Source organism: Passer domesticus, chromosome 7 (assembly GCF_036417665.1).
Source record: "Passer domesticus isolate bPasDom1 chromosome 7, bPasDom1.hap1, whole genome shotgun sequence".
Taxonomy (NCBI): domain Eukaryota; kingdom Metazoa; phylum Chordata; class Aves; order Passeriformes; family Passeridae; genus Passer; species Passer domesticus.
This window is the reverse complement of record NC_087480.1, coordinates 25375971-25520149: the sequence shown is the minus strand read 5'-3', so window position 1 is coordinate 25520149 and position 144179 is coordinate 25375971.

Genomic DNA, 144179 nt, shown 5'->3' with positions numbered 1-144179 from the left:
AGTTTGCAGGAGGCACTTGGCACTGTCAAACCAGCCACAGTTGCCTGTGCTGGTACCTGTGGTCTGGCAGGCATCCTGATCCGTGCGGAATTTCAGCAGGCAGCCGGCCACTCCGGGACACCCGGCCCTGTACATTAACCATGCCCTTTCCCCAGAGAAACAAAAGTCACCAGGCCAGGTTCCTGATGTCAGTTTGCAAAAGGCACTTGGCACTGTCAAACCAACCACAGTTGTCTGCGGGGGCACCTTGCGTTTGGGAGGTATCCTCAACTGTGCGGAATTTCAGCAGGCAGCGGTCCACTCCGGGCCGCAAGGCCCTGGACATGAATCGTGGCCTTTCCCCAGAGAAACCAAAGTGACCAGCCCAGCTTTCCGATGTCAGTTTGCAGGAGGCACTTGGCACTCTCAAACCAGACACAATTACCTGTGGGGACACCTTGCATCTGGGAGGCATCCTGGTGCTTTCGGAATTTCAGCAAGCAGCCAGTCAACGCGGTCCAACTGGTCCAGGATATAAACCATGGACTTTCCCCTGAGAAACAAAAGTCACCCGGCCAGGTTCCTGATGTCAGTTTGCAGGATTCACTTGGCACTGTCAAACCAGCCACAGGTGCCTGTGGGGGCACATTGCATCTGGGCGGTATCCAGATCCGTTCGGAATTTCAGCAGGCAGCCGGACACCCAGGGACACCCGGCCCTGGACACGAACGATGGCCTTTCCCCAGAGAAACAAAAGTCACCAGGCTAGGTTCCTGATGTCAGTTTGCAGGAGGCACTTGGCACTGTCAAACCAGCCACAGGTGCCTGTGGTGGTACTTTCGTTCTGGGAGGAATCCTGATCCGTTCGGAATTTCAGCAGGGGGCCGGCCACTACGGGCCACAGGCCCTGGACACGTACAATGGCTTTTCCAAAGAGAAACAAAAGTCACCAGGCCAGGTTCCTGATGTCAGTTTGCAGGAGGCACTTGGCACTGTCAAACCAGCCACAGTTGCATGTGCGGGCACCTTCCATCTGGGAGGTATCCTGATCTTTGCGGAATTTCAGCAGGTATCCGCCCACTCGAGCCACCGGGCCCTGGAGAGGAACGATGGCCTTTCCCCAGAGAAACAAAAGTCACCAGGCCAGGTTCCTTATGTCAGTTTGCAGGAGGCACTTGGCACTGTCAAACCAGCCACAGGTGCCTGTGGGGGCACCTTGCATCTGGGAGCTATCCTGATCTGTGCGGTATTTCAGCAGGCAGCCGGCCACTCCTGGCTTCCGAGTACGGGACACGAACGATGGCCTTTCCCATGAGAAAGAAAAGTCACCAGGCCAGGTTCCTGATGTCAGTTTGCAGGAGGCGCTTGGCACTGTCAAACCAGCCACAGTTGCCTGTGGCGGCACCTTGAACCTGGGAGGCATCCTGATCCATGCGGAATTTCAGCAGGCAGCCGGCCACTCCGATCCGCCAGGCTCTGAACAAGAATAATAGCCTTTCCCCAGAGAAACAAAAGTCACCAGGCCAGGTTCCTGATGTCAATTTGCAGGACGCACTTGGCACTGTAAAACCAGCCAATGTTGCCTGTGGGGGCACCTTGCATCTGGGAGCTATCCGGATCTGTGTGGAATTTCAGCAGGCAGCAGGCAACTGCGAGCCACCGGGCCCTGGACATGAACCATGGCCTTTCCCCTGAGAAAGAAAATCACCAGGCCAGGTTTCTGATGTCAGTTTGCAGGAAGCACTTGGCACTGTCAAACCAGCCACAGTTGCCTCTGGGGGCACCTTGCATCTTGGCGGCATCCTGGTCTGTCCAGAATTTTAGCAGGCAGACGGCCACTCCAGGACACCAGGCTCAGGATACCAACCATGGCCTTTCCCCAGACAAACAAAAGTCACCAGGCCAGGTTCTTGATGTCAGTTTGCAGGTGGCACTTGGCACTGTCAAACCAGCCACAGTTGCCTCTGGGGCCACTTTCCATCTGGCAGGTATCCTGACCCGTGCGGAATTTCAGCAGGCAGCCGGCCACTCCGGGCCACCAGGCCCTGGACATGAATGATGGCCTTTCCCCAGAGAAACAAAAGTCACCAGGCCAGGTTGCTGATGTCAGTTTGCAGGAGGCACTTGGCACTATCTAACCAGCCGCAGTTGCCTGTGGTGGCACCTTCCATCTCGGCGGCATCCTGATCCATGTGGAATTTCAGCAGGCAGCCGGCCACTCCTGGCCACCAGGCCCTGGACATGAACCATGGCTTTTCCCCAGAGAAACAAAAGTCACCAGGCCAGGTTCCTGATGTCAGTTTGCAGGAGGCACTTGGCACTGTCAAACCAGACGCAGTTTCCTCTGGGGGTATTTTTCATGTGGGAGGCATCCTGATCCATGCGGAATTTCAGCAGGCAGCCGGCCACTCCGGGCCACCCATCCCTGGACAAGAATGATGGCCTTTCCCCAGAGAAACAAAAGTCACCAGGCCAGGTTCCAAATGTCAGTTTGCAGGAGGCACTTGGCACTGTCAAACCAGCCACTGTTGCCTCTTGGGGCACCTTGCATCTGGGAGGTATCCTCAACAGTGTGGCATTTCAGCAGGCAGCGGGCCAATCCAGCCACTATGGGCCCCCGGACAAGAATGATGGCCTTTCCCCGGAGAAACAAAAGTCACCAGGCCAGGTTCCTGATGTCAGTTTGCAGGAGGCACTTGGCACTGTCAAACCAGCCACAGTTTCCTGTGGTGGTACTTTCGGTCTGGGAGGTATCCTGATCCGTTTGGAATTTCAGCAGGCAGCCGGCCACTTCGGGCCACCGTGCCCCAAACAAGAATGATGGCCATTCCCCAGAGAAAAAAAGTCACCAGGCCAGGTTCCTGATGTCAGTTTGCAGGAGGCACTTTGCACTGTCAAACCAGCCACAGTTGCCTGTGGGGGCACTTTCATGTGGGAGGCATCCTGATCCATGCGGAATTTCAGCAGGCGGCCGGCCACTCCGGGCCACCAGGCCCTGGACATGAACCATGGCTTTTCCCCAGAGAAACAAAAGTCACCAGGCCAGGTTCCTGATGTCAGTTTGCAGGAGGCGCTTGGCACTGTCAAACCAGACGCAGTTTCCTCTGGGGGTATTTTTCATGTGGGAGGCATCCTGATCCATGCGGAATTTCAGCAGGCAGCCGGCCACTCCGGGCCACCCGTCCCTGGACAAGAATGATGGCCTTTCCCCAGAGAAACAAAAGTCACCAGGCCAGGTTCCAAATGTCAGTTTGCAGGAGGCACTTGGCACTGTCAAACCAGCCACTGTTGCCTCTTGGGGCACCTTGCATCTGTGAGGTATCCTCAACAGTGTGGCATTTCAGCAGGCAGCGGGCCACTCCGGCCACTATGGGCCCCCGGACAAGAATGATGGCCTTTCCCCGGAGAAACAAAAGTCACCAGGCCAGGTTCCTGATGTCAGTTTGCAGGAGGCACTTGGCACTGTCAAACCAGCCACACGCACCTGTATGGGCACCTTGCATCTGGGAGGTATCCTCATCTGTGCGGAAGTTCAGCAGGCTGCCGGCCACACCAGGCCACCGGGCACTGGACACGAACGATGCCCTTTCCCGTGAGAAACAAAAGTCACCAGGCCAGGTTCCTGATGTCAGTTTGCAGGAGGCACTTGGCACTGTCAAACCAGCCACAGTTGCCTGCGGGGGCACTTTCATGTGGGAGGCATCCTGATCCATGCGGAATTTCAGCAGGCGGCCGGCCACTCCGGGCCACCAGGCCCTGGACATGAACCATGGCCTTTCCCCACAGAAACAAAAGTCTCCAGGCCAGGTTCCTGATGTCAGTTTGCAGGAGGCACTTGGCACTCTCAAACCAGCCACAGTTTCCTCTGGGGGCATTTTTCATCTGGGAGGTATCCTCAACCGTGTGGAATTTCAGCAGGCAGCTGGCCACTCCAGGCCACGGGGCACTGGACATGAACCATGGCCTTTCCCCAGAGAAAAAAAAGTCACCAGGCCAGGTTCCTGATGTCAGTTTGCAGGAGGCACTTGGCACTGTCAAACCAGACGCAGTTTCCTCTGGGGGCATTTTTCATGTGGGAGGCATCCTGATCCATGCGGAATTTCAGCAGGCAGCCGGCCACTCCGGGCCCCCAGGCCCTGGACATGAATGATGGCCTTTCCCCAGAGAAACAAAAGTCACCAGGCCAGGTTCCTGATGTCAGTTTGCAGGAGGCACTTGGCACTGTCTAACCAGCCGCAGTTGCCTCTGGGGTACCTTGCATCTGGGAGGTATCCTCAACCGTGAGGAATTTCAGCAGGCAGCCGGCCACTCCGGGCCACCAGGGCCTGGACATGAACCATGGCCTTTCCCCAGAGAAACAAAAGTCACCAGGCCAGGTTCCTGATGTCAGTTTGCAGGAGGCACTTGGCACTGTCAAACCAGCCACAGCTGCCTGTGGGGGCACCTTGCATCTGGGAGGTGTCCTCAACCGTGCGGAATTTCAGCAGGCAGCCGGCCAGCCCAGTCCACTCTGGGCCCCAGACAAGAATGATGGCCTTTCCCCAGAGAAACAAGAGTCACCAGGCCAGGTTCCTGATGTCAGTTTGCAGGAGGCACTTGGCACTGTCAAACCAGACGCAGTTGCCTGTGCTGGCACCTTCCATCTCGGCGGCATCCTGATCCATGCAGAATTTCAGCAGGCAGCTGGCCACTCCAGGCCACAAGACCATGGACATGAATGATGGCCTTTCCCCAGAGAAACAAAAGTCACCAGGCCAGGTTGCTGATGTCAGTTTGCAGGAGGCACTTGGCACTATCTAACCAGCCGCAGTTGCCTGTGGTGGCACCTTCCATCTCGGCGGCATCCTGATCCATGTGGAATTTCAGCAGGCAGCCGGCCACTCCGGGCCACCAGGCCCTGGACATGAACCATGGCTTTTCCCCAGAGAAACAAAAGTCACCAGGCCAGGTTCCTGATGTCAGTTTGCAGGAGGCACTTGGCACTGTCAAACCAGACGCAGTTTCCTCTGGGGGTATTTTTCATGTGGGAGGCATCCTGATCCATGCGGAATTTCAGCAGGCAGCCGGCCACTCCGGGCCACCCGTCCCTGGACAAGAATGATGGCCTTTCCCCAGAGAAACAAAAGTCACCAGGCCAGGTTCCAAATGTCAGTTTGCAGGAGGCACTTGGCACTGTCAAACCAGCCACTGTTGCCTCTTGGGGCACCTTGCATCTGTGAGGTATCCTCAAGAGTGGGGCATTTCAGCAGGCAGCGGGCCACTCCGGCCACTATGGGCCCCCGGACAAGAATGATGGCCTTTCCCCAGAGAAACAAAAGTCACCAGGCCAGGTTCCTGATGTCAGTTTGCAGGAGGCACTTGGCACTGTCAAACCAGCCACAGTTGCCTGTGGTGGTACTTTCGGTCTGGGAGGTATCCTGATCCGTTTGGAATTTCAGCAGGCAGCCGGCCACTTCGGGCCACCGTGCCCCAAACAAGAATGATGGCCATTCCCCAGAGAAAAAAAGTCACCAGGCCAGGTTCCTGATGTCAGTTTGCAGGAGGCACTTTGCACTGTCAAACCAGCCACAGTTGCCTGTGGGGGCACTTTCATGTGGGAGGCATCCTGATCCATGCGGAATTTCAGCAGGCGGCCGGCCACTCCGGGCCACCAGGCCCTGGACATGAACCATGGCCTTTCCCCACAGAAACAAAAGTCATCAGGCCAGGTTCCTGATGTCAGTTTGCAGGAGGCACTTGGCACTGTCAAACCAGCCACAGTTTCCTCTGGGGGCATTTTTCATCTGGGAGGTATCCTCAACCGTGAGGAATTTCAGCAGGCAGCTGGCCACTCCAGGCCACGGGGCACTGGACATGAACCATGGCCTTTCCCCAGAGAAACAAAAGTCACCAGGCCAGGTTCCTGATGTCAGTTTGCAGGAGGCACTTGGCACTGTCAAACCAGACGCAGTTTCCTCTGGGGGCATTTTTCATGTGGGAGGCATCCTGATCCATGCGGAATTTCAGCAGGCAGCCGGCCACTCCGAGCCCCCAGGCCCTGGACATGAATGATGGCCTTTCCCCAGAGAAACAAAAGTCACCAGGCCAGGTTCCTGATGTCAGTTTGCAGGAGGCACTTGGCACTGTCAAACCAGCCGCAGTTGGCTCTGGGGTACCTTGCATCTGGGAGGTATCCTCAACCGTGAGGAATTTCAGCAGGCAGCCGGCCACTCCGGGCCACCAGGGCCTGGACATGAACCATGGCCTTTCCCCAGAGAAACAAAAGTCTCCAGGCCAGGTTCCTGATGTCAGTTTGCAGGAGGCACTTGGCACTGTCAAACCAGCCACAGCTGCCTGTGGGGGCACCTTGCATCTGGGAGGTGTCCTCAACCGTGCGGAATTTCAGCAGGCAGCCGGCCAGCCCAGTCCACTCTGGGCCTCAGACAAGAATGATGGCCTTTCCCCAGAGAAACAAGAGTCACCAGGCCAGGTTCCTGATGTCAGTTTGCAGGAGGCACTTGGCACTGTCAAACCAGACGCAGTTGCCTGTGGTGGCACCTTCCATCTCGGCGGCATCCTGATCCATGCAGAATTTCAGCAGGCAGCCGGCCACTCCAGGCCACAAGACCATGGACATGAATGATGGCCTTTCCCGAGAGAAACAAAAGTCACCAGGCCAGGTTCCTGATGTCACTTTGCAGGAGGCACTTGGCACTGTCAAACCAGCCACAGGTGCCTGTGGGGCACCTTGCATCTGGGAGGTATCCTGATCCGTGCGGAATTTCAGCAGTCAGCCGGCCACTTTGGGCCACAGTTTGTAGGATATGAACCATGGCCTTTCCCCAGAGAAACAAAAGTCACCTGTCAAGGTTCCTGATGTCAGTGTGCAGGAGGCACTTGACACTGTCAAACCAGCCACAGGTGCCTGTGGGGGCACCTTGCATCTCGGCGGCATCCTGATCCATGCCGAATTTCAGCAGGCAGCCGGCCACTCCGGGCCATTAGACCTTGGACACGTACAATGGCCTTTCCCCAGAGAAATAAAAGTCACCAGGCCAGGTTCCTGATGTCAGTTTGCAGGAGGCACTTGGCACTGTCAAACCAGCCACAGTTGCCTGTTGTGGCTCCTTTCATCTGGGAGTTATCCTCATCCGTGCGGAATTTCAACAGGTAGCCGGCCACTCCAGGCCACCTGGCCCTGGAGTGGAGCGATGGCTTTTCCCCAGAGAAACAAAAGTCACCCGGCCAGGTTCCTGATGTCAGTTTGCAGGAGGCACTTGGCACTGTCAAACCAGCCACATGTACCTGTATGGGCACCTTGCATCTGGGAGGTATCCTCATCTGTGCGGAAGTTCAGCAGGCTGCCGGCCACACCAGGCCACCGGGCACTGGACACGAACGATGCCCTTTCCCGTGAGAAACAAAAGTCACCAGGCCAGGTTCCGGATGTCAGTTTGCAGGAGGCGCTTGGCACTGTCAAACCAGCCACAGTTGCCTGTGGTGGTACTTTCCATCTGGGAGGTATCTTCTACAGTGAGATAAAAACCTGACAAAACATGATAAAGCCCACCAAAGCTAATCCAAACACACCAAAAACTGGGCTAAACAGAATCAAAACCTTCTAAAAACCGGCCAAAATATTTCAAAACCCGTCAAAACTAATCAAAACATTCCGAATACCCGCCAAAACATTCCAAATACCCGCCAAAATATTTTAAACCCCGCCAAAAGGAATCCAAACATTCCAAAACCTGCCAACACAATAAAAACAACTCAAGAGAATACAAAACATTCTAAAACCCAACCAAAACATTCCCGAAAACCCGACAAAACATCATAAAAACAAATCAAAACCAACCAAAATATTCCGAAAACCCGCCAAAATAATTTAGACCCACAAAACTCATCAAAACATTCTGAAAAAATGCCAAAACATTAGAAAACCAGCCAGAACTGATCAAAACATTCAAAAAACTTGGCAAAACATCACAAAAACAAATCAAAACCAACCAAAACATTCCTAAAACCCGACAAAATAGTTTACAACCTGCCAAAACTGATCAAAACATTCTGAAAAGATGCCAAAATACTAGAAAACCAGTCAGAAGTGATCAAAACTTTCAATAACTTGCCAAAACATAATCAAAACAAATGAAAGCAAACCAAAACATTCCAAATACCCGCCAAAATATTTTAAAACCCGCCAAAACGAATCCAAACGTTCCACAACCTGCCAAGACAATAAAAACAACACAAGAGAAAACAAAACATTCTAAAACACCACCAAAACATTCCGAAAACCCGCCAAAACATCATCAAAACAAATCAAAACAAACCAAACAATAGGAGGAACACGGCAACATATTGGCAAGCAAGAGACGGAGAGCGCGGCACCTTCTAGGAGGCCAAGAAAGAAGCCGCACAACACCTGCACTGTGTCTGCAACTTTCAAACTGCTAGAAGCTAGTGGCTTGCCACTGGCCTGCCTCTTCAATTGCCATTAGCATTCCAATGGAAGCTATTCTTGGACAATTTTGCTCTGCTTGCTGCTAGTTCTGCCCCAGCCTACCATAGATAACCTTGCTCTTCCCTTGAGGCTCTGAGATGCCAAGAACTTGTCAACTTCAAAGGGCGGGCCGGGCTACATCTACTCAGCTGCCACAGTTTCTCCTTGCTAGACCTAGTGGGAAAGCATTTTGCTGAGATGCAGAAGGCAAGAAACGCAGAATACGGAGACGCGGAGCTGTCCCAAGTGCCGCTGCCAGGCGTCTTGCCGCAGAAGGAGCGCCCCGGAGCGCACCGCAACCGGCACCGTCATCTCTGCGCAAAGAGCCAAAATATTTGAAAACCCGCCAAAACTAATCCAAAAATATTTTCAAACCCGCCAAAATAGAAAACCAGACAGAAGTGATCAATACATTCGAAAAAACCTGACAAAACATGATAAAGCCCACCAAAGCTAATCCAAACACACCAAAAACTGGGCTAAACAGAATCAAAACCTTCTAAAAACCGGCCAAAATATTTCAAAACCCGTCAAAACTAATCAAAACATTCCGAATACCCGCCAAAACATTCCAAATACCCGCCAAAATATTTTAAACCCCGCCAAAAGGAATCCAAACATTCCAAAACCTGCCAACACAATAAAAACAACTCAAGAGAATACAAAACATTCTAAAACCCAACCAAAACATTCCCAAAAACCCGACAAAACATCATAAAAACAAATCAAAACCAACCAAAATATTCCGAAAACCCGCCAAAATAATTTAGACCCACAAAACTCATCAAAACATTCTGAAAAAATGCCAAAACATTAGAAAACCAGCCAGAACTGATCAAAACATTCAAAAAACTTGGCAAAACATCACAAAAACAAATCAAAACCAACCAAAACATTCCAAAAACCCGACAAAATAGTTTACAACCTGCCAAAACTGATCAAAACATTCTGAAAAGATGCCAAAATACTAGAAAACCAGTCAGAAGTGATCAAAACTTTCAATAACTTGCCAAAACATAATCAAAACAAATGAAAGCAAACCAAAACATTCCAAATACCCGCCAAAATATTTTCAAACCCGCCAAAACTCATCCAAAAATATTTTCAAACCCGCCAAAATAGAAAACCAGACAGAAGTGATCAATACATTCGAAAAAACCTGACAAAACATGATAAAGCCCACCAAAGCTAATCCAAACACACCAAAAACTGGGCTAAACAGAATCAAAACCTTCTAAAAACCGGCCAAAATATTTCAAAACCCGTCAAAACTAATCAAAACATTCCGAATACCCGCCAAAACATTCCAAATACCCGCCAAAATATTTTAAACCCCGCCAAAAGGAATCCAAACATTCCAAAACCTGCCAACACAATAAAAACAACTCAAGAGAATACAAAACATTCTAAAACCCAACCAAAACATTCCCGAAAACCCGACAAAACATCATAAAAACAAATCAAAACCAACCAAAATATTCCGAAAACCCGCCAAAATAATTTAGACCCACAAAACTCATCAAAACATTCTGAAAAAATGCCAAAACATTAGAAAACCAGCCAGAACTGATCAAAACATTCAAAAAGCTTGGCAAAACATCATAAAAACAAATCAAAACCAACCAAAACATTCCAAAAACCCGACAAAATAGTTTACAACCTGCCAAAACTGATCAAAACATTCTGAAAAGATGCCAAAATACTAGAAAACCAGTCAGAAGTGATCAAAACTTTCAATAACTTGCCAAAACATAATCAAAACAAATGAAAGCAAACCAAAACATTCCAAATACCCGCCAAAATATTTTAAAACCCGCCAAAACGAATCCAAACGTTCCACAACCTGCCAAGACAATAAAAACAACACAAGAGAAAACAAAACATTCTAAAACACCACCAAAACATTCCGAAAACCCGCCAAAAGATCATCAAAACAAATCAAAACAAACCAAACAATAGGAGGAACATGGCAACATATTGGCAAGCAAGAGACGGAGAGCGCGGCACCACGGCACCTTCTAGGAGGCCAAGAAAGAAGCCGCACAACACCTGCACTGTGTCTGCAACTTTCAAACTGCTAGAAGCTAGTGGCTTGCCACTGGCCTGCCTCTTCAATTGCCATTAGCATTCCAATGGAAGCTATTCTTGGACAACTTTGCTCTGCTTGCTGCTAGTTCTGCCCCAGCCTACCATAGATAACCTTGCTCTTCCCTTGAGGCTCTGAGATGCCAAGAACTTGTCAACTTCAAAGGGCGGGCCGGGCTACATCTACTCAGCTGCCACAGTTTCTCCTTGCTAGACCTAGTGGGAAAGCATTTTGCTGAGATGCAGAAGGCAAGAAACGCACAATACGGAGACGCGGAGCTGTCCCAAGTGCCGCTGCCAGGCGTCTTGCCGCAGAAGGAGCGCCCCGGAGCGCACCGCAACCGGCACCGTCATCTCTGCGCAAAGAGCCAAAATATTTGAAAACCCGCCAAAACTAATCCAAAAATATTTTCAAACCCGCCAAAATAGAAAACCAGACAGAAGTGATCAATACATTCGAAAAAACCTGACAAAACATGATAAAGCCCACCAAAGCTAATCCAAACACACCAAAAACTGGGCTAAACAGAATCAAAACCTTCTAAAAACCGGCCAAAATATTTCAAAACCCGTCAAAACTAATCAAAACATTCCGAATACCCGCCAAAACATTCCAAATACCCGCCAAAATATTTTAAACCCCGCCAAAAGGAATCCAAACATTCCAAAACCTGCCAACACAATAAAAACAACTCAAGAGAATACAAAACATTCTAAAACCCAACCAAAACATTCCCGAAAACCCGACAAAACATCATAAAAACAAATCAAAACCAACCAAAATATTCCGAAAACCCGCCAAAATAATTTAGACCCACAAAACTCATCAAAACATTCTGAAAAAATGCCAAAACATTAGAAAACCAGCCAGAACTGATCAAAACATTCAAAAAACTTGGCAAAACATCACAAAAACAAATCAAAACCAACCAAAACATTCCAAAAACCCGACAAAATAGTTTACAACCTGCCAAAACTGATCAAAACATTCTGAAAAGATGCCAAAATACTAGAAAACCAGTCAGAAGTGATCAAAACTTTCAATAACTTGCCAAAACATAATCAAAACAAATGAAAGCAAACCAAAACATTCCAAATACCCGCCAAAATATTTTAAAACCCGCCAAAACGAATCCAAACGTTCCACAACCTGCCAACACAATAAAAACAACACAAGAGAAAACAAAACATTCTAAAACACCACCAAAACATTCCAAAAACCCGCCAAAAGATCATCAAAACAAATCAAAACAAACCAAACAATAGGAGGAACACGGCAACATATTGGCAAGCAAGAGACGGAGAGCGCGGCACCTTCTAGGAGGCCAAGAAAGAAGCCGCACAACACCTGCACTGTGTCTGCAACTTTCAAACTGCTAGAAGCTAGTGGCTTGCCACTGGCCTGCCTCTTCAATTGCCATTAGCATTCCAATGGAAGCTATTCTTGGACAATTTTGCTCTGCTTGCTGCTAGTTCTGCCCCAGCCTACCATAGATAACCTTGCTCTTCCCTTGAGGCTCTGAGATGCCAAGAACTTGTCAACTTCAAAGGGCGGGCCGGGCTACATCTACTCAGCTGCCACAGTTTCTCCTTGCTAGACCTAGTGGGAAAGCATTTTGCTGAGATGCAGAAGGCAAGAAACGCAGAATACGGAGACGCGGAGCTGTCCCAAGTGCCGCTGCCAGGCGTCTTGCCGCAGAAGGAGCGCCCCGGAGCGCACCGCAACCGGCACCGTCATCTCTGCGCAAAGAGCCAAAATATTTGAAAACCCGCCAAAACTAATCCAAAAATATTTTCAAACCCGCCAAAATAGAAAACCAGACAGAAGTGATCAATACATTCGAAAAAACCTGACAAAACATGATAAAGCCCACCAAAGCTAATCCAAACACACCAAAAACTGGGCTAAACAGAATCAAAACCTTCTAAAAACCGGCCAAAATATTTCAAAACCCGTCAAAACTAATCAAAACCTTCCGAATACCCGCCAAAACATTCCAAATACCCGCCAAAATATTTTAAACCCCGCCAAAAGGAATCCAAACATTCCAAAACCTGCCAACACAATAAAAACAACTCAAGAGAATACAAAACATTCTAAAACCCAACCAAAACATTCCCGAAAACCCGACAAAACATCATAAAAACAAATCAAAACCAACCAAAATATTCCGAAAACCCGCCAAAATAATTTAGACCCACAAAACTCATCAAAACATTCTGAAAAAATGCCAAAACATTAGAAAACCAGCCAGAACTGATCAAAACATTCAAAAAACTTGGCAAAACATCATAAAAACAAATCAAAACCAACCAAAACATTCCAAAAACCCGACAAAATAGTTTACAACCTGCCAAAACTGATCAAAACATTCTGAAAAGATGCCAAAATACTTGAAAACCAGTCAGAAGTGATCAAAACTTTCAATAACTTGCCAAAACATAATCAAAACAAATGAAAGCAAACCAAAACATTCCAAATACCCGCCAAAATATTTTAAAACCCGCCAAAATGAATCCAAACGTTCCACAACCTGCCAAGACAATAAAAACAACACAAGAGAAAACAAAACATTCTAAAACACCACCAAAACATTCCGAAAACCCGCCAAAAGATCATCAAAACAAATCAAAACAAACCAAACAATAGGAGGAACACGGCAACATATTGGCAAGCAAGAGACGGAGAGCGCGGCACCTTCTAGGAGGCCAAGAAAGAAGCCGCACAACACCTGCACTGTGTCTGCAACTTTCAAACTGCTAGAAGCTAGTGGCTTGCCACTGGCCTGCCTCTTCAATTGCCATTAGCATTCCAATGGAAGCTATTCTTGGACAATTTTGCTCTGCTTGCTGCTAGTTCTGCCCCAGCCTACCATAGATAACCTTGCTCTTCCCTTGAGGCTCTGAGATGCCAAGAACTTGTCAACTTCAAAGGGCGGGCCGGGCTACATCTACTCAGCTGCCACAGTTTCTCCTTGCTAGACCTAGTGGGAAAGCATTTTGCTGAGATGCAGAAGGCAAGAAATGCAGAATACGGAGACGCGGAGCTGTCCCAAGTGCCGCTGCCAGGCGTCTTGCCGCAGAAGGAGCGCCCCGGAGCGCACCGCAACCGGCACCGTTGTCTCTGCGCAAAGAGCCAAAATATTTGAAAACCCGCCAAAACTAATCCAAAAATATTTTCAAACCCGCCAAAATAGAAAACCAGACAGAAGTGATCAATACATTCGAAAAAACCTGACAAAACATGATAAAGCCCACCAAAGCTAATCCAAACACACCAAAAACTGGGCTAAACAGAATCAAAACCTTCTAAAAACCGGCCAAAATATTTCAAAACCCGTCAAAACTAATCAAAACATTCCGAATACCCGCCAAAACATTCCAAATACCCGCCAAAATATTTTAAACCCCGCCAAAAGGAATCCAAACATTCCAAAACCTGCCAACACAATAAAAACAACTCAAGAGAATACAAAACATTCTAAAACCCAACCAAAACATTCCCGAAAACCCGACAAAACATCATAAAAACAAATCAAAACCAACCAAAATATTCCAAAAACCCGCCAAAATAATTTAGACCCACAAAACTCATCAAAACATTCTGAAAAAATGCCAAAACATTAGAAAACCAGCCAGAACTGATCAAAACATTCAAAAAACTTGGCAAAACATCATAAAAACAAATCAAAACCAACCAAAACATTCCAAAAACCCGACAAAATAGTTTACAACCTGCCAAAACTGATCAAAACATTCTGAAAAGATGCCAAAATACTTGAAAACCAGTAAGAAGTGATCGAAACTTTCAATAACTTGCCAAAACATAATCAAAACAAATGAAAGCAAACCAAAACATTCCAAATACCCGCCAAAATATTTTAAAACCCGCCAAAACGAATCCAAACGTTCCACAACCTGCCAACACAATAAAAACAACACAAGAGAAAACAAAACATTCTAAAACACCACCAAAACATTCCGAAAACCCGCCAAAAGATCATCAAAACAAATCAAAACAAACCAAACAATAGGAGGAACACGGCAACATATTGGCAAGCAAGAGATGGAGAGCGCGGCACCTTCTAGGAGGCCAAGAAAGAAGCCGCACAACACCTGCACTGTGTCTGCAACTTTCAAACTGCTAGAAGCTAGTGGCTTGCCACTGGCCTGCCTCTTCAATTGCCATTAGCATTCCAATGGAAGCTATTCTTGGACAACTTTGCTCTGCTTGCTGCTAGTTCTGCCCCAGCCTACCATAGATAACCTTGCTCTTCCCTTGAGGCTCTGAGATGCCAAGAACTTGTCAACTTCAAAGGGCGGGCCGGGCTACATCTACTCAGCTGCCACAGTTTCTCCTTGCTAGACCTAGTGGGAAAGCATTTTGCTGAGATGCAGAAGGCAAGAAACGCACAATACGGAGACGCGGAGCTGTCCCAAGTGCCGCTGCCAGGCGTCTTGCCGCAGAAGGAGCGCCCCGGAGCGCACCGCAACCGGCACCGTCATCTCTGCGCAAAGAGCCAAAATATTTGAAAACCCGCCAAAACTAATCCAAAAATATTTTCAAACCCGCCAAAATAGAAAACCAGACAGAAGTGATCAATACATTCGAAAAAACCTGACAAAACATGATAAAGCCCACCAAAGCTAATCCAAACACACCAAAAACTGGGCTAAACAGAATCAAAACCTTCTAAAAACCGGCCAAAATATTTCAAAACCCGTCAAAACTAATCAAAACATTCCGAATACCCGCCAAAACATTCCAAATACCCGCCAAAATATTTTAAACCCCGCCAAAAGGAATCCAAACATTCCAAAACCTGCCAACACAATAAAAACAACTCAAGAGAATACAAAACATTCTAAAACCCAACCAAAACATTCCCGAAAACCCGACAAAACATCATAAAAACAAATCAAAACCAACCAAAATATTCCGAAAACCCGCCCAAATAATTTAGACCCACAAAACTCATCAAAACATTCTGAAAAAATGCCAAAACATTAGAAAACCAGCCAGAACTGATCAAAACATTCAAAAAACTTGGCAAAACATCACAAAAACAAATCAAAACCAACCAAAACATTCCTAAAACCCGACAAAATAGTTTACAACCTGCCAAAACTGATCAAAACATTCTGAAAAGATGCCAAAATACTAGAAAACCAGTCAGAAGTGATCAAAACTTTCAATAACTTGCCAAAACATAATCAAAACAAATGAAAGCAAACCAAAACATTCCAAATACCCGCCAAAATATTTGAAAACCCGCCAAAACGAATCCAAACGTTCCACAACCTGCCAAGACAATAAAAACAACACAAGAGAAAACAAAACATTCTAAAACACCACCAAAACATTCCGAAAACCCGCCAAAACATCATCAAAACAAATCAAAACAAACCAAACAATAGGAGGAACACGGCAACATATTGGCAAGCAAGAGACGGAGAGCGCGGCACCTTCTAGGAGGCCAAGAAAGAAGCCGCACAACACCTGCACTGTGTCTGCAACTTTCAAACTGCTAGAAGCTAGTGGCTTGCCACTGGCCTGCCTCTTCAATTGCCATTAGCATTCCAATGGAAGCTATTCTTGGACAATTTTGCTCTGCTTGCTGCTAGTTCTGCCCCAGCCTACCATAGATAACCTTGCTCTTCCCTTGAGGCTCTGAGATGCCAAGAACTTGTCAACTTCAAAGGGCGGGCCGGGCTACATCTACTCAGCTGCCACAGTTTCTCCTTGCTAGACCTAGTGGGAAAGCATTTTGCTGAGATGCAGAAGGCAAGAAACGCACAATACGGAGACGCGGAGCTGTCCCAAGTGCCGCTGCCAGGCGTCTTGCCGCAGAAGGAGCGCCCCGGAGCGCACCGCAACCGGCACCGTTGTCTCTGCGCAAAGAGCCAAAATATTTGAAAACCCGCCAAAACTAATCCAAAAATATTTTCAAACCCGCCAAAATAGAAAACCAGACAGAAGTGATCAATACATTCGAAAAAACCTGACAAAACATGATAAAGCCCACCAAAGCTAATCCAAACACACCAAAAACTGGGCTAAACAGAATCAAAACCTTCTAAAAACCGGCCAAAATATTTCAAAACCCGTCAAAACTAATCAAAACATTCCGAATACCCGCCAAAACATTCCAAATACCCGCCAAAATATTTTAAACCCCGCCAAAAGGAATCCAAACATTCCAAAACCTGCCAACACAATAAAAACAACTCAAGAGAATACAAAACATTCTAAAACCCAACCAAAACATTCCCGAAAACCCGACAAAACATCATAAAAACAAATCAAAACCAACCAAAATATTCCGAAAACCCGCCAAAATAATTTAGACCCACAAAACTCATCAAAACATTCTGAAAAAATGCCAAAACATTAGAAAACCAGCCAGAACTGATCAAAACATTCAAAAAACTTGGCAAAACATCATAAAAACAAATCAAAACCAACCAAAACATTCCAAAAACCCGACAAAATAGTTTACAACCTGCCAAAACTGATCAAAACATTCTGAAAAGATGCCAAAATACTTGAAAACCAGTAAGAAGTGATCGAAACTTTCAATAACTTGCCAAAACATAATCAAAACAAATGAAAGCAAACCAAAACATTCCAAATACCCGCCAAAATATTTGAAAACCCGCCAAAACGAATCCAAACGTTCCACAACCTGCCAAGACAATAAAAACAACACAAGAGAAAACAAAACATTCTAAAACACCACCAAAACATTCCGAAAACCCGCCAAAACATCATCAAAACAAATCAAAACAAACCAAACAATAGGAGGAACACGGCAACATATTGGCAAGCAAGAGACGGAGAGCGCGGCACCTTCTAGGAGGCCAAGAAAGAAGCCGCACAACACCTGCACTGTGTCTGCAACTTTCAAACTGCTAGAAGCTAGTGGCTTGCCACTGGCCTGCCTCTTCAATTGCCATTAGCATTCCAATGGAAGCTATTCTTGGACAATTTTGCTCTGCTTGCTGCTAGTTCTGCCCCAGCCTACCATAGATAACCTTGCTCTTCCCTTGAGGCTCTGAGATGCCAAGAACTTGTCAACTTCAAAGGGCGGGCCGGGCTACATCTACTCAGCTGCCACAGTTTCTCCTTGCTAGACCTAGTGGGAAAGCATTTTGCTGAGATGCAGAAGGCAAGAAACGCACAATACGGAGACGCGGAGCTGTCCCAAGTGCCGCTGCCAGGCGTCTTGCCGCAGAAGGAGCGCCCCGGAGCGCACCGCAACCGGCACCGTTGTCTCTGCGCAAAGAGCCAAAATATTTGAAAACCCGCCAAAACTAATCCAAAAATATTTTCAAACCCGCCAAAATAGAAAACCAGACAGAAGTGATCAATACATTCGAAAAAACCTGACAAAACATGATAAAGCCCACCAAAGCTAATCCAAACACACCAAAAACTGGGCTAAACAGAATCAAAACCTTCTAAAAACCGGCCAAAATATTTCAAAACCCGTCAAAACTAATCAAAACATTCCGAATACCCGCCAAAACATTCCAAATACCCGCCAAAATATTTTAAACCCCGCCAAAAGGAATCCAAACATTCCAAAACCTGCCAACACAATAAAAACAACTCAAGAGAATACAAAACATTCTAAAACCCAACCAAAACATTCCCGAAAACCCGACAAAACATCATAAAAACAAATCAAAACCAACCAAAATATTCCAAAAACCCGCCAAAATAATTTAGACCCACAAAACTCATCAAAACATTCTGAAAAAATGCCAAAACATTAGAAAACCAGCCAGAACTGATCAAAACATTCAAAAAACTTGGCAAAACATCATAAAAACAAATCAAAACCAACCAAAACATTCCAAAAACCCGACAAAATAGTTTACAACCTGCCAAAACTGATCAAAACATTCTGAAAAGATGCCAAAATACTTGAAAACCAGTAAGAAGTGATCGAAACTTTCAATAACTTGCCAAAACATAATCAAAACAAATGAAAGCAAACCAAAACATTCCAAATACCCGCCAAAATATTTGAAAACCCGCCAAAACGAATCCAAACGTTCCACAACCTGCCAAGACAATAAAAACAACACAAGAGAAAACAAAACATTCTAAAACACCACCAAAACATTCCGAAAACCCGCCAAAAGATCATCAAAACAAATCAAAACAAACCAAACAATAGGAGGAACACGGCAACATATTGGCAAGCAAGAGATGGAGAGCGCGGCACCTTCTAGGAGGCCAAGAAAGAAGCCGCACAACACCTGCACTGTGTCTGCAACTTTCAAACTGCTAGAAGCTAGTGGCTTGCCACTGGCCTGCCTCTTCAATTGCCATTAGCATTCCAATGGAAGCTATTCTTGGACAACTTTGCTCTGCTTGCTGCTAGTTCTGCCCCAGCCTACCATAGATAACCTTGCTCTTCCCTTGAGGCTCTGAGATGCCAAGAACTTGTCAACTTCAAAGGGCGGGCCGGGCTACATCTACTCAGCTGCCACAGTTTCTCCTTGCTAGACCTAGTGGGAAAGCATTTTGCTGAGATGCAGAAGGCAAGAAACGCACAATACGGAGACGCGGAGCTGTCCCAAGTGCCGCTGCCAGGCGTCTTGCCGCAGAAGGAGCGCCCCGGAGCGCACCGCAACCGGCACCGTCATCTCTGCGCAAAGAGCCAAAATATTTGAAAACCCGCCAAAACTAATCCAAAAATATTTTCAAACCCGCCAAAATAGAAAACCAGACAGAAGTGATCAATACATTCGAAAAAACCTGACAAAACATGATAAAGCCCACCAAAGCTAATCCAAACACACCAAAAACTGGGCTAAACAGAATCAAAACCTTCTAAAAACCGGCCAAAATATTTCAAAACCCGTCAAAACTAATCAAAACATTCCGAATACCCGCCAAAACATTCCAAATACCCGCCAAAATATTTTAAACCCCGCCAAAAGGAATCCAAACATTCCAAAACCTGCCAACACAATAAAAACAACTCAAGAGAATACAAAACATTCTAAAACCCAACCAAAACATTCCCGAAAACCCGACAAAACATCATAAAAACAAATCAAAACCAACCAAAATATTCCAAAAACCCGCCAAAATAATTTAGACCCACAAAACTCATCAAAACATTCTGAAAAAATGCCAAAACATTAGAAAACCAGCCAGAACTGATCAAAACATTCAAAAAACTTGGCAAAACATCATAAAAACAAATCAAAACCAACCAAAACATTCCAAAAACCCGACAAAATAGTTTACAACCTGCCAAAACTGATCAAAACATTCTGAAAAGATGCCAAAATACTTGAAAACCAGTAAGAAGTGATCGAAACTTTCAATAACTTGCCAAAACATAATCAAAACAAATGAAAGCAAACCAAAACATTCCAAATACCCGCCAAAATATTTTAAAACCCGCCAAAACGAATCCAAACGTTCCACAACCTGCCAAGACAATAAAAACAACACAAGAGAAAACAAAACATTCTAAAACACCACCAAAACATTCCGAAAACCCGCCAAAAGATCATCAAAACAAATCAAAACAAACCAAACAATAGGAGGAACACGGCAACATATTGGCAAGCAAGAGATGGAGAGCGCGGCACCTTCTAGGAGGCCAAGAAAGAAGCCGCACAACACCTGCACTGTGTCTGCAACTTTCAAACTGCTAGAAGCTAGTGGCTTGCCACTGGCCTGCCTCTTCAATTGCCATTAGCATTCCAATGGAAGCTATTCTTGGACAACTTTGCTCTGCTTGCTGCTAGTTCTGCCCCAGCCTACCATAGATAACCTTGCTCTTCCCTTGAGGCTCTGAGATGCCAAGAACTTGTCAACTTCAAAGGGCGGGCCGGGCTACATCTACTCAGCTGCCACAGTTTCTCCTTGCTAGACCTAGTGGGAAAGCATTTTGCTGAGATGCAGAAGGCAAGAAACGCACAATACGGAGACGCGGAGCTGTCCCAAGTGCCGCTGCCAGGCGTCTTGCCGCAGAAGGAGCGCCCCGGAGCGCACCGCAACCGGCACCGTCATCTCTGCGCAAAGAGCCAAAATATTTGAAAACCCGCCAAAACTAATCCAAAAATATTTTCAAACCCGCCAAAATAGAAAACCAGACAGAAGTGATCAATACATTCGAAAAAACCTGACAAAACATGATAAAGCCCACCAAAGCTAATCCAAACACACCAAAAACTGGGCTAAACAGAATCAAAACCTTCTAAAAACCGGCCAAAATATTTCAAAACCCGTCAAAACTAATCAAAACATTCCGAATACCCGCCAAAACATTCCAAATACCCGCCAAAATATTTTAAACCCCGCCAAAAGGAATCCAAACATTCCAAAACCTGCCAACACAATAAAAACAACTCAAGAGAATACAAAACATTCTAAAACCCAACCAAAACATTCCCGAAAACCCGACAAAACATCATAAAAACAAATCAAAACCAACCAAAATATTCCGAAAACCCGCCAAAATAATTTAGACCCACAAAACTCATCAAAACATTCTGAAAAAATGCCAAAACATTAGAAAACCAGCCAGAACTGATCAAAACATTCAAAAAACTTGGCAAAACATCACAAAAACAAATCAAAACCAACCAAAACATTCCTAAAACCCGACAAAATAGTTTACAACCTGCCAAAACTGATCAAAACATTCTGAAAAGATGCCAAAATACTAGAAAACCAGTCAGAAGTGATCAAAACTTTCAATAACTTGCCAAAACATAATCAAAACAAATGAAAGCAAACCAAAACATTCCAAATACCCGCCAAAATATTTGAAAACCCGCCAAAACGAATCCAAACGTTCCACAACCTGCCAAGACAATAAAAACAACACAAGAGAAAACAAAACATTCTAAAACACCACCAAAACATTCCGAAAACCCGCCAAAACATCATCAAAACAAATCAAAACAAACCAAACAATAGGAGGAACACGGCAACATATTGGCAAGCAAGAGACGGAGAGCGCGGCACCTTCTAGGAGGCCAAGAAAGAAGCCGCACAACACCTGCACTGTGTCTGCAACTTTCAAACTGCTAGAAGCTAGTGGCTTGCCACTGGCCTGCCTCTTCAATTGCCATTAGCATTCCAATGGAAGCTATTCTTGGACAATTTTGCTCTGCTTGCTGCTAGTTCTGCCCCAGCCTACCATAGATAACCTTGCTCTTCCCTTGAGGCTCTGAGATGCCAAGAACTTGTCAACTTCAAAGGGCGGGCCGGGCTACATCTACTCAGCTGCCACAGTTTCTCCTTGCTAGACCTAGTGGGAAAGCATTTTGCTGAGATGCAGAAGGCAAGAAACGCACAATACGGAGACGCGGAGCTGTCCCAAGTGCCGCTGCCAGGCGTCTTGCCGCAGAAGGAGCGCCCCGGAGCGCACCGCAACCGGCACCGTTGTCTCTGCGCAAAGAGCCAAAATATTTGAAAACCCGCCAAAACTAATCCAAAAATATTTTCAAACCCGCCAAAATAGAAAACCAGACAGAAGTGATCAATACATTCGAAAAAACCTGACAAAACATGATAAAGCCCACCAAAGCTAATCCAAACACACCAAAAACTGGGCTAAACAGAATCAAAACCTTCTAAAAACCGGCCAAAATATTTCAAAACCCGTCAAAACTAATCAAAACATTCCGAATACCCGCCAAAACATTCCAAATACCCGCCAAAATATTTTAAACCCCGCCAAAAGGAATCCAAACATTCCAAAACCTGCCAACACAATAAAAACAACTCAAGAGAATACAAAACATTCTAAAACCCAACCAAAACATTCCCGAAAACCCGACAAAACATCATAAAAACAAATCAAAACCAACCAAAATATTCCGAAAACCCGCCAAAATAATTTAGACCCACAAAACTCATCAAAACATTCTGAAAAAATGCCAAAACATTAGAAAACCAGCCAGAACTGATCAAAACATTCAAAAAACTTGGCAAAACATCATAAAAACAAATCAAAACCAACCAAAACATTCCAAAAACCCGACAAAATAGTTTACAACCTGCCAAAACTGATCAAAACATTCTGAAAAGATGCCAAAATACTTGAAAACCAGTAAGAAGTGATCGAAACTTTCAATAACTTGCCAAAACATAATCAAAACAAATGAAAGCAAACCAAAACATTCCAAATACCCGCCAAAATATTTTAAAACCCGCCAAAACGAATCCAAACGTTCCACAACCTGCCAAGACAATAAAAACAACACAAGAGAAAACAAAACATTCTAAAACACCACCAAAACATTCCGAAAACCCGCCAAAAGATCATCAAAACAAATCAAAACAAACCAAACAATAGGAGGAACACGGCAACATATTGGCAAGCAAGAGATGGAGAGCGCGGCACCTTCTAGGAGGCCAAGAAAGAAGCCGCACAACACCTGCACTGTGTCTGCAACTTTCAAACTGCTAGAAGCTAGTGGCTTGCCACTGGCCTGCCTCTTCAATTGCCATTAGCATTCCAATGGAAGCTATTCTTGGACAACTTTGCTCTGCTTGCTGCTAGTTCTGCCCCAGCCTACCATAGATAACCTTGCTCTTCCCTTGAGGCTCTGAGATGCCAAGAACTTGTCAACTTCAAAGGGCGGGCCGGGCTACATCTACTCAGCTGCCACAGTTTCTCCTTGCTAGACCTAGTGGGAAAGCATTTTGCTGAGATGCAGAAGGCAAGAAACGCACAATACGGAGACGCGGAGCTGTCCCAAGTGCCGCTGCCAGGCGTCTTGCCGCAGAAGGAGCGCCCCGGAGCGCACCGCAACCGGCACCGTCATCTCTGCGCAAAGAGCCAAAATATTTGAAAACCCGCCAAAACTAATCCAAAAATATTTTCAAACCCGCCAAAATAGAAAACCAGACAGAAGTGATCAATACATTCGAAAAAACCTGACAAAACATGATAAAGCCCACCAAAGCTAATCCAAACACACCAAAAACTGGGCTAAACAGAATCAAAACCTTCTAAAAACCGGCCAAAATATTTCAAAACCCGTCAAAACTAATCAAAACATTCCGAATACCCGCCAAAACATTCCAAATACCCGCCAAAATATTTTAAACCCCGCCAAAAGGAATCCAAACATTCCAAAACCTGCCAACACAATAAAAACAACTCAAGAGAATACAAAACATTCTAAAACCCAACCAAAACATTCCCGAAAACCCGACAAAACATCATAAAAACAAATCAAAACCAACCAAAATATTCCGAAAACCCGCCCAAATAATTTAGACCCACAAAACTCATCAAAACATTCTGAAAAAATGCCAAAACATTAGAAAACCAGCCAGAACTGATCAAAACATTCAAAAAACTTGGCAAAACATCACAAAAACAAATCAAAACCAACCAAAACATTCCTAAAACCCGACAAAATAGTTTACAACCTGCCAAAACTGATCAAAACATTCTGAAAAGATGCCAAAATACTAGAAAACCAGTCAGAAGTGATCAAAACTTTCAATAACTTGCCAAAACATAATCAAAACAAATGAAAGCAAACCAAAACATTCCAAATACCCGCCAAAATATTTGAAAACCCGCCAAAACGAATCCAAACGTTCCACAACCTGCCAAGACAATAAAAACAACACAAGAGAAAACAAAACATTCTAAAACACCACCAAAACATTCCGAAAACCCGCCAAAACATCATCAAAACAAATCAAAACAAACCAAACAATAGGAGGAACACGGCAACATATTGGCAAGCAAGAGACGGAGAGCGCGGCACCTTCTAGGAGGCCAAGAAAGAAGCCGCACAACACCTGCACTGTGTCTGCAACTTTCAAACTGCTAGAAGCTAGTGGCTTGCCACTGGCCTGCCTCTTCAATTGCCATTAGCATTCCAATGGAAGCTATTCTTGGACAATTTTGCTCTGCTTGCTGCTAGTTCTGCCCCAGCCTACCATAGATAACCTTGCTCTTCCCTTGAGGCTCTGAGATGCCAAGAACTTGTCAACTTCAAAGGGCGGGCCGGGCTACATCTACTCAGCTGCCACAGTTTCTCCTTGCTAGACCTAGTGGGAAAGCATTTTGCTGAGATGCAGAAGGCAAGAAACGCACAATACGGAGACGCGGAGCTGTCCCAAGTGCCGCTGCCAGGCGTCTTGCCGCAGAAGGAGCGCCCCGGAGCGCACCGCAACCGGCACCGTCATCTCTGCGCAAAGAGCCAAAATATTTGAAAACCCGCCAAAACTCATCCAAAAATATTTTCAAACCCGCCAAAATAGAAAACCAGACAGAAGTGATCAATACATTCGAAAAAACCTGACAAAACATGATAAAGCCCACCAAAGCTAATCCAAACACACCAAAAACTGGGCTAAACAGAATCAAAACCTTCTAAAAACCGGCCAAAATATTTCAAAACCCGTCAAAACTAATCAAAACATTCCGAATACCCGCCAAAACATTCCAAATACCCGCCAAAATATTTTAAACCCCGCCAAAAGGAATCCAAACATTCCAAAACCTGCCAACACAATAAAAACAACTCAAGAGAATACAAAACATTCTAAAACCCAACCAAAACATTCCCAAAAACCCGACAAAACATCATAAAAACAAATCAAAACCAACCAAAATATTCCGAAAACCCGCCAAAATAATTTAGACCCACAAAACTCATCAAAACATTCTGAAAAAATGCCAAAACATTAGAAAACCAGCCAGAACTGATCAAAACATTCAAAAAACTTGGCAAAACATCACAAAAACAAATCAAAACCAACCAAAACATTCCAAAAACCCGACAAAATAGTTTACAACCTGCCAAAACTGATCAAAACATTCTGAAAAGATGCCAAAATACTAGAAAACCAGTCAGAAGTGATCAAAACTTTCAATAACTTGCCAAAACATAATCAAAACAAATGAAAGCAAACCAAAACATTCCAAATACCCGCCAAAATATTTGAAAACCCGCCAAAACTCATCCAAAAATATTTTCAAACCCGCCAAAATAGAAAACCAGACAGAAGTGATCAATACATTCGAAAAAACCTGACAAAACATGATAAAGCCCACCAAAGCTAATCCAAACACACCAAAAACTGGGCTAAACAGAATCAAAACCTTCTAAAAACCGGCCAAAATATTTCAAAACCCGTCAAAACTAATCAAAACATTCCGAATACCCGCCAAAACATTCCAAATACCCGCCAAAATATTTTAAACCCCGCCAAAAGGAATCCAAACATTCCAAAACCTGCCAACACAATAAAAACAACTCAAGAGAATACAAAACATTCTAAAACCCAACCAAAACATTCCCAAAAACCCGACAAAACATCATAAAAACAAATCAAAACCAACCAAAATATTCCGAAAACCCGCCAAAATAATTTAGACCCACAAAACTCATCAAAACATTCTGAAAAAATGCCAAAACATTAGAAAACCAGCCAGAACTGATCAAAACATTCAAAAAACTTGGCAAAACATCACAAAAACAAATCAAAACCAACCAAAACATTCCAAAAACCCGACAAAATAGTTTACAACCTGCCAAAACTGATCAAAACATTCTGAAAAGATGCCAAAATACTAGAAAACCAGTCAGAAGTGATCAAAACTTTCAATAACTTGCCAAAACATAATCAAAACAAATGAAAGCAAACCAAAACATTCCAAATACCCGCCAAAATATTTTAAAACCCGCCAAAATGAATCCAAACGTTCCACAACCTGCCAACACAATAAAAACAACACAAGAGAAAACAAAACATTCTAAAACACCACCAAAACATTCCAAAAACCCGCCAAAAGATCATCAAAACAAATCAAAACAAACCAAACAATAGGAGGAACACGGCAACATATTGGCAAGCAAGAGACGGAGAGCGCGGCACCTTCTAGGAGGCCAAGAAAGAAGCCGCACAACACCTGCACTGTGTCTGCAACTTTCAAACTGCTAGAAGCTAGTGGCTTGCCACTGGCCTGCCTCTTCAATTGCCATTAGCATTCCAATGGAAGCTATTCTTGGACAATTTTGCTCTGCTTGCTGCTAGTTCTGCCCCAGCCTACCATAGATAACCTTGCTCTTCCCTTGAGGCTCTGAGATGCCAAGAACTTGTCAACTTCAAAGGGCGGGCCGGGCTACATCTACTCAGCTGCCACAGTTTCTCCTTGCTAGACCTAGTGGGAAAGCATTTTGCTGAGATGCAGAAGGCAAGAAACGCAGAATACGGAGACGCGGAGCTGTCCCAAGTGCCGCTGCCAGGCGTCTTGCCGCAGAAGGAGCGCCCCGGAGCGCACCGCAACCGGCACCGTCATCTCTGCGCAAAGAGCCAAAATATTTGAAAACCCGCCAAAACTAATCCAAAAATATTTTCAAACCCGCCAAAATAGAAAACCAGACAGAAGTGATCAATACATTCGAAAAAACCTGACAAAACATGATAAAGCCCACCAAAGCTAATCCAAACACACCAAAAACTGGGCTAAACAGAATCAAAACCTTCTAAAAACCGGCCAAAATATTTCAAAACCCGTCAAAACTAATCAAAACATTCCGAATACCCGCCAAAACATTCCAAATACCCGCCAAAATATTTTAAACCCCGCCAAAAGGAATCCAAACATTCCAAAACCTGCCAACACAATAAAAACAACTCAAGAGAATACAAAACATTCTAAAACCCAACCAAAACATTCCCAAAAACCCGACAAAACATCATAAAAACAAATCAAAACCAACCAAAATATTCCGAAAACCCGCCAAAATAATTTAGACCCACAAAACTCATCAAAACATTCTGAAAAAATGCCAAAACATTAGAAAACCAGCCAGAACTGATCAAAACATTCAAAAAACTTGGCAAAACATCATAAAAACAAATCAAAACCAACCAAAACATTCCAAAAACCTGACAAAATAGTTTACAACCTGCCAAAACTGATCAAAACATTCTGAAAAGATGCCAAAATACTAGAAAACCAGTAAGAAGTGATCGAAACTTTCAATAACTTGCCAAAACATAATCAAAACAAATGAAAGCAAACCAAAACATTCCAAATACCCGCCAAAATATTTTAAAACCCGCCAAAACGAATCCAAACGTTCCACAACCTGCCAAGACAATAAAAACAACACAAGAGAAAACAAAACATTCTAAAACACCACCAAAACATTCCGAAAACCCGCCAAAAGATCATCAAAACAAATCAAAACAAACCAAACAATAGGAGGAACACGGCAACATATTGGCAAGCAAGAGATGGAGAGCGCGGCACCTTCTAGGAGGCCAAGAAAGAAGCCGCACAACACCTGCACTGTGTCTGCAACTTTCAAACTGCTAGAAGCTAGTGGCTTGCCACTGGCCTGCCTCTTCAATTGCCATTAGCATTCCAATGGAAGCTATTCTTGGACAACTTTGCTCTGCTTGCTGCTAGTTCTGCCCCAGCCTACCATAGATAACCTTGCTCTTCCCTTGAGGCTCTGAGATGCCAAGAACTTGTCAACTTCAAAGGGCGGGCCGGGCTACATCTACTCAGCTGCCACAGTTTCTCCTTGCTAGACCTAGTGGGAAAGCATTTTGCTGAGGTGCAGAAGGCAAGAAACGCACAATACGGAGACGCGGAGCTGTCCCAAGTGCCGCTGCCAGGCGTCTTGCCGCAGAAGGAGCGCCCCGGAGCGCACCGCAACCGGCACCGTCGTCTCTGCGCAAAGAGCCAAAATATTTGAAAACCCGCCAAAACTAATCCAAAAATATTTTCAAACCCGCCAAAATAGAAAACCAGACAGAAGTGATCAATACATTCGAAAAAACCTGACAAAACATGATAAAGCCCACCAAAGCTAATCCAAACACACCAAAAACTGGGCTAAACAGAATCAAAACCTTCTAAAAACCGGCCAAAATATTTCAAAACCCGTCAAAACTAATCAAAACATTCCGAATACCCGCCAAAACATTCCAAATACCCGCCAAAATATTTTAAACCCCGCCAAAAGGAATCCAAACATTCCAAAACCTGCCAACACAATAAAAACAACTCAAGAGAATACAAAACATTCTAAAACCCAACCAAAACATTCCCGAAAACCCGACAAAACATCATAAAAACAAATCAAAACCAACCAAAATATTCCGAAAACCCGCCAAAATAATTTAGACCCACAAAACTCATCAAAACATTCTGAAAAAATGCCAAAACATTAGAAAACCAGCCAGAACTGATCAAAACATTCAAAAAACTTGGCAAAACATCACAAAAACAAATCAAAACCAACCAAAACATTCCAAAAACCCGACAAAATAGTTTACAACCTGCCAAAACTGATCAAAACATTCTGAAAAGATGCCAAAATACTAGAAAACCAGTCAGAAGTGATCAAAACTTTCAATAACTTGCCAAAACATAATCAAAACAAATGAAAGCAAACCAAAACATTCCAAATACCCGCCAAAATATTTTAAAACCCGCCAAAACGAATCCAAACGTTCCACAACCTGCCAAGACAATAAAAACAACACAAGAGAAAACAAAACATTCTAAAACACCACCAAAACATTCCGAAAACCCGCCAAAAGATCATCAAAACAAATCAAAACAAACCAAACAATAGGAGGAACATGGCAACATATTGGCAAGCAAGAGACGGAGAGCGCGGCACCACGGCACCTTCTAGGAGGCCAAGAAAGAAGCCGCACAACACCTGCACTGTGTCTGCAACTTTCAAACTGCTAGAAGCTAGTGGCTTGCCACTGGCCTGCCTCTTCAATTGCCATTAGCATTCCAATGGAAGCTATTCTTGGACAACTTTGCTCTGCTTGCTGCTAGTTCTGCCCCAGCCTACCATAGATAACCTTGCTCTTCCCTTGAGGCTCTGAGATGCCAAGAACTTGTCAACTTCAAAGGGCGGGCCGGGCTACATCTACTCAGCTGCCACAGTTTCTCCTTGCTAGACCTAGTGGGAAAGCATTTTGCTGAGATGCAGAAGGCAAGAAACGCAGAATACGGAGACGCGGAGCTGTCCCAAGTGCCGCTGCCAGGCGTCTTGCCGCAGAAGGAGCGCCCCGGAGCGCACCGCAACCGGCACCGTCATCTCTGCGCAAAGAGCCAAAATATTTGAAAACCCGCCAAAACTAATCCAAAAATATTTTCAAACCCGCCAAAATAGAAAACCAGACAGAAGTGATCAATACATTCGAAAAAACCTGACAAAACATGATAAAGCCCACCAAAGCTAATCCAAACACACCAAAAACTGGGCTAAACAGAATCAAAACCTTCTAAAAACCGGCCAAAATATTTCAAAACCCGTCAAAACTAATCAAAACATTCCGAATACCCGCCAAAACATTCCAAATACCCGCCAAAATATTTTAAACCCCGCCAAAAGGAATCCAAACATTCCAAAACCTGCCAACACAATAAAAACAACTCAAGAGAATACAAAACATTCTAAAACCCAACCAAAACATTCCCGAAAACCCGACAAAACATCATAAAAACAAATCAAAACCAACCAAAATATTCCGAAAACCCGCCAAAATAATTTAGACCCACAAAACTCATCAAAACATTCTGAAAAAATGCCAAAACATTAGAAAACCAGCCAGAACTGATCAAAACATTCAAAAAACTTGGCAAAACATCATAAAAACAAATCAAAACCAACCAAAACATTCCTAAAACCCGACAAAATAGTTTACAACCTGCCAAAACTGATCAAAACATTCTGAAAAGATGCCAAAATACTAGAAAACCAGTCAGAAGTGATCAAAACTTTCAATAACTTGCCAAAACATAATCAAAACAAATGAAAGCAAACCAAAACATTCCAAATACCCGCCAAAATATTTGAAAACCCGCCAAAACGAATCCAAACGTTCCACAACCTGCCAAGACAATAAAAACAACACAAGAGAAAACAAAACATTCTAAAACACCACCAAAACATTCCGAAAACCTGCCAAAAGATCATCAAAACAAATCAAAACAAACCAAACAATAGGAGGAACATGGCAACATATTGGCAAGCAAGAGACGGAGAGCGCGGCACCACGGCACCTTCTAGGAGGCCAAGAAAGAAGCCGCACAACACCTGCACTGTGTCTGCAACTTTCAAACTGCTAGAAGCTAGTGGCTTGCCACTGGCCTGCCTCTTCAATTGCCATTAGCATTCCAATGGAAGCTATTCTTGGACAACTTTGCTCTGCTTGCTGCTAGTTCTGCCCCAGCCTACCATAGATAACCTTGCTCTTCCCTTGAGGCTCTGAGATGCCAAGAACTTGTCAACTTCAAAGGGCGGGCCGGGCTACATCTACTCAGCTGCCACAGTTTCTCCTTGCTAGACCTAGTGGGAAAGCATTTTGCTGAGATGCAGAAGGCAAGAAACGCAGAATACGGAGACGCGGAGCTGTCCCAAGTGCCGCTGCCAGGCGTCTTGCCGCAGAAGGAGCGCCCCGGAGCGCACCGCAACCGGCACCGTCATCTCTGCGCAAAGAGCCAAAATATTTGAAAACCCGCCAAAACTCATCCAAAAATATTTTCAAACCCGCCAAAATAGAAAACCAGACAGAAGTGATCAATACATTCGAAAAAACCTGACAAAACATGATAAAGCCCACCAAAGCTAATCCAAACACACCAAAAACTGGGCTAAACAGAATCAAAACCTTCTAAAAACCGGCCAAAATATTTCAAAACCCGTCAAAACTAATCAAAACATTCCGAATACCCGCCAAAACATTCCAAATACCCGCCAAAATATTTTAAACCCCGCCAAAAGGAATCCAAACATTCCAAAACCTGCCAACACAATAAAAACAACTCAAGAGAATACAAAACATTCTAAAACCCAACCAAAACATTCCCGAAAACCCGACAAAACATCATAAAAACAAATCAAAACCAACCAAAATATTCCGAAAACCCGCCAAAATAATTTAGACCCACAAAACTCATCAAAACATTCTGAAAAAATGCCAAAACATTAGAAAACCAGCCAGAACTGATCAAAACATTCAAAAAACTTGGCAAAACATCACAAAAACAAATCAAAACCAACCAAAACATTCCTAAAACCCGACAAAATAGTTTACAACCTGCCAAAACTGATCAAAACATTCTGAAAAGATGCCAAAATACTAGAAAACCAGTCAGAAGTGATCAAAACTTTCAATAACTTGCCAAAACATAATCAAAACAAATGAAAGCAAACCAAAACATTCCAAATACCCGCCAAAATATTTTAAAACCCGCCAAAACGAATCCAAACGTTCCACAACCTGCCAAGACAATAAAAACAACACAAGAGAAAACAAAACATTCTAAAACACCACCAAAACATTCCAAAAACCCGCCAAAACATCATCAAAACAAATCAAAACAAACCAAACAATAGGAGGAACACGGCAACATATTGGCAAGCAAGAGACGGAGAGCGCGGCACCTTCTAGGAGGCCAAGAAAGAAGCCGCACAACACCTGCACTGTGTCTGCAACTTTCAAACTGCTAGAAGCTAGTGGCTTGCCACTGGCCTGCCTCTTCAATTGCCATTAGCATTCCAATGGAAGCTATTCTTGGACAATTTTGCTCTGCTTGCTGCTAGTTCTGCCCCAGCCTACCATAGATAACCTTGCTCTTCCCTTGAGGCTCTGAGATGCCAAGAACTTGTCAACTTCAAAGGGCGGGCCGGGCTACATCTACTCAGCTGCCACAGTTTCTCCTTGCTAGACCTAGTGGGAAAGCATTTTGCTGAGATGCAGAAGGCAAGAAACGCAGAATACGGAGACGCGGAGCTGTCCCAAGTGCCGCTGCCAGGCGTCTTGCCGCAGAAGGAGCGCCCCGGAGCGCACCGCAACCGGCACCGTTGTCTCTGCGCAAAGAGCCAAAATATTTGAAAACCCGCCAAAACTAATCCAAAAATATTTTCAAACCCGCCAAAATAGAAAACCAGACAGAAGTGATCAATACATTCGAAAAAACCTGACAAAACATGATAAAGCCCACCAAAGCTAATCCAAACACACCAAAAACTGGGCTAAACAGAATCAAAACCTTCTAAAAACCGGCCAAAATATTTCAAAACCCGTCAAAACTAATCAAAACATTCCGAATACCCGCCAAAACATTCCAAATACCCGCCAAAATATTTTAAACCCCGCCAAAAGGAATCCAAACATTCCAAAACCTGCCAACACAATAAAAACAACTCAAGAGAATACAAAACATTCTAAAACCCAACCAAAACATTCCCGAAAACCCGACAAAACATCATAAAAACAAATCAAAACCAACCAAAATATTCCGAAAACCCGCCAAAATAATTTAGACCCACAAAACTCATCAAAACATTCTGAAAAAATGCCAAAACATTAGAAAACCAGCCAGAACTGATCAAAACATTCAAAAAACTTGGCAAAACATCACAAAAACAAATCAAAACCAACCAAAACATTCCTAAAACCCGACAAAATAGTTTACAACCTGCCAAAACTGATCAAAACATTCTGAAAAGATGCCAAAATACTAGAAAACCAGTAAGAAGTGATCAAAACTTTCAATAACTTGCCAAAACATAATCAAAACAAATGAAAGCAAACCAAAACATTCCAAATACCCGCCAAAATATTTGAAAACCCGCCAAAACTCATCCAAAAATATTTTCAAACCCGCCAAAATAGAAAACCAGACAGAAGTGATCAATACATTCGAAAAAACCTGACAAAACATGATAAAGCCCACCAAAGCTAATCCAAACACACCAAAAACTGGGCTAAACAGAATCAAAACCTTCTAAAAACCGGCCAAAATATTTCAAAACCCGTCAAAACTAATCAAAACATTCCGAATACCCGCCAAAACATTCCAAATACCCGCCAAAATATTTTAAACCCCGCCAAAAGGAATCCAAACATTCCAAAACCTGCCAACACAATAAAAACAACTCAAGAGAATACAAAACATTCTAAAACCCAACCAAAACATTCCCGAAAACCCGACAAAACATCATAAAAACAAATCAAAACCAACCAAAATATTCCGAAAACCCGCCAAAATAATTTAGACCCACAAAACTCATCAAAACATTCTGAAAAAATGCCAAAACATTAGAAAACCAGCCAGAACTGATCAAAACATTCAAAAAACTTGGCAAAACATCACAAAAACAAATCAAAACCAACCAAAACATTCCTAAAACCCGACAAAATAGTTTACAACCTGCCAAAACTGATCAAAACATTCTGAAAAGATGCCAAAATACTAGAAAACCAGTCAGAAGTGATCAAAACTTTCAATAACTTGCCAAAACATAATCAAAACAAATGAAAGCAAACCAAAACATTCCAAATACCCGCCAAAATATTTGAAAACCCGCCAAAACTCATCCAAAAATATTTTCAAACCCGCCAAAATAGAAAACCAGACAGAAGTGATCAATACATTCGAAAAAACCTGACAAAACATGATAAAGCCCACCAAAGCTAATCCAAACACACCAAAAACTGGGCTAAACAGAATCAAAACCTTCTAAAAACCGGCCAAAATATTTCAAAACCCGTCAAAACTAATCAAAACATTCCGAATACCCGCCAAAACATTCCAAATACCCGCCAAAATATTTTAAACCCCGCCAAAAGGAATCCAAACATTCCAAAACCTGCCAACACAATAAAAACAACTCAAGAGAATACAAAACATTCTAAAACCCAACCAAAACATTCCCGAAAACCCGACAAAACATCATAAAAACAAATCAAAACCAACCAAAATATTCCGAAAACCCGCCAAAATAATTTAGACCCACAAAACTCATCAAAACATTCTGAAAAAATGCCAAAACATTAGAAAACCAGCCAGAACTGATCAAAACATTCAAAAAACTTGGCAAAACATCACAAAAACAAATCAAAACCAACCAAAACATTCCAAAAACCCGACAAAATAGTTTACAACCTGCCAAAACTGATCAAAACATTCTGAAAAGATGCCAAAATACTAGAAAACCAGTCAGAAGTGATCAAAACTTTCAATAACTTGCCAAAACATAATCAAAACAAATGAAAGCAAACCAAAACATTCCAAATACCCGCCAAAATATTTTAAAACCCGCCAAAATGAATCCAAACGTTCCACAACCTGCCAACACAATAAAAACAACACAAGAGAAAACAAAACATTCTAAAACACCACCAAAACATTCCGAAAACCCGCCAAAAGATCATCAAAACAAATCAAAACAAACCAAACAATAGGAGGAACACGGCAACATATTGGCAAGCAAGAGACGGAGAGCGCGGCACCTTCTAGGAGGCCAAGAAAGAAGCCGCACAACACCTGCACTGTGTCTGCAACTTTCAAACTGCTAGAAGCTAGTGGCTTGCCACTGGCCTGCCTCTTCAATTGCCATTAGCATTCCAATGGAAGCTATTCTTGGACAATTTTGCTCTGCTTGCTGCTAGTTCTGCCCCAGCCTACCATAGATAACCTTGCTCTTCCCTTGAGGCTCTGAGATGCCAAGAACTTGTCAACTTCAAAGGGCGGGCCGGGCTACATCTACTCAGCTGCCACAGTTTCTCCTTGCTAGACCTAGTGGGAAAGCATTTTGCTGAGATGCAGAAGGCAAGAAACGCAGAATACGGAGACGCGGAGCTGTCCCAAGTGCCGCTGCCAGGCGTCTTGCCGCAGAAGGAGCGCCCCGGAGCGCACCGCAACCGGCACCGTTGTCTCTGCGCAAAGAGCCAAAATATTTGAAAACCCGCCAAAACTAATCCAAAAATATTTTCAAACCCGCCAAAATAGAAAACCAGACAGAAGTGATCAATACATTCGAAAAAACCTGACAAAACATGATAAAGCCCACCAAAGCTAATCCAAACACACCAAAAACTGGGCTAAACAGAATCAAAACCTTCTAAAAACCGGCCAAAATATTTCAAAACCCGTCAAAACTAATCAAAACATTCCGAATACCCGCCAAAACATTCCAAATACCCGCCAAAATATTTTAAACCCCGCCAAAAGGAATCCAAACATTCCAAAACCTGCCAACACAATAAAAACAACTCAAGAGAATACAAAACATTCTAAAACCCAACCAAAACATTCCCGAAAACCCGACAAAACATCATAAAAACAAATCAAAACCAACCAAAATATTCCGAAAACCCGCCAAAATAATTTAGACCCACAAAACTCAGCAAAACATTCTGAAAAAATGCCAAAACATTAGAAAACCAGCCAGAACTGATCAAAACATTCAAAAAACTTGGCAAAACATCATAAAAACAAATCAAAACCAACCAAAACATTCCAAAAACCCGACAAAATAGTTTACAACCTGCCAAAACTGATCAAAACATTCTGAAAAGATGCCAAAATACTAGAAAACCAGTCAGAAGTGATCAAAACTTTCAATAACTTGCCAAAACATAATCAAAACAAATGAAAGCAAACCAAAACATTCCAAATACCCGCCAAAATATTTTAAAACCCGCCAAAACGAATCCAAACGTTCCACAACCTGCCAAGACAATAAAAACAACACAAGAGAAAACAAAACATTCTAAAACACCACCAAAACATTCCGAAAACCCGCCAAAAGATCATCAAAACAAATCAAAACAAACCAAACAATAGGAGGAACATGGCAACATATTGGCAAGCAAGAGACGGAGAGCGCGGCACCACGGCACCTTCTAGGAGGCCAAGAAAGAAGCCGCACAACACCTGCACTGTGTCTGCAACTTTCAAACTGCTAGAAGCTAGTGGCTTGCCACTGGCCTGCCTCTTCAATTGCCATTAGCATTCCAATGGAAGCTATTCTTGGACAACTTTGCTCTGCTTGCTGCTAGTTCTGCCCCAGCCTACCATAGATAACCTTGCTCTTCCCTTGAGGCTCTGAGATGCCAAGAACTTGTCAACTTCAAAGGGCGGGCCGGGCTACATCTACTCAGCTGCCACAGTTTCTCCTTGCTAGACCTAGTGGGAAAGCATTTTGCTGAGATGCAGAAGGCAAGAAACGCACAATACGGAGACGCGGAGCTGTCCCAAGTGCCGCTGCCAGGCGTCTTGCCGCAGAAGGAGCGCCCCGGAGCGCACCGCAACCGGCACCGTCATCTCTGCGCAAAGAGCCAAAATATTTGAAAACCCGCCAAAACTAATCCAAAAATATTTTCAAACCCGCCAAAATAGAAAACCAGACAGAAGTGATCAATACATTCGAAAAAACCTGACAAAACATGATAAAGCCCACCAAAGCTAATCCAAACACACCAAAAACTGGGCTAAACAGAATCAAAACCTTCTAAAAACCGGCCAAAATATTTCAAAACCCGTCAAAACTAATCAAAACATTCCGAATACCCGCCAAAACATTCCAAATACCCGCCAAAATATTTTAAACCCCGCCAAAAGGAATCCAAACATTCCAAAACCTGCCAACACAATAAAAACAACTCAAGAGAATACAAAACATTCTAAAACCCAACCAAAACATTCCCGAAAACCCGACAAAACATCATAAAAACAAATCAAAACCAACCAAAATATTCCGAAAACCCGCCAAAATAATTTAGACCCACAAAACTCATCAAAACATTCTGAAAAAATGCCAAAACATTAGAAAACCAGCCAGAACTGATCAAAACATTCAAAAAACTTGGCAAAACATCACAAAAACAAATCAAAACCAACCAAAACATTCCAAAAACCCGACAAAATAGTTTACAACCTGCCAAAACTGATCAAAACATTCTGAAAAGATGCCAAAATACTAGAAAACCAGTCAGAAGTGATCAAAACTTTCAATAACTTGCCAAAACATAATCAAAACAAATGAAAGCAAACCAAAACATTCCAAATACCCGCCAAAATATTTGAAAACCCGCCAAAACGAATCCAAACGTTCCACAACCTGCCAAGACAATAAAAACAACACAAGAGAAAACAAAACATTCTAAAACACCACCAAAACATTCCGAAAACCCGCCAAAACATCATCAAAACAAATCAAAACAAACCAAACAATAGGAGGAACACGGCAACATATTGGCAAGCAAGAGACGGAGAGCGCGGCACCTTCTAGGAGGCCAAGAAAGAAGCCGCACAACACCTGCACTGTGTCTGCAACTTTCAAACTGCTAGAAGCTAGTGGCTTGCCACTGGCCTGCCTCTTCAATTGCCATTAGCATTCCAATGGAAGCTATTCTTGGACAATTTTGCTCTGCTTGCTGCTAGTTCTGCCCCAGCCTACCATAGATAACCTTGCTCTTCCCTTGAGGCTCTGAGATGCCAAGAACTTGTCAACTTCAAAGGGCGGGCCGGGCTACATCTACTCAGCTGCCACAGTTTCTCCTTGCTAGACCTAGTGGGAAAGCATTTTGCTGAGATGCAGAAGGCAAGAAACGCACAATACGGAGACGCGGAGCTGTCCCAAGTGCCGCTGCCAGGCGTCTTGCCGCAGAAGGAGCGCCCCGGAGCGCACCGCAACCGGCACCGTCATCTCTGCGCAAAGAGCCAAAATATTTGAAAACCCGCCAAAACTAATCCAAAAATATTTTCAAACCCGCCAAAATAGAAAACCAGACAGAAGTGATCAATACATTCGAAAAAACCTGACAAAACATGATAAAGCCCACCAAAGCTAATCCAAACACACCAAAAACTGGGCTAAACAGAATCAAAACCTTCTAAAAACCGGCCAAAATATTTCAAAACCCGTCAAAACTAATCAAAACATTCCGAATACCCGCCAAAACATTCCAAATACCCGCCAAAATATTTTAAACCCCGCCAAAAGGAATCCAAACATTCCAAAACCTGCCAACACAATAAAAACAACTCAAGAGAATACAAAACATTCTAAAACCCAACCAAAACATTCCCGAAAACCCGACAAAACATCATAAAAACAAATCAAAACCAACCAAAATATTCCGAAAACCCGCCAAAATAATTTAGACCCACAAAACTCATCAAAACATTCTGAAAAAATGCCAAAACATTAGAAAACCAGCCAGAACTGATCAAAACATTCAAAAAACTTGGCAAAACATCACAAAAACAAATCAAAACCAACCAAAACATTCCTAAAACCCGACAAAATAGTTTACAACCTGCCAAAACTGATCAAAACATTCTGAAAAGATGCCAAAATACTAGAAAACCAGTCAGAAGTGATCAAAACTTTCAATAACTTGCCAAAACATAATCAAAACAAATGAAAGCAAACCAAAACATTCCAAATACCCGCCAAAATATTTTAAAACCCGCCAAAATGAATCCAAACGTTCCACAACCTGCCAACACAATAAAAACAACACAAGAGAAAACAAAACATTCTAAAACACCACCAAAACATTCCGAAAACCCGCCAAAACATCATCAAAACAAATCAAAACAAACCAAACAATAGGAGGAACACGGCAACATATTGGCAAGCAAGAGACGGAGAGCGCGGCACCTTCTAGGAGGCCAAGAAAGAAGCCGCACAACACCTGCACTGTGTCTGCAACTTTCAAACTGCTAGAAGCTAGTGGCTTGCCACTGGCCTGCCTCTTCATTTGCCATTAGCATTCCAATGGAAGCTATTCTTGGACAATTTTGCTCTGCTTGCTGCTAGTTCTGCCCCAGCCTACCATAGATAACCTTGCTCTTCCCTTGAGGCTCTGAGATGCCAAGAACTTGTCAACTTCAAAGGGCGGGCCGGGCTACATCTACTCAGCTGCCACAGTTTCTCCTTGCTAGACCTAGTGGGAAAGCATTTTGCTGAGATGCAGAAGGCAAGAAACGCAGAATACGGAGACGCGGAGCTGTCCCAAGTGCCGCTGCCAGGCGTCTTGCCGCAGAAGGAGCGCCCCGGAGCGCACCGCAACCGGCACCGTCATCTCTGCGCAAAGAGCCAAAATATTTGAAAACCCGCCAAAACTAATCCAAAAATATTTTCAAACCCGCCAAAATAGAAAACCAGACAGAAGTGATCAATACATTCGAAAAAACCTGACAAAACATGATAAAGCCCACCAAAGCTAATCCAAACACACCAAAAACTGGGCTAAACAGAATCAAAACCTTCTAAAAACCGGCCAAAATATTTCAAAACCCGTCAAAACTAATCAAAACCTTCCGAATACCCGCCAAAACATTCCAAATACCCGCCAAAATATTTTAAACCCCGCCAAAAGGAATCCAAACATTCCAAAACCTGCCAACACAATAAAAACAACTCAAGAGAATACAAAACATTCTAAAACCCAACCAAAACATTCCCGAAAACCCGACAAAACATCATAAAAACAAATCAAAACCAACCAAAATATTCCAAAAACCCGCCAAAATAATTTAGACCCACAAAACTCATCAAAACATTCTGAAAAAATGCCAAAACATTAGAAAACCAGCCAGAACTGATCAAAACATTCAAAAAACTTGGCAAAACATCATAAAAACAAATCAAAACCAACCAAAACATTCCAAAAACCCGACAAAATAGTTTACAACCTGCCAAAACTGATCAAAACATTCTGAAAAGATGCCAAAATACTAGAAAACCAGTCAGAAGTGATCAAAACTTTCAATAACTTGCCAAAACATAATCAAAACAAATGAAAGCAAACCAAAACATTCCAAATACCCGCCAAAATATTTTAAAACCCGCCAAAATGAATCCAAACGTTCCACAACCTGCCAAGACAATAAAAACAACACAAGAGAAAACAAAACATTCTAAAACACCACCAAAACATTCCGAAAACCCGCCAAAAGATCATCAAAACAAATCAAAACAAACCAAACAATAGGAGGAACACGGCAACATATTGGCAAGCAAGAGACGGAGAGCGCGGCACCTTCTAGGAGGCCAAGAAAGAAGCCGCACAACACCTGCACTGTGTCTGCAACTTTCAAACTGCTAGAAGCTAGTGGCTTGCCACTGGCCTGCCTCTTCAATTGCCATTAGCATTCCAATGGAAGCTATTCTTGGACAATTTTGCTCTGCTTGCTGCTAGTTCTGCCCCAGCCTACCATAGATAACCTTGCTCTTCCCTTGAGGCTCTGAGATGCCAAGAACTTGTCAACTTCAAAGGGCGGGCCGGGCTACATCTACTCAGCTGCCACAGTTTCTCCTTGCTAGACCTAGTGGGAAAGCATTTTGCTGAGATGCAGAAGGCAAGAAACGCAGAATACGGAGACGCGGAGCTGTCCCAAGTGCCGCTGCCAGGCGTCTTGCCGCAGAAGGAGCGCCCCGGAGCGCACCGCAACCGGCACCGTTGTCTCTGTGCAAAGAGCCAAAATATTTGAAAACCCGCCAAAACTAATCCAAAAATATTTTCAAACCCGCCAAAATAGAAAACCAGACAGAAGTGATCAATACATTCGAAAAAACCTGACAAAACATGATAAAGCCCACCAAAGCTAATCCAAACACACCAAAAACTGGGCTAAACAGAATCAAAACCTTCTAAAAACCGGCCAAAATATTTCAAAACCCGTCAAAACTAATCAAAACATTCCGAATACCCGCCAAAACATTCCAAATACCCGCCAAAATATTTTAAACCCCGCCAAAAGGAATCCAAACATTCCAAAACCTGCCAACACAATAAAAACAACTCAAGAGAATACAAAACATTCTAAAACCCAACCAAAACATTCCCGAAAACCCGACAAAACATCATAAAAACAAATCAAAACCAACCAAAATATTCCAAAAACCCGCCAAAATAATTTAGACCCACAAAACTCATCAAAACATTCTGAAAAAATGCCAAAACATTAGAAAACCAGCCAGAACTGATCAAAACATTCAAAAAACTTGGCAAAACATCATAAAAACAAATCAAAACCAACCAAAACATTCCAAAAACCCGACAAAATAGTTTACAACCTGCCAAAACTGATCAAAACATTCTGAAAAGATGCCAAAATACTTGAAAACCAGTAAGAAGTGATCGAAACTTTCAATAACTTGCCAAAACATAATCAAAACAAATGAAAGCAAACCAAAACATTCCAAATACCCGCCAAAATATTTTAAAACCCGCCAAAACGAATCCAAACGTTCCACAACCTGCCAAGACAATATAAACAACACAAGAGAAAACAAAACATTCTAAAACACCACCAAAACATTCCGAAAACCCGCCAAAAGATCATCAAAACAAATCAAAACAAACCAAACAATAGGAGGAACACGGCAACATATTGGCAAGCAAGAGATGGAGAGCGCGGCACCTTCTAGGAGGCCAAGAAAGAAGCCGCACAACACCTGCACTGTGTCTGCAACTTTCAAACTGCTAGAAGCTAGTGGCTTGCCACTGGCCTGCCTCTTCAATTGCCATTAGCATTCCAATGGAAGCTATTCTTGGACAACTTTGCTCTGCTTGCTGCTAGTTCTGCCCCAGCCTACCATAGATAACCTTGCTCTTCCCTTGAGGCTCTGAGATGCCAAGAACTTGTCAACTTCAAAGGGCGGGCCGGGCTACATCTACTCAGCTGCCACAGTTTCTCCTTGCTAGACCTAGTGGGAAAGCATTTTGCTGAGATGCAGAAGGCAAGAAACGCAGAATACGGAGACGCGGAGCTGTCCCAAGTGCCGCTGCCAGGCGTCTTGCCGCAGAAGGAGCGCCCCGGAGCGCACCGCAACCGGCACCGTTGTCTCTGCGCAAAGAGCCAAAATATTTGAAAACCCGCCAAAACTAATCCAAAAATATTTTCAAACCCGCCAAAATAGAAAACCAGACAGAAGTGATCAATACATTCGAAAAAACCTGACAAAACATGATAAAGCCCACCAAAGCTAATCCAAACACACCAAAAACTGGGCTAAACAGAATCAAAACCTTCTAAAAACCGGCCAAAATATTTCAAAACCCGTCAAAACTAATCAAAACATTCCGAATACCCGCCAAAACATTCCAAATACCCGCCAAAATATTTTAAACCCCGCCAAAAGGAATCCAAACATTCCAAAACCTGCCAACACAATAAAAACAACTCAAGAGAATACAAAACATTCTAAAACCCAACCAAAACATTCCCGAAAACCCGACAAAACATCATAAAAACAAATCAAAACCAACCAAAATATTCCGAAAACCCGCCAAAATAATTTAGACCCACAAAACTCATCAAAACATTCTGAAAAAATGCCAAAACATTAGAAAACCAGCCAGAACTGATCAAAACATTCAAAAAACTTGGCAAAACATCATAAAAACAAATCAAAACCAACCAAAACATTCCAAAAACCCGACAAAATAGTTTACAACCTGCCAAAACTGATCAAAACATTCTGAAAAGATGCCAAAATACTTGAAAACCAGTAAGAAGTGATCGAAACTTTCAATAACTTGCCAAAACATAATCAAAACAAATGAAAGCAAACCAAAACATTCCAAATACCCGCCAAAATATTTTAAAACCCGCCAAAACGAATCCAAACGTTCCACAACCTGCCAAGACAATAAAAACAACACAAGAGAAAACAAAACATTCTAAAACACCACCAAAACATTCCGAAAACCCGCCAAAAGATCATCAAAACAAATCAAAACAAACCAAACAATAGGAGGAACACGGCAACATATTGGCAAGCAAGAGACGGAGAGCGCGGCACCTTCTAGGAGGCCAAGAAAGAAGCCGCACAACACCTGCACTGTGTCTGCAACTTTCAAACTGCTAGAAGCTAGTGGCTTGCCACTGGCCTGCCTCTTCAATTGCCATTAGCATTCCAATGGAAGCTATTCTTGGACAACTTTGCTCTGCTTGCTGCTAGTTCTGCCCCAGCCTACCATAGATAACCTTGCTCTTCCCTTGAGGCTCTGAGATGCCAAGAACTTGTCAACTTCAAAGGGCGGGCCGGGCTACATCTACTCAGCTGCCACAGTTTCTCCTTGCTAGACCTAGTGGGAAAGCATTTTGCTGAGATGCAGAAGGCAAGAAACGCAGAATACGGAGACGCGGAGCTGTCCCAAGTGCCGCTGCCAGGCGTCTTGCCGCAGAAGGAGCGCCCCGGAGCGCACCGCAACCGGCACCGTTGTCTCTGCGCAAAGAGCCAAAATATTTGAAAACCCGCCAAAACTAATCCAAAAATATTTTCAAACCCGCCAAAATAGAAAACCAGACAGAAGTGATCAATACATTCGAAAAAACCTGACAAAACATGATAAAGCCCACCAAAGCTAATCCAAACACACCAAAAACTGGGCTAAACAGAATCAAAACCTTCTAAAAACCGGCCAAAATATTTCAAAACCCGTCAAAACTAATCAAAACATTCCGAATACCCGCCAAAACATTCCAAATACCCGCCAAAATATTTTAAACCCCGCCAAAAGGAATCCAAACATTCCAAAACCTGCCAACACAATAAAAACAACTCAAGAGAATACAAAACATTCTAAAACCCAACCAAAACATTCCCGAAAACCCGACAAAACATCATAAAAACAAATCAAAACCAACCAAAATATTCCGAAAACCCGCCAAAATAATTTAGACCCACAAAACTCATCAAAACATTCTGAAAAAATGCCAAAACATTAGAAAACCAGCCAGAACTGATCAAAACATTCAAAAAACTTGGCAAAACATCACAAAAACAAATCAAAACCAACCAAAACATTCCAAAAACCCGACAAAATAGTTTACAACCTGCCAAAACTGATCAAAACATTCTGAAAAGATGCCAAAATACTTGAAAACCAGTAAGAAGTGATCGAAACTTTCAATAACTTGCCAAAACATAATCAAAACAAATGAAAGCAAACCAAAACATTCCAAATACCCGCCAAAATATTTTAAAACCCGCCAAAACGAATCCAAACGTTCCACAACCTGCCAAGACAATAAAAACAACACAAGAGAAAACAAAACATTCTAAAACACCACCAAAACATTCCGAAAACCCGCCAAAAGATCATCAAAACAAATCAAAACAAACCAAACAATAGGAGGAACACGGCAACATATTGGCAAGCAAGAGATGGAGAGCGCGGCACCTTCTAGGAGGCCAAGAAAGAAGCCGCACAACACCTGCACTGTGTCTGCAACTTTCAAACTGCTAGAAGCTAGTGGCTTGCCACTGGCCTGCCTCTTCAATTGCCATTAGCATTCCAATGGAAGCTATTCTTGGACAACTTTGCTCTGCTTGCTGCTAGTTCTGCCCCAGCCTACCATAGATAACCTTGCTCTTCCCTTGAGGCTCTGAGATGCCAAGAACTTGTCAACTTCAAAGGGCGGGCCGGGCTACATCTACTCAGCTGCCACAGTTTCTCCTTGCTAGACCTAGTGGGAAAGCATTTTGCTGAGATGCAGAAGGCAAGAAACGCACAATACGGAGACGCGGAGCTGTCCCAAGTGCCGCTGCCAGGCGTCTTGCCGCAGAAGGAGCGCCCCGGAGCGCACCGCAACCGGCACCGTCATCTCTGCGCAAAGAGCCAAAATATTTGAAAACCCGCCAAAACTAATCCAAAAATATTTTCAAACCCGCCAAAATAGAAAACCAGACAGAAGTGATCAATACATTCGAAAAAACCTGACAAAACATGATAAAGCCCACCAAAGCTAATCCAAACACACCAAAAACTGGGCTAAACAGAATCAAAACCTTCTAAAAACCGGCCAAAATATTTCAAAACCCGTCAAAACTAATCAAAACATTCCGAATACCCGCCAAAACATTCCAAATACCCGCCAAAATATTTTAAACCCCGCCAAAAGGAATCCAAACATTCCAAAACCTGCCAACACAATAAAAACAACTCAAGAGAATACAAAACATTCTAAAACCCAACCAAAACATTCCCGAAAACCCGACAAAACATCATAAAAACAAATCAAAACCAACCAAAATATTCCGAAAACCCGCCAAAATAATTTAGACCCACAAAACTCATCAAAACATTCTGAAAAAATGCCAAAACATTAGAAAACCAGCCAGAACTGATCAAAACATTCAAAAAACTTGGCAAAACATCACAAAAACAAATCAAAACCAACCAAAACATTCCTAAAACCCGACAAAATAGTTTACAACCTGCCAAAACTGATCAAAACATTCTGAAAAGATGCCAAAATACTAGAAAACCAGTCAGAAGTGATCAAAACTTTCAATAACTTGCCAAAACATAATCAAAACAAATGAAAGCAAACCAAAACATTCCAAATACCCGCCAAAATATTTTAAAACCCGCCAAAACGAATCCAAACGTTCCACAACCTGCCAAGACAATAAAAACAACACAAGAGAAAACAAAACATTCTAAAACACCACCAAAACATTCCGAAAACCCGCCAAAACATCATCAAAACAAATCAAAACAAACCAAACAATAGGAGGAACACGGCAACATATTGGCAAGCAAGAGACGGAGAGCGCGGCACCTTCTAGGAGGCCAAGAAAGAAGCCGCACAACACCTGCACTGTGTCTGCAACTTTCAAACTGCTAGAAGCTAGTGGCTTGCCACTGGCCTGCCTCTTCAATTGCCATTAGCATTCCAATGGAAGCTATTCTTGGACAATTTTGCTCTGCTTGCTGCTAGTTCTGCCCCAGCCTACCATAGATAACCTTGCTCTTCCCTTGAGGCTCTGAGATGCCAAGAACTTGTCAACTTCAAAGGGCGGGCCGGGCTACATCTACTCAGCTGCCACAGTTTCTCCTTGCTAGACCTAGTGGGAAAGCATTTTGCTGAGATGCAGAAGGCAAGAAACGCAGAATACGGAGACGCGGAGCTGTCCCAAGTGCCGCTGCCAGGCGTCTTGCCGCAGAAGGAGCGCCCCGGAGCGCACCGCAACCGGCACCGTTGTCTCTGCGCAAAGAGCCAAAATATTTGAAAACCCGCCAAAACTAATCCAAAAATATTTTCAAACCCGCCAAAATAGAAAACCAGACAGAAGTGATCAATACATTCGAAAAAACCTGACAAAACATGATAAAGCCCACCAAAGCTAATCCAAACACACCAAAAACTGGGCTAAACAGAATCAAAACCTTCTAAAAACCGGCCAAAATATTTCAAAACCCGTCAAAACTAATCAAAACATTCCGAATACCCGCCAAAACATTCCAAATACCCGCCAAAATATTTTAAACCCCGCCAAAAGGAATCCAAACATTCCAAAACCTGCCAACACAATAAAAACAACTCAAGAGAATACAAAACATTCTAAAACCCAACCAAAACATTCCCGAAAACCCGACAAAACATCATAAAAACAAATCAAAACCAACCAAAATATTCCGAAAACCCGCCAAAATAATTTAGACCCACAAAACTCATCAAAACATTCTGAAAAAATGCCAAAACATTAGAAAACCAGCCAGAACTGATCAAAACATTCAAAAAACTTGGCAAAACATCATAAAAACAAATCAAAACCAACCAAAACATTCCAAAAACCCGACAAAATAGTTTACAACCTGCCAAAACTGATCAAAACATTCTGAAAAGATGCCAAAATACTTGAAAACCAGTAAGAAGTGATCAAAACTTTCAATAACTTGCCAAAACATAATCAAAACAAATGAAAGCAAACCAAAACATTCCAAATACCCGCCAAAATATTTGAAAACCCGCCAAAACGAATCCAAACGTTCCACAACCTGCCAAGACAATAAAAACAACACAAGAGAAAACAAAACATTCTAAAACACCACCAAAACATTCCGAAAACCCGCCAAAAGATCATCAAAACAAATCAAAACAAACCAAACAATAGGAGGAACACGGCAACATATTGGCAAGCAAGAGATGGAGAGCGCGGCACCTTCTAGGAGGCCAAGAAAGAAGCCGCACAACACCTGCACTGTGTCTGCAACTTTCAAACTGCTAGAAGCTAGTGGCTTGCCACTGGCCTGCCTCTTCAATTGCCATTAGCATTCCAATGGAAGCTATTCTTGGACAACTTTGCTCTGCTTGCTGCTAGTTCTGCCCCAGCCTACCATAGATAACCTTGCTCTTCCCTTGAGGCTCTGAGATGCCAAGAACTTGTCAACTTCAAAGGGCGGGCCGGGCTACATCTACTCAGCTGCCACAGTTTCTCCTTGCTAGACCTAGTGGGAAAGCATTTTGCTGAGATGCAGAAGGCAAGAAACGCACAATACGGAGACGCGGAGCTGTCCCAAGTGCCGCTGCCAGGCGTCTTGCCGCAGAAGGAGCGCCCCGGAGCGCACCGCAACCGGCACCGTCATCTCTGCGCAAAGAGCCAAAATATTTGAAAACCCGCCAAAACTAATCCAAAAATATTTTCAAACCCGCCAAAATAGAAAACCAGACAGAAGTGATCAATACATTCGAAAAAACCTGACAAAACATGATAAAGCCCACCAAAGCTAATCCAAACACACCAAAAACTGGGCTAAACAGAATCAAAACCTTCTAAAAACCGGCCAAAATATTTCAAAACCCGTCAAAACTAATCAAAACATTCCGAATACCCGCCAAAACATTCCAAATACCCGCCAAAATATTTTAAACCCCGCCAAAAGGAATCCAAACATTCCAAAACCTGCCAACACAATAAAAACAACTCAAGAGAATACAAAACATTCTAAAACCCAACCAAAACATTCCCGAAAACCCGACAAAACATCATAAAAACAAATCAAAACCAACCAAAATATTCCGAAAACCCGCCAAAATAATTTAGACCCACAAAACTCATCAAAACATTCTGAAAAAATGCCAAAACATTAGAAAACCAGCCAGAACTGATCAAAACATTCAAAAAACTTGGCAAAACATCACAAAAACAAATCAAAACCAACCAAAACATTCCTAAAACCCGACAAAATAGTTTACAACCTGCCAAAACTGATCAAAACATTCTGAAAAGATGCCAAAATACTAGAAAACCAGTCAGAAGTGATCAAAACTTTCAATAACTTGCCAAAACATAATCAAAACAAATGAAAGCAAACCAAAACATTCCAAATACCCGCCAAAATATTTTAAAACCCGCCAAAACGAATCCAAACGTTCCACAACCTGCCAAGACAATAAAAACAACACAAGAGAAAACAAAACATTCTAAAACACCACCAAAACATTCCGAAAACCCGCCAAAACATCATCAAAACAAATCAAAACAAACCAAACAATAGGAGGAACACGGCAACATATTGGCAAGCAAGAGACGGAGAGCGCGGCACCTTCTAGGAGGCCAAGAAAGAAGCCGCACAACACCTGCACTGTGTCTGCAACTTTCAAACTGCTAGAAGCTAGTGGCTTGCCACTGGCCTGCCTCTTCAATTGCCATTAGCATTCCAATGGAAGCTATTCTTGGACAATTTTGCTCTGCTTGCTGCTAGTTCTGCCCCAGCCTACCATAGATAACCTTGCTCTTCCCTTGAGGCTCTGAGATGCCAAGAACTTGTCAACTTCAAAGGGCGGGCCGGGCTACATCTACTCAGCTGCCACAGTTTCTCCTTGCTAGACCTAGTGGGAAAGCATTTTGCTGAGATGCAGAAGGCAAGAAACGCAGAATACGGAGACGCGGAGCTGTCCCAAGTGCCGCTGCCAGGCGTCTTGCCGCAGAAGGAGCGCCCCGGAGCGCACCGCAACCGGCACCGTTGTCTCTGCGCAAAGAGCCAAAATATTTGAAAACCCGCCAAAACTAATCCAAAAATATTTTCAAACCCGCCAAAATAGAAAACCAGACAGAAGTGATCAATACATTCGAAAAAACCTGACAAAACATGATAAAGCCCACCAAAGCTAATCCAAACACACCAAAAACTGGGCTAAACAGAATCAAAACCTTCTAAAAACCGGCCAAAATATTTCAAAACCCGTCAAAACTAATCAAAACATTCCGAATACCCGCCAAAACATTCCAAATACCCGCCAAAATATTTTAAACCCCGCCAAAAGGAATCCAAACATTCCAAAACCTGCCAACACAATAAAAACAACTCAAGAGAATACAAAACATTCTAAAACCCAACCAAAACATTCCCGAAAACCCGACAAAACATCATAAAAACAAATCAAAACCAACCAAAATATTCCGAAAACCCGCCAAAATAATTTAGACCCACAAAACTCATCAAAACATTCTGAAAAAATGCCAAAACATTAGAAAACCAGCCAGAACTGATCAAAACATTCAAAAAACTTGGCAAAACATCATAAAAACAAATCAAAACCAACCAAAACATTCCAAAAACCCGACAAAATAGTTTACAACCTGCCAAAACTGATCAAAACATTCTGAAAAGATGCCAAAATACTTGAAAACCAGTAAGAAGTGATCAAAACTTTCAATAACTTGCCAAAACATAATCAAAACAAATGAAAGCAAACCAAAACATTCCAAATACCCGCCAAAATATTTGAAAACCCGCCAAAACGAATCCAAACGTTCCACAACCTGCCAAGACAATAAAAACAACACAAGAGAAAACAAAACATTCTAAAACACCACCAAAACATTCCGAAAACCCGCCAAAAGATCATCAAAACAAATCAAAACAAACCAAACAATAGGAGGAACACGGCAACATATTGGCAAGCAAGAGATGGAGAGCGCGGCACCTTCTAGGAGGCCAAGAAAGAAGCCGCACAACACCTGCACTGTGTCTGCAACTTTCAAACTGCTAGAAGCTAGTGGCTTGCCACTGGCCTGCCTCTTCAATTGCCATTAGCATTCCAATGGAAGCTATTCTTGGACAACTTTGCTCTGCTTGCTGCTAGTTCTGCCCCAGCCTACCATAGATAACCTTGCTCTTCCCTTGAGGCTCTGAGATGCCAAGAACTTGTCAACTTCAAAGGGCGGGCCGGGCTACATCTACTCAGCTGCCACAGTTTCTCCTTGCTAGACCTAGTGGGAAAGCATTTTGCTGAGATGCAGAAGGCAAGAAACGCACAATACGGAGACGCGGAGCTGTCCCAAGTGCCGCTGCCAGGCGTCTTGCCGCAGAAGGAGCGCCCCGGAGCGCACCGCAACCGGCACCGTCATCTCTGCGCAAAGAGCCAAAATATTTGAAAACCCGCCAAAACTAATCCAAAAATATTTTCAAACCCGCCAAAATAGAAAACCAGACAGAAGTGATCAATACATTCGAAAAAACCTGACAAAACATGATAAAGCCCACCAAAGCTAATCCAAACACACCAAAAACTGGGCTAAACAGAATCAAAACCTTCTAAAAACCGGCCAAAATATTTCAAAACCCGTCAAAACTAATCAAAACATTCCGAATACCCGCCAAAACATTCCAAATACCCGCCAAAATATTTTAAACCCCGCCAAAAGGAATCCAAACATTCCAAAACCTGCCAACACAATAAAAACAACTCAAGAGAATACAAAACATTCTAAAACCCAACCAAAACATTCCCGAAAACCCGACAAAACATCATAAAAACAAATCAAAACCAACCAAAATATTCCGAAAACCCGCCAAAATAATTTAGACCCACAAAACTCATCAAAACATTCTGAAAAAATGCCAAAACATTAGAAAACCAGCCAGAACTGATCAAAACATTCAAAAAACTTGGCAAAACATCACAAAAACAAATCAAAACCAACCAAAACATTCCTAAAACCCGACAAAATAGTTTACAACCTGCCAAAACTGATCAAAACATTCTGAAAAGATGCCAAAATACTAGAAAACCAGTCAGAAGTGATCAAAACTTTCAATAACTTGCCAAAACATAATCAAAACAAATGAAAGCAAACCAAAACATTCCAAATACCCGCCAAAATATTTGAAAACCCGCCAAAACTCATCCAAAAATATTTTCAAACCCGCCAAAATAGAAAACCAGACAGAAGTGATCAATACATTCGAAAAAACCTGACAAAACATGATAAAGCCCACCAAAGCTAATCCAAACACACCAAAAACTGGGCTAAACAGAATCAAAACCTTCTAAAAACCGGCCAAAATATTTCAAAACCCGTCAAAACTAATCAAAACATTCCGAATACCCGCCAAAACATTCCAAATACCCGCCAAAATATTTTAAACCCCGCCAAAAGGAATCCAAACATTCCAAAACCTGCCAACACAATAAAAACAACTCAAGAGAATACAAAACATTCTAAAACCCAACCAAAACATTCCCGAAAACCCGACAAAACATCATAAAAACAAATCAAAACCAACCAAAATATTCCGAAAACCCGCCAAAATAATTTAGACCCACAAAACTCATCAAAACATTCTGAAAAAATGCCAAAACATTAGAAAACCAGCCAGAACTGATCAAAACATTCAAAAAACTTGGCAAAACATCATAAAAACAAATCAAAACCAACCAAAACATTCCAAAAACCCGACAAAATAGTTTACAACCTGCCAAAACTGATCAAAACATTCTGAAAAGATGCCAAAATACTTGAAAACCAGTAAGAAGTGATCGAAACTTTCAATAACTTGCCAAAACATAATCAAAACAAATGAAAGCAAACCAAAACATTCCAAATACCCGCCAAAATATTTTAAAACCCGCCAAAACGAATCCAAACGTTCCACAACCTGCCAAGACAATAAAAACAACACAAGAGAAAACAAAACATTCTAAAACACCACCAAAACATTCCGAAAACCCGCCAAAAGATCATCAAAACAAATCAAAACAAACCAAACAATAGGAGGAACACGGCAACATATTGGCAAGCAAGAGATGGAGAGCGCGGCACCTTCTAGGAGGCCAAGAAAGAAGCCGCACAACACCTGCACTGTGTCTGCAACTTTCAAACTGCTAGAAGCTAGTGGCTTGCCACTGGCCTGCCTCTTCAATTGCCATTAGCATTCCAATGGAAGCTATTCTTGGACAACTTTGCTCTGCTTGCTGCTAGTTCTGCCCCAGCCTACCATAGATAACCTTGCTCTTCCCTTGAGGCTCTGAGATGCCAAGAACTTGTCAACTTCAAAGGGCGGGCCGGGCTACATCTACTCAGCTGCCACAGTTTCTCCTTGCTAGACCTAGTGGGAAAGCATTTTGCTGAGATGCAGAAGGCAAGAAACGCACAATACGGAGACGCGGAGCTGTCCCAAGTGCCGCTGCCAGGCGTCTTGCCGCAGAAGGAGCGCCCCGGAGCGCACCGCAACCGGCACCGTCATCTCTGCGCAAAGAGCCAAAATATTTGAAAACCCGCCAAAACTAATCCAAAAATATTTTCAAACCCGCCAAAATAGAAAACCAGACAGAAGTGATCAATACATTCGAAAAAACCTGACAAAACATGATAAAGCCCACCAAAGCTAATCCAAACACACCAAAAACTGGGCTAAACAGAATCAAAACCTTCTAAAAACCGGCCAAAATATTTCAAAACCCGTCAAAACTAATCAAAACATTCCGAATACCCGCCAAAACATTCCAAATACCCGCCAAAATATTTTAAACCCCGCCAAAAGGAATCCAAACATTCCAAAACCTGCCAACACAATAAAAACAACTCAAGAGAATACAAAACATTCTAAAACCCAACCAAAACATTCCCGAAAACCCGACAAAACATCATAAAAACAAATCAAAACCAACCAAAATATTCCGAAAACCCGCCAAAATAATTTAGACCCACAAAACTCATCAAAACATTCTGAAAAAATGCCAAAACATTAGAAAACCAGCCAGAACTGATCAAAACATTCAAAAAACTTGGCAAAACATCACAAAAACAAATCAAAACCAACCAAAACATTCCTAAAACCCGACAAAATAGTTTACAACCTGCCAAAACTGATCAAAACATTCTGAAAAGATGCCAAAATACTAGAAAACCAGTCAGAAGTGATCAAAACTTTCAATAACTTGCCAAAACATAATCAAAACAAATGAAAGCAAACCAAAACATTCCAAATACCCGCCAAAATATTTTAAAACCCGCCAAAACGAATCCAAACGTTCCACAACCTGCCAAGACAATAAAAACAACACAAGAGAAAACAAAACATTCTAAAACACCACCAAAACATTCCGAAAACCCGCCAAAACATCATCAAAACAAATCAAAACAAACCAAACAATAGGAGGAACACGGCAACATATTGGCAAGCAAGAGACGGAGAGCGCGGCACCTTCTAGGAGGCCAAGAAAGAAGCCGCACAACACCTGCACTGTGTCTGCAACTTTCAAACTGCTAGAAGCTAGTGGCTTGCCACTGGCCTGCCTCTTCAATTGCCATTAGCATTCCAATGGAAGCTATTCTTGGACAATTTTGCTCTGCTTGCTGCTAGTTCTGCCCCAGCCTACCATAGATAACCTTGCTCTTCCCTTGAGGCTCTGAGATGCCAAGAACTTGTCAACTTCAAAGGGCGGGCCGGGCTACATCTACTCAGCTGCCACAGTTTCTCCTTGCTAGACCTAGTGGGAAAGCATTTTGCTGAGATGCAGAAGGCAAGAAACGCAGAATACGGAGACGCGGAGCTGTCCCAAGTGCCGCTGCCAGGCGTCTTGCCGCAGAAGGAGCGCCCCGGAGCGCACCGCAACCGGCACCGTTGTCTCTGCGCAAAGAGCCAAAATATTTGAAAACCCGCCAAAACTAATCCAAAAATATTTTCAAACCCGCCAAAATAGAAAACCAGACAGAAGTGATCAATACATTCGAAAAAACCTGACAAAACATGATAAAGCCCACCAAAGCTAATCCAAACACACCAAAAACTGGGCTAAACAGAATCAAAACCTTCTAAAAACCGGCCAAAATATTTCAAAACCCGTCAAAACTAATCAAAACATTCCGAATACCCGCCAAAACATTCCAAATACCCGCCAAAATATTTTAAACCCCGCCAAAAGGAATCCAAACATTCCAAAACCTGCCAACACAATAAAAACAACTCAAGAGAATACAAAACATTCTAAAACCCAACCAAAACATTCCCGAAAACCCGACAAAACATCATAAAAACAAATCAAAACCAACCAAAATATTCCGAAAACCCGCCAAAATAATTTAGACCCACAAAACTCATCAAAACATTCTGAAAAAATGCCAAAACATTAGAAAACCAGCCAGAACTGATCAAAACATTCAAAAAACTTGGCAAAACATCATAAAAACAAATCAAAACCAACCAAAACATTCCAAAAACCCGACAAAATAGTTTACAACCTGCCAAAACTGATCAAAACATTCTGAAAAGATGCCAAAATACTTGAAAACCAGTAAGAAGTGATCGAAACTTTCAATAACTTGCCAAAACATAATCAAAACAAATGAAAGCAAACCAAAACATTCCAAATACCCGCCAAAATATTTTAAAACCCGCCAAAACGAATCCAAACGTTCCACAACCTGCCAAGACAATAAAAACAACACAAGAGAAAACAAAACATTCTAAAACACCACCAAAACATTCCGAAAACCCGCCAAAAGATCATCAAAACAAATCAAAACAAACCAAACAATAGGAGGAACACGGCAACATATTGGCAAGCAAGAGATGGAGAGCGCGGCACCTTCTAGGAGGCCAAGAAAGAAGCCGCACAACACCTGCACTGTGTCTGCAACTTTCAAACTGCTAGAAGCTAGTGGCTTGCCACTGGCCTGCCTCTTCAATTGCCATTAGCATTCCAATGGAAGCTATTCTTGGACAACTTTGCTCTGCTTGCTGCTAGTTCTGCCCCAGCCTACCATAGATAACCTTGCTCTTCCCTTGAGGCTCTGAGATGCCAAGAACTTGTCAACTTCAAAGGGCGGGCCGGGCTACATCTACTCAGCTGCCACAGTTTCTCCTTGCTAGACCTAGTGGGAAAGCATTTTGCTGAGATGCAGAAGGCAAGAAACGCAGAATACGGAGACGCGGAGCTGTCCCAAGTGCCGCTGCCAGGCGTCTTGCCGCAGAAGGAGCGCCCCGGAGCGCACCGCAACCGGCACCGTCATCTCTGCGCAAAGAGCCAAAATATTTGAAAACCCGCCAAAACTAATCCAAAAATATTTTCAAACCCGCCAAAATAGAAAACCAGACAGAAGTGATCAATACATTCGAAAAAACCTGACAAAACATGATAAAGCCCACCAAAGCTAATCCAAACACACCAAAAACTGGGCTAAACAGAATCAAAACCTTCTAAAAACCGGCCAAAATATTTCAAAACCCGTCAAAACTAATCAAAACATTCCGAATACCCGCCAAAACATTCCAAATACCCGCCAAAATATTTTAAACCCCGCCAAAAGGAATCCAAACATTCCAAAACCTGCCAACACAATAAAAACAACTCAAGAGAATACAAAACATTCTAAAACCCAACCAAAACATTCCCGAAAACCCGACAAAACATCATAAAAACAAATCAAAACCAACCAAAATATTCCGAAAACCCGCCAAAATAATTTAGACCCACAAAACTCATCAAAACATTCTGAAAAAATGCCAAAACATTAGAAAACCAGCCAGAACTGATCAAAACATTCAAAAAACTTGGCAAAACATCACAAAAACAAATCAAAACCAACCAAAACATTCCTAAAACCCGACAAAATAGTTTACAACCTGCCAAAACTGATCAAAACATTCTGAAAAGATGCCAAAATACTAGAAAACCAGTCAGAAGTGATCAAAACTTTCAATAACTTGCCAAAACATAATCAAAACAAATGAAAGCAAACCAAAACATTCCAAATACCCGCCAAAATATTTGAAAACCCGCCAAAACGAATCCAAACGTTCCACAACCTGCCAAGACAATAAAAACAACACAAGAGAAAACAAAACATTCTAAAACACCACCAAAACATTCCGAAAACCCGCCAAAACATCATCAAAACAAATCAAAACAAACCAAACAATAGGAGGAACACGGCAACATATTGGCAAGCAAGAGACGGAGAGCGCGGCACCTTCTAGGAGGCCAAGAAAGAAGCCGCACAACACCTGCACTGTGTCTGCAACTTTCAAACTGCTAGAAGCTAGTGGCTTGCCACTGGCCTGCCTCTTCAATTGCCATTAGCATTCCAATGGAAGCTATTCTTGGACAATTTTGCTCTGCTTGCTGCTAGTTCTGCCCCAGCCTACCATAGATAACCTTGCTCTTCCCTTGAGGCTCTGAGATGCCAAGAACTTGTCAACTTCAAAGGGCGGGCCGGGCTACATCTACTCAGCTGCCACAGTTTCTCCTTGCTAGACCTAGTGGGAAAGCATTTTGCTGAGATGCAGAAGGCAAGAAACGCAGAATACGGAGACGCGGAGCTGTCCCAAGTGCCGCTGCCAGGCGTCTTGCCGCAGAAGGAGCGCCCCGGAGCGCACCGCAACCGGCACCGTTGTCTCTGCGCAAAGAGCCAAAATATTTGAAAACCCGCCAAAACTAATCCAAAAATATTTTCAAACCCGCCAAAATAGAAAACCAGACAGAAGTGATCAATACATTCGAAAAAACCTGACAAAACATGATAAAGCCCACCAAAGCTAATCCAAACACACCAAAAACTGGTCTAAACAGAATCAAAACCTTCTAAAAACCGGCCAAAATATTTCAAAACCCGTCAAAACTAATCAAAACATTCCGAATACCCGCCAAAACATTCCAAATACCCGCCAAAATATTTTAAACCCCGCCAAAAGGAATCCAAACATTCCAAAACCTGCCAACACAATAAAAACAACTCAAGAGAATACAAAACATTCTAAAACCCAACCAAAACATTCCCGAAAACCCGACAAAACATCATAAAAACAAATCAAAACCAACCAAAATATTCCGAAAACCCGCCAAAATAATTTAGACCCACAAAACTCATCAAAACATTCTGAAAAAATGCCAAAACATTAGAAAACCAGCCAGAACTGATCAAAACATTCAAAAAACTTGGCAAAACATCACAAAAACAAATCAAAACCAACCAAAACATTCCTAAAACCCGACAAAATAGTTTACAACCTGCCAAAACTGATCAAAACATTCTGAAAAGATGCCAAAATACTAGAAAACCAGTCAGAAGTGATCAAAACTTTCAATAACTTGCCAAAACATAATCAAAACAAATGAAAGCAAACCAAAACATTCCAAATACCCGCCAAAATATTTTAAAACCCGCCAAAACGAATCCAAACGTTCCACAACCTGCCAAGACAATAAAAACAACACAAGAGAAAACAAAACATTCTAAAACACCACCAAAACATTCCGAAAACCCGCCAAAAGATCATCAAAACAAATCAAAACAAACCAAACAATAGGAGGAACATGGCAACATATTGGCAAGCAAGAGACGGAGAGCGCGGCACCACGGCACCTTCTAGGAGGCCAAGAAAGAAGCCGCACAACACCTGCACTGTGTCTGCAACTTTCAAACTGCTAGAAGCTAGTGGCTTGCCACTGGCCTGCCTCTTCAATTGCCATTAGCATTCCAATGGAAGCTATTCTTGGACAACTTTGCTCTGCTTGCTGCTAGTTCTGCCCCAGCCTACCATAGATAACCTTGCTCTTCCCTTGAGGCTCTGAGATGCCAAGAACTTGTCAACTTCAAAGGGCGGGCCGGGCTACATCTACTCAGCTGCCACAGTTTCTCCTTGCTAGACCTAGTGGGAAAGCATTTTGCTGAGATGCAGAAGGCAAGAAACGCAGAATACGGAGACGCGGAGCTGTCCCAAGTGCCGCTGCCAGGCGTCTTGCCGCAGAAGGAGCGCCCCGGAGCGCACCGCAACCGGCACCGTCATCTCTGCGCAAAGAGCCAAAATATTTGAAAACCCGCCAAAACTAATCCAAAAATATTTTCAAACCCGCCAAAATAGAAAACCAGACAGAAGTGATCAATACATTCGAAAAAACCTGACAAAACATGATAAAGCCCACCAAAGCTAATCCAAACACACCAAAAACTGGGCTAAACAGAATCAAAACCTTCTAAAAACCGGCCAAAATATTTCAAAACCCGTCAAAACTAATCAAAACATTCCGAATACCCGCCAAAACATTCCAAATACCCGCCAAAATATTTTAAACCCCGCCAAAAGGAATCCAAACATTCCAAAACCTGCCAACACAATAAAAACAACTCAAGAGAATACAAAACATTCTAAAACCCAACCAAAACATTCCCCAAAACCCGACAAAACATCATAAAAACAAATCAAAACCAACCAAAATATTCCGAAAACCCGCCAAAATAATTTAGACCCACAAAACTCATCAAAACATTCTGAAAAAATGCCAAAACATTAGAAAACCAGCCAGAACTGATCAAAACATTCAAAAAACTTGGCAAAACATCACAAAAACAAATCAAAACCAACCAAAACATTCCTAAAACCCGACAAAATAGTTTACAACCTGCCAAAACTGATCAAAACATTCTGAAAAGATGCCAAAATACTAGAAAACCAGTCAGAAGTGATCAAAACTTTCAATAACTTGCCAAAACATAATCAAAACAAATGAAAGCAAACCAAAACATTCCAAATACCCGCCAAAATATTTGAAAACCCGCCAAAACGAATCCAAACGTTCCACAACCTGCCAAGACAATAAAAACAACACAAGAGAAAACAAAACATTCTAAAACACCACCAAAACATTCCGAAAACCCGCCAAAACATCATCAAAACAAATCAAAACAAACCAAACAATAGGAGGAACACGGCAACATATTGGCAAGCAAGAGACGGAGAGCGCGGCACCTTCTAGGAGGCCAAGAAAGAAGCCGCACAACACCTGCACTGTGTCTGCAACTTTCAAACTGCTAGAAGCTAGTGGCTTGCCACTGGCCTGCCTCTTCAATTGCCATTAGCATTCCAATGGAAGCTATTCTTGGACAATTTTGCTCTGCTTGCTGCTAGTTCTGCCCCAGCCTACCATAGATAACCTTGCTCTTCCCTTGAGGCTCTGAGATGCCAAGAACTTGTCAACTTCAAAGGGCGGGCCGGGCTACATCTACTCAGCTGCCACAGTTTCTCCTTGCTAGACCTAGTGGGAAAGCATTTTGCTGAGATGCAGAAGGCAAGAAACGCAGAATACGGAGACGCGGAGCTGTCCCAAGTGCCGCTGCCAGGCGTCTTGCCGCAGAAGGAGCGCCCCGGAGCGCACCGCAACCGGCACCGTTGTCTCTGCGCAAAGAGCCAAAATATTTGAAAACCCGCCAAAACTAATCCAAAAATATTTTCAAACCCGCCAAAATAGAAAACCAGACAGAAGTGATCAATACATTCGAAAAAACCTGACAAAACATGATAAAGCCCACCAAAGCTAATCCAAACACACCAAAAACTGGTCTAAACAGAATCAAAACCTTCTAAAAACCGGCCAAAATATTTCAAAACCCGTCAAAACTAATCAAAACATTCCGAATACCCGCCAAAACATTCCAAATACCCGCCAAAATATTTTAAACCCCGCCAAAAGGAATCCAAACATTCCAAAACCTGCCAACACAATAAAAACAACTCAAGAGAATACAAAACATTCTAAAACCCAACCAAAACATTCCCGAAAACCCGACAAAACATCATAAAAACAAATCAAAACCAACCAAAATATTCCGAAAACCCGCCAAAATAATTTAGACCCACAAAACTCATCAAAACATTCTGAAAAAATGCCAAAACATTAGAAAACCAGCCAGAACTGATCAAAACATTCAAAAAACTTGGCAAAACATCACAAAAACAAATCAAAACCAACCAAAACATTCCTAAAACCCGACAAAATAGTTTACAACCTGCCAAAACTGATCAAAACATTCTGAAAAGATGCCAAAATACTAGAAAACCAGTCAGAAGTGATCAAAACTTTCAATAACTTGCCAAAACATAATCAAAACAAATGAAAGCAAACCAAAACATTCCAAATACCCGCCAAAATATTTTAAAACCCGCCAAAACGAATCCAAACGTTCCACAACCTGCCAAGACAATAAAAACAACACAAGAGAAAACAAAACATTCTAAAACACCACCAAAACATTCCGAAAACCCGCCAAAAGATCATCAAAACAAATCAAAACAAACCAAACAATAGGAGGAACACGGCAACATATTGGCAAGCAAGAGATGGAGAGCGCGGCACCTTCTAGGAGGCCAAGAAAGAAGCCGCACAACACCTGCACTGTGTCTGCAACTTTCAAACTGCTAGAAGCTAGTGGCTTGCCACTGGCCTGCCTCTTCAATTGCCATTAGCATTCCAATGGAAGCTATTCTTGGACAACTTTGCTCTGCTTGCTGCTAGTTCTGCCCCAGCCTACCATAGATAACCTTGCTCTTCCCTTGAGGCTCTGAGATGCCAAGAACTTGTCAACTTCAAAGGGCGGGCCGGGCTACATCTACTCAGCTGCCACAGTTTCTCCTTGCTAGACCTAGTGGGAAAGCATTTTGCTGAGATGCAGAAGGCAAGAAACGCACAATACGGAGACGCGGAGCTGTCCCAAGTGCCGCTGCCAGGCGTCTTGCCGCAGAAGGAGCGCCCCGGAGCGCACCGCAACCGGCACCGTCATCTCTGCGCAAAGAGCCAAAATATTTGAAAACCCGCCAAAACTAATCCAAAAATATTTTCAAACCCGCCAAAATAGAAAACCAGACAGAAGTGATCAATACATTCGAAAAAACCTGACAAAACATGATAAAGCCCACCAAAGCTAATCCAAACACACCAAAAACTGGGCTAAACAGAATCAAAACCTTCTAAAAACCGGCCAAAATATTTCAAAACCCGTCAAAACTAATCAAAACATTCCGAATACCCGCCAAAACATTCCAAATACCCGCCAAAATATTTTAAACCCCGCCAAAAGGAATCCAAACATTCCAAAACCTGCCAACACAATAAAAACAACTCAAGAGAATACAAAACATTCTAAAACCCAACCAAAACATTCCCGAAAACCCGACAAAACATCATAAAAACAAATCAAAACCAACCAAAATATTCCGAAAACCCGCCAAAATAATTTAGACCCACAAAACTCATCAAAACATTCTGAAAAAATGCCAAAACATTAGAAAACCAGCCAGAACTGATCAAAACATTCAAAAAACTTGGCAAAACATCACAAAAACAAATCAAAACCAACCAAAACATTCCTAAAACCCGACAAAATAGTTTACAACCTGCCAAAACTGATCAAAACATTCTGAAAAGATGCCAAAATACTAGAAAACCAGTCAGAAGTGATCAAAACTTTCAATAACTTGCCAAAACATAATCAAAACAAATGAAAGCAAACCAAAACATTCCAAATACCCGCCAAAATATTTTAAAACCCGCCAAAACGAATCCAAACGTTCCACAACCTGCCAAGACAATAAAAACAACACAAGAGAAAACAAAACATTCTAAAACACCACCAAAACATTCCGAAAACCCGCCAAAACATCATCAAAACAAATCAAAACAAACCAAACAATAGGAGGAACACGGCAACATATTGGCAAGCAAGAGACGGAGAGCGCGGCACCTTCTAGGAGGCCAAGAAAGAAGCCGCACAACACCTGCACTGTGTCTGCAACTTTCAAACTGCTAGAAGCTAGTGGCTTGCCACTGGCCTGCCTCTTCAATTGCCATTAGCATTCCAATGGAAGCTATTCTTGGACAATTTTGCTCTGCTTGCTGCTAGTTCTGCCCCAGCCTACCATAGATAACCTTGCTCTTCCCTTGAGGCTCTGAGATGCCAAGAACTTGTCAACTTCAAAGGGCGGGCCGGGCTACATCTACTCAGCTGCCACAGTTTCTCCTTGCTAGACCTAGTGGGAAAGCATTTTGCTGAGATGCAGAAGGCAAGAAACGCAGAATACGGAGACGCGGAGCTGTCCCAAGTGCCGCTGCCAGGCGTCTTGCCGCAGAAGGAGCGCCCCGGAGCGCACCGCAACCGGCACCGTTGTCTCTGCGCAAAGAGCCAAAATATTTGAAAACCCGCCAAAACTAATCCAAAAATATTTTCAAACCCGCCAAAATAGAAAACCAGACAGAAGTGATCAATACATTCGAAAAAACCTGACAAAACATGATAAAGCCCACCAAAGCTAATCCAAACACACCAAAAACTGGGCTAAACAGAATCAAAACCTTCTAAAAACCGGCCAAAATATTTCAAAACCCGTCAAAACTAATCAAAACATTCCGAATACCCGCCAAAACATTCCAAATACCCGCCAAAATATTTTAAACCCCGCCAAAAGGAATCCAAACATTCCAAAACCTGCCAACACAATAAAAACAACTCAAGAGAATACAAAACATTCTAAAACCCAACCAAAACATTCCCGAAAACCCGACAAAACATCATAAAAACAAATCAAAACCAACCAAAATATTCCGAAAACCCGCCAAAATAATTTAGACCCACAAAACTCATCAAAACATTCTGAAAAAATGCCAAAACATTAGAAAACCAGCCAGAACTGATCAAAACATTCAAAAAACTTGGCAAAACATCATAAAAACAAATCAAAACCAACCAAAACATTCCAAAAACCCGACAAAATAGTTTACAACCTGCCAAAACTGATCAAAACATTCTGAAAAGATGCCAAAATACTTGAAAACCAGTAAGAAGTGATCAAAACTTTCAATAACTTGCCAAAACATAATCAAAACAAATGAAAGCAAACCAAAACATTCCAAATACCCGCCAAAATATTTGAAAACCCGCCAAAACGAATCCAAACGTTCCACAACCTGCCAAGACAATAAAAACAACACAAGAGAAAACAAAACATTCTAAAACACCACCAAAACATTCCGAAAACCCGCCAAAAGATCATCAAAACAAATCAAAACAAACCAAACAATAGGAGGAACACGGCAACATATTGGCAAGCAAGAGATGGAGAGCGCGGCACCTTCTAGGAGGCCAAGAAAGAAGCCGCACAACACCTGCACTGTGTCTGCAACTTTCAAACTGCTAGAAGCTAGTGGCTTGCCACTGGCCTGCCTCTTCAATTGCCATTAGCATTCCAATGGAAGCTATTCTTGGACAACTTTGCTCTGCTTGCTGCTAGTTCTGCCCCAGCCTACCATAGATAACCTTGCTCTTCCCTTGAGGCTCTGAGATGCCAAGAACTTGTCAACTTCAAAGGGCGGGCCGGGCTACATCTACTCAGCTGCCACAGTTTCTCCTTGCTAGACCTAGTGGGAAAGCATTTTGCTGAGATGCAGAAGGCAAGAAACGCACAATACGGAGACGCGGAGCTGTCCCAAGTGCCGCTGCCAGGCGTCTTGCCGCAGAAGGAGCGCCCCGGAGCGCACCGCAACCGGCACCGTCATCTCTGCGCAAAGAGCCAAAATATTTGAAAACCCGCCAAAACTAATCCAAAAATATTTTCAAACCCGCCAAAATAGAAAACCAGACAGAAGTGATCAATACATTCGAAAAAACCTGACAAAACATGATAAAGCCCACCAAAGCTAATCCAAACACACCAAAAACTGGGCTAAACAGAATCAAAACCTTCTAAAAACCGGCCAAAATATTTCAAAACCCGTCAAAACTAATCAAAACATTCCGAATACCCGCCAAAACATTCCAAATACCCGCCAAAATATTTTAAACCCCGCCAAAAGGAATCCAAACATTCCAAAACCTGCCAACACAATAAAAACAACTCAAGAGAATACAAAACATTCTAAAACCCAACCAAAACATTCCCGAAAACCCGACAAAACATCATAAAAACAAATCAAAACCAACCAAAATATTCCGAAAACCCGCCAAAATAATTTAGACCCACAAAACTCATCAAAACATTCTGAAAAAATGCCAAAACATTAGAAAACCAGCCAGAACTGATCAAAACATTCAAAAAACTTGGCAAAACATCACAAAAACAAATCAAAACCAACCAAAACATTCCTAAAACCCGACAAAATAGTTTACAACCTGCCAAAACTGATCAAAACATTCTGAAAAGATGCCAAAATACTAGAAAACCAGTCAGAAGTGATCAAAACTTTCAATAATTTGCCAAAACATAATCAAAACAAATGAAAGCAAACCAAAACATTCCAAATACCCGCCAAAATATTTGAAAACCCGCCAAAACTCATCCAAAAATATTTTCAAACCCGCCAAAATAGAAAACCAGACAGAAGTGATCAATACATTCGAAAAAACCTGACAAAACATGATAAAGCCCACCAAAGCTAATCCAAACACACCAAAAACTGGGCTAAACAGAATCAAAACCTTCTAAAAACCGGCCAAAATATTTCAAAACCCGTCAAAACTAATCAAAACATTCCGAATACCCGCCAAAACATTCCAAATACCCGCCAAAATATTTTAAACCCCGCCAAAAGGAATCCAAACATTCCAAAACCTGCCAACACAATAAAAACAACTCAAGAGAATACAAAACATTCTAAAACCCAACCAAAACATTCCCGAAAACCCGACAAAACATCATAAAAACAAATCAAAACCAACCAAAATATTCCGAAAACCCGCCAAAATAATTTAGACCCACAAAACTCATCAAAACATTCTGAAAAAATGCCAAAACATTAGAAAACCAGCCAGAACTGATCAAAACATTCAAAAAACTTGGCAAAACATCATAAAAACAAATCAAAACCAACCAAAACATTCCAAAAACCCGACAAAATAGTTTACAACCTGCCAAAACTGATCAAAACATTCTGAAAAGATGCCAAAATACTTGAAAACCAGTAAGAAGTGATCGAAACTTTCAATAACTTGCCAAAACATAATCAAAACAAATGAAAGCAAACCAAAACATTCCAAATACCCGCCAAAATATTTTAAAACCCGCCAAAACGAATCCAAACGTTCCACAACCTGCCAAGACAATAAAAACAACACAAGAGAAAACAAAACATTCTAAAACACCACCAAAACATTCCGAAAACCCGCCAAAAGATCATCAAAACAAATCAAAACAAACCAAACAATAGGAGGAACACGGCAACATATTGGCAAGCAAGAGATGGAGAGCGCGGCACCTTCTAGGAGGCCAAGAAAGAAGCCGCACAACACCTGCACTGTGTCTGCAACTTTCAAACTGCTAGAAGCTAGTGGCTTGCCACTGGCCTGCCTCTTCAATTGCCATTAGCATTCCAATGGAAGCTATTCTTGGACAACTTTGCTCTGCTTGCTGCTAGTTCTGCCCCAGCCTACCATAGATAACCTTGCTCTTCCCTTGAGGCTCTGAGATGCCAAGAACTTGTCAACTTCAAAGGGCGGGCCGGGCTACATCTACTCAGCTGCCACAGTTTCTCCTTGCTAGACCTAGTGGGAAAGCATTTTGCTGAGATGCAGAAGGCAAGAAACGCACAATACGGAGACGCGGAGCTGTCCCAAGTGCCGCTGCCAGGCGTCTTGCCGCAGAAGGAGCGCCCCGGAGCGCACCGCAACCGGCACCGTCATCTCTGCGCAAAGAGCCAAAATATTTGAAAACCCGCCAAAACTAATCCAAAAATATTTTCAAACCCGCCAAAATAGAAAACCAGACAGAAGTGATCAATACATTCGAAAAAACCTGACAAAACATGATAAAGCCCACCAAAGCTAATCCAAACACACCAAAAACTGGGCTAAACAGAATCAAAACCTTCTAAAAACCGGCCAAAATATTTCAAAACCCGTCAAAACTAATCAAAACATTCCGAATACCCGCCAAAACATTCCAAATACCCGCCAAAATATTTTAAACCCCGCCAAAAGGAATCCAAACATTCCAAAACCTGCCAACACAATAAAAACAACTCAAGAGAATACAAAACATTCTAAAACCCAACCAAAACATTCCCGAAAACCCGACAAAACATCATAAAAACAAATCAAAACCAACCAAAATATTCCGAAAACCCGCCAAAATAATTTAGACCCACAAAACTCATCAAAACATTCTGAAAAAATGCCAAAACATTAGAAAACCAGCCAGAACTGATCAAAACATTCAAAAAACTTGGCAAAACATCACAAAAACAAATCAAAACCAACCAAAACATTCCTAAAACCCGACAAAATAGTTTACAACCTGCCAAAACTGATCAAAACATTCTGAAAAGATGCCAAAATACTAGAAAACCAGTCAGAAGTGATCAAAACTTTCAATAACTTGCCAAAACATAATCAAAACAAATGAAAGCAAACCAAAACATTCCAAATACCCGCCAAAATATTTTAAAACCCGCCAAAACGAATCCAAACGTTCCACAACCTGCCAAGACAATAAAAACAACACAAGAGAAAACAAAACATTCTAAAACACCACCAAAACATTCCGAAAACCCGCCAAAACATCATCAAAACAAATCAAAACAAACCAAACAATAGGAGGAACACGGCAACATATTGGCAAGCAAGAGACGGAGAGCGCGGCACCTTCTAGGAGGCCAAGAAAGAAGCCGCACAACACCTGCACTGTGTCTGCAACTTTCAAACTGCTAGAAGCTAGTGGCTTGCCACTGGCCTGCCTCTTCAATTGCCATTAGCATTCCAATGGAAGCTATTCTTGGACAATTTTGCTCTGCTTGCTGCTAGTTCTGCCCCAGCCTACCATAGATAACCTTGCTCTTCCCTTGAGGCTCTGAGATGCCAAGAACTTGTCAACTTCAAAGGGCGGGCCGGGCTACATCTACTCAGCTGCCACAGTTTCTCCTTGCTAGACCTAGTGGGAAAGCATTTTGCTGAGATGCAGAAGGCAAGAAACGCAGAATACGGAGACGCGGAGCTGTCCCAAGTGCCGCTGCCAGGCGTCTTGCCGCAGAAGGAGCGCCCCGGAGCGCACCGCAACCGGCACCGTTGTCTCTGCGCAAAGAGCCAAAATATTTGAAAACCCGCCAAAACTAATCCAAAAATATTTTCAAACCCGCCAAAATAGAAAACCAGACAGAAGTGATCAATACATTCGAAAAAACCTGACAAAACATGATAAAGCCCACCAAAGCTAATCCAAACACACCAAAAACTGGGCTAAACAGAATCAAAACCTTCTAAAAACCGGCCAAAATATTTCAAAACCCGTCAAAACTAATCAAAACATTCCGAATACCCGCCAAAACATTCCAAATACCCGCCAAAATATTTTAAACCCCGCCAAAAGGAATCCAAACATTCCAAAACCTGCCAACACAATAAAAACAACTCAAGAGAATACAAAACATTCTAAAACCCAACCAAAACATTCCCGAAAACCCGACAAAACATCATAAAAACAAATCAAAACCAACCAAAATATTCCGAAAACCCGCCAAAATAATTTAGACCCACAAAACTCAGCAAAACATTCTGAAAAAATGCCAAAACATTAGAAAACCAGCCAGAACTGATCAAAACATTCAAAAAACTTGGCAAAACATCATAAAAACAAATCAAAACCAACCAAAACATTCCAAAAACCCGACAAAATAGTTTACAACCTGCCAAAACTGATCAAAACATTCTGAAAAGATGCCAAAATACTTGAAAACCAGTAAGAAGTGATCGAAACTTTCAATAACTTGCCAAAACATAATCAAAACAAATGAAAGCAAACCAAAACATTCCAAATACCCGCCAAAATATTTTAAAACCCGCCAAAACGAATCCAAACGTTCCACAACCTGCCAAGACAATAAAAACAACACAAGAGAAAACAAAACATTCTAAAACACCACCAAAACATTCCGAAAACCCGCCAAAAGATCATCAAAACAAATCAAAACAAACCAAACAATAGGAGGAACACGGCAACATATTGGCAAGCAAGAGATGGAGAGCGCGGCACCTTCTAGGAGGCCAAGAAAGAAGCCGCACAACACCTGCACTGTGTCTGCAACTTTCAAACTGCTAGAAGCTAGTGGCTTGCCACTGGCCTGCCTCTTCAATTGCCATTAGCATTCCAATGGAAGCTATTCTTGGACAACTTTGCTCTGCTTGCTGCTAGTTCTGCCCCAGCCTACCATAGATAACCTTGCTCTTCCCTTGAGGCTCTGAGATGCCAAGAACTTGTCAACTTCAAAGGGCGGGCCGGGCTACATCTACTCAGCTGCCACAGTTTCTCCTTGCTAGACCTAGTGGGAAAGCATTTTGCTGAGATGCAGAAGGCAAGAAACGCAGAATACGGAGACGCGGAGCTGTCCCAAGTGCCGCTGCCAGGCGTCTTGCCGCAGAAGGAGCGCCCCGGAGCGCACCGCAACCGGCACCGTCATCTCTGCGCAAAGAGCCAAAATATTTGAAAACCCGCCAAAACTAATCCAAAAATATTTTCAAACCCGCCAAAATAGAAAACCAGACAGAAGTGATCAATACATTCGAAAAAACCTGACAAAACATGATAAAGCCCACCAAAGCTAATCCAAACACACCAAAAACTGGGCTAAACAGAATCAAAACCTTCTAAAAACCGGCCAAAATATTTCAAAACCCGTCAAAACTAATCAAAACATTCCGAATACCCGCCAAAACATTCCAAATACCCGCCAAAATATTTTAAACCCCGCCAAAAGGAATCCAAACATTCCAAAACCTGCCAACACAATAAAAACAACTCAAGAGAATACAAAACATTCTAAAACCCAACCAAAACATTCCCGAAAACCCGACAAAACATCATAAAAACAAATCAAAACCAACCAAAATATTCCGAAAACCCGCCAAAATAATTTAGACCCACAAAACTCATCAAAACATTCTGAAAAAATGCCAAAACATTAGAAAACCAGCCAGAACTGATCAAAACATTCAAAAAACTTGGCAAAACATCACAAAAACAAATCAAAACCAACCAAAACATTCCTAAAACCCGACAAAATAGTTTACAACCTGCCAAAACTGATCAAAACATTCTGAAAAGATGCCAAAATACTAGAAAACCAGTCAGAAGTGATCAAAACTTTCAATAACTTGCCAAAACATAATCAAAACAAATGAAAGCAAACCAAAACATTCCAAATACCCGCCAAAATATTTGAAAACCCGCCAAAACGAATCCAAACGTTCCACAACCTGCCAAGACAATAAAAACAACACAAGAGAAAACAAAACATTCTAAAACACCACCAAAACATTCCGAAAACCCGCCAAAACATCATCAAAACAAATCAAAACAAACCAAACAATAGGAGGAACACGGCAACATATTGGCAAGCAAGAGACGGAGAGCGCGGCACCTTCTAGGAGGCCAAGAAAGAAGCCGCACAACACCTGCACTGTGTCTGCAACTTTCAAACTGCTAGAAGCTAGTGGCTTGCCACTGGCCTGCCTCTTCAATTGCCATTAGCATTCCAATGGAAGCTATTCTTGGACAATTTTGCTCTGCTTGCTGCTAGTTCTGCCCCAGCCTACCATAGATAACCTTGCTCTTCCCTTGAGGCTCTGAGATGCCAAGAACTTGTCAACTTCAAAGGGCGGGCCGGGCTACATCTACTCAGCTGCCACAGTTTCTCCTTGCTAGACCTAGTGGGAAAGCATTTTGCTGAGATGCAGAAGGCAAGAAACGCAGAATACGGAGACGCGGAGCTGTCCCAAGTGCCGCTGCCAGGCGTCTTGCCGCAGAAGGAGCGCCCCGGAGCGCACCGCAACCGGCACCGTTGTCTCTGCGCAAAGAGCCAAAATATTTGAAAACCCGCCAAAACTAATCCAAAAATATTTTCAAACCCGCCAAAATAGAAAACCAGACAGAAGTGATCAATACATTCGAAAAAACCTGACAAAACATGATAAAGCCCACCAAAGCTAATCCAAACACACCAAAAACTGGTCTAAACAGAATCAAAACCTTCTAAAAACCGGCCAAAATATTTCAAAACCCGTCAAAACTAATCAAAACATTCCGAATACCCGCCAAAACATTCCAAATACCCGCCAAAATATTTTAAACCCCGCCAAAAGGAATCCAAACATTCCAAAACCTGCCAACACAATAAAAACAACTCAAGAGAATACAAAACATTCTAAAACCCAACCAAAACATTCCCGAAAACCCGACAAAACATCATAAAAACAAATCAAAACCAACCAAAATATTCCGAAAACCCGCCAAAATAATTTAGACCCACAAAACTCATCAAAACATTCTGAAAAAATGCCAAAACATTAGAAAACCAGCCAGAACTGATCAAAACATTCAAAAAACTTGGCAAAACATCACAAAAACAAATCAAAACCAACCAAAACATTCCTAAAACCCGACAAAATAGTTTACAACCTGCCAAAACTGATCAAAACATTCTGAAAAGATGCCAAAATACTAGAAAACCAGTCAGAAGTGATCAAAACTTTCAATAACTTGCCAAAACATAATCAAAACAAATGAAAGCAAACCAAAACATTCCAAATACCCGCCAAAATATTTTAAAACCCGCCAAAACGAATCCAAACGTTCCACAACCTGCCAAGACAATAAAAACAACACAAGAGAAAACAAAACATTCTAAAACACCACCAAAACATTCCGAAAACCCGCCAAAACATCATCAAAACAAATCAAAACAAACCAAACAATAGGAGGAACATGGCAACATATTGGCAAGCAAGAGACGGAGAGCGCGGCACCACGGCACCTTCTAGGAGGCCAAGAAAGAAGCCGCACAACACCTGCACTGTGTCTGCAACTTTCAAACTGCTAGAAGCTAGTGGCTTGCCACTGGCCTGCCTCTTCAATTGCCATTAGCATTCCAATGGAAGCTATTCTTGGACAACTTTGCTCTGCTTGCTGCTAGTTCTGCCCCAGCCTACCATAGATAACCTTGCTCTTCCCTTGAGGCTCTGAGATGCCAAGAACTTGTCAACTTCAAAGGGCGGGCCGGGCTACATCTACTCAGCTGCCACAGTTTCTCCTTGCTAGACCTAGTGGGAAAGCATTTTGCTGAGATGCAGAAGGCAAGAAACGCAGAATACGGAGACGCGGAGCTGTCCCAAGTGCCGCTGCCAGGCGTCTTGCCGCAGAAGGAGCGCCCCGGAGCGCACCGCAACCGGCACCGTCATCTCTGCGCAAAGAGCCAAAATATTTGAAAACCCGCCAAAACTAATCCAAAAATATTTTCAAACCCGCCAAAATAGAAAACCAGACAGAAGTGATCAATACATTCGAAAAAACCTGACAAAACATGATAAAGCCCACCAAAGCTAATCCAAACACACCAAAAACTGGGCTAAACAGAATCAAAACCTTCTAAAAACCGGCCAAAATATTTCAAAACCCGTCAAAACTAATCAAAACATTCCGAATACCCGCCAAAACATTCCAAATACCCGCCAAAATATTTTAAACCCCGCCAAAAGGAATCCAAACATTCCAAAACCTGCCAACACAATAAAAACAACTCAAGAGAATACAAAACATTCTAAAACCCAACCAAAACATTCCCCAAAACCCGACAAAACATCATAAAAACAAATCAAAACCAACCAAAATATTCCGAAAACCCGCCAAAATAATTTAGACCCACAAAACTCATCAAAACATTCTGAAAAAATGCCAAAACATTAGAAAACCAGCCAGAACTGATCAAAACATTCAAAAAACTTGGCAAAACATCACAAAAACAAATCAAAACCAACCAAAACATTCCTAAAACCCGACAAAATAGTTTACAACCTGCCAAAACTGATCAAAACATTCTGAAAAGATGCCAAAATACTAGAAAACCAGTCAGAAGTGATCAAAACTTTCAATAACTTGCCAAAACATAATCAAAACAAATGAAAGCAAACCAAAACATTCCAAATACCCGCCAAAATATTTGAAAACCCGCCAAAACGAATCCAAACGTTCCACAACCTGCCAAGACAATAAAAACAACACAAGAGAAAACAAAACATTCTAAAACACCACCAAAACATTCCGAAAACCCGCCAAAACATCATCAAAACAAATCAAAACAAACCAAACAATAGGAGGAACACGGCAACATATTGGCAAGCAAGAGACGGAGAGCGCGGCACCTTCTAGGAGGCCAAGAAAGAAGCCGCACAACACCTGCACTGTGTCTGCAACTTTCAAACTGCTAGAAGCTAGTGGCTTGCCACTGGCCTGCCTCTTCAATTGCCATTAGCATTCCAATGGAAGCTATTCTTGGACAATTTTGCTCTGCTTGCTGCTAGTTCTGCCCCAGCCTACCATAGATAACCTTGCTCTTCCCTTGAGGCTCTGAGATGCCAAGAACTTGTCAACTTCAAAGGGCGGGCCGGGCTACATCTACTCAGCTGCCACAGTTTCTCCTTGCTAGACCTAGTGGGAAAGCATTTTGCTGAGATGCAGAAGGCAAGAAACGCAGAATACGGAGACGCGGAGCTGTCCCAAGTGCCGCTGCCAGGCGTCTTGCCGCAGAAGGAGCGCCCCGGAGCGCACCGCAACCGGCACCGTTGTCTCTGCGCAAAGAGCCAAAATATTTGAAAACCCGCCAAAACTAATCCAAAAATATTTTCAAACCCGCCAAAATAGAAAACCAGACAGAAGTGATCAATACATTCGAAAAAACCTGACAAAACATGATAAAGCCCACCAAAGCTAATCCAAACACACCAAAAACTGGGCTAAACAGAATCAAAACCTTCTAAAAACCGGCCAAAATATTTCAAAACCCGTCAAAACTAATCAAAACATTCCGAATACCCGCCAAAACATTCCAAATACCCGCCAAAATATTTTAAACCCCGCCAAAAGGAATCCAAACATTCCAAAACCTGCCAACACAATAAAAACAACTCAAGAGAATACAAAACATTCTAAAACCCAACCAAAACATTCCCGAAAACCCGACAAAACATCATAAAAACAAATCAAAACCAACCAAAATATTCCGAAAACCCGCCAAAATAATTTAGACCCACAAAACTCATCAAAACATTCTGAAAAAATGCCAAAACATTAGAAAACCAGCCAGAACTGATCAAAACATTCAAAAAACTTGGCAAAACATCACAAAAACAAATCAAAACCAACCAAAACATTCCTAAAACCCGACAAAATAGTTTACAACCTGCCAAAACTGATCAAAACATTCTGAAAAGATGCCAAAATACTAGAAAACCAGTCAGAAGTGATCAAAACTTTCAATAACTTGCCAAAACATAATCAAAACAAATGAAAGCAAACCAAAACATTCCAAATACCCGCCAAAAGATTTTAAAACCCGCCAAAATGAATCCAAACGTTCCACAACCTGCCAAGACAATAAAAACAACACAAGAGAAAACAAAACATTCTAAAACACCACCAAAACATTCCGAAAACCCGCCAAAACATCATCAAAACAAATCAAAACAAACCAAACAATAGGAGGAACACGGCAACATATTGGCAAGCAAGAGACGGAGAGCGCGGCACCTTCTAGGAGGCCAAGAAAGAAGCCGCACAACATCTGCACTGTGTCTGCAACTTTCAAACTGCTAGAAGCTAGTGGCTTGCCACTGGCCTGCCTCTTCAATTGCCATTAGCATTCCAATGGAAGCTATTCTTGGACAATTTTGCTCTGCTTGCTGCTAGTTCTGCCCCAGCCTACCATAGATAACCTTGCTCTTCCCTTGAGGCTCTGAGATGCCAAGAACTTGTCAACTTCAAAGGGCGGGCCGGGCTACATCTACTCAGCTGCCACAGTTTCTCCTTGCTAGACCTAGTGGGAAAGCATTTTGCTGAGATGCAGAAGGCAAGAAACGCAGAATACGGAGACGCGGAGCTGTCCCAAGTGCCGCTGCCAGGCGTCTTGCCGCAGAAGGAGCGCCCCGGAGCGCACCGCAACCGGCACCGTTGTCTCTGCGCAAAGAGCCAAAATATTTGAAAACCCGCCAAAACTAATCCAAAAATATTTTCAAACCCGCCAAAATAGAAAACCAGACAGAAGTGATCAATACATTCGAAAAAACCTGACAAAACATGATAAAGCCCACCAAAGCTAATCCAAACACACCAAAAACTGGGCTAAACAGAATCAAAACCTTCTAAAAACCGGCCAAAATATTTCAAAACCCGTCAAAACTAATCAAAACATTCCGAATACCCGCCAAAACATTCCAAATACCCGCCAAAATATTTTAAACCCCGCCAAAAGGAATCCAAACATTCCAAAACCTGCCAACACAATAAAAACAACTCAAGAGAATACAAAACATTCTAAAACCCAACCAAAACATTCCCGAAAACCCGACAAAACATCATAAAAACAAATCAAAACCAACCAAAATATTCCGAAAACCCGCCAAAATAATTTAGACCCACAAAACTCATCAAAACATTCTGAAAAAATGCCAAAACATTAGAAAACCAGCCAGAACTGATCAAAACATTCAAAAAACTTGGCAAAACATCATAAAAACAAATCAAAACCAACCAAAACATTCCAAAAACCCGACAAAATAGTTTACAACCTGCCAAAACTGATCAAAACATTCTGAAAAGATGCCAAAATACTTGAAAACCAGTAAGAAGTGATCGAAACTTTCAATAACTTGCCAAAACATAATCAAAACAAATGAAAGCAAACCAAAACATTCCAAATACCCGCCAAAATATTTTAAAACCCGCCAAAACGAATCCAAACGTTCCACAACCTGCCAAGACAATAAAAACAACACAAGAGAAAACAAAACATTCTAAAACACCACCAAAACATTCCGAAAACCCGCCAAAAGATCATCAAAACAAATCAAAACAAACCAAACAATAGGAGGAACACGGCAACATATTGGCAAGCAAGAGATGGAGAGCGCGGCACCTTCTAGGAGGCCAAGAAAGAAGCCGCACAACACCTGCACTGTGTCTGCAACTTTCAAACTGCTAGAAGCTAGTGGCTTGCCACTGGCCTGCCTCTTCAATTGCCATTAGCATTCCAATGGAAGCTATTCTTGGACAACTTTGCTCTGCTTGCTGCTAGTTCTGCCCCAGCCTACCATAGATAACCTTGCTCTTCCCTTGAGGCTCTGAGATGCCAAGAACTTGTCAACTTCAAAGGGCGGGCCGGGCTACATCTACTCAGCTGCCACAGTTTCTCCTTGCTAGACCTAGTGGGAAAGCATTTTGCTGAGATGCAGAAGGCAAGAAACGCACAATACGGAGACGCGGAGCTGTCCCAAGTGCCGCTGCCAGGCGTCTTGCCGCAGAAGGAGCGCCCCGGAGCGCACCGCAACCGGCACCGTCATCTCTGCGCAAAGAGCCAAAATATTTGAAAACCCGCCAAAACTAATCCAAAAATATTTTCAAACCCGCCAAAATAGAAAACCAGACAGAAGTGATCAATACATTCGAAAAAACCTGACAAAACATGATAAAGCCCACCAAAGCTAATCCAAACACACCAAAAACTGGGCTAAACAGAATCAAAACCTTCTAAAAACCGGCCAAAATATTTCAAAACCCGTCAAAACTAATCAAAACATTCCGAATACCCGCCAAAACATTCCAAATACCCGCCAAAATATTTTAAACCCCGCCAAAAGGAATCCAAACATTCCAAAACCTGCCAACACAATAAAAACAACTCAAGAGAATACAAAACATTCTAAAACCCAACCAAAACATTCCCGAAAACCCGACAAAACATCATAAAAACAAATCAAAACCAACCAAAATATTCCGAAAACCCGCCAAAATAATTTAGACCCACAAAACTCATCAAAACATTCTGAAAAAATGCCAAAACATTAGAAAACCAGCCAGAACTGATCAAAACATTCAAAAAACTTGGCAAAACATCACAAAAACAAATCAAAACCAACCAAAACATTCCTAAAACCCGACAAAATAGTTTACAACCTGCCAAAACTGATCAAAACATTCTGAAAAGATGCCAAAATACTAGAAAACCAGTCAGAAGTGATCAAAACTTTCAATAACTTGCCAAAACATAATCAAAACAAATGAAAGCAAACCAAAACATTCCAAATACCCGCCAAAATATTTGAAAACCCGCCAAAACGAATCCAAACGTTCCACAACCTGCCAAGACAATAAAAACAACACAAGAGAAAACAAAACATTCTAAAACACCACCAAAACATTCCGAAAACCCGCCAAAACATCATCAAGACAAATCAAAACAAACCAAACAATAGGAGGAACACGGCAACATATTGGCAAGCAAGAGACGGAGAGCGCGGCACCTTCTAGGAGGCCAAGAAAGAAGCCGCACAACACCTGCACTGTGTCTGCAACTTTCAAACTGCTAGAAGCTAGTGGCTTGCCACTGGCCTGCCTCTTCAATTGCCATTAGCATTCCAATGGAAGCTATTCTTGGACAATTTTGCTCTGCTTGCTGCTAGTTCTGCCCCAGCCTACCATAGATAACCTTGCTCTTCCCTTGAGGCTCTGAGATGCCAAGAACTTGTCAACTTCAAAGGGCGGGCCGGGCTACATCTACTCAGCTGCCACAGTTTCTCCTTGCTAGACCTAGTGGGAAAGCATTTTGCTGAGATGCAGAAGGCAAGAAACGCAGAATACGGAGACGCGGAGCTGTCCCAAGTGCCGCTGCCAGGCGTCTTGCCGCAGAAGGAGCGCCCCGGAGCGCACCGCAACCGGCACCGTTGTCTCTGCGCAAAGAGCCAAAATATTTGAAAACCCGCCAAAACTAATCCAAAAATATTTTCAAACCCGCCAAAATAGAAAACCAGACAGAAGTGATCAATACATTCGAAAAAACCTGACAAAACATGATAAAGCCCACCAAAGCTAATCCAAACACACCAAAAACTGGGCTAAACAGAATCAAAACCTTCTAAAAACCGGCCAAAATATTTCAAAACCCGTCAAAACTAATCAAAACATTCCGAATACCCGCCAAAACATTCCAAATACCCGCCAAAATATTTTAAACCCCGCCAAAAGGAATCCAAACATTCCAAAACCTGCCAACACAATAAAAACAACTCAAGAGAATACAAAACATTCTAAAACCCAACCAAAACATTCCCGAAAACCCGACAAAACATCATAAAAACAAATCAAAACCAACCAAAATATTCCGAAAACCCGCCAAAATAATTTAGACCCACAAAACTCATCAAAACATTCTGAAAAAATGCCAAAACATTAGAAAACCAGCCAGAACTGATCAAAACATTCAAAAAACTTGGCAAAACATCATAAAAACAAATCAAAACCAACCAAAACATTCCAAAAACCCGACAAAATAGTTTACAACCTGCCAAAACTGATCAAAACATTCTGAAAAGATGCCAAAATACTTGAAAACCAGTAAGAAGTGATCGAAACTTTCAATAACTTGCCAAAACATAATCAAAACAAATGAAAGCAAACCAAAACATTCCAAATACCCGCCAAAATATTTTAAAACCCGCCAAAACGAATCCAAACGTTCCACAACCTGCCAAGACAATAAAAACAACACAAGAGAAAACAAAACATTCTAAAACACCACCAAAACATTCCGAAAACCCGCCAAAAGATCATCAAAACAAATCAAAACAAACCAAACAATAGGAGGAACACGGCAACATATTGGCAAGCAAGAGATGGAGAGCGCGGCACCTTCTAGGAGGCCAAGAAAGAAGCCGCACAACACCTGCACTGTGTCTGCAACTTTCAAACTGCTAGAAGCTAGTGGCTTGCCACTGGCCTGCCTCTTCAATTGCCATTAGCATTCCAATGGAAGCTATTCTTGGACAACTTTGCTCTGCTTGCTGCTAGTTCTGCCCCAGCCTACCATAGATAACCTTGCTCTTCCCTTGAGGCTCTGAGATGCCAAGAACTTGTCAACTTCAAAGGGCGGGCCGGGCTACATCTACTCAGCTGCCACAGTTTCTCCTTGCTAGACCTAGTGGGAAAGCATTTTGCTGAGATGCAGAAGGCAAGAAACGCACAATACGGAGACGCGGAGCTGTCCCAAGTGCCGCTGCCAGGCGTCTTGCCGCAGAAGGAGCGCCCCGGAGCGCACCGCAACCGGCACCGTCATCTCTGCGCAAAGAGCCAAAATATTTGAAAACCCACCAAAACTAATCCAAAAATATTTTCAAACCCGCCAAAATAGAAAACCAGACAGAAGTGATCAATACATTCGAAAAAACCTGACAAAACATGATAAAGCCCACCAAAGCTAATCCAAACACACCAAAAACTGGGCTAAACAGAATCAAAACCTTCTAAAAACCGGCCAAAATATTTCAAAACCCGTCAAAACTAATCAAAACATTCCGAATACCCGCCAAAACATTCCAAATACCCGCCAAAATATTTTAAACCCCGCCAAAAGGAATCCAAACATTCCAAAACCTGCCAACACAATAAAAACAACTCAAGAGAATACAAAACATTCTAAAACCCAACCAAAACATTCCCGAAAACCCGACAAAACATCATAAAAACAAATCAAAACCAACCAAAATATTCCGAAAACCCGCCAAAATAATTTAGACCCACAAAACTCATCAAAACATTCTGAAAAAATGCCAAAACATTAGAAAACCAGCCAGAACTGATCAAAACATTCAAAAAACTTGGCAAAACATCACAAAAACAAATCAAAACCAACCAAAACATTCCTAAAACCCGACAAAATAGTTTACAACCTGCCAAAACTGATCAAAACATTCTGAAAAGATGCCAAAATACTAGAAAACCAGTCAGAAGTGATCAAAACTTTCAATAACTTGCCAAAACATAATCAAAACAAATGAAAGCAAACCAAAACATTCCAAATACCCGCCAAAATATTTTAAAACCCGCCAAAACGAATCCAAACGTTCCACAACCTGCCAAGACAATAAAAACAACACAAGAGAAAACAAAACATTCTAAAACACCACCAAAACATTCCGAAAACCCGCCAAAAGATCATCAAAACAAATCAAAACAAACCAAACAATAGGAGGAACATGGCAACATATTGGCAAGCAAGAGACGGAGAGCGCGGCACCACGGCACCTTCTAGGAGGCCAAGAAAGAAGCCGCACAACACCTGCACTGTGTCTGCAACTTTCAAACTGCTAGAAGCTAGTGGCTTGCCACTGGCCTGCCTCTTCAATTGCCATTAGCATTCCAATGGAAGCTATTCTTGGACAACTTTGCTCTGCTTGCTGCTAGTTCTGCCCCAGCCTACCATAGATAACCTTGCTCTTCCCTTGAGGCTCTGAGATGCCAAGAACTTGTCAACTTCAAAGGGCGGGCCGGGCTACATCTACTCAGCTGCCACAGTTTCTCCTTGCTAGACCTAGTGGGAAAGCATTTTGCTGAGATGCAGAAGGCAAGAAACGCAGAATACGGAGACGCGGAGCTGTCCCAAGTGCCGCTGCCAGGCGTCTTGCCGCAGAAGGAGCGCCCCGGAGCGCACCGCAACCGGCACCGTCATCTCTGCGCAAAGAGCCAAAATATTTGAAAACCCGCCAAAACTAATCCAAAAATATTTTCAAACCCGCCAAAATAGAAAACCAGACAGAAGTGATCAATACATTCGAAAAAACCTGACAAAACATGATAAAGCCCACCAAAGCTAATCCAAACACACCAAAAACTGGGCTAAACAGAATCAAAACCTTCTAAAAACCGGCCAAAATATTTCAAAACCCGTCAAAACTAATCAAAACATTCCGAATACCCGCCAAAACATTCCAAATACCCGCCAAAATATTTTAAACCCCGCCAAAAGGAATCCAAACATTCCAAAACCTGCCAACACAATAAAAACAACTCAAGAGAATACAAAACATTCTAAAACCCAACCAAAACATTCCCGAAAACCCGACAAAACATCATAAAAACAAATCAAAACCAACCAAAATATTCCGAAAACCCGCCAAAATAATTTAGACCCACAAAACTCATCAAAACATTCTGAAAAAATGCCAAAACATTAGAAAACCAGCCAGAACTGATCAAAACATTCAAAAAACTTGGCAAAACATCACAAAAACAAATCAAAACCAACCAAAACATTCCTAAAACCCGACAAAATAGTTTACAACCTGCCAAAACTGATCAAAACATTCTGAAAAGATGCCAAAATACTAGAAAACCAGTCAGAAGTGATCAAAACTTTCAATAACTTGCCAAAACATAATCAAAACAAATGAAAGCAAACCAAAACATTCCAAATACCCGCCAAAATATTTGAAAACCCGCCAAAACGAATCCAAACGTTCCACAACCTGCCAAGACAATAAAAACAACACAAGAGAAAACAAAACATTCTAAAACACCACCAAAACATTCCGAAAACCCGCCAAAACATCATCAAAACAAATCAAAACAAACCAAACAATAGGAGGAACACGGCAACATATTGGCAAGCAAGAGACGGAGAGCGCGGCACCTTCTAGGAGGCCAAGAAAGAAGCCGCACAACACCTGCACTGTGTCTGCAACTTTCAAACTGCTAGAAGCTAGTGGCTTGCCACTGGCCTGCCTCTTCAATTGCCATTAGCATTCCAATGGAAGCTATTCTTGGACAATTTTGCTCTGCTTGCTGCTAGTTCTGCCCCAGCCTACCATAGATAACCTTGCTCTTCCCTTGAGGCTCTGAGATGCCAAGAACTTGTCAACTTCAAAGGGCGGGCCGGGCTACATCTACTCAGCTGCCACAGTTTCTCCTTGCTAGACCTAGTGGGAAAGCATTTTGCTGAGATGCAGAAGGCAAGAAACGCAGAATACGGAGACGCGGAGCTGTCCCAAGTGCCGCTGCCAGGCGTCTTGCCGCAGAAGGAGCGCCCCGGAGCGCACCGCAACCGGCACCGTTGTCTCTGCGCAAAGAGCCAAAATATTTGAAAACCCGCCAAAACTAATCCAAAAATATTTTCAAACCCGCCAAAATAGAAAACCAGACAGAAGTGATCAATACATTCGAAAAAACCTGACAAAACATGATAAAGCCCACCAAAGCTAATCCAAACACACCAAAAACTGGGCTAAACAGAATCAAAACCTTCTAAAAACCGGCCAAAATATTTCAAAACCCGTCAAAACTAATCAAAACATTCCGAATACCCGCCAAAACATTCCAAATACCCGCCAAAATATTTTAAACCCCGCCAAAAGGAATCCAAACATTCCAAAACCTGCCAACACAATAAAAACAACTCAAGAGAATACAAAACATTCTAAAACCCAACCAAAACATTCCCGAAAACCCGACAAAACATCATAAAAACAAATCAAAACCAACCAAAATATTCCGAAAACCCGCCAAAATAATTTAGACCCACAAAACTCATCAAAACATTCTGAAAAAATGCCAAAACATTAGAAAACCAGCCAGAACTGATCAAAACATTCAAAAAACTTGGCAAAACATCACAAAAACAAATCAAAACCAACCAAAACATTCCAAAAACCCGACAAAATAGTTTACAACCTGCCAAAACTGATCAAAACATTCTGAAAAGATGCCAAAATACTAGAAAACCAGTCAGAAGTGATCAAAACTTTCAATAACTTGCCAAAACATAATCAAAACAAATGAAAGCAAACCAAAACATTCCAAATACCCGCCAAAATATTTTAAAACCCGCCAAAATGAATCCAAACGTTCCACAACCTGCCAACACAATAAAAACAACACAAGAGAAAACAAAACATTCTAAAACACCACCAAAACATTCCAAAAACCCGCCAAAAGATCATCAAAACAAATCAAAACAAACCAAACAATAGGAGGAACACGGCAACATATTGGCAAGCAAGAGACGGAGAGCGCGGCACCTTCTAGGAGGCCAAGAAAGAAGCCGCACAACACCTGCACTGTGTCTGCAACTTTCAAACTGCTAGAAGCTAGTGGCTTGCCACTGGCCTGCCTCTTCAATTGCCATTAGCATTCCAATGGAAGCTATTCTTGGACAATTTTGCTCTGCTTGCTGCTAGTTCTGCCCCAGCCTACCATAGATAACCTTGCTCTTCCCTTGAGGCTCTGAGATGCCAAGAACTTGTCAACTTCAAAGGGCGGGCCGGGCTACATCTACTCAGCTGCCACAGTTTCTCCTTGCTAGACCTAGTGGGAAAGCATTTTGCTGAGATGCAGAAGGCAAGAAACGCAGAATACGGAGACGCGGAGCTGTCCCAAGTGCCGCTGCCAGGCGTCTTGCCGCAGAAGGAGCGCCCCGGAGCGCACCGCAACCGGCACCGTCATCTCTGCGCAAAGAGCCAAAATATTTGAAAACCCGCCAAAACTAATCCAAAAATATTTTCAAACCCGCCAAAATAGAAAACCAGACAGAAGTGATCAATACATTCGAAAAAACCTGACAAAACATGATAAAGCCCACCAAAGCTAATCCAAACACACCAAAAACTGGGCTAAACAGAATCAAAACCTTCTAAAAACCGGCCAAAATATTTCAAAACCCGTCAAAACTAATCAAAACATTCCGAATACCCGCCAAAACATTCCAAATACCCGCCAAAATATTTTAAACCCCGCCAAAAGGAATCCAAACATTCCAAAACCTGCCAACACAATAAAAACAACTCAAGAGAATACAAAACATTCTAAAACCCAACCAAAACATTCCCGAAAACCCGACAAAACATCATAAAAACAAATCAAAACCAACCAAAATATTCCGAAAACCCGCCAAAATAATTTAGACCCACAAAACTCATCAAAACATTCTGAAAAAATGCCAAAACATTAGAAAACCAGCCAGAACTGATCAAAACATTCAAAAAACTTGGCAAAACATCACAAAAACAAATCAAAACCAACCAAAACATTCCAAAAACCCGACAAAATAGTTTACAACCTGCCAAAACTGATCAAAACATTCTGAAAAGATGCCAAAATACTAGAAAACCAGTCAGAAGTGATCAAAACTTTCAATAACTTGCCAAAACATAATCAAAACAAATGAAAGCAAACCAAAACATTCCAAATACCCGCCAAAATATTTTAAAACCCGCCAAAATGAATCCAAACGTTCCACAACCTGCCAACACAATAAAAACAACACAAGAGAAAACAAAACATTCTAAAACACCACCAAAACATTCCGAAAACCCGCCAAAAGATCATCAAAACAAATCAAAACAAACCAAACAATAGGAGGAACACGGCAACATATTGGCAAGCAAGAGACGGAGAGCGCGGCACCTTCTAGGAGGCCAAGAAAGAAGCCGCACAACACCTGCACTGTGTCTGCAACTTTCAAACTGCTAGAAGCTAGTGGCTTGCCACTGGCCTGCCTCTTCAATTGCCATTAGCATTCCAATGGAAGCTATTCTTGGACAATTTTGCTCTGCTTGCTGCTAGTTCTGCCCCAGCCTACCATAGATAACCTTGCTCTTCCCTTGAGGCTCTGAGATGCCAAGAACTTGTCAACTTCAAAGGGCGGGCCGGGCTACATCTACTCAGCTGCCACAGTTTCTCCTTGCTAGACCTAGTGGGAAAGCATTTTGCTGAGATGCAGAAGGCAAGAAACGCAGAATACGGAGACGCGGAGCTGTCCCAAGTGCCGCTGCCAGGCGTCTTGCCGCAGAAGGAGCGCCCCGGAGCGCACCGCAACCGGCACCGTCATCTCTGCGCAAAGAGCCAAAATATTTGAAAACCCGCCAAAACTAATCCAAAAATATTTTCAAACCCGCCAAAATAGAAAACCAGACAGAAGTGATCAATACATTCGAAAAAACCTGACAAAACATGATAAAGCCCACCAAAGCTAATCCAAACACACCAAAAACTGGGCTAAACAGAATCAAAACCTTCTAAAAACCGGCCAAAATATTTCAAAACCCGTCAAAACTAATCAAAACATTCCGAATACCCGCCAAAACATTCCAAATACCCGCCAAAATATTTTAAACCCCGCCAAAAGGAATCCAAACATTCCAAAACCTGCCAACACAATAAAAACAACTCAAGAGAATACAAAACATTCTAAAACCCAACCAAAACATTCCCGAAAACCCGACAAAACATCATAAAAACAAATCAAAACCAACCAAAATATTCCGAAAACCCGCCAAAATAATTTAGACCCACAAAACTCATCAAAACATTCTGAAAAAATGCCAAAACATTAGAAAACCAGCCAGAACTGATCAAAACATTCAAAAAACTTGGCAAAACATCATAAAAACAAATCAAAACCAACCAAAACATTCCAAAAACCCGACAAAATAGTTTACAACCTGCCAAAACTGATCAAAACATTCTGAAAAGATGCCAAAATACTAGAAAACCAGTCAGAAGTGATCAAAACTTTCAATAACTTGCCAAAACATAATCAAAACAAATGAAAGCAAACCAAAACATTCCAAATACCCGCCAAAATATTTGAAAACCCGCCAAAACGAATCCAAACGTTCCACAACCTGCCAAGACAATAAAAACAACACAAGAGAAAACAAAACATTCTAAAACACCACCAAAACATTCCGAAAACCCGCCAAAAGATCATCAAAACAAATCAAAACAAACCAAACAATAGGAGGAACACGGCAACATATTGGCAAGCAAGAGACGGAGAGCGCGGCACCTTCTAGGAGGCCAAGAAAGAAGCCGCACAACACCTGCACTGTGTCTGCAACTTTCAAACTGCTAGAAGCTAGTGGCTTGCCACTGGCCTGCCTCTTCAATTGCCATTAGCATTCCAATGGAAGCTATTCTTGGACAATTTTGCTCTGCTTGCTGCTAGTTCTGCCCCAGCCTACCATAGATAACCTTGCTCTTCCCTTGAGGCTCTGAGATGCCAAGAACTTGTCAACTTCAAAGGGCGGGCCGGGCTACATCTACTCAGCTGCCACAGTTTCTCCTTGCTAGACCTAGTGGGAAAGCATTTTGCTGAGATGCAGAAGGCAAGAAACGCAGAATACGGAGACGCGGAGCTGTCCCAAGTGCCGCTGCCAGGCGTCTTGCCGCAGAAGGAGCGCCCCGGAGCGCACCGCAACCGGCACCGTCATCTCTGCGCAAAGAGCCAAAATATTTGAAAACCCGCCAAAACTAATCCAAAAATATTTTCAAACCCGCCAAAATAGAAAACCAGACAGAAGTGATCAATACATTCGAAAAAACCTGACAAAACATGATAAAGCCCACCAAAGCTAATCCAAACACACCAAAAACTGGGCTAAACAGAATCAAAACCTTCTAAAAACCGGCCAAAATATTTCAAAACCCGTCAAAACTAATCAAAACATTCCGAATACCCGCCAAAACATTCCAAATACCCGCCAAAATATTTTAAACCCCGCCAAAAGGAATCCAAACATTCCAAAACCTGCCAACACAATAAAAACAACTCAAGAGAATACAAAACATTCTAAAACCCAACCAAAACATTCCCGAAAACCCGACAAAACATCATAAAAACAAATCAAAACCAACCAAAATATTCCGAAAACCCGCCAAAATAATTTAGACCCACAAAACTCATCAAAACATTCTGAAAAAATGCCAAAACATTAGAAAACCAGCCAGAACTGATCAAAACATTCAAAAAACTTGGCAAAACATCATAAAAACAAATCAAAACCAACCAAAACATTCCAAAAACCCGACAAAATAGTTTACAACCTGCCAAAACTGATCAAAACATTCTGAAAAGATGCCAAAATACTAGAAAACCAGTCAGAAGTGATCAAAACTTTCAATAACTTGCCAAAACATAATCAAAACAAATGAAAGCAAACCAAAACATTCCAAATACCCGCCAAAATATTTTAAAACCCGCCAAAACGAATCCAAACGTTCCACAACCTGCCAAGACAATAAAAACAACACAAGAGAAAACAAAACATTCTAAAACACCACCAAAACATTCCGAAAACCCGCCAAAAGATCATCAAAACAAATCAAAACAAACCAAACAATAGGAGGAACATGGCAACATATTGGCAAGCAAGAGACGGAGAGCGCGGCACCACGGCACCTTCTAGGAGGCCAAGAAAGAAGCCGCACAACACCTGCACTGTGTCTGCAACTTTCAAACTGCTAGAAGCTAGTGGCTTGCCACTGGCCTGCCTCTTCAATTGCCATTAGCATTCCAATGGAAGCTATTCTTGGACAACTTTGCTCTGCTTGCTGCTAGTTCTGCCCCAGCCTACCATAGATAACCTTGCTCTTCCCTTGAGGCTCTGAGATGCCAAGAACTTGTCAACTTCAAAGGGCGGGCCGGGCTACATCTACTCAGCTGCCACAGTTTCTCCTTGCTAGACCTAGTGGGAAAGCATTTTGCTGAGATGCAGAAGGCAAGAAACGCAGAATACGGAGACGCGGAGCTGTCCCAAGTGCCGCTGCCAGGCGTCTTGCCGCAGAAGGAGCGCCCCGGAGCGCACCGCAACCGGCACCGTCATCTCTGCGCAAAGAGCCAAAATATTTGAAAACCCGCCAAAACTAATCCAAAAATATTTTCAAACCCGCCAAAATAGAAAACCAGACAGAAGTGATCAATACATTCGAAAAAACCTGACAAAACATGATAAAGCCCACCAAAGCTAATCCAAACACACCAAAAACTGGGCTAAACAGAATCAAAACCTTCTAAAAACCGGCCAAAATATTTCAAAACCCGTCAAAACTAATCAAAACATTCCGAATACCCGCCAAAACATTCCAAATACCCGCCAAAATATTTTAAACCCCGCCAAAAGGAATCCAAACATTCCAAAACCTGCCAACACAATAAAAACAACTCAAGAGAATACAAAACATTCTAAAACCCAACCAAAACATTCCCGAAAACCCGACAAAACATCATAAAAACAAATCAAAACCAACCAAAATATTCCGAAAACCCGCCAAAATAATTTAGACCCACAAAACTCATCAAAACATTCTGAAAAAATGCCAAAACATTAGAAAACCAGCCAGAACTGATCAAAACATTCCAAAAACTTGGCAAAACATCATAAAAACAAATCAAAACCAACCAAAACATTCCAAAAACCCGACAAAATAGTTTACAACCTGCCAAAACTGATCAAAACATTCTGAAAAGATGCCAAAATACTAGAAAACCAGTCAGAAGTGATCAAAACTTTCAATAACTTGCCAAAACATAATCAAAACAAATGAAAGCAAACCAAAACATTCCAAATACCCGCCAAAATATTTTAAAACCCGCCAAAACGAATCCAAACGTTCCACAACCTGCCAAGACAATAAAAACAACACAAGAGAAAACAAAACATTCTAAAACACCACCAAAACATTCCGAAAACCCGCCAAAAGATCATCAAAACAAATCAAAACAAACCAAACAATAGGAGGAACATGGCAACATATTGGCAAGCAAGAGACGGAGAGCGCGGCACCACGGCACCTTCTAGGAGGCCAAGAAAGAAGCCGCACAACACCTGCACTGTGTCTGCAACTTTCAAACTGCTAGAAGCTAGTGGCTTGCCACTGGCCTGCCTCTTCAATTGCCATTAGCATTCCAATGGAAGCTATTCTTGGACAACTTTGCTCTGCTTGCTGCTAGTTCTGCCCCAGCCTACCATAGATAACCTTGCTCTTCCCTTGAGGCTCTGAGATGCCAAGAACTTGTCAACTTCAAAGGGCGGGCCGGGCTACATCTACTCAGCTGCCACAGTTTCTCCTTGCTAGACCTAGTGGGAAAGCATTTTGCTGAGATGCAGAAGGCAAGAAACGCAGAATACGGAGACGCGGAGCTGTCCCAAGTGCCGCTGCCAGGCGTCTTGCCGCAGAAGGAGCGCCCCGGAGCGCACCGCAACCGGCACCGTCATCTCTGCGCAAAGAGCCAAAATATTTGAAAACCCGCCAAAACTAATCCAAAAATATTTTCAAACCCGCCAAAATAGAAAACCAGACAGAAGTGATCAATACATTCGAAAAAACCTGACAAAACATGATAAAGCCCACCAAAGCTAATCCAAACACACCAAAAACTGGGCTAAACAGAATCAAAACCTTCTAAAAACCGGCCAAAATATTTCAAAACCCGTCAAAACTAATCAAAACATTCCGAATACCCGCCAAAACATTCCAAATACCCGCCAAAATATTTTAAACCCCGCCAAAAGGAATCCAAACATTCCAAAACCTGCCAACACAATAAAAACAACTCAAGAGAATACAAAACATTCTAAAACCCAACCAAAACATTCCCGAAAACCCGACAAAACATCATAAAAACAAATCAAAACCAACCAAAATATTCCGAAAACCCGCCAAAATAATTTAGACCCACAAAACTCATCAAAACATTCTGAAAAAATGCCAAAACATTAGAAAACCAGCCAGAACTGCTCAAAACATTCAAAAAACTTGGCAACACATCATAAAAACAAATCAAAACCAACCAAAACATTCCAAAAACCCGACAAAATAGTTTACAACCTGCCAAAACTGATCAAAACATTCTGAAAAGATGCCAAAATACTAGAAAACCAGTCAGAAGTGATTAAAACTTTCAATAACTTGCCAAAACATAATCAAAACAAATGAAAGCAAACCAAAACATTCCAAATACCCGCCAAAATATTTTAAAACCCGCCAAAACGAATCCAAACGTTCCACAACCTGCCAAGACAATAAAAACAACACAAGAGAAAACAAAACATTCTAAAACACCACCAAAACATTCCGAAAACCCGCCAAAAGATCATCAAAACAAATCAAAACAAACCAAACAATAGGAGGAACACGGCAACATATTGGCAAGCAAGAGACGGAGAGCGCGGCACCACGGCACCTTCTAGGAGGCCAAGAAAGAAGCCGCACAACACCTGCACTGTGTCTGCAACTTTCAAACTGCTAGAAGCTAGTGGCTTGCCACTGGCCTGCCTCTTCAATTGCCATTAGCATTCCAATGGAAGCTATTCTTGGACAACTTTGCTCTGCTTGCTGCTAGTTCTGCCCCAGCCTACCATAGATAACCTTGCTCTTCCCTTGAGGCTCTGAGATGCCAAGAACTTGTCAACTTCAAAGGGCGGGCCGGGCTACATCTACTCAGCTGCCACAGTTTCTCCTTGCTAGACCTAGTGGGAAAGCATTTTGCTGAGATGCAGAAGGCAAGAAACGCAGAATACGGAGACGCGGAGCTGTCCCAAGTGCCGCTGCCAGGCGTCTTGCCGCAGAAGGAGCGCCCCGGAGCGCACCGCAACCGGCACCGTTGTCTCTGCGCAAAGAGCCAAAATATTTGAAAACCCGCCAAAACTAATCCAAAAATATTTTCAAACCCGCCAAAATAGAAAACCAGACAGAAGTGATCAATACATTCGAAAAAACCTGACAAAACATGATAAAGCCCACCAAAGCTAATCCAAACACACCAAAAACTGGGCTAAACAGAATCAAAACCTTCTAAAAACCGGCCAAAATATTTCAAAACCCGTCAAAACTAATCAAAACATTCCGAATACCCGCCAAAACATTCCAAATACCCGCCAAAATATTTTAAACCCCGCCAAAAGGAATCCAAACATTCCAAAACCTGCCAACACAATAAAAACAACTCAAGAGAATACAAAACATTCTAAAACCCAACCAAAACATTCCCAAAAACCCGACAAAACATCATAAAAACAAATCAAAACCAACCAAAATATTCCGAAAACCCGCCAAAATAATTTAGACCCACAAAACTCATCAAAACATTCTGAAAAAATGCCAAAACATTAGAAAACCAGCCAGAACTGATCAAAACATTCAAAAAACTTGGCAAAACATCACAAAAACAAATCAAAACCAACCAAAACATTCCAAAAACCCGACAAAATAGTTTACAACCTGCCAAAACTGATCAAAACATTCTGAAAAGATGCCAAAATACTAGAAAACCAGTCAGAAGTGATCAAAACTTTCAATAACTTGCCAAAACATAATCAAAACAAATGAAAGCAAACCAAAACATTCCAAATACCCGCCAAAATATTTTAAAACCCGCCAAAATGAATCCAAACGTTCCACAACCTGCCAACACAATAAAAACAACACAAGAGAAAACAAAACATTCTAAAACACCACCAAAACATTCCAAAAACCCGCCAAAAGATCATCAAAACAAATCAAAACAAACCAAACAATAGGAGGAACACGGCAACATATTGGCAAGCAAGAGACGGAGAGCGCGGCACCTTCTAGGAGGCCAAGAAAGAAGCCGCACAACACCTGCACTGTGTCTGCAACTTTCAAACTGCTAGAAGCTAGTGGCTTGCCACTGGCCTGCCTCTTCAATTGCCATTAGCATTCCAATGGAAGCTATTCTTGGACAATTTTGCTCTGCTTGCTGCTAGTTCTGCCCCAGCCTACCATAGATAACCTTGCTCTTCCCTTGAGGCTCTGAGATGCCAAGAACTTGTCAACTTCAAAGGGCGGGCCGGGCTACATCTACTCAGCTGCCACAGTTTCTCCTTGCTAGACCTAGTGGGAAAGCATTTTGCTGAGATGCAGAAGGCAAGAAACGCAGAATACGGAGACGCGGAGCTGTCCCAAGTGCCGCTGCCAGGCGTCTTGCCGCAGAAGGAGCGCCCCGGAGCGCACCGCAACCGGCACCGTCATCTCTGCGCAAAGAGCCAAAATATTTGAAAACCCGCCAAAACTCATCCAAAAATATTTTCAAACCCGCCAAAATAGAAAACCAGACAGAAGTGATCAATACATTCGAAAAAACCTGACAAAACATGATAAAGCCCACCAAAGCTAATCCAAACACACCAAAAACTGGGCTAAACAGAATCAAAACCTTCTAAAAACTGGCCAAAATATTTCAAAACCCGTCAAAACTAATCAAAACATTCCGAATACCCGCCAAAACATTCCAAATACCCGCCAAAATATTTTAAACCCCGCCAAAAGGAATCCAAACATTCCAAAACCTGCCAACACAATAAAAACAACTCAAGAGAATACAAAACATTCTAAAACCCAACCAAAACATTCCCGAAAACCCGACAAAACATCATAAAAACAAATCAAAACCAACCAAAATATTCCGAAAACCCGCCAAAATAATTTAGACCCACAAAACTCATCAAAACATTCTGAAAAAATGCCAAAACATTAGAAAACCAGCCAGAACTGATCAAAACATTCAAAAAACTTGGCAAAACATCATAAAAACAAATCAAAACCAACCAAAACATTCCAAAAACCCGACAAAATAGTTTACAACCTGCCAAAACTGATCAAAACATTCTGAAAAGATGCCAAAATACTAGAAAACCAGTCAGAAGTGATCAAAACTTTCAATAACTTGCCAAAACATAATCAAAACAAATGAAAGCAAACCAAAACATTCCAAATACCCGCCAAAATATTTTAAAACCCGCCAAAACGAATCCAAACGTTCCACAACCTGCCAACACAATAAAAACAACACAAGAGAAAACAAAACATTCTAAAACACCACCAAAACATTCCAAAAACCCGCCAAAAGATCATCAAAACAAATCAAAACAAACCAAACAATAGGAGGAACACGGCAACATATTGGCAAGCAAGAGACGGAGAGCGCGGCACCTTCTAGGAGGCCAAGAAAGAAGCCGCACAACACCTGCACTGTGTCTGCAACTTTCAAACTGCTAGAAGCTAGTGGCTTGCCACTGGCCTGCCTCTTCAATTGCCATTAGCATTCCAATGGAAGCTATTCTTGGACAATTTTGCTCTGCTTGCTGCTAGTTCTGCCCCAGCCTACCATAGATAACCTTGCTCTTCCCTTGAGGCTCTGAGATGCCAAGAACTTGTCAACTTCAAAGGGCGGGCCGGGCTACATCTACTCAGCTGCCACAGTTTCTCCTTGCTAGACCTAGTGGGAAAGCATTTTGCTGAGATGCAGAAGGCAAGAAACGCAGAATACGGAGACGCGGAGCTGTCCCAAGTGCCGCTGCCAGGCGTCTTGCCGCAGAAGGAGCGCCCCGGAGCGCACCGCAACCGGCACCGTCATCTCTGCGCAAAGAGCCAAAATATTTGAAAACCCGCCAAAACTAATCCAAAAATATTTTCAAACCCGCCAAAATAGAAAACCAGACAGAAGTGATCAATACATTCGAAAAAACCTGACAAAACATGATAAAGCCCACCAAAGCTAATCCAAACACACCAAAAACTGGGCTAAACAGAATCAAAACCTTCTAAAAACTGGCCAAAATATTTCAAAACCCGTCAAAACTAATCAAAACATTCCGAATACCCGCCAAAACATTCCAAATACCCGCCAAAATATTTTAAACCCCGCCAAAAGGAATCCAAACATTCCAAAACCTGCCAACACAATAAAAACAACTCAAGAGAATACAAAACATTCTAAAACCCAACCAAAACATTCCCGAAAACCCGACAAAACATCATAAAAACAAATCAAAACCAACCAAAATATTCCGAAAACCCGCCAAAATAATTTAGACCCACAAAACTCATCAAAACATTCTGAAAAAATGCCAAAACATTAGAAAACCAGCCAGAACTGATCAAAACATTCAAAAAACTTGGCAAAACATCATAAAAACAAATCAAAACCAACCAAAACATTCCAAAAACCCGACAAAATAGTTTACAACCTGCCAAAACTGATCAAAACATTCTGAAAAGATGCCAAAATACTAGAAAACCAGTCAGAAGTGATCAAAACTTTCAATAACTTGCCAAAACATAATCAAAACAAATGAAAGCAAACCAAAACATTCCAAATACCCGCCAAAATATTTTAAAACCCGCCAAAACGAATCCAAACGTTCCACAACCTGCCAAGACAATAAAAACAACACAAGAGAAAACAAAACATTCTAAAACACCACCAAAACATTCCGAAAACCCGCCAAAAGATCATCAAAACAAATCAAAACAAACCAAACAATAGGAGGAACATGGCAACATATTGGCAAGCAAGAGACGGAGAGCGCGGCACCACGGCACCTTCTAGGAGGCCAAGAAAGAAGCCGCACAACACCTGCACTGTGTCTGCAACTTTCAAACTGCTAGAAGCTAGTGGCTTGCCACTGGCCTGCCTCTTCAATTGCCATTAGCATTCCAATGGAAGCTATTCTTGGACAACTTTGCTCTGCTTGCTGCTAGTTCTGCCCCAGCCTACCATAGATAACCTTGCTCTTCCCTTGAGGCTCTGAGATGCCAAGAACTTGTCAACTTCAAAGGGCGGGCCGGGCTACATCTACTCAGCTGCCACAGTTTCTCCTTGCTAGACCTAGTGGGAAAGCATTTTGCTGAGATGCAGAAGGCAAGAAACGCAGAATACGGAGACGCGGAGCTGTCCCAAGTGCCGCTGCCAGGCGTCTTGCCGCAGAAGGAGCGCCCCGGAGCGCACCGCAACCGGCACCGTCATCTCTGCGCAAAGAGCCAAAATATTTGAAAACCCGCCAAAACTAATCCAAAAATATTTTCAAACCCGCCAAAATAGAAAACCAGACAGAAGTGATCAATACATTCGAAAAAACCTGACAAAACATGATAAAGCCCACCAAAGCTAATCCAAACACACCAAAAACTGGGCTAAACAGAATCAAAACCTTCTAAAAACCGGCCAAAATATTTCAAAACCCGTCAAAACTAATCAAAACATTCCGAATACCCGCCAAAACATTCCAAATACCCGCCAAAATATTTTAAACCCCGCCAAAAGGAATCCAAACATTCCAAAACCTGCCAACACAATAAAAACAACTCAAGAGAATACAAAACATTCTAAAACCCAACCAAAACATTCCCGAAAACCCGACAAAACATCATAAAAACAAATCAAAACCAACCAAAATATTCCGAAAACCCGCCAAAATAATTTAGACCCACAAAACTCATCAAAACATTCTGAAAAAATGCCAAAACATTAGAAAACCAGCCAGAACTGATCAAAACATTCCAAAAACTTGGCAAAACATCATAAAAACAAATCAAAACCAACCAAAACATTCCAAAAACCCGACAAAATAGTTTACAACCTGCCAAAACTGATCAAAACATTCTGAAAAGATGCCAAAATACTAGAAAACCAGTCAGAAGTGATCAAAACTTTCAATAACTTGCCAAAACATAATCAAAACAAATGAAAGCAAACCAAAACATTCCAAATACCCGCCAAAATATTTTAAAACCCGCCAAAACGAATCCAAACGTTCCACAACCTGCCAAGACAATAAAAACAACACAAGAGAAAACAAAACATTCTAAAACACCACCAAAACATTCCGAAAACCCGCCAAAAGATCATCAAAACAAATCAAAACAAACCAAACAATAGGAGGAACATGGCAACATATTGGCAAGCAAGAGACGGAGAGCGCGGCACCACGGCACCTTCTAGGAGGCCAAGAAAGAAGCCGCACAACACCTGCACTGTGTCTGCAACTTTCAAACTGCTAGAAGCTAGTGGCTTGCCACTGGCCTGCCTCTTCAATTGCCATTAGCATTCCAATGGAAGCTATTCTTGGACAACTTTGCTCTGCTTGCTGCTAGTTCTGCCCCAGCCTACCATAGATAACCTTGCTCTTCCCTTGAGGCTCTGAGATGCCAAGAACTTGTCAACTTCAAAGGGCGGGCCGGGCTACATCTACTCAGCTGCCACAGTTTCTCCTTGCTAGACCTAGTGGGAAAGCATTTTGCTGAGATGCAGAAGGCAAGAAACGCAGAATACGGAGACGCGGAGCTGTCCCAAGTGCCGCTGCCAGGCGTCTTGCCGCAGAAGGAGCGCCCCGGAGCGCACCGCAACCGGCACCGTCATCTCTGCGCAAAGAGCCAAAATATTTGAAAACCCGCCAAAACTAATCCAAAAATATTTTCAAACCCGCCAAAATAGAAAACCAGACAGAAGTGATCAATACATTCGAAAAAACCTGACAAAACATGATAAAGCCCACCAAAGCTAATCCAAACACACCAAAAACTGGGCTAAACAGAATCAAAACCTTCTAAAAACCGGCCAAAATATTTCAAAACCCGTCAAAACTAATCAAAACATTCCGAATACCCGCCAAAACATTCCAAATACCCGCCAAAATATTTTAAACCCCGCCAAAAGGAATCCAAACATTCCAAAACCTGCCAACACAATAAAAACAACTCAAGAGAATACAAAACATTCTAAAACCCAACCAAAACATTCCCGAAAACCCGACAAAACATCATAAAAACAAATCAAAACCAACCAAAATATTCCGAAAACCCGCCAAAATAATTTAGACCCACAAAACTCATCAAAACATTCTGAAAAAATGCCAAAACATTAGAAAACCAGCCAGAACTGCTCAAAACATTCAAAAAACTTGGCAACACATCATAAAAACAAATCAAAACCAACCAAAACATTCCAAAAACCCGACAAAATAGTTTACAACCTGCCAAAACTGATCAAAACATTCTGAAAAGATGCCAAAATACTAGAAAACCAGTCAGAAGTGATTAAAACTTTCAATAACTTGCCAAAACATAATCAAAACAAATGAAAGCAAACCAAAACATTCCAAATACCCGCCAAAATATTTTAAAACCCGCCAAAACGAATCCAAACGTTCCACAACCTGCCAAGACAATAAAAACAACACAAGAGAAAACAAAACATTCTAAAACACCACCAAAACATTCCGAAAACCCGCCAAAAGATCATCAAAACAAATCAAAACAAACCAAACAATAGGAGGAACACGGCAACATATTGGCAAGCAAGAGACGGAGAGCGCGGCACCACGGCACCTTCTAGGAGGCCAAGAAAGAAGCCGCACAACACCTGCACTGTGTCTGCAACTTTCAAACTGCTAGAAGCTAGTGGCTTGCCACTGGCCTGCCTCTTCAATTGCCATTAGCATTCCAATGGAAGCTATTCTTGGACAACTTTGCTCTGCTTGCTGCTAGTTCTGCCCCAGCCTACCATAGATAACCTTGCTCTTCCCTTGAGGCTCTGAGATGCCAAGAACTTGTCAACTTCAAAGGGCGGGCCGGGCTACATCTACTCAGCTGCCACAGTTTCTCCTTGCTAGACCTAGTGGGAAAGCATTTTGCTGAGATGCAGAAGGCAAGAAACGCAGAATACGGAGACGCGGAGCTGTCCCAAGTGCCGCTGCCAGGCGTCTTGCCGCAGAAGGAGCGCCCCGGAGCGCACCGCAACCGGCACCGTCATCTCTGCGCAAAGAGCCAAAATATTTGAAAACCCGCCAAAACTAATCCAAAAATATTTTCAAACCCGCCAAAATAGAAAACCAGACAGAAGTGATCAATACATTCGAAAAAACCTGACAAAACATGATAAAGCCCACCAAAGCTAATCCAAACACACCAAAAACTGGGCTAAACAGAATCAAAACCTTCTAAAAACCGGCCAAAATATTTCAAAACCCGTCAAAACTAATCAAAACATTCCGAATACCCGCCAAAACATTCCAAATACCCGCCAAAATATTTTAAACCCCGCCAAAAGGAATCCAAACATTCCAAAACCTGCCAACACAATAAAAACAACTCAAGAGAATACAAAACATTCTAAAACCCAACCAAAACATTCCCGAAAACCCGACAAAACATCATAAAAACAAATCAAAACCAACCAAAATATTCCGAAAACCCGCCAAAATAATTTAGACCCACAAAACTCATCAAAACATTCTGAAAAAATGCCAAAACATTAGAAAACCAGCCAGAACTGATCAAAACATTCAAAAAACTTGGCAAAACATCACAAAAACAAATCAAAACCAACCAAAACATTCCAAAAACCCGACAAAATAGTTTACAACCTGCCAAAACTGATCAAAACATTCTGAAAAGATGCCAAAATACTAGAAAACCAGTCAGAAGTGATCAAAACTTTCAATAACTTGCCAAAACATAATCAAAACAAATGAAAGCAAACCAAAACATTCCAAATACCCGCCAAAATATTTTAAAACCCGCCAAAACGAATCCAAACGTTCCACAACCTGCCAAGACAATAAAAACAACACAAGAGAAAACAAAACATTCTAAAACACCACCAAAACATTCCGAAAACCCGCCAAAAGATCATCAAAACAAATCAAAACAAACCAAACAATAGGAGGAACATGGCAACATATTGGCAAGCAAGAGACGGAGAGCGCGGCACCACGGCACCTTCTAGGAGGCCAAGAAAGAAGCCGCACAACACCTGCACTGTGTCTGCAACTTTCAAACTGCTAGAAGCTAGTGGCTTGCCACTGGCCTGCCTCTTCAATTGCCATTAGCATTCCAATGGAAGCTATTCTTGGACAACTTTGCTCTGCTTGCTGCTAGTTCTGCCCCAGCCTACCATAGATAACCTTGCTCTTCCCTTGAGGCTCTGAGATGCCAAGAACTTGTCAACTTCAAAGGGCGGGCCGGGCTACATCTACTCAGCTGCCACAGTTTCTCCTTGCTAGACCTAGTGGGAAAGCATTTTGCTGAGATGCAGAAGGCAAGAAACGCAGAATACGGAGACGCGGAGCTGTCCCAAGTGCCGCTGCCAGGCGTCTTGCCGCAGAAGGAGCGCCCCGGAGCGCACCGCAACCGGCACCGTCATCTCTGCGCAAAGAGCCAAAATATTTGAAAACCCGCCAAAACTAATCCAAAAATATTTTCAAACCCGCCAAAATAGAAAACCAGACAGAAGTGATCAATACATTCGAAAAAACCTGACAAAACATGATAAAGCCCACCAAAGCTAATCCAAACACACCAAAAACTGGGCTAAACAGAATCAAAACCTTCTAAAAACCGGCCAAAATATTTCAAAACCCGTCAAAACTAATCAAAACATTCCGAATACCCGCCAAAACATTCCAAATACCCGCCAAAATATTTTAAACCCCGCCAAAAGGAATCCAAACATTCCAAAACCTGCCAACACAATAAAAACAACTCAAGAGAATACAAAACATTCTAAAACCCAACCAAAACATTCCCGAAAACCCGACAAAACATCATAAAAACAAATCAAAACCAACCAAAATATTCCGAAAACCCGCCAAAATAATTTAGACCCACAAAACTCATCAAAACATTCTGAAAAAATGCCAAAACATTAGAAAACCAGCCAGAACTGATCAAAACATTCAAAAAACTTGGCAACACATCATAAAAACAAATCAAAACCAACCAAAACATTCCAAAAACCCGACAAAATAGTTTACAACCTGCCAAAACTGATCAAAACATTCTGAAAAGATGCCAAAATACTAGAAAACCAGTCAGAAGTGATTAAAACTTTCAATAACTTGCCAAAACATAATCAAAACAAATGAAAGCAAACCAAAACATTCCAAATACCCGCCAAAATATTTTAAAACCCGCCAAAACGAATCCAAACGTTCCACAACCTGCCAAGACAATAAAAACAACACAAGAGAAAACAAAACATTCTAAAACACCACCAAAACATTCCGAAAACCCGCCAAAAGATCATCAAAACAAATCAAAACAAACCAAACAATAGGAGGAACACGGCAACATATTGGCAAGCAAGAGACGGAGAGCGCGGCACCACGGCACCTTCTAGGAGGCCAAGAAAGAAGCCGCACAACACCTGCACTGTGTCTGCAACTTTCAAACTGCTAGAAGCTAGTGGCTTGCCACTGGCCTGCCTCTTCAATTGCCATTAGCATTCCAATGGAAGCTATTCTTGGACAACTTTGCTCTGCTTGCTGCTAGTTCTGCCCCAGCCTACCATAGATAACCTTGCTCTTCCCTTGAGGCTCTGAGATGCCAAGAACTTGTCAACTTCAAAGGGCGGGCCGGGCTACATCTACTCAGCTGCCACAGTTTCTCCTTGCTAGACCTAGTGGGAAAGCATTTTGCTGAGATGCAGAAGGCAAGAAACGCAGAATACGGAGACGCGGAGCTGTCCCAAGTGCCGCTGCCAGGCGTCTTGCCGCAGAAGGAGCGCCCCGGAGCGCACCGCAACCGGCACCGTCATCTCTGCGCAAAGAGCCAAAATATTTGAAAACCCGCCAAAACTAATCCAAAAATATTTTCAAACCCGCCAAAATAGAAAACCAGACAGAAGTGATCAATACATTCGAAAAAACCTGACAAAACATGATAAAGCCCACCAAAGCTAATCCAAACACACCAAAAACTGGGCTAAACAGAATCAAAACCTTCTAAAAACCGGCCAAAATATTTCAAAACCCGTCAAAACTAATCAAAACATTCCGAATACCCGCCAAAACATTCCAAATACCCGCCAAAATATTTTAAACCCCGCCAAAAGGAATCCAAACATTCCAAAACCTGCCAACACAATAAAAACAACTCAAGAGAATACAAAACATTCTAAAACCCAACCAAAACATTCCCGAAAACCCGACAAAACATCATAAAAACAAATCAAAACCAACCAAAATATTCCGAAAACCCGCCAAAATAATTTAGACCCACAAAACTCATCAAAACATTCTGAAAAAATGCCAAAACATTAGAAAACCAGCCAGAACTGATCAAAACATTCAAAAAACTTGGCAAAACATCACAAAAACAAATCAAAACCAACCAAAACATTCCAAAAACCCGACAAAATAGTTTACAACCTGCCAAAACTGATCAAAACATTCTGAAAAGATGCCAAAATACTAGAAAACCAGTCAGAAGTGATCAAAACTTTCAATAACTTGCCAAAACATAATCAAAACAAATGAAAGCAAACCAAAACATTCCAAATACCCGCCAAAATATTTTAAACCCCGCCAAAATGAATCCAAACGTTCCACAACCTGCCAACACAATAAAAACAACACAAGAGAAAACAAAACATTCTAAAACACCACCAAAACATTCCGAAAACCCGCCAAAAGATCATCAAAACAAATCAAAACAAACCAAACAATAGGAGGAACACGGCAACATATTGGCAAGCAAGAGACGGAGAGCGCGGCACCTTCTAGGAGGCCAAGAAAGAAGCCGCACAACACCTGCACTGTGTCTGCAACTTTCAAACTGCTAGAAGCTAGTGGCTTGCCACTGGCCTGCCTCTTCAATTGCCATTAACATTCCAATGGAAGCTATTCTTGGACAATTTTGCTCTGCTTGCTGCTAGTTCTGCCCCAGCCTACCATAGATAACCTTGCTCTTCCCTTGAGGCTCTGAGATGCCAAGAACTTGTCAACTTCAAAGGGCGGGCCGGGCTACATCTACTCAGCTGCCACAGTTTCTCCTTGCTAGACCTAGTGGGAAAGCATTTTGCTGAGATGCAGAAGGCAAGAAACGCAGAATACGGAGACGCGGAGCTGTCCCAAGTGCCGCTGCCAGGCGTCTTGCCGCAGAAGGAGCGCCCCGGAGCGCACCGCAACCGGCACCGTCATCTCTGCGCAAAGAGCCAAAATATTTGAAAACCCGCCAAAACTAATCCAAAAATATTTTCAAACCCGCCAAAATAGAAAACCAGACAGAAGTGATCAATACATTCGAAAAAACCTGACAAAACATGATAAAGCCCACCAAAGCTAATCCAAACACACCAAAAACTGGGCTAAACAGAATCAAAACCTTCTAAAAACCGGCCAAAATATTTCAAAACCCGTCAAAACTAATCAAAACATTCCGAATACCCGCCAAAACATTCCAAATACCCGCCAAAATATTTTAAACCCCGCCAAAAGGAATCCAAACATTCCAAAACCTGCCAACACAATAAAAACAACTCAAGAGAATACAAAACATTCTAAAACCCAACCAAAACATTCCCGAAAACCCGACAAAACATCATAAAAACAAATCAAAACCAACCAAAATATGCCGAAAACCCGCCAAAATAATTTAGACCCACAAAACTCATCAAAACATTCTGAAAAAATGCCAAAACATTAGAAAACCAGCCAGAACTGATCAAAACATTCAAAAAACTTGGCAAAACATCATAAAAACAAATCAAAACCAACCAAAACATTCCAAAAACCCGACAAAATAGTTTACAACCTGCCAAAACTGATCAAAACATTCTGAAAAGATGCCAAAATACTAGAAAACCAGTCAGAAGTGATCAAAACTTTCAATAACTTGCCAAAACATAATCAAAACAAATGAAAGCAAACCAAAACATTCCAAATACCCGCCAAAATATTTTAAAACCCGCCAAAACGAATCCAAACGTTCCACAACCTGCCAAGACAATAAAAACAACACAAGAGAAAACAAAACATTCTAAAACACCACCAAAACATTCCAAAAACCCGCCAAAAGATCATCAAAACAAATCAAAACAAACCAAACAATAGGAGGAACACGGCAACATATTGGCAAGCAAGAGACGGAGAGCGCGGCACCACGGCACCTTCTAGGAGGCCAAGAAAGAAGCCGCACAACACCTGCACTGTGTCTGCAACTTTCAAACTGCTAGAAGCTAGTGGCTTGCCACTGGCCTGCCTCTTCAATTGCCATTAGCATTCCAATGGAAGCTATTCTTGGACAACTTTGCTCTGCTTGCTGCTAGTTCTGCCCCAGCCTACCATAGATAACCTTGCTCTTCCCTTGAGGCTCTGAGATGCCAAGAACTTGTCAACTTCAAAGGGCGGGCCGGGCTACATCTACTCAGCTGCCACAGTTTCTCCTTGCTAGACCTAGTGGGAAAGCATTTTGCTGAGATGCAGAAGGCAAGAAACGCAGAATACGGAGACGCGGAGCTGTCCCAAGTGCCGCTGCCAGGCGTCTTGCCGCAGAAGGAGCGCCCCGGAGCGCACCGCAACCGGCACCGTCATCTCTGCGCAAAGAGCCAAAATATTTGAAAACCCGCCAAAACTAATCCAAAAATATTTTCAAACCCGCCAAAATAGAAAACCAGACAGAAGTGATCAATACATTCGAAAAAACCTGACAAAACATGATAAAGCCCACCAAAGCTAATCCAAACACACCAAAAACTGGGCTAAACAGAATCAAAACCTTCTAAAAACCGGCCAAAATATTTCAAAACCCGTCAAAACTAATCAAAACATTCCGAATACCCGCCAAAACATTCCAAATACCCGCCAAAATATTTTAAACCCCGCCAAAAGGAATCCAAACATTCCAAAACCTGCCAACACAATAAAAACAACTCAAGAGAATACAAAACATTCTAAAACCCAACCAAAACATTCCCGAAAACCCGACAAAACATCATAAAAACAAATCAAAACCAACCAAAATATTCCGAAAACCCGCCAAAATAATTTAGACCCACAAAACTCATCAAAACATTCTGAAAAAATGCCAAAACATTAGAAAACCAGCCAGAACTGATCAAAACATTCAAAAAACTTGGCAAAACATCACAAAAACAAATCAAAACCAACCAAAACATTCCAAAAACCCGACAAAATAGTTTACAACCTGCCAAAACTGATCAAAACATTCTGAAAAGATGCCAAAATACTAGAAAACCAGTCAGAAGTGATCAAAACTTTCAATAACTTGCCAAAACATAATCAAAACAAATGAAAGCAAACCAAAACATTCCAAATACCCGCCAAAATATTTTAAAACCCGCCAAAACGAATCCAAACGTTCCACAACCTGCCAAGACAATAAAAACAACACAAGAGAAAACAAAACATTCTAAAACACCACCAAAACATTCCGAAAACCCGCCAAAAGATCATCAAAACAAATCAAAACAAACCAAACAATAGGAGGAACATGGCAACATATTGGCAAGCAAGAGACGGAGAGCGCGGCACCACGGCACCTTCTAGGAGGCCAAGAAAGAAGCCGCACAACACCTGCACTGTGTCTGCAACTTTCAAACTGCTAGAAGCTAGTGGCTTGCCACTGGCCTGCCTCTTCAATTGCCATTAGCATTCCAATGGAAGCTATTCTTGGACAACTTTGCTCTGCTTGCTGCTAGTTCTGCCCCAGCCTACCATAGATAACCTTGCTCTTCCCTTGAGGCTCTGAGATGCCAAGAACTTGTCAACTTCAAAGGGCGGGCCGGGCTACATCTACTCAGCTGCCACAGTTTCTCCTTGCTAGACCTAGTGGGAAAGCATTTTGCTGAGATGCAGAAGGCAAGAAACGCAGAATACGGAGACGCGGAGCTGTCCCAAGTGCCGCTGCCAGGCGTCTTGCCGCAGAAGGAGCGCCCCGGAGCGCACCGCAACCGGCACCGTCATCTCTGCGCAAAGAGCCAAAATATTTGAAAACCCGCCAAAACTAATCCAAAAATATTTTCAAACCCGCCAAAATAGAAAACCAGACAGAAGTGATCAATACATTCGAAAAAACCTGACAAAACATGATAAAGCCCACCAAAGCTAATCCAAACACACCAAAAACTGGGCTAAACAGAATCAAAACCTTCTAAAAACCGGCCAAAATATTTCAAAACCCGTCAAAACTAATCAAAACATTCCGAATACCCGCCAAAACATTCCAAATACCCGCCAAAATATTTTAAACCCCGCCAAAAGGAATCCAAACATTCCAAAACCTGCCAACACAATAAAAACAACTCAAGAGAATACAAAACATTCTAAAACCCAACCAAAACATTCCCGAAAACCCGACAAAACATCATAAAAACAAATCAAAACCAACCAAAATATTCCGAAAACCCGCCAAAATAATTTAGACCCACAAAACTCATCAAAACATTCTGAAAAAATGCCAAAACATTAGAAAACCAGCCAGAACTGCTCAAAACATTCAAAAAACTTGGCAACACATCATAAAAACAAATCAAAACCAACCAAAACATTCCAAAAACCCGACAAAATAGTTTACAACCTGCCAAAACTGATCAAAACATTCTGAAAAGATGCCAAAATACTAGAAAACCAGTCAGAAGTGATTAAAACTTTCAATAACTTGCCAAAACATAATCAAAACAAATGAAAGCAAACCAAAACATTCCAAATACCCGCCAAAATATTTTAAAACCCGCCAAAACGAATCCAAACGTTCCACAACCTGCCAAGACAATAAAAACAACACAAGAGAAAACAAAACATTCTAAAACACCACCAAAACATTCCGAAAACCCGCCAAAAGATCATCAAAACAAATCAAAACAAACCAAACAATAGGAGGAACACGGCAACATATTGGCAAGCAAGAGACGGAGAGCGCGGCACCACGGCACCTTCTAGGAGGCCAAGAAAGAAGCCGCACAACACCTGCACTGTGTCTGCAACTTTCAAACTGCTAGAAGCTAGTGGCTTGCCACTGGCCTGCCTCTTCAATTGCCATTAGCATTCCAATGGAAGCTATTCTTGGACAACTTTGCTCTGCTTGCTGCTAGTTCTGCCCCAGCCTACCATAGATAACCTTGCTCTTCCCTTGAGGCTCTGAGATGCCAAGAACTTGTCAACTTCAAAGGGCGGGCCGGGCTACATCTACTCAGCTGCCACAGTTTCTCCTTGCTAGACCTAGTGGGAAAGCATTTTGCTGAGATGCAGAAGGCAAGAAACGCAGAATACGGAGACGCGGAGCTGTCCCAAGTGCCGCTGCCAGGCGTCTTGCCGCAGAAGGAGCGCCCCGGAGCGCACCGCAACCGGCACCGTCATCTCTGCGCAAAGAGCCAAAATATTTGAAAACCCGCCAAAACTAATCCAAAAATATTTTCAAACCCGCCAAAATAGAAAACCAGACAGAAGTGATCAATACATTCGAAAAAACCTGACAAAACATGATAAAGCCCACCAAAGCTAATCCAAACACACCAAAAACTGGGCTAAACAGAATCAAAACCTTCTAAAAACCGGCCAAAATATTTCAAAACCCGTCAAAACTAATCAAAACATTCCGAATACCCGCCAAAACATTCCAAATACCCGCCAAAATATTTTAAACCCCGCCAAAAGGAATCCAAACATTCCAAAACCTGCCAACACAATAAAAACAACTCAAGAGAATACAAAACATTCTAAAACCCAACCAAAACATTCCCGAAAACCCGACAAAACATCATAAAAACAAATCAAAACCAACCAAAATATTCCGAAAACCCGCCAAAATAATTTAGACCCACAAAACTCATCAAAACATTCTGAAAAAATGCCAAAACATTAGAAAACCAGCCAGAACTGATCAAAACATTCAAAAAACTTGGCAACACATCATAAAAACAAATCAAAACCAACCAAAACATTCCAAAAACCCGACAAAATAGTTTACAACCTGCCAAAACTGATCAAAACATTCTGAAAAGATGCCAAAATACTAGAAAACCAGTCAGAAGTGATTAAAACTTTCAATAACTTGCCAAAACATAATCAAAACAAATGAAAGCAAACCAAAACATTCCAAATACCCGCCAAAATATTTTAAAACCCGCCAAAACGAATCCAAACGTTCCACAACCTGCCAAGACAATAAAAACAACACAAGAGAAAACAAAACATTCTAAAACACCACCAAAACATTCCGAAAACCCGCCAAAAGATCATCAAAACAAATCAAAACAAACCAAACAATAGGAGGAACACGGCAACATATTGGCAAGCAAGAGACGGAGAGCGCGGCACCACGGCACCTTCTAGGAGGCCAAGAAAGAAGCCGCACAACACCTGCACTGTGTCTGCAACTTTCAAACTGCTAGAAGCTAGTGGCTTGCCACTGGCCTGCCTCTTCAATTGCCATTAGCATTCCAATGGAAGCTATTCTTGGACAACTTTGCTCTGCTTGCTGCTAGTTCTGCCCCAGCCTACCATAGATAACCTTGCTCTTCCCTTGAGGCTCTGAGATGCCAAGAACTTGTCAACTTCAAAGGGCGGGCCGGGCTACATCTACTCAGCTGCCACAGTTTCTCCTTGCTAGACCTAGTGGGAAAGCATTTTGCTGAGATGCAGAAGGCAAGAAACGCAGAATACGGAGACGCGGAGCTGTCCCAAGTGCCGCTGCCAGGCGTCTTGCCGCAGAAGGAGCGCCCCGGAGCGCACCGCAACCGGCACCGTCATCTCTGCGCAAAGAGCCAAAATATTTGAAAACCCGCCAAAACTAATCCAAAAATATTTTCAAACCCGCCAAAATAGAAAACCAGACAGAAGTGATCAATACATTCGAAAAAACCTGACAAAACATGATAAAGCCCACCAAAGCTAATCCAAACACACCAAAAACTGGGCTAAACAGAATCAAAACCTTCTAAAAACCGGCCAAAATATTTCAAAACCCGTCAAAACTAATCAAAACATTCCGAATACCCGCCAAAACATTCCAAATACCCGCCAAAATATTTTAAACCCCGCCAAAAGGAATCCAAACATTCCAAAACCTGCCAACACAATAAAAACAACTCAAGAGAATACAAAACATTCTAAAACCCAACCAAAACATTCCCGAAAACCCGACAAAACATCATAAAAACAAATCAAAACCAACCAAAATATTCCGAAAACCCGCCAAAATAATTTAGACCCACAAAACTCATCAAAACATTCTGAAAAAATGCCAAAACATTAGAAAACCAGCCAGAACTGATCAAAACATTCAAAAAACTTGGCAAAACATCACAAAAACAAATCAAAACCAACCAAAACATTCCAAAAACCCGACAAAATAGTTTACAACCTGCCAAAACTGATCAAAACATTCTGAAAAGATGCCAAAATACTAGAAAACCAGTCAGAAGTGATCAAAACTTTCAATAACTTGCCAAAACATAATCAAAACAAATGAAAGCAAACCAAAACATTCCAAATACCCGCCAAAATATTTTAAACCCCGCCAAAATGAATCCAAACGTTCCACAACCTGCCAACACAATAAAAACAACACAAGAGAAAACAAAACATTCTAAAACACCACCAAAACATTCCGAAAACCCGCCAAAAGATCATCAAAACAAATCAAAACAAACCAAACAATAGGAGGAACACGGCAACATATTGGCAAGCAAGAGACGGAGAGCGCGGCACCTTCTAGGAGGCCAAGAAAGAAGCCGCACAACACCTGCACTGTGTCTGCAACTTTCAAACTGCTAGAAGCTAGTGGCTTGCCACTGGCCTGCCTCTTCAATTGCCATTAGCATTCCAATGGAAGCTATTCTTGGACAATTTTGCTCTGCTTGCTGCTAGTTCTGCCCCAGCCTACCATAGATAACCTTGCTCTTCCCTTGAGGCTCTGAGATGCCAAGAACTTGTCAACTTCAAAGGGCGGGCCGGGCTACATCTACTCAGCTGCCACAGTTTCTCCTTGCTAGACCTAGTGGGAAAGCATTTTGCTGAGATGCAGAAGGCAAGAAACGCAGAATACGGAGACGCGGAGCTGTCCCAAGTGCCGCTGCCAGGCGTCTTGCCGCAGAAGGAGCGCCCCGGAGCGCACCGCAACCGGCACCGTCATCTCTGCGCAAAGAGCCAAAATATTTGAAAACCCGCCAAAACTAATCCAAAAATATTTTCAAACCCGCCAAAATAGAAAACCAGACAGAAGTGATCAATACATTCGAAAAAACCTGACAAAACATGATAAAGCCCACCAAAGCTAATCCAAACACACCAAAAACTGGGCTAAACAGAATCAAAACCTTCTAAAAACCGGCCAAAATATTTCAAAACCCGTCAAAACTAATCAAAACATTCCGAATACCCGCCAAAACATTCCAAATACCCGCCAAAATATTTTAAACCCCGCCAAAAGGAATCCAAACATTCCAAAACCTGCCAACACAATAAAAACAACTCAAGAGAATACAAAACATTCTAAAACCCAACCAAAACATTCCCAAAAACCCGACAAAACATCATAAAAACAAATCAAAACCAACCAAAATATGCCGAAAACCCGCCAAAATAATTTAGACCCACAAAACTCATCAAAACATTCTGAAAAAATGCCAAAACATTAGAAAACCAGCCAGAACTGATCAAAACATTCAAAAAACTTGGCAAAACATCATAAAAACAAATCAAAACCAACCAAAACATTCCAAAAACCCGACAAAATAGTTTACAACCTGCCAAAACTGATCAAAACATTCTGAAAAGATGCCAAAATACTAGAAAACCAGTCAGAAGTGATCAAAACTTTCAATAACTTGCCAAAACATAATCAAAACAAATGAAAGCAAACCAAAACATTCCAAATACCCGCCAAAATATTTTAAAACCCGCCAAAACGAATCCAAACGTTCCACAACCTGCCAAGACAATAAAAACAACACAAGAGAAAACAAAACATTCTAAAACACCACCAAAACATTCCAAAAACCCGCCAAAAGATCATCAAAACAAATCAAAACAAACCAAACAATAGGAGGAACACGGCAACATATTGGCAAGCAAGAGACGGAGAGCGCGGCACCACGGCACCTTCTAGGAGGCCAAGAAAGAAGCCGCACAACACCTGCACTGTGTCTGCAACTTTCAAACTGCTAGAAGCTAGTGGCTTGCCACTGGCCTGCCTCTTCAATTGCCATTAGCATTCCAATGGAAGCTATTCTTGGACAACTTTGCTCTGCTTGCTGCTAGTTCTGCCCCAGCCTACCATAGATAACCTTGCTCTTCCCTTGAGGCTCTGAGATGCCAAGAACTTGTCAACTTCAAAGGGCGGGCCGGGCTACATCTACTCAGCTGCCACAGTTTCTCCTTGCTAGACCTAGTGGGAAAGCATTTTGCTGAGATGCAGAAGGCAAGAAACGCAGAATACGGAGACGCGGAGCTGTCCCAAGTGCCGCTGCCAGGCGTCTTGCCGCAGAAGGAGCGCCCCGGAGCGCACCGCAACCGGCACCGTCATCTCTGCGCAAAGAGCCAAAATATTTGAAAACCCGCCAAAACTCATCCAAAAATATTTTCAAACCCGCCAAAATAGAAAACCAGACAGAAGTGATCAATACATTCGAAAAAACCTGACAAAACATGATAAAGCCCACCAAAGCTAATCCAAACACACCAAAAACTGGGCTAAACAGAATCAAAACCTTCTAAAAACCGGCCAAAATATTTCAAAACCCGTCAAAACTAATCAAAACATTCCGAATACCCGCCAAAACATTCCAAATACCCGCCAAAATATTTTAAACCCCGCCAAAAGGAATCCAAACATTCCAAAACCTGCCAACACAATAAAAACAACTCAAGAGAATACAAAACATTCTAAAACCCAACCAAAACATTCCCCAAAACCCGACAAAACATCATAAAAACAAATCAAAACCAACCAAAATATTCCGAAAACCCGCCAAAATAATTTAGACCCACAAAACTCATCAAAACATTCTGAAAAAATGCCAAAACATTAGAAAACCAGCCAGAACTGATCAAAACATTCAAAAAACTTGGCAAAACATCACAAAAACAAATCAAAACCAACCAAAACATTCCAAAAACCCGACAAAATAGTTTACAACCTGCCAAAACTGATCAAAACATTCTGAAAAGATGCCAAAATACTAGAAAACCAGTCAGAAGTGATCAAAACTTTCAATAACTTGCCAAAACATAATCAAAACAAATGAAAGCAAACCAAAACATTCCAAATACCCGCCAAAATATTTTAAAACCCGCCAAAACGAATCCAAACGTTCCACAACCTGCCAAGACAATAAAAACAACACAAGAGAAAACAAAACATTCTAAAACACCACCAAAACATTCCGAAAACCCGCCAAAAGATCATCAAAACAAATCAAAACAAACCAAACAATAGGAGGAACATGGCAACATATTGGCAAGCAAGAGACGGAGAGCGCGGCACCACGGCACCTTCTAGGAGGCCAAGAAAGAAGCCGCACAACACCTGCACTGTGTCTGCAACTTTCAAACTGCTAGAAGCTAGTGGCTTGCCACTGGCCTGCCTCTTCAATTGCCATTAGCATTCCAATGGAAGCTATTCTTGGACAACTTTGCTCTGCTTGCTGCTAGTTCTGCCCCAGCCTACCATAGATAACCTTGCTCTTCCCTTGAGGCTCTGAGATGCCAAGAACTTGTCAACTTCAAAGGGCGGGCCGGGCTACATCTACTCAGCTGCCACAGTTTCTCCTTGCTAGACCTAGTGGGAAAGCATTTTGCTGAGATGCAGAAGGCAAGAAACGCAGAATACGGAGACGCGGAGCTGTCCCAAGTGCCGCTGCCAGGCGTCTTGCCGCAGAAGGAGCGCCCCGGAGCGCACCGCAACCGGCACCGTCATCTCTGCGCAAAGAGCCAAAATATTTGAAAACCCGCCAAAACTAATCCAAAAATATTTTCAAACCCGCCAAAATAGAAAACCAGACAGAAGTGATCAATACATTCGAAAAAACCTGACAAAACATGATAAAGCCCACCAAAGCTAATCCAAACACACCAAAAACTGGGCTAAACAGAATCAAAACCTTCTAAAAACCGGCCAAAATATTTCAAAACCCGTCAAAACTAATCAAAACATTCCGAATACCCGCCAAAACATTCCAAATACCCGCCAAAATATTTTAAACCCCGCCAAAAGGAATCCAAACATTCCAAAACCTGCCAACACAATAAAAACAACTCAAGAGAATACAAAACATTCTAAAACCCAACCAAAACATTCCCGAAAACCCGACAAAACATCATAAAAACAAATCAAAACCAACCAAAATATTCCGAAAACCCGCCAAAATAATTTAGACCCACAAAACTCATCAAAACATTCTGAAAAAATGCCAAAACATTAGAAAACCAGCCAGAACTGCTCAAAACATTCAAAAAACTTGGCAACACATCATAAAAACAAATCAAAACCAACCAAAACATTCCAAAAACCCGACAAAATAGTTTACAACCTGCCAAAACTGATCAAAACATTCTGAAAAGATGCCAAAATACTAGAAAACCAGTCAGAAGTGATTAAAACTTTCAATAACTTGCCAAAACATAATCAAAACAAATGAAAGCAAACCAAAACATTCCAAATACCCGCCAAAATATTTTAAAACCCGCCAAAATGAATCCAAACGTTCTACAACCTGCCAACACAATAAAAACAACACAAGAGAAAACAAAACATTCTAAAACACCACCAAAACATTCCGAAAACCCGCCAAAAGATCATCAAAACAAATCAAAACAAACCAAACAATAGGAGGAACACGGCAACATATTGGCAAGCAAGAGACGGAGAGCGCGGCACCACGGCACCTTCTAGGAGGCCAAGAAAGAAGCCGCACAACACCTGCACTGTGTCTGCAACTTTCAAACTGCTAGAAGCTAGTGGCTTGCCACTGGCCTGCCTCTTCAATTGCCATTAGCATTCCAATGGAAGCTATTCTTGGACAACTTTGCTCTGCTTGCTGCTAGTTCTGCCCCAGCCTACCATAGATAACCTTGCTCTTCCCTTGAGGCTCTGAGATGCCAAGAACTTGTCAACTTCAAAGGGCGGGCCGGGCTACATCTACTCAGCTGCCACAGTTTCTCCTTGCTAGACCTAGTGGGAAAGCATTTTGCTGAGATGCAGAAGGCAAGAAACGCAGAATACGGAGACGCGGAGCTGTCCCAAGTGCCGCTGCCAGGCGTCTTGCCGCAGAAGGAGCGCCCCGGAGCGCACCGCAACCGGCACCGTCATCTCTGCGCAAAGAGCCAAAATATTTGAAAACCCGCCAAAACTAATCCAAAAATATTTTCAAACCCGCCAAAATAGAAAACCAGACAGAAGTGATCAATACATTCGAAAAAACCTGACAAAACATGATAAAGCCCACCAAAGCTAATCCAAACACACCAAAAACTGGGCTAAACAGAATCAAAACCTTCTAAAAACCGGCCAAAATATTTCAAAACCCGTCAAAACTAATCAAAACATTCCGAATACCCGCCAAAACATTCCAAATACCCGCCAAAATATTTTAAACCCCGCCAAAAGGAATCCAAACATTCCAAAACCTGCCAACACAATAAAAACAACTCAAGAGAATACAAAACATTCTAAAACCCAACCAAAACATTCCCGAAAACCCGACAAAACATCATAAAAACAAATCAAAACCAACCAAAATATTCCGAAAACCCGCCAAAATAATTTAGACCCACAAAACTCATCAAAACATTCTGAAAAAATGCCAAAACATTAGAAAACCAGCCAGAACTGATCAAAACATTCAAAAAACTTGGCAAAACATCACAAAAACAAATCAAAACCAACCAAAACATTCCAAAAACCCGACAAAATAGTTTACAACCTGCCAAAACTGATCAAAACATTCTGAAAAGATGCCAAAATACTAGAAAACCAGTCAGAAGTGATCAAAACTTTCAATAACTTGCCAAAACATAATCAAAACAAATGAAAGCAAACCAAAACATTCCAAATACCCGCCAAAATATTTTAAAACCCGCCAAAACTCATCCAAAAATATTTTCAAACCCGCCAAAATAGAAAACCAGACAGAAGTGATCAATACATTCGAAAAAACCTGACAAAACATGATAAAGCCCACCAAAGCTAATCCAAACACACCAAAAACTGGGCTAAACAGAATCAAAACCTTCTAAAAACCGGCCAAAATATTTCAAAACCCGTCAAAACTAATCAAAACATTCCGAATACCCGCCAAAACATTCCAAATACCCGCCAAAATATTTTAAACCCCGCCAAAAGGAATCCAAACATTCCAAAACCTGCCAACACAATAAAAACAACTCAAGAGAATACAAAACATTCTAAAACCCAACCAAAACATTCCCAAAAACCCGACAAAACATCATCAAAACAAATCAAAACCAACCAAAATATTCCGAAAACCCGCCAAAATAATTTAGACCCACAAAACTCATCAAAACATTCTGAAAAAATGCCAAAACATTAGAAAACCAGCCAGAACTGATCAAAACATTCCAAAAACTTGGCAAAACATCATAAAAACAAATCAAAACCAACCAAAACATTCCAAAAACCCGACAAAATAGTTTACAACCTGCCAAAACTGATCAAAACATTCTGAAAAGATGCCAAAATACTAGAAAACCAGTCAGAAGTGATCAAAACTTTCAATAACTTGCCAAAACATAATCAAAACAAATGAAAGCAAACCAAAACATTCCAAATACCCGCCAAAATATTTTAAAACCCGCCAAAACGAATCCAAACGTTCCACAACCTGCCAAGACAATAAAAACAACACAAGAGAAAACAAAACATTCTAAAACACCACCAAAACATTCCGAAAACCCGCCAAAAGATCATCAAAACAAATCAAAACAAACCAAACAATAGGAGGAACACGGCAACATATTGGCAAGCAAGAGACGGAGAGCGCGGCACCTTCTAGGAGGCCAAGAAAGAAGCCGCACAACACCTGCACTGTGTCTGCAACTTTCAAACTGCTAGAAGCTAGTGGCTTGCCACTGGCCTGCCTCTTCAATTGCCATTAGCATTCCAATGGAAGCTATTCTTGGACAATTTTGCTCTGCTTGCTGCTAGTTCTGCCCCAGCCTACCATAGATAACCTTGCTCTTCCCTTGAGGCTCTGAGATGCCAAGAACTTGTCAACTTCAAAGGGCGGGCCGGGCTACATCTACTCAGCTGCCACAGTTTCTCCTTGCTAGACCTAGTGGGAAAGCATTTTGCTGAGATGCAGAAGGCAAGAAACGCACAATACGGAGACGCGGAGCTGTCCCAAGTGCCGCTGCCAGGCGTCTTGCCGCAGAAGGAGCGCCCCGGAGCGCACCGCAACCGGCACCGTCATCTCTGCGCAAAGAGCCAAAATATTTGAAAACCCGCCAAAACTAATCCAAAAATATTTTCAAACCCGCCAAAATAGAAAACCAGACAGAAGTGATCAATACATTCGAAAAAACCTGACAAAACATGATAAAGCCCACCAAAGCTAATCCAAACACACCAAAAACTGGGCTAAACAGAATCAAAACCTTCTAAAAACCGGCCAAAATATTTCAAAACCCGTCAAAACTAATCAAAACATTCCGAATACCCGCCAAAACATTCCAAATACCCGCCAAAATATTTTAAACCCCGCCAAAAGGAATCCAAACATTCCAAAACCTGCCAACACAATAAAAACAACTCAAGAGAATACAAAACATTCTAAAACCCAACCAAAACATTCCCGAAAACCCGACAAAACATCATAAAAACAAATCAAAACCAACCAAAATATTCCGAAAACCCGCCAAAATAATTTAGACCCACAAAACTCATCAAAACATTCTGAAAAAATGCCAAAACATTAGAAAACCAGCCAGAACTGATCAAAACATTCAAAAAACTTGGCAAAACATCACAAAAACAAATCAAAACCAACCAAAACATTCCAAAAACCCGACAAAATAGTTTACAACCTGCCAAAACTGATCAAAACATTCTGAAAAGATGCCAAAATACTAGAAAACCAGTCAGAAGTGATCAAAACTTTCAATAACTTGCCAAAACATAATCAAAACAAATGAAAGCAAACCAAAACATTCCAAATACCCGCCAAAATATTTTAAAACCCGCCAAAACGAATCCAAACGTTCCACAACCTGCCAAGACAATAAAAACAACACAAGAGAAAACAAAACATTCTAAAACACCACCAAAACATTCCGAAAACCCGCCAAAAGATCATCAAAACAAATCAAAACAAACCAAACAATAGGAGGAACATGGCAACATATTGGCAAGCAAGAGACGGAGAGCGCGGCACCACGGCACCTTCTAGGAGGCCAAGAAAGAAGCCGCACAACACCTGCACTGTGTCTGCAACTTTCAAACTGCTAGAAGCTAGTGGCTTGCCACTGGCCTGCCTCTTCAATTGCCATTAGCATTCCAATGGAAGCTATTCTTGGACAACTTTGCTCTGCTTGCTGCTAGTTCTGCCCCAGCCTACCATAGATAACCTTGCTCTTCCCTTGAGGCTCTGAGATGCCAAGAACTTGTCAACTTCAAAGGGCGGGCCGGGCTACATCTACTCAGCTGCCACAGTTTCTCCTTGCTAGACCTAGTGGGAAAGCATTTTGCTGAGATGCAGAAGGCAAGAAACGCAGAATACGGAGACGCGGAGCTGTCCCAAGTGCCGCTGCCAGGCGTCTTGCCGCAGAAGGAGCGCCCCGGAGCGCACCGCAACCGGCACCGTCATCTCTGCGCAAAGAGCCAAAATATTTGAAAACCCGCCAAAACTAATCCAAAAATATTTTCAAACCCGCCAAAATAGAAAACCAGACAGAAGTGATCAATACATTCGAAAAAACCTGACAAAACATGATAAAGCCCACCAAAGCTAATCCAAACACACCAAAAACTGGGCTAAACAGAATCAAAACCTTCTAAAAACCGGCCAAAATATTTCAAAACCCGTCAAAACTAATCAAAACATTCCGAATACCCGCCAAAACATTCCAAATACCCGCCAAAATATTTTAAACCCCGCCAAAAGGAATCCAAACATTCCAAAACCTGCCAACACAATAAAAACAACTCAAGAGAATACAAAACATTCTAAAACCCAACCAAAACATTCCCCAAAACCCGACAAAACATCATAAAAACAAATCAAAACCAACCAAAATATTCCGAAAACCCGCCAAAATAATTTAGACCCACAAAACTCATCAAAACATTCTGAAAAAATGCCAAAACATTAGAAAACCAGCCAGAACTGATCAAAACATTCAAAAAACTTGGCAAAACATCACAAAAACAAATCAAAACCAACCAAAACATTCCAAAAACCCGACAAAATAGTTTACAACCTGCCAAAACTGATCAAAACATTCTGAAAAGATGCCAAAATACTAGAAAACCAGTCAGAAGTGATCAAAACTTTCAATAACTTGCCAAAACATAATCAAAACAAATGAAAGCAAACCAAAACATTCCAAATACCCGCCAAAATATTTTAAAACCCGCCAAAATGAATCCAAACGTTCCACAACCTGCCAAGACAATAAAAACAACACAAGAGAAAACAAAACATTCTAAAACACCACCAAAACATTCCAAAAACCCGCCAAAAGATCATCAAAACAAATCAAAACAAACCAAACAATAGGAGGAACACGGCAACATATTGGCAAGCAAGAGACGGAGAGCGCGGCACCTTCTAGGAGGCCAAGAAAGAAGCCGCACAACACCTGCACTGTGTCTGCAACTTTCAAACTGCTAGAAGCTAGTGGCTTGCCACTGGCCTGCCTCTTCAATTGCCATTAGCATTCCAATGGAAGCTATTCTTGGACAATTTTGCTCTGCTTGCTGCTAGTTCTGCCCCAGCCTACCATAGATAACCTTGCTCTTCCCTTGAGGCTCTGAGATGCCAAGAACTTGTCAACTTCAAAGGGCGGGCCGGGCTACATCTGCTCAGCTGCCACAGTTTCTCCTTGCTAGACCTAGTGGGAAAGCATTTTGCTGAGATGCAGAAGGCAAGAAACGCAGAATACGGAGACGCGGAGCTGTCCCAAGTGCCGCTGCCAGGCGTCTTGCCGCAGAAGGAGCGCCCCGGAGCGCACCGCAACCGGCACCGTCATCTCTGCGCAAAGAGCCAAAATATTTGAAAACCCGCCAAAACTAATCCAAAAATATTTTCAAACCCGCCAAAATAGAAAACCAGACAGAAGTGATCAATACATTCGAAAAAACCTGACAAAACATGATAAAGCCCACCAAAGCTAATCCAAACACACCAAAAACTGGGCTAAACAGAATCAAAACCTTCTAAAAACCGGCCAAAATATTTCAAAACCCGTCAAAACTAATCAAAACATTCCGAATACCCGCCAAAACATTCCAAATACCCGCCAAAATATTTTAAACCCCGCCAAAAGGAATCCAAACATTCCAAAACCTGCCAACACAATAAAAACAACTCAAGAGAATACAAAACATTCTAAAACCCAACCAAAACATTCCCGAAAACCCGACAAAACATCATAAAAACAAATCAAAACCAACCAAAATATTCCGAAAACCCGCCAAAATAATTTAGACCCACAAAACTCATCAAAACATTCTGAAAAAATGCCAAAACATTAGAAAACCAGCCAGAACTGATCAAAACATTCAAAAAACTTGGCAAAACATCATAAAAACAAATCAAAACCAACCAAAACATTCCAAAAACCCGACAAAATAGTTTACAACCTGCCAAAACTGATCAAAACATTCTGAAAAGATGCCAAAATACTAGAAAACCAGTCAGAAGTGATCAAAACTTTCAATAACTTGCCAAAACATAATCAAAACAAATGAAAGCAAACCAAAACATTCCAAATACCCGCCAAAATATTTTAAAACCCGCCAAAACGAATCCAAACGTTCCACAACCTGCCAAGACAATAAAAACAACACAAGAGAAAACAAAACATTCTAAAACACCACCAAAACATTCCGAAAACCCGCCAAAAGATCATCAAAACAAATCAAAACAAACCAAACAATAGGAGGAACACGGCAACATATTGGCAAGCAAGAGACGGAGAGCGCGGCACCACGGCACCTTCTAGGAGGCCAAGAAAGAAGCCGCACAACACCTGCACTGTGTCTGCAACTTTCAAACTGCTAGAAGCTAGTGGCTTGCCACTGGCCTGCCTCTTCAATTGCCATTAGCATTCCAATGGAAGCTATTCTTGGACAACTTTGCTCTGCTTGCTGCTAGTTCTGCCCCAGCCTACCATAGATAACCTTGCTCTTCCCTTGAGGCTCTGAGATGCCAAGAACTTGTCAACTTCAAAGGGCGGGCCGGGCTACATCTACTCAGCTGCCACAGTTTCTCCTTGCTAGACCTAGTGGGAAAGCATTTTGCTGAGATGCAGAAGGCAAGAAACGCAGAATACGGAGACGCGGAGCTGTCCCAAGTGCCGCTGCCAGGCGTCTTGCCGCAGAAGGAGCGCCCCGGAGCGCACCGCAACCGGCACCGTCATCTCTGCGCAAAGAGCCAAAATATTTGAAAACCCGCCAAAACTAATCCAAAAATATTTTCAAACCCGCCAAAATAGAAAACCAGACAGAAGTGATCAATACATTCGAAAAAACCTGACAAAACATGATAAAGCCCACCAAAGCTAATCCAAACACACCAAAAACTGGGCTAAACAGAATCAAAACCTTCTAAAAACCGGCCAAAATATTTCAAAACCCGTCAAAACTAATCAAAACATTCCGAATACCCGCCAAAACATTCCAAATACCCGCCAAAATATTTTAAACCCCGCCAAAAGGAATCCAAACATTCCAAAACCTGCCAACACAATAAAAACAACTCAAGAGAATACAAAACATTCTAAAACCCAACCAAAACATTCCCGAAAACCCGACAAAACATCATAAAAACAAATCAAAACCAACCAAAATATTCCGAAAACCCGCCAAAATAATTTAGACCCACAAAACTCATCAAAACATTCTGAAAAAATGCCAAAACATTAGAAAACCAGCCAGAACTGATCAAAACATTCAAAAAACTTGGCAAAACATCACAAAAACAAATCAAAACCAACCAAAACATTCCAAAAACCCGACAAAATAGTTTACAACCTGCCAAAACTGATCAAAACATTCTGAAAAGATGCCAAAATACTAGAAAACCAGTCAGAAGTGATCAAAACTTTCAATAACTTGCCAAAACATAATCAAAACAAATGAAAGCAAACCAAAACATTCCAAATACCCGCCAAAATATTTTAAACCCCGCCAAAATGAATCCAAACGTTCCACAACCTGCCAAGACAATAAAAACAACACAAGAGAAAACAAAACATTCTAAAACACCACCAAAACATTCCGAAAACCCGCCAAAAGATCATCAAAACAAATCAAAACAAACCAAACAATAGGAGGAACACGGCAACATATTGGCAAGCAAGAGACGGAGAGCGCGGCACCTTCTAGGAGGCCAAGAAAGAAGCCGCACAACACCTGCACTGTGTCTGCAACTTTCAAACTGCTAGAAGCTAGTGGCTTGCCACTGGCCTGCCTCTTCAATTGCCATTAGCATTCCAATGGAAGCTATTCTTGGACAATTTTGCTCTGCTTGCTGCTAGTTCTGCCCCAGCCTACCATAGATAACCTTGCTCTTCCCTTGAGGCTCTGAGATGCCAAGAACTTGTCAACTTCAAAGGGCGGGCCGGGCTACATCTACTCAGCTGCCACAGTTTCTCCTTGCTAGACCTAGTGGGAAAGCATTTTGCTGAGATGCAGAAGGCAAGAAACGCAGAATACGGAGACGCGGAGCTGTCCCAAGTGCCGCTGCCAGGCGTCTTGCCGCAGAAGGAGCGCCCCGGAGCGCACCGCAACCGGCACCGTCATCTCTGCGCAAAGAGCCAAAATATTTGAAAACCCGCCAAAACTAATCCAAAAATATTTTCAAACCCGCCAAAATAGAAAACCAGACAGAAGTGATCAATACATTCGAAAAAACCTGACAAAACATGATAAAGCCCACCAAAGCTAATCCAAACACACCAAAAACTGGGCTAAACAGAATCAAAACCTTCTAAAAACCGGCCAAAATATTTCAAAACCCGTCAAAACTAATCAAAACATTCCGAATACCCGCCAAAACATTCCAAATACCCGCCAAAATATTTTAAACCCCGCCAAAAGGAATCCAAACATTCCAAAACCTGCCAACACAATAAAAACAACTCAAGAGAATACAAAACATTCTAAAACCCAACCAAAACATTCCCGAAAACCCGACAAAACATCATAAAAACAAATCAAAACCAACCAAAATATTCCGAAAACCCGCCAAAATAATTTAGACCCACAAAACTCATCAAAACATTCTGAAAAAATGCCAAAACATTAGAAAACCAGCCAGAACTGATCAAAACATTCCAAAAACTTGGCAAAACATCATAAAAACAAATCAAAACCAACCAAAACATTCCAAAAACCCGACAAAATAGTTTACAACCTGCCAAAACTGATCAAAACATTCTGAAAAGATGCCAAAATACTAGAAAACCAGTCAGAAGTGATCAAAACTTTCAATAACTTGCCAAAACATAATCAAAACAAATGAAAGCAAACCAAAACATTCCAAATACCCGCCAAAATATTTTAAAACCCGCCAAAACGAATCCAAACGTTCCACAACCTGCCAAGACAATAAAAACAACACAAGAGAAAACAAAACATTCTAAAACACCACCAAAACATTCCGAAAACCCGCCAAAAGATCATCAAAACAAATCAAAACAAACCAAACAATAGGAGGAACACGGCAACATATTGGCAAGCAAGAGACGGAGAGCGCGGCACCACGGCACCTTCTAGGAGGCCAAGAAAGAAGCCGCACAACACCTGCACTGTGTCTGCAACTTTCAAACTGCTAGAAGCTAGTGGCTTGCCACTGGCCTGCCTCTTCAATTGCCATTAGCATTCCAATGGAAGCTATTCTTGGACAATTTTGCTCTGCTTGCTGCTAGTTCTGCCCCAGCCTACCATAGATAACCTTGCTCTTCCCTTGAGGCTCTGAGATGCCAAGAACTTGTCAACTTCAAAGGGCGGGCCGGGCTACATCTACTCAGCTGCCACAGTTTCTCCTTGCTAGACCTAGTGGGAAAGCATTTTGCTGAGATGCAGAAGGCAAGAAACGCAGAATACGGAGACGCGGAGCTGTCCCAAGTGCCGCTGCCAGGCGTCTTGCCGCAGAAGGAGCGCCCCGGAGCGCACCGCAACCGGCACCGTCATCTCTGCGCAAAGAGCCAAAATATTTGAAAACCCGCCAAAACTAATCCAAAAATATTTTCAAACCCGTCAAAATAGAAAACCAGACAGAAATGATCAATACATTCGAAAAAACCTGACAAAACATGATAAAGCCCACCAAAGCTAATCCAAACACACCAAAAACTGGGCTAAACAGAATCAAAACCTTCTAAAAACCGGCCAAAATATTTCAAAACCCGTCAAAACTAATCAAAACATTCCGAATACCCGCCAAAACATTCCAAATACCCGCCAAAATATTTTAAACCCCGCCAAAAGGAATCCAAACATTCCAAAACCTGCCAACACAATAAAAACAACTCAAGAGAATACAAAACATTCTAAAACCCAACCAAAACATTCCCGAAAACCCGACAAAACATCATAAAAACAAATCAAAACCAACCAAAATATTCCGAAAACCCGCCAAAATAATTTAGACCCACAAAACTCATCAAAACATTCTGAAAAAATGCCAAAACATTAGAAAACCAGCCAGAACTGATCAAAACATTCAAAAAACTTGGCAAAACATCACAAAAACAAATCAAAACCAACCAAAACATTCCAAAAACCCGACAAAATAGTTTACAACCTGCCAAAACTGATCAAAACATTCTGAAAAGATGCCAAAATACTAGAAAACCAGTCAGAAGTGATCAAAACTTTCAATAACTTGCCAAAACATAATCAAAACAAATGAAAGCAAACCAAAACATTCCAAATACCCGCCAAAATATTTTAAAACCCGCCAAAACGAATCCAAACGTTCCACAACCTGCCAAGACAATAAAAACAACACAAGAGAAAACAAAACATTCTAAAACACCACCAAAACATTCCAAAAACCCGCCAAAAGATCATCAAAACAAATCAAAACAAACCAAACAATAGGAGGAACACGGCAACATATTGGCAAGCAAGAGACGGAGAGCGCGGCACCACGGCACCTTCTAGGAGGCCAAGAAAGAAGCCGCACAACACCTGCACTGTGTCTGCAACTTTCAAACTGCTAGAAGCTAGTGGCTTGCCACTGGCCTGCCTCTTCAATTGCCATTAGCATTCCAATGGAAGCTATTCTTGGACAACTTTGCTCTGCTTGCTGCTAGTTCTGCCCCAGCCTACCATAGATAACCTTGCTCTTCCCTTGAGGCTCTGAGATGCCAAGAACTTGTCAACTTCAAAGGGCGGGCCGGGCTACATCTACTCAGCTGCCACAGTTTCTCCTTGCTAGACCTAGTGGGAAAGCATTTTGCTGAGATGCAGAAGGCAAGAAACGCAGAATACGGAGACGCGGAGCTGTCCCAAGTGCCGCTGCCAGGCGTCTTGCCGCAGAAGGAGCGCCCCGGAGCGCACCGCAACCGGCACCGTCATCTCTGCGCAAAGAGCCAAAATATTTGAAAACCCGCCAAAACTAATCCAAAAATATTTTCAAACCCGCCAAAATAGAAAACCAGACAGAAGTGATCAATACATTCGAAAAAACCTGACAAAACATGATAAAGCCCACCAAAGCTAATCCAAACACACCAAAAACTGGGCTAAACAGAATCAAAACCTTCTAAAAACCGGCCAAAATATTTCAAAACCCGTCAAAACTAATCAAAACATTCCGAATACCCGCCAAAACATTCCAAATACCCGCCAAAATATTTTAAACCCCGCCAAAAGGAATCCAAACATTCCAAAACCTGCCAACACAATAAAAACAACTCAAGAGAATACAAAACATTCTAAAACCCAACCAAAACATTCCCGAAAACCCGACAAAACATCATCAAAACAAATCAAAACCAACCAAAATATTCCGAAAACCCGCCAAAATAATTTAGACCCACAAAACTCATCAAAACATTCTGAAAAAATGCCAAAACATTAGAAAACCAGCCAGAACTGATCAAAACATTCAAAAAACTTGGCAAAACATCACAAAAACAAATCAAAACCAACCAAAACATTCCAAAAACCCGACAAAATAGTTTACAACCTGCCAAAACTGATCAAAACATTCTGAAAAGATGCCAAAATACTAGAAAACCAGTCAGAAGTGATCAAAACTTTCAATAACTTGCCAAAACATAATCAAAACAAATGAAAGCAAACCAAAACATTCCAAATACCCGCCAAAATATTTTAAAACCCGCCAAAATGAATCCAAACGTTCTACAACCTGCCAAGACAATAAAAACAACACAAGAGAAAACAAAACATTCTAAAACACCACCAAAACATTCCGAAAACCCGCCAAAAGATCATCAAAACAAATCAAAACAAACCAAACAATAGGAGGAACACGGCAACATATTGGCAAGCAAGAGACGGAGAGCGCGGCACCACGGCACCTTCTAGGAGGCCAAGAAAGAAGCCGCACAACACCTGCACTGTGTCTGCAACTTTCAAACTGCTAGAAGCTAGTGGCTTGCCACTGGCCTGCCTCTTCAATTGCCATTAGCATTCCAATGGAAGCTATTCTTGGACAATTTTGCTCTGCTTGCTGCTAGTTCTGCCCCAGCCTACCATAGATAACCTTGCTCTTCCCTTGAGGCTCTGAGATGCCAAGAACTTGTCAACTTCAAAGGGCGGGCCGGGCTACATCTACTCAGCTGCCACAGTTTCTCCTTGCTAGACCTAGTGGGAAAGCATTTTGCTGAGATGCAGAAGGCAAGAAACGCAGAATACGGAGACGCGGAGCTGTCCCAAGTGCCGCTGCCAGGCGTCTTGCCGCAGAAGGAGCGCCCCGGAGCGCACCGCAACCGGCACCGTTGTCTCTGCGCAAAGAGCCAAAATATTTGAAAACCCGCCAAAACTAATCCAAAAATATTTTCAAACCCGCCAAAATAGAAAACCAGACAGAAGTGATCAATACATTCGAAAAAACCTGACAAAACATGATAAAGCCCACCAAAGCTAATCCAAACACACCAAAAACTGGGCTAAACAGAATCAAAACCTTCTAAAAACCGGCCAAAATATTTCAAAACCCGTCAAAACTAATCAAAACATTCCGAATACCCGCCAAAACATTCCAAATACCCGCCAAAATATTTTAAACCCCGCCAAAAGGAATCCAAACATTCCAAAACCTGCCAACACAATAAAAACAACTCAAGAGAATACAAAACATTCTAAAACCCAACCAAAACATTCCCCAAAACCCGACAAAACATCATAAAAACAAATCAAAACCAACCAAAATATTCCGAAAACCCGCCAAAATAATTTAGACCCACAAAACTCATCAAAACATTCTGAAAAAATGCCAAAACATTAGAAAACCAGCCAGAACTGATCAAAACATTCAAAAAACTTGGCAAAACATCACAAAAACAAATCAAAACCAACCAAAACATTCCAAAAACCCGACAAAATAGTTTACAACCTGCCAAAACTGATCAAAACATTCTGAAAAGATGCCAAAATACTAGAAAACCAGTCAGAAGTGATCAAAACTTTCAATAACTTGCCAAAACATAATCAAAACAAATGAAAGCAAACCAAAACATTCCAAATACCCGCCAAAATATTTTAAAACCCGCCAAAACTCATCCAAAAATATTTTCAAACCCGCCAAAATAGAAAACCAGACAGAAGTGATCAATACATTCGAAAAAACCTGACAAAACATGATAAAGCCCACCAAAGCTAATCCAAACACACCAAAAACTGGGCTAAACAGAATCAAAACCTTCTAAAAACCGGCCAAAATATTTCAAAACCCGTCAAAACTAATCAAAACATTCCGAATACCCGCCAAAACATTCCAAATACCCGCCAAAATATTTTAAACCCCGCCAAAAGGAATCCAAACATTCCAAAACCTGCCAACACAATAAAAACAACTCAAGAGAATACAAAACATTCTAAAACCCAACCAAAACATTCCCGAAAACCCGACAAAACATCATAAAAACAAATCAAAACCAACCAAAATATTCCGAAAACCCGCCAAAATAATTTAGACCCACAAAACTCATCAAAACATTCTGAAAAAATGCCAAAACATTAGAAAACCAGCCAGAACTGATCAAAACATTCAAAAAACTTGGCAAAACATCACAAAAACAAATCAAAACCAACCAAAACATTCCAAAAACCCGACAAAATAGTTTACAACCTGCCAAAACTGATCAAAACATTCTGAAAAGATGCCAAAATACTAGAAAACCAGTCAGAAGTGATCAAAACTTTCAATAACTTGCCAAAACATAATCAAAACAAATGAAAGCAAACCAAAACATTCCAAATACCCGCCAAAATATTTTAAAACCCGCCAAAATGAATCCAAACGTTCCACAACCTGCCAACACAATAAAAACAACACAAGAGAAAACAAAACATTCTAAAACACCACCAAAACATTCCGAAAACCCGCCAAAAGATCATCAAAACAAATCAAAACAAACCAAACAATAGGAGGAACACGGCAACATATTGGCAAGCAAGAGACGGAGAGCGCGGCACCTTCTAGGAGGCCAAGAAAGAAGCCGCACAACACCTGCACTGTGTCTGCAACTTTCAAACTGCTAGAAGCTAGTGGCTTGCCACTGGCCTGCCTCTTCAATTGCCATTAGCATTCCAATGGAAGCTATTCTTGGACAATTTTGCTCTGCTTGCTGCTAGTTCTGCCCCAGCCTACCATAGATAACCTTGCTCTTCCCTTGAGGCTCTGAGATGCCAAGAACTTGTCAACTTCAAAGGGCGGGCCGGGCTACATCTACTCAGCTGCCACAGTTTCTCCTTGCTAGACCTAGTGGGAAAGCATTTTGCTGAGATGCAGAAGGCAAGAAACGCAGAATACGGAGACGCGGAGCTGTCCCAAGTGCCGCTGCCAGGCGTCTTGCCGCAGAAGGAGCGCCCCGGAGCGCACCGCAACCGGCACCGTCATCTCTGCGCAAAGAGCCAAAATATTTGAAAACCCGCCAAAACTAATCCAAAAATATTTTCAAACCCGCCAAAATAGAAAACCAGACAGAAGTGATCAATACATTCGAAAAAACCTGACAAAACATGATAAAGCCCACCAAAGCTAATCCAAACACACCAAAAACTGGGCTAAACAGAATCAAAACCTTCTAAAAACCGGCCAAAATATTTCAAAACCCGTCAAAACTAATCAAAACATTCCGAATACCCGCCAAAACATTCCAAATACCCGCCAAAATATTTTAAACCCCGCCAAAAGGAATCCAAACATTCCAAAACCTGCCAACACAATAAAAACAACTCAAGAGAATACAAAACATTCTAAAACCCAACCAAAACATTCCCGAAAACCCGACAAAACATCATAAAAACAAATCAAAACCAACCAAAATATTCCGAAAACCCGCCAAAATAATTTAGACCCACAAAACTCATCAAAACATTCTGAAAAAATGCCAAAACATTAGAAAACCAGCCAGAACTGATCAAAACATTCAAAAAACTTGGCAAAACATCATAAAAACAAATCAAAACCAACCAAAACATTCCAAAAACCCGACAAAATAGTTTACAACCTGCCAAAACTGATCAAAACATTCTGAAAAGATGCCAAAATACTAGAAAACCAGTCAGAAGTGATCAAAACTTTCAATAACTTGCCAAAACATAATCAAAACAAATGAAAGCAAACCAAAACATTCCAAATACCCGCCAAAATATTTTAAAACCCGCCAAAACGAATCCAAACGTTCCACAACCTGCCAAGACAATAAAAACAACACAAGAGAAAACAAAACATTCTAAAACACCACCAAAACATTCCGAAAACCCGCCAAAAGATCATCAAAACAAATCAAAACAAACCAAACAATAGGAGGAACATGGCAACATATTGGCAAGCAAGAGACGGAGAGCGCGGCACCACGGCACCTTCTAGGAGGCCAAGAAAGAAGCCGCACAACACCTGCACTGTGTCTGCAACTTTCAAACTGCTAGAAGCTAGTGGCTTGCCACTGGCCTGCCTCTTCAATTGCCATTAGCATTCCAATGGAAGCTATTCTTGGACAACTTTGCTCTGCTTGCTGCTAGTTCTGCCCCAGCCTACCATAGATAACCTTGCTCTTCCCTTGAGGCTCTGAGATGCCAAGAACTTGTCAACTTCAAAGGGCGGGCCGGGCTACATCTACTCAGCTGCCACAGTTTCTCCTTGCTAGACCTAGTGGGAAAGCATTTTGCTGAGATGCAGAAGGCAAGAAACGCAGAATACGGAGACGCGGAGCTGTCCCAAGTGCCGCTGCCAGGCGTCTTGCCGCAGAAGGAGCGCCCCGGAGCGCACCGCAACCGGCACCGTCATCTCTGCGCAAAGAGCCAAAATATTTGAAAACCCGCCAAAACTAATCCAAAAATATTTTCAAACCCGCCAAAATAGAAAACCAGACAGAAGTGATCAATACATTCGAAAAAACCTGACAAAACATGATAAAGCCCACCAAAGCTAATCCAAACACACCAAAAACTGGGCTAAACAGAATCAAAACCTTCTAAAAACCGGCCAAAATATTTCAAAACCCGTCAAAACTAATCAAAACATTCCGAATACCCGCCAAAACATTCCAAATACCCGCCAAAATATTTTAAACCCCGCCAAAAGGAATCCAAACATTCCAAAACCTGCCAACACAATAAAAACAACTCAAGAGAATACAAAACATTCTAAAACCCAACCAAAACATTCCCGAAAACCCGACAAAACATCATAAAAACAAATCAAAACCAACCAAAATATTCCGAAAACCCGCCAAAATAATTTAGACCCACAAAACTCATCAAAACATTCTGAAAAAATGCCAAAACATTAGAAAACCAGCCAGAACTGATCAAAACATTCAAAAAACTTGGCAAAACATCACAAAAACAAATCAAAACCAACCAAAACATTCCAAAAACCCGACAAAATAGTTTACAACCTGCCAAAACTGATCAAAACATTCTGAAAAGATGCCAAAATACTAGAAAACCAGTCAGAAGTGATCAAAACTTTCAATAACTTGCCAAAACATAATCAAAACAAATGAAAGCAAACCAAAACATTCCAAATACCCGCCAAAATATTTTAAAACCCGCCAAAATGAATCCAAACGTTCCACAACCTGCCAACACAATAAAAACAACACAAGAGAAAACAAAACATTCTAAAACACCACCAAAACATTCCGAAAACCCGCCAAAAGATCATCAAAACAAATCAAAACAAACCAAACAATAGGAGGAACACGGCAACATATTGGCAAGCAAGAGACGGAGAGCGCGGCACCTTCTAGGAGGCCAAGAAAGAAGCCGCACAACACCTGCACTGTGTCTGCAACTTTCAAACTGCTAGAAGCTAGTGGCTTGCCACTGGCCTGCCTCTTCAATTGCCATTAGCATTCCAATGGAAGCTATTCTTGGACAATTTTGCTCTGCTTGCTGCTAGTTCTGCCCCAGCCTACCATAGATAACCTTGCTCTTCCCTTGAGGCTCTGAGATGCCAAGAACTTGTCAACTTCAAAGGGCGGGCCGGGCTACATCTACTCAGCTGCCACAGTTTCTCCTTGCTAGACCTAGTGGGAAAGCATTTTGCTGAGATGCAGAAGGCAAGAAACGCAGAATACGGAGACGCGGAGCTGTCCCAAGTGCCGCTGCCAGGCGTCTTGCCGCAGAAGGAGCGCCCCGGAGCGCACCGCAACCGGCACCGTCATCTCTGCGCAAAGAGCCAAAATATTTGAAAACCCGCCAAAACTAATCCAAAAATATTTTCAAACCCGCCAAAATAGAAAACCAGACAGAAGTGATCAATACATTCGAAAAAACCTGACAAAACATGATAAAGCCCACCAAAGCTAATCCAAACACACCAAAAACTGGGCTAAACAGAATCAAAACCTTCTAAAAACCGGCCAAAATATTTCAAAACCCGTCAAAACTAATCAAAACATTCCGAATACCCGCCAAAACATTCCAAATACCCGCCAAAATATTTTAAACCCCGCCAAAAGGAATCCAAACATTCCAAAACCTGCCAACACAATAAAAACAACTCAAGAGAATACAAAACATTCTAAAACCCAACCAAAACATTCCCGAAAACCCGACAAAACATCATAAAAACAAATCAAAACCAACCAAAATATTCCGAAAACCCGCCAAAATAATTTAGACCCACAAAACTCATCAAAACATTCTGAAAAAATGCCAAAACATTAGAAAACCAGCCAGAACTGATCAAAACATTCAAAAAACTTGGCAAAACATCATAAAAACAAATCAAAACCAACCAAAACATTCCAAAAACCCGACAAAATAGTTTACAACCTGCCAAAACTGATCAAAACATTCTGAAAAGATGCCAAAATACTAGAAAACCAGTCAGAAGTGATCAAAACTTTCAATAACTTGCCAAAACATAATCAAAACAAATGAAAGCAAACCAAAACATTCCAAATACCCGCCAAAATATTTTAAAACCCGCCAAAACGAATCCAAACGTTCCACAACCTGCCAAGACAATAAAAACAACACAAGAGAAAACAAAACATTCTAAAACACCACCAAAACATTCCGAAAACCCGCCAAAAGATCATCAAAACAAATCAAAACAAACCAAACAATAGGAGGAACACGGCAACATATTGGCAAGCAAGAGACGGAGAGCGCGGCACCACGGCACCTTCTAGGAGGCCAAGAAAGAAGCCGCACAACACCTGCACTGTGTCTGCAACTTTCAAACTGCTAGAAGCTAGTGGCTTGCCACTGGCCTGCCTCTTCAATTGCCATTAGCATTCCAATGGAAGCTATTCTTGGACAACTTTGCTCTGCTTGCTGCTAGTTCTGCCCCAGCCTACCATAGATAACCTTGCTCTTCCCTTGAGGCTCTGAGATGCCAAGAACTTGTCAACTTCAAAGGGCGGGCCGGGCTACATCTACTCAGCTGCCACAGTTTCTCCTTGCTAGACCTAGTGGGAAAGCATTTTGCTGAGATGCAGAAGGCAAGAAACGCAGAATACGGAGACGCGGAGCTGTCCCAAGTGCCGCTGCCAGGCGTCTTGCCGCAGAAGGAGCGCCCCGGAGCGCACCGCAACCGGCACCGTCATCTCTGCGCAAAGAGCCAAAATATTTGAAAACCCGCCAAAACTAATCCAAAAATATTTTCAAACCCGCCAAAATAGAAAACCAGACAGAAGTGATCAATACATTCGAAAAAACCTGACAAAACATGATAAAGCCCACCAAAGCTAATCCAAACACACCAAAAACTGGGCTAAACAGAATCAAAACCTTCTAAAAACCGGCCAAAATATTTCAAAACCCGTCAAAACTAATCAAAACATTCTGAATACCCGCCAAAACATTCCAAATACCCGCCAAAATATTTTAAACCCCGCCAAAAGGAATCCAAACATTCCAAAACCTGCCAACACAATAAAAACAACTCAAGAGAATACAAAACATTCTAAAACCCAACCAAAACATTCCCGAAAACCCGACAAAACATCATAAAAACAAATCAAAACCAACCAAAATATTCCGAAAACCCGCCAAAATAATTTAGACCCACAAAACTCATCAAAACATTCTGAAAAAATGCCAAAACATTAGAAAACCAGCCATAACTGATCAAAACATTCAAAAAACTTGGCAAAACATCACAAAAACAAATCAAAACCAACCAAAACATTCCAAAAACCCGACAAAATAGTTTACAACCTGCCAAAACTGATCAAAACATTCTGAAAAGATGCCAAAATACTAGAAAACCAGTCAGAAGTGATCAAAACTTTCAATAACTTGCCAAAACATAATCAAAACAAATGAAAGCAAACCAAAACATTCCAAATACCCGCCAAAATATTTTAAACCCCGCCAAAATGAATCCAAACGTTCCACAACCTGCCAAGACAATAAAAACAACACAAGAGAAAACAAAACATTCTAAAACACCACCAAAACATTCCGAAAACCCGCCAAAAGATCATCAAAACAAATCAAAACAAACCAAACAATAGGAGGAACACGGCAACATATTGGCAAGCAAGAGACGGAGAGCGCGGCACCTTCTAGGAGGCCAAGAAAGAAGCCGCACAACACCTGCACTGTGTCTGCAACTTTCAAACTGCTAGAAGCTAGTGGCTTGCCACTGGCCTGCCTCTTCAATTGCCATTAGCATTCCAATGGAAGCTATTCTTGGACAATTTTGCTCTGCTTGCTGCTAGTTCTGCCCCAGCCTACCATAGATAACCTTGCTCTTCCCTTGAGGCTCTGAGATGCCAAGAACTTGTCAACTTCAAAGGGCGGGCCGGGCTACATCTACTCAGCTGCCACAGTTTCTCCTTGCTAGACCTAGTGGGAAAGCATTTTGCTGAGATGCAGAAGGCAAGAAACGCAGAATACGGAGACGCGGAGCTGTCCCAAGTGCCGCTGCCAGGCGTCTTGCCGCAGAAGGAGCGCCCCGGAGCGCACCGCAACCGGCACCGTCATCTCTGCGCAAAGAGCCAAAATATTTGAAAACCCGCCAAAACTAATCCAAAAATATTTTCAAACCCGCCAAAATAGAAAACCAGACAGAAGTGATCAATACATTCGAAAAAACCTGACAAAACATGATAAAGCCCACCAAAGCTAATCCAAACACACCAAAAACTGGGCTAAACAGAATCAAAACCTTCTAAAAACCGGCCAAAATATTTCAAAACCCGTCAAAACTAATCAAAACATTCCGAATACCCGCCAAAACATTCCAAATACCCGCCAAAATATTTTAAACCCCGCCAAAAGGAATCCAAACATTCCAAAACCTGCCAACACAATAAAAACAACTCAAGAGAATACAAAACATTCTAAAACCCAACCAAAACATTCCCGAAAACCCGACAAAACATCATAAAAACAAATCAAAACCAACCAAAATATTCCGAAAACCCGCCAAAATAATTTAGACCCACAAAACTCATCAAAACATTCTGAAAAAATGCCAAAACATTAGAAAACCAGCCAGAACTGATCAAAACATTCCAAAAACTTGGCAAAACATCATAAAAACAAATCAAAACCAACCAAAACATTCCAAAAACCCGACAAAATAGTTTACAACCTGCCAAAACTGATCAAAACATTCTGAAAAGATGCCAAAATACTAGAAAACCAGTCAGAAGTGATCAAAACTTTCAATAACTTGCCAAAACATAATCAAAACAAATGAAAGCAAACCAAAACATTCCAAATACCCGCCAAAATATTTTAAAACCCGCCAAAACGAATCCAAACGTTCCACAACCTGCCAAGACAATAAAAACAACACAAGAGAAAACAAAACATTCTAAAACACCACCAAAACATTCCGAAAACCCGCCAAAAGATCATCAAAACAAATCAAAACAAACCAAACAATAGGAGGAACACGGCAACATATTGGCAAGCAAGAGACGGAGAGCGCGGCACCACGGCACCTTCTAGGAGGCCAAGAAAGAAGCCGCACAACACCTGCACTGTGTCTGCAACTTTCAAACTGCTAGAAGCTAGTGGCTTGCCACTGGCCTGCCTCTTCAATTGCCATTAGCATTCCAATGGAAGCTATTCTTGGACAATTTTGCTCTGCTTGCTGCTAGTTCTGCCCCAGCCTACCATAGATAACCTTGCTCTTCCCTTGAGGCTCTGAGATGCCAAGAACTTGTCAACTTCAAAGGGCGGGCCGGGCTACATCTACTCAGCTGCCACAGTTTCTCCTTGCTAGACCTAGTGGGAAAGCATTTTGCTGAGATGCAGAAGGCAAGAAACGCAGAATACGGAGACGCGGAGCTGTCCCAAGTGCCGCTGCCAGGCGTCTTGCCGCAGAAGGAGCGCCCCGGAGCGCACCGCAACCGGCACCGTCATCTCTGCGCAAAGAGCCAAAATATTTGAAAACCCGCCAAAACTAATCCAAAAATATTTTCAAACCCGCCAAAATAGAAAACCAGACAGAAGTGATCAATACATTCGAAAAAACCTGACAAAACATGATAAAGCCCACCAAAGCTAATCCAAACACACCAAAAACTGGGCTAAACAGAATCAAAACCTTCTAAAAACCGGCCAAAATATTTCAAAACCCGTCAAAACTAATCAAAACATTCCGAATACCCGCCAAAACATTCCAAATACCCGCCAAAATATTTTAAACCCCGCCAAAAGGAATCCAAACATTCCAAAACCTGCCAACACAATAAAAACAACTCAAGAGAATACAAAACATTCTAAAACCCAACCAAAACATTCCCGAAAACCCGACAAAACATCATAAAAACAAATCAAAACCAACCAAAATATTCCGAAAACCCGCCAAAATAATTTAGACCCACAAAACTCATCAAAACATTCTGAAAAAATGCCAAAACATTAGAAAACCAGCCAGAACTGATCAAAACATTCAAAAAACTTGGCAAAACATCACAAAAACAAATCAAAACCAACCAAAACATTCCAAAAACCCGACAAAATAGTTTACAACCTGCCAAAACTGATCAAAACATTCTGAAAAGATGCCAAAATACTAGAAAACCAGTCAGAAGTGATCAAAACTTTCAATAACTTGCCAAAACATAATCAAAACAAATGAAAGCAAACCAAAACATTCCAAATACCCGCCAAAATATGTTAAAACCCGCCAAAATGAATCCAAACGTTCCACAACCTGCCAAGACAATAAAAACAACACAAGAGAAAACAAAACATTCTAAAACACCACCAAAACATTCCGAAAACCCGCCAAAAGATCATCAAAACAAATCAAAACAAACCAAACAATAGGAGGAACACGGCAACATATTGGCAAGCAAGAGACGGAGAGCGCGGCACCTTCTAGGAGGCCAAGAAAGAAGCCGCACAACACCTGCACTGTGTCTGCAACTTTCAAACTGCTAGAAGCTAGTGGCTTGCCACTGGCCTGCCTCTTCAATTGCCATTAGCATTCCAATGGAAGCTATTCTTGGACAATTTTGCTCTGCTTGCTGCTAGTTCTGCCCCAGCCTACCATAGATAACCTTGCTCTTCCCTTGAGGCTCTGAGATGCCAAGAACTTGTCAACTTCAAAGGGCGGGCCGGGCTACATCTACTCAGCTGCCACAGTTTCTCCTTGCTAGACCTAGTGGGAAAGCATTTTGCTGAGATGCAGAAGGCAAGAAACGCAGAATACGGAGACGCGGAGCTGTCCCAAGTGCCGCTGCCAGGCGTCTTGCCGCAGAAGGAGCGCCCCGGAGCGCACCGCAACCGGCACCGTCATCTCTGCGCAAAGAGCCAAAATATTTGAAAACCCGCCAAAACTAATCCAAAAATATTTTCAAACCCGCCAAAATAGAAAACCAGACAGAAGTGATCAATACATTCGAAAAAACCTGACAAAACATGATAAAGCCCACCAAAGCTAATCCAAACACACCAAAAACTGGGCTAAACAGAATCAAAACCTTCTAAAAACCGGCCAAAATATTTCAAAACCCGTCAAAACTAATCAAAACATTCTGAATACCCGCCAAAACATTCCAAATACCCGCCAAAATATTTTAAACCCCGCCAAAAGGAATCCAAACATTCCAAAACCTGCCAACACAATAAAAACAACTCAAGAGAATACAAAACATTCTAAAACCCAACCAAAACATTCCCGAAAACCCGACAAAACATCATAAAAACAAATCAAAACCAACCAAAATATTCCGAAAACCCGCCAAAATAATTTAGACCCACAAAACTCATCAAAACATTCTGAAAAAATGCCAAAACATTAGAAAACCAGCCAGAACTGATCAAAACATTCCAAAAACTTGGCAAAACATCATAAAAACAAATCAAAACCAACCAAAACATTCCAAAAACCCGACAAAATAGTTTACAACCTGCCAAAACTGATCAAAACATTCTGAAAAGATGCCAAAATACTAGAAAACCAGTCAGAAGTGATCAAAACTTTCAATAACTTGCCAAAACATAATCAAAACAAATGAAAGCAAACCAAAACATTCCAAATACCCGCCAAAATATTTTAAAACCCGCCAAAACGAATCCAAACGTTCCACAACCTGCCAAGACAATAAAAACAACACAAGAGAAAACAAAACATTCTAAAACACCACCAAAACATTCCGAAAACCCGCCAAAAGATCATCAAAACAAATCAAAACAAACCAAACAATAGGAGGAACACGGCAACATATTGGCAAGCAAGAGACGGAGAGCGCGGCACCTTCTAGGAGGCCAAGAAGGAAGCCGCACAACACCTGCACTGTGTCTGCAACTTTCAAACTGCTAGAAGCTAGTGGCTTGCCACTGGCCTGCCTCTTCAATTGCCATTAGCATTCCAATGGAAGCTATTCTTGGACAATTTTGCTCTGCTTGCTGCTAGTTCTGCCCCAGCCTACCATAGATAACCTTGCTCTTCCCTTGAGGCTCTGAGATGCCAAGAACTTGTCAATTTCAAAGGGCGGGCCGGGCTACATCTACTCAGCTGCCACAGTTTCTCCTTGCTAGACCTAGTGGGAAAGCATTTTGCTGAGATGCAGAGGGCAAGAAACGCAGAATACGGAGACGCGGAGCTGTCCCAAGTGCCGCTGCCAGGCGTCTTGCCGCAGAAGGAGCGCCCCGGAGCGCACCGCAACCGGCACCGTCGTCTCTGCGCAAAGAGCCAAAATATTTGAAAACCCGCCAAAACTCATCCAAAAATATTTTCAAACCCGCCAAAATAGAAAACCAGACAGAAGTGATCAATACATTCGAAAAAACCTGACAAAACATGATAAAGCCCACCAAAGCTAATCCAAACACACCAAAAACTGGGCTAAACAGAATCAAAACCTTCTAAAAACCGGCCAAAATATTTCAAAACCCGTCAAAACTAATCAAAACATTCCGAATACCCGCCAAAACATTCCAAATACCCGCCAAAATATTTTAAACCCCGCCAAAAGGAATCCAAACATTCCAAAACCTGCCAACACAATAAAAACAACTCAAGAGAATACAAAACATTCTAAAACCCAACCAAAACATTCCCGAAAACCCGACAAAACATCATAAAAACAAATCAAAACCAACCAAAATATTCCGAAAACCCGCCAAAATAATTTAGACCCACAAAACTCATCAAAACATTCTGAAAAAATGCCAAAACATTAGAAAACCAGCCAGAACTGATCAAAACATTCCAAAAACTTGGCAAAACATCATAAAAACAAATCAAAACCAACCAAAACATTCCAAAAACCCGACAAAATAGTTTACAACCTGCCAAAACTGATCAAAACATTCTGAAAAGATGCCAAAATACTAGAAAACCAGTAAGAAGTGATTGAAACTTTCAATAACTTGCCAAAACATAATCAAAACAAATGAAAGCAAACCAAAACATTCCAAATACCCGCCAAAATATTTTAAAACCCGCCAAAACGAATCCAAACGTTCCACAACCTGCCAAGACAATAAAAACAACACAAGAGAAAACAAAACATTCTAAAACACCACCAAAACATTCCGAAAACCCGCCAAAAGATCATCAAAACAAATCAAAACAAACCAAACAATAGGAGGAACACGGCAACATATTGGCAAGCAAGAGACGGAGAGCGCGGCACCTTCTAGGAGGCCAAGAAGGAAGCCGCACAACACCTGCACTGTGTCTGCAACTTTCAAACTGCTAGAAGCTAGTGGCTTGCCACTGGCCTGCCTCTTCAATTGCCATTAGCATTCCAATGGAAGCTATTCTTGGACAATTTTGCTCTGCTTGCTGCTAGTTCTGCCCCAGCCTACCATAGATAACCTTGCTCTTCCCTTGAGGCTCTGAGATGCCAAGAACTTGTCAACTTCAAAGGGCGGGCCGGGCTACATCTACTCAGCTGCCACAGTTTCTCCTTGCTAGACCTAGTGGGAAAGCATTTTGCTGAGATGCAGAAGGCAAGAAACGCAGAATACGGAGACGCGGAGCTGTCCCAAGTGCCGCTGCCAGGCGTCTTGCCGCAGAAGGAGCGCCCCGGAGCGCACCGCAACCGGCACCGTCATCTCTGCGCAAAGAGCCAAAATATTTGAAAACCTGCCAAAACTAATCCAAAAATATTTTCAAACCCGCCAAAATAGAAAACCAGACAGAAGTGATCAATACATTCGAAAAAACCTGACAAAACATGATAAAGCCCACCAAAGCTAATCCAAACACACCAAAACACACCAAAAACTGGGCTAAACAGAAAACTTCTAAAAACCGGCCAAAATATTTCAAAACCCGTCAAAACTAATCAAAACATTCCGAATACCCGCCAAAACATTCCAAATACCCGCCAAAATATTTTAAACCCCGCCAAAAGGAATCCAAACATTCCAAAACCTGCCAACACAATAAAAACAACTCAAGAGAATACAAAACATTCTAAAACCCAACCAAAACATTCCCGAAAACCCGACAAAACATCATAAAAACAAATCAAAACCAACCAAAATATTCCGAAAACCCGCCAAAATAATTTAGACCCACAAAACTCATCAAAACATTCTGAAAAAATGCCAAAACATTAGAAAACCAGCCAGAACTGATCAAAACATTCCAAAAACTTGGCAAAACATCATAAAAACAAATCAAAACCAACCAAAACATTCCAAAAACCCGACAAAATAGTTTACAACCTGCCAAAACTGATCAAAACATTCTGAAAAGATGCCAAAATACTAGAAAACCAGTCAGAAGTGATCAAAACTTTCAATAACTTGCCAAAACATAATCAAAACAAATGAAAGCAAACCAAAACATTCCAAATACCCGCCAAAATATTTTAAAACCCGCCAAAACGAATCCAAACGTTCCACAACCTGCCAACACAATAAAAACAACACAAGAGAAAACAAAACATTCTAAAACACCACCAAAACATTCCGAAAACCCGCCAAAAGATCATCAAAACAAATCAAAACAAACCAAACAATAGGAGGAACACGGCAACATATTGGCAAGCAAGAGACGGAGAGCGCGGCACCTTCTAGGAGGCCAAGAAAGAAGCCGCACAACACCTGCACTGTGTCTGCAACTTTCAAACTGCTAGAAGCTAGTGGCTTGCCACTGGCCTGCCTCTTCAATTGCCATTAGCATTCCAATGGAAGCTATTCTTGGACAATTTTGCTCTGCTTGCTGCTAGTTCTGCCCCAGCCTACCATAGATAACCTTGCTCTTCCCTTGAGGCTCTGAGATGCCAAGAACTTGTCAACTTCAAAGGGCGGGCCGGGCTACATCTACTCAGCTGCCACAGTTTCTCCTTGCTAGACCTAGTGGGAAAGCATTTTGCTGAGATGCAGAAGGCAAGAAACGCAGAATACGGAGACGCGGAGCTGTCCCAAGTGCCGCTGCCAGGCGTCTTGCCGCAGAAGGAGCGCCCCGGAGCGCACCGCAACCGGCACCGTCATCTCTGCGCAAAGAGCCAAAATATTTGAAAACCCGCCAAAACTAATCCAAAAATATTTTCAAACCCGCCAAAATAGAAAACCAGACAGAAGTGATCAATACATTCGAAAAAACCTGACAAAACATGATAAAGCCCACCAAAGCTAATCCAAACACACCAAAAACTGGGCTAAACAGAATCAAAACCTTCTAAAAACCGGCCAAAATATTTCAAAACCCGTCAAAACTAATCAAAACATTCCAAATACCCGCCAAAACATTCCAAATACCCGCCAAAATATTTTAAACCCCGCCAAAAGGAATCCAAACTTTCCAAAACCTGCCAACACAATAAAAACAACTCAAGAGAATACAAAACATTCTAAAACCCAACCAAAACATTCCCGAAAACCCGACAAAACATCATAAAAACAAATCAAAACCAACCAAAATATTCCGAAAACCCGCCAAAATAATTTAGACCCACAAAACTCATCAAAACATTCTGAAAAAATGCCAAAACATTAGAAAACCAGCCAGAACTGATCAAAACATTCCAAAAACTTGGCAAAACATCATAAAAACAAATCAAAACCAACCAAAACATTCCAAAAACCCGACAAAATAGTTTACAACCTGCCAAAACTGATCAAAACATTCTGAAAAGATGCCAAAATACTAGAAAACCAGTCAGAAGTGATCAAAACTTTCAATAACTTGCCAAAACATAATCAAAACAAATGAAAGCAAACCAAAACATTCCAAATACCCGCCAAAATATTTTAAAACCCGCCAAAACGAATCCAAACGTTCCACAACCTGCCAAGACAATAAAAACAACACAAGAGAAAACAAAACATTCTAAAACACCACCAAAACATTCCGAAAACCCGCCAAAACATCATCAAAACAAATCAAAACAAACCAAACAATAGGAGGAACACGGCAACATATTGGCAAGCAAGAGACGGAGAGCGCGGCACCTTCTAGGAGGCCAAGAAAGAAGCCGCACAACACCTGCACTGTGTCTGCAACTTTCAAACTGCTAGAAGCTAGTGGCTTGCCACTGGCCTGCCTCTTCAATTGCCATTAGCATTCCAATGGAAGCTATTCTTGGACAATTTTGCTCTGCTTGCTGCTAGTTCTGCCCCAGCCTACCATAGATAACCTTGCTCTTCCCTTGAGGCTCTGAGATGCCAAGAACTTGTCAACTTCAAAGGGCGGGCCGGGCTACATCTACTCAGCTGCCACAGTTTCTCCTTGCTAGACCTAGTGGGAAAGCATTTTGCTGAGATGCAGAAGGCAAGAAACGCAGAATACGGAGACGCGGAGCTGTCCCAAGTGCCGCTGCCAGGCGTCTTGCCGCAGAAGGAGCGCCCCGGAGCGCACCGCAACCGGCACCGTCGTCTCTGCGCAAAGAGCCAAAATATTTGAAAACCCGCCAAAACTAATCCAAAAATATTTTCAAACCCGCCAAAATAGAAAACCAGACAGAAGTGATCAATACATTCGAAAAAACCTGACAAAACATGATAAAGCCCACCAAAGCTAATCCAAACACACCAAAAACTGGGCTAAACAGAATCAAAACCTTCTAAAAACCGGCCAAAATATTTCAAAACCCGTCAAAACTAATCAAAACATTCCGAATACCCGCCAAAACATTCCAAATACCCGCCAAAATATTTTAAACCCCGCCAAAAGGAATCCAAACATTCCAAAACCTGCCAACACAATAAAAACAACTCAAGAGAATACAAAACATTCTAAAACCCAACCAAAACATTCCCCAAAACCCGACAAAACATCATAAAAACAAATCAAAACCAACCAAAATATTCCGAAAACCCGCCAAAATAATTTAGACCCACAAAACTCATCAAAACATTCTGAAAAAATGCCAAAACATTAGAAAACCAGCCAGAACTGATCAAAACATTCCAAAAACTTGGCAAAACATCATAAAAACAAATCAAAACCAACCAAAACATTCCAAAAACCCAACAAAATAGTTTAAAACCTGCCAAAACTGATCAAAACATTCTGAAAAGATGCCAAAATACTAGAAAACCAGTCAGAAGTGATCAAAACTTTCAATAACTTGCCAAAACATAATCAAAACAAATGAAAGCAAACCAAAACATTCCAAATACCCGCCAAAATATTTTAAAACCCGCCAAAACGAATCCAAACGTTCCACAACCTGCCAAGACAATAAAAACAACACAAGAGAAAACAAAACATTCTAAAACACCACCAAAACATTCCGAAAACCCGCCAAAAGATCATCAAAACAAATCAAAACAAACCAAACAATAGGAGGAACACGGCAACATATTGGCAAGCAAGAGACGGAGAGCGCGGCACCTTCTAGGAGGCCAAGAAGGAAGCCGCACAACACCTGCACTGTGTCTGCAACTTTCAAACTGCTAGAAGCTAGTGGCTTGCCACTGGCCTGCCTCTTCAATTGCCATTAGCATTCCAATGGAAGCTATTCTTGGACAACTTTGCTCTGCTTGCTGCTAGTTCTGCCCCAGCCTACCATAGATAACCTTGCTCTTCCCTTGAGGCTCTGAGATGCCAAGAACTTGTCAACTTCAAAGGGCGGGCCGGGCTACATCTACTCAGCTGCCACAGTTTCTCCTTGCTAGACCTAGTGGGAAAGCATTTTGCTGAGATGCAGAAGGCAAGAAACGCAGAATACGGAGACGCGGAGCTGTCCCAAGTGCCGCTGCCAGGCGTCTTGCCGCAGAAGGAGCGCCCCGGAGCGCACCGCAACCGGCACCGTCGTCTCTGCGCAAAGAGCCAAAATATTTGAAAACCCGCCAAAACTCATCCAAAAATATTTTCAAACCCGCCAAAATAGAAAACCAGACAGAAGTGATCAATACATTCGAAAAAACCTGACAAAACATGATAAAGCCCACCAAAGCTAATCCAAACACACCAAAAACTGGGCTAAACAGAATCAAAACCTTCTAAAAACCGGCCAAAATATTTCAAAACCCGTCAAAACTAATCAAAACATTCCGAATACCCGCCAAAACATTCCAAATACCCGCCAAAATATTTTAAACCCCGCCAAAAGGAATCCAAACATTCCAAAACCTGCCAACACAATAAAAACAACTCAAGAGAATACAAAACATTCTAAAACCCAACCAAAACATTCCCGAAAACCCGACAAAACATCATAAAAACAAATCAAAACCAACCAAAATATTCCGAAAACCCGCCAAAATAATTTAGACCCACAAAACTCATCAAAACATTCTGAAAAAATGCCAAAACATTAGAAAACCAGCCAGAACTGATCAAAACATTCCAAAAACTTGGCAAAACATCATAAAAACAAATCAAAACCAACCAAAACATTCCAAAAACCCAACAAAATAGTTTAAAACCTGCCAAAACTGATCAAAACATTCTGAAAAGATGCCAAAATACTAGAAAACCAGTCAGAAGTGATCAAAACTTTCAATAACTTGCCAAAACATAATCAAAACAAATGAAAGCAAACCAAAACATTCCAAATACCCGCCAAAATATTTTAAAACCCGCCAAAACGAATCCAAACGTTCCACAACCTGCCAAGACAATAAAAACAACACAAGAGAAAACAAAACATTCTAAAACACCACCAAAACATTCCGAAAACCCGCCAAAAGATCATCAAAACAAATCAAAACAAACCAAACAATAGGAGGAACACGGCAACATATTGGCAAGCAAGAGACGGAGAGCGCGGCACCTTCTAGGAGGCCAAGAAGGAAGCCGCACAACACCTGCACTGTGTCTGCAACTTTCAAACTGCTAGAAGCTAGTGGCTTGCCACTGGCCTGCCTCTTCAATTGCCATTAGCATTCCAATGGAAGCTATTCTTGGACAACTTTGCTCTGCTTGCTGCTAGTTCTGCCCCAGCCTACCATAGATAACCTTGCTCTTCCCTTGAGGCTCTGAGATGCCAAGAACTTGTCAACTTCAAAGGGCGGGCCGGGCTACATCTACTCAGCTGCCACAGTTTCTCCTTGCTAGACCTAGTGGGAAAGCATTTTGCTGAGATGCAGAGGGCAAGAAACGCAGAATACGGAGACGCGGAGCTGTCCCAAGTGCCGCTGCCAGGCGTCTTGCCGCAGAAGGAGCGCCCCGGAGCGCACCGCAACCGGCACCGTCGTCTCTGCGCAAAGAGCCAAAATATTTTCAAACCCGCCAAAACTCATCCAAAAATATTTTCAAACCCGCCAAAATAGAAAACCAGACAGAAGTGATCAATACATTCGAAAAAACCTGACAAAACATGATAAAGCCCACCAAAGCTAATCCAAACACACCAAAAACTGGGCTAAACAGAATCAAAACCTTCTCAAAACCGGCCAAAATATTTCAAAACCCGTCAAAACTAATCAAAACATTCCGAATACCCGCCAAAACATTCCAAATACCCGCCAAAATATTTTAAACCCCGCCAAAAGGAATCCAAACATTCCAAAACCTGCCAACACAATAAAAACAACTCAAGAGAATACAAAACATTCTAAAACCCAACCAAAACATTCCCGAAAACCCGACAAAACATCATAAAAACAAATCAAAACCAACCAAAATATTCCGAAAACCCGCCAAAATAATTTAGACCCACAAAACTCATCAAAACATTCTGAAAAAATGCCAAAACATTAGAAAACCAGCCAGAACTGATCAAAACATTCAAAAAACTTGGCAAAACATCATAAAAACAAATCAAAACCAACCAAAACATTCCAAAAACCCGACAAAATAGTTTACAACCTGCCAAAACTGATCAAAACATTCTGAAAAGATGCCAAAATACTAGAAAACCAGTCAGAAGTGATCAAAACTTTCAATAACTTGCCAAAACATAATCAAAACAAATGAAAGCAAACCAAAACATTCCAAATACCCGCCAAAATATTTTAAAACCCGCCAAAACGAATCCAAACGTTCCACAACCTGCCAAGACAATAAAAACAACACAAGAGAAAACAAAACATTCTAAAACACCACCAAAACATTCCGAAAACCCGCCAAAAGATCATCAAAACAAATCAAAACAAACCAAACAATAGGAGGAACACGGCAACATATTGGCAAGCAAGAGACGGAGAGCGCGGCACCTTCTAGGAGGCCAAGAAGGAAGCCGCACAACACCTGCACTGTGTCTGCAACTTTCAAACTGCTAGAAGCTAGTGGCTTGCCACTGGCCTGCCTCTTCAATTGCCATTAGCATTCCAATGGAAGCTATTCTTGGACAATTTTGCTCTGCTTGCTGCTAGTTCTGCCCCAGCCTACCATAGATAACCTTGCTCTTCCCTTGAGGCTCTGAGATGCCAAGAACTTGTCAACTTCAAAGGGCGGGCCGGGCTACATCTACTCAGCTGCCACAGTTTCTCCTTGCTAGACCTAGTGGGAAAGCATTTTGCTGAGATGCAGAAGGCAAGAAACGCAGAATACAGAGACGCGGAGCTGTCCCAAGTGCCGCTGCCAGGCGTCTTGCCGCAGAAGGAGCGCCCCGGAGCGCACCGCAACCGGCACCGTCGTCTCTGCGCAAAGAGCCAAAATATTTGAAAACCCGCCAAAACTCATCCAAAAATATTTTCAAACCCGCCAAAATAGAAAACCAGACAGAAGTGATCAATACATTCGAAAAAACCTGACAAAACATGATAAAGCCCACCAAAGCTAATCCAAACACACCAAAAACTGGGCTAAACAGAATCAAAACCTTCTAAACACCGGCCAAAATATTTCAAAACCCGTCAAAACTAATCAAAACATTCCGAATACCCGCCAAAACATTCCAAATACCCGCCAAAATATTTTAAACCCCGCCAAAAGGAATCCAAACATTCCAAAACCTGCCAACACAATAAAAACAACTCAAGAGAATACAAAACATTCTAAAACCCAACCAAAACATTCCCGAAAACCCGACAAAACATCATAAAAACAAATCAAAACCAACCAAAATATTCCGAAAACCCGCCAAAATAATTTAGACCCACAAAACTCATCAAAACATTCTGAAAAAATGCCAAAACATTAGAAAACCAGCCAGAACTGATCAAAACATTCCAAAAACTTGGCAAAACATCATAAAAACAAAT